The 141837-nt window shown below is 42.1% G+C and overlaps 2 protein-coding genes across 7 annotated transcripts; one reads left to right on the forward strand and one right to left on the reverse strand.

Annotated features, from left to right (window-relative positions):
- Positions 1–31666: 31666 nt before the first annotated feature.
- Positions 31667–78088, reverse strand: FBXO8 (F-box protein 8). 2 transcript variants are annotated; one of them, XM_083367304.1, is made up of 6 exons: positions 77856–78088; positions 46412–46755; positions 37392–37518; positions 35686–35804; positions 35073–35269; positions 31667–34062 (listed from the first exon to the last, which is right to left on the reverse strand). In XM_083367304.1, the coding sequence occupies exons 2-6, from the start codon at positions 46738–46740 to the stop codon at positions 33875–33877; spliced, it is 960 nt and encodes a 319-aa protein (XP_083223430.1). In that variant the 5' UTR covers positions 46741–46755; positions 77856–78088; the 3' UTR covers positions 31667–33874. The 2 variants fall into 2 exon arrangements, with proteins under 2 accessions (XP_083223430.1, XP_083223429.1); XM_083367303.1 differs by having other exon boundaries at positions 46412–46748; positions 77856–78031.
- Positions 78089–78279: 191 nt separating this feature from the next.
- On the forward strand, positions 78280–112660 carry CEP44 (centrosomal protein 44). Of its 5 annotated transcripts, XM_083367299.1 has the most exons (12): positions 78280–78527; positions 79470–79590; positions 81185–81332; positions 84697–84843; positions 85489–85596; positions 87953–88105; positions 88781–88990; positions 97528–97603; positions 104169–104290; positions 104404–104441; positions 108415–108492; positions 112099–112660. In XM_083367299.1, exons 2-11 carry the CDS (start codon positions 79502–79504, stop codon positions 108488–108490), a joined length of 1167 nt encoding a protein of 388 aa, XP_083223425.1. In that variant the 5' UTR covers positions 78280–78527; positions 79470–79501; the 3' UTR covers positions 108491–108492; positions 112099–112660. The 5 variants fall into 5 exon arrangements, with proteins under 5 accessions (XP_083223425.1, XP_083223424.1, XP_083223427.1 ...); XM_083367298.1 differs by lacking the exon at positions 112099–112660 and having other exon boundaries at positions 108415–109267; XM_083367301.1 differs by lacking the exon at positions 112099–112660 and having other exon boundaries at positions 81262–81332; positions 108415–109267.
- The last annotated feature ends 29177 nt before the right edge of the window (positions 112661–141837 follow it).

Consider the following 141837-nt stretch of genomic DNA (forward strand, 5'->3'; position numbering starts at 1 on the left):
ACTAAGCTTCTGGGAATAGGAATTCTCTCTCCCTCCCTCCCTTTCTCGTTTGTTGCTTAAAGTCAGTGTTGATTCGGGACAACTGCTTGAATTAGTCCAGGGGTAGGCAACCCAAAACAATCAAAGAGCCACTTGGACCTGTTTCCCACCAAAAACAAAACACTGGGAGCCGCAAAACCCTTTTGACATCTAAAATGAAGATAACACTGCATATATTGTTTTTTACCTTTATGCTATGTATAAAAAATCTATAGTGTGCTGCATTTATGAAAACAATGAACTACTACAAAGAAAACAAATTTTTATTTCTGTGTGCAACAAAAGCATTTTGAACTCCCAAAAAAAGACGCTGAGTCGAAGGTTACTTTCAAATAAAATACTCAATGTCTATTTGAGTCCTCCTCATATTTATTAAATAAAAAGCCAAAGTTAACTTATCCGCCTACAGCAAACAGAAATGCTGTCTGCTTGTCATTCTGTCCTTCTGTCCACTCATCTGTCCACCCACCCATCTGTCTGCGCATCTGCCCATCTGTCCATCCATCTGCCCATCCATCCACTCGTCCATCCATCCGTCTGCCCATCCATCTGCTTGTCCATCTGCCCGTCCGCCCATCCATCTGCCTGTGCGTCCACCCGTCCATCTGCCTGTGCGTCCACCCGTCCATCTGCCTGTCAATCTGCCCGTCCACCAGTCCATCTGTCAGTACTGGAGTGTGCAGCCAGCTGACAATGAATAAAAAAAGGACTATTTCACTGAACAATGTCAAATATATATTTGCAAAATAATAGCCAATTCTTATTTCAGCATGCAACAAAAACATTTTGAACTCAAAAAAAAAGACGCTGGGTTGAAGGTTACTTTCAAATACAATACTCAATGTCTATTTGAGTCCTCCTCATATTTATGAAATAAAAAGCCAAACTTAACTTATCCGCCTGCAACAAACCCAAAATGCTGTCTGCTTCTGTCATTCTGTCCGTCTGTCTATCCATCTGTCCGCCCGCTAGTCCACCTGCCCATCCATCCACTTGTCAGTCCATCTGCCCATCTGCCAGTCCATCTGCCCATCCATCAGTCCATCTGCCCATCTGTCTGCTTGTCTGTCCATCTGCCCGTCTGCCAGTCCATCTGTCTGTCTGTACTGGAGTGTGCAGTCAGCTGTCAACGAATAAAAAAAGGACTATTTCAGTGAACAACATCAAATATATATCTGCAAAATAGCCAATTAAAATATTTATTTTACCTGGTTAATGTGATTTTTGCTTCTCAACATCACCACACAGCATCTGCACATCAGGGCTGTAAGATGTCACCATCTTTAAACAAGATTGCAGGCTGTTGTCTGTGAGGCGTGAGCGATATTTGTTTTTAATATAGTTCATGTTGGAGAAGACCTGTTCACATACGTATGTGGATCCAAAGATTGACAGGACTCCAAATGCATATTTTTTTCGTATTTGTGTAAGTGCTGGGGACAGCATTCCATGTGTCAAATATAAGCTTGTCCTGTTTGGGAAGGTTTTCAATATCACTCCATTTGTGATTCAGCACGAGATTGGCCTTCTGACGGGCAACATCTTCAAGATTATCTGTCAGGTGTTGGAACTTGGAAACCCATGTCTCTTTGTCGGCTATGTTTGCAAGTTCCATCTCCAGTTCGGGTTGACTTACACCTGCAAATGCAATCATATTCAGTGTAGATGGCTCGTTGGTCAGGGGAGTGACAGGGAAAGATAATGTGTTCTTTTCCTCTCTGAACTCACAGAATTGCTTCCCAAATGATGTTTGCATTGAAATGACTGCAGACTGCAAATACTCTGAATTTATCATATTGTGACCTTGTTTGAACTCTCTCAAAGAGGGGAAGTGAGACAGTGTACCTCTCTGTAAATCTCTGCCAAACACTGTCAACTTGAGCTCAAATGCCAAAACTTCCTCCAGCATGTGCAGGGCTGTGTCTCCTTTACCCTGAAGAGTTGTGTTCAGCGTGTTCAGGTGTACTGTCATATCTACCATGAAGTGTAGCTTTTCCAGCCACTCTGGCTGTTCCAGCTCAGGAAAGGTGAGCCCTTTGCTGCCCAGGTAAGTTTTCACCTCTTCCAGACATGCAGCAAAGCGTTTTAGCACTTCCCCTCTGGACAGCCACTGGACTTTGTTGTGCAGCAGGAAATCAGAATATGTGCTTTTCACCTCCTCTAGTAGCAAACAGAACTGACAGTGATTTAAACCTTGTGCCATTATTTTATTGACAATCTGAATGACAACATTCATCACTTCTGTGCATTCCAGAGGAAATGTTTGAGCCCACAATGCCTTTTGGTGCAGGATGCAGTGAAATGTTAGCTGCTTTCTACCCAGTGACTTCTGCAGTAAAGCCACAAAGCCCTGCTGCACTCCTGTCATACTTGGTGCCCCCGTCAGTAGCCACTGACACCAGGTGGGTGATGTTTATTTCATTGGTTCTTAAATAATCCAAGACAGCCTCACACATCTCCTCCCCACCATGTTTGGACTTTTAGTGGTATCAACTCAATCATTTCTTCCTGTGGCCCAGCAGAATTCACATATCAGCAGAGCAGTGCTATTTGTTCAATATCACCTTTGTCTTTGGATGCATCACAGATGATTGAGTACACCTCAGTTGAATTGATGTCTTTAATTTGGTGTCCGGTGATGTTTTCAGCCATTTTTATGGTTCTGTCTTTGACAATCTTCTCAGAGAGAGGCATATCTCTGATTTTCTGCACAATTTCACTTGTTTTTGAAGTCCAAGAATAGATGTTCTGAAATTTTAAAGAATGATTCCTTGATATACTCTCCATCTGTGAACAGCTTCCCGTGCCTGACTATTTCCTGAGCAGCCACAAAACTAGCATATGTAGTTGAATTTGCAGATGTCACCCACTTCTTAAAATGATTCTTGTTCAGATCAACCTTCCACATCAATTCCAAAACGGCTTTTTTTCTCTCATCTCCTTCCGGGTATTTTTCAGCAAAGGCTGCGTGTTTATTCTGGAAATGTCTTGCAACATTCAACTTTTTGTTGTTTGCCAATTTCTCACCACATATTAAACATACTGGTAAACCAGTCTTGTCAGTTGTGAAAGCAAATGAATGTGCCCATGTATTATTAAACACTCTGTTTTCTTCTGAAATTTTTCTTTTCTTGCATGATTTATCCATGGTTGTCCTACTGGGGGTCGAAAAGCACAATAAATCTCATGCCGGCGGGTGTTGAACATTGGCAATTATAACCAATGTAATTTAATAACCAGTTACCGACAGAATTCCCCCCCCCCCCGCACGGAGCACCCCACTGTCACTACTTCCCCCCCACCCCTGGTGGAGTGCTCCACTGCCACTGCTGCTTCCCCCCAAGGACAGAGCACTCCGCCGCTGCTTTACCCAGTGGCGAAGGTGGTGTTTGGGAGGTGGCGGCAGGGCATAGCCCAGGCATGGCTGAGCAGCAGCAGCAAAGCTCGTCCTCCCCATTCAAGGTACAGCAGCAGGACTGCTCTCAATATGGTGGGCGAACACGAGCGAGCAGCGCAGCTGGCTCTTATTGAGAGCAATCCCACTGCTGCACCTCCACTTTCTTCAACCACGATCCCCCCTCCCCAGCCAGCCAGCTCTTCATGAATTTTACATGGAAATTAAAATGTTTCACCACCTTTATCAATATCACAAAGAAAAGTTTAAGAACTTTAATTATGCTTGATCAGGTGCACTCATTTCCCTCCAGTCACTCTCTTGGCATCTCTACCTACTACATCACCCTCTGAAAGCCAGAGAACTTATAACGAGCCACACTCATAGAGAGGATCCTGCAATCTAATCTGAGCTGTCATAACCTTTCATTCCAGCATGATTATAGCAGGTTATTCTCTGTCTCTCTTTGTCTCCATCTCTCTGTCTCTGTCTCTCTCTCATTACAATGTTCTCTATTTTTCAAATATTTTTATTAAGGATTATAAATGAAAAGAGTAAAAGCCGATGCAAACTATAAAAACCACAAATAGAAAAGTAGAAAAGAAAAAAAATGGGGGGAGAGAGAAAAGGACAGGAGAAAGAGGGGAAAAAACCCTTTCTCTTTCATCCCAACAGGTAAAAACAATTTTAGCAGCTAATCTACCATCTTTAAATACAGCATAATTATCCCCATACCTCATCTCTTAATTAAACAAACATCAAAATATTTCATTAAACGTTCTTTACTAAAAGTCTGGTAAGGACAACCAACAACAACTTTATTGATTAGCCCTTGGGCCATATCAAAGTACAAAGTTCCAGCAACAAACCGTCACCAAAACTAGATAAAAGCAATCCGAAATGGAATTTGATAAAATACAATTTAAAATGGAATTAAAATACAATTTAAGTTAAAATAGTAATAAAATGCAAATTTAAGATATAGATAAAATATGGAAACATTATATTTCGGAGTCGCCCTTACAATCTACCCCAATCAGTCCCACATATGCAGATCTTAACTGGATCATTTTGTTCAAATACTGTGCTACGTTGGATGTTATTTTCAAGTTCTGGCCGGACATAAGGTAAGTTATTTTGATATGGGGATCCCAATGGGTCATTTGTTTGGTATATAGACCAAGATACCTGTCTCTCACCCTCTTATACAAACAACAGTCAAATAGGATGTGAGCCAGGTCCTCTACCTCTGCTGCCCCGCAAATGCAGAGACGCTCATTGTACGGTATAGCATGAAATCTCCCATATCTGACCATTGTATCAAGCTGTTCGAATCTCGCTCTCGTAAATATCTCCCTAAGATGTTTTGGGAGTTGTAACTTCAAATAACTGTCCACTTGAAAAGTACATTTGTATTTACTCAGCCATTTCAAGTTACCCACCTTACTAAGGATAGCTATATCAGTTTGTGCTTCTATATCCTTAATTCTTTGGGCAACTCTTTTTTTAGATTGTTCTCCTGTTACGCAAGAAACAGGAAGGCCACAGCTTCTTACAAAATTTGTTTGGTGATCCAGGAGATTTGTGATTGCAGTTTTATTTGCTCTAGTAGGCATAATTTGGGGAGTCTATCAGTCTCCATTTCATTAACTTTGCACCAGTAGTTATAAGCTCTAATTTTAGATAATGCCTGAATTGTATGAATTCCCAATTCAGCTCTAACTGCTGCAGCAGATGTTCTTGGATCTACACCCAAAATGCATCTCAGATGCTGGGACTGTGTTCGTTCTAAAGCTGTGGTTGAATAAAGACCCCAAATTTCTGCTCCATACAAGAGCATTGTCGTAACCTTAGCCTTATAAACTTTGAGTAGTGGAGCTAGGGACCCTGGGTAACTATGGTTCTTTAGTTTGAGCAATAAATTCAAATGGGCTTTTGCTCTAAATGTACTTCGTTGATGATGGCAGGCCCAAGATCCAGTCTTGGAAAAAGTTACTCCCAAATATACAAAGGTATTAACCTGTTCAATTGGTTCACCGTCTAATTGCCACTTATGTCTCTGATGGTTTCTTCCAAACATCATTATTTTCGATTTGGATTTGCTAATAATTAGGGAGTTATCCTGGCAATAAGAGCTGAATCTTCTTAATAGCCTCCGTAATCCTACTTGTGAGTATGATAATAAAATCATATCATCAGCATAAAGCAAGCTGTTACAGTAAGTATTTAGGATCATCGGCATGTGTACCATGGTATCCTTCATTAACCCTGGCAAATCATTGATGTATAAATTAAATAATAATGGGGCCAGGATACACCCTTGCCTTATCCCTTTATTTGTGTGAATCCTGTTAGTCAGGGCCCCATTAACCCCATACCGCACCCTCAAACAGGTACTTGTGTAAAGGGCTTTAATCAAAGCCAGAAGACTGGGTTCTATTTTAAGAGATGTCAATTTACTCCATAGTACGTCTCTATTTACCATATCAAATGCTGCTGTAAGGTCTATAAAAGCAGCAAACAGGGGTCTCCTCTTATAGGCATATTTGGCAATTAGATGGTTCAAAACAAAGCAGTTATCAATAGTAGATCTGTTCTGTCTAAAACCTGCTTGTTCTTCTGTGAGGATGTTGTTTTCCTCTACCCAGATTTCAATTCTGTTCAAAAGGTACCTAGCATATATTTTTGCTACAATGTCAATCAGGCTGATGGGCCTATAATTACTAGGATCCTTTTTATTCCCTTTTTTATATATAGGGACAACTATTGCCATCTAGGGCCCCACCAGTTGGGAAATTTCTTAAATAATTCTGCTGGTAAAAAATCCTCACCTGGGACTTTATTGCTCTTTAAGCTTTTAATGATGGACTGTATCTCCTTTTCTGAGACTGGTGGCCAAGGGGGGAGAGTTCTAGGATTTACCAAATCACTGTTTAAAAATAATTTCTTTACCGGTTCGGTGGGGGCAAACAAGCACTGATAATAATTCTCCCAGTCCTCAGCAGAGATTGGTATGTCAAATGCAAATCTCCGTTCCTTCAGAATACCTGCTACTGAGTGCCAAAATAATACTGAATTATGACTTCTGGCAGCCAACTCAAGTTCTGACCAGATTGAAATGGCAAAACGTTTTTTCTTTAATGTTATAGGTTTTTTATATTCCCTTCTTGTGTGCAGCATCTTAGCTTGTATATGGGCAGTAGGATTCCTCTGGGCAAGCCTCATGGCTGCCTTCAATTTCTTTTTCTGTCGCTGGCAATCAGGATCAAACCAGCAAGGTCTACCCACTTGGGCTCTTTTTGTAGTAGGTTTAGCTGTTAGGTGTTTCTTCAGTATGTTACACAGATTGGAGAATGCATTGAAGGCTGACATCCAGTCAGTAGTAGATGACTGTATTGTTCTAGCCCACTTAGTAGCATTCTCTGTTTTAAGGCATTCTAATATTGCCTTAGTATCAACTTTGGCCCAAATTAACCTTTTATTTTGGGTCACCTCTACCTTTTTGGTGAGCCATCTGCCAGCCATGTTATATGGTCTTAAATCTGAGTGGCCTCGCAATGTCACACTTACAGGCTGATGGTCGCTATTGTCGCTAAGGTGTACTGTGACCTCTGAGAAGAGGTCAGCCTTATCTCTAGACACACAAAAGAGATCCAGTACACTACTTGAATTGGCTGAGTGGTATGTATAAGGGTATGTATAATTCTTGTCCTTACCTCCCAAAATTTGGAGATTACCCTTAAAAATTAAGGAGACTAGGAGCAGGCCAGCGGCATTACTTTTACAGTCTCTTGAGAGCCACTGAGGATGGTTATCAAAGAACTCCCCTGGGATTCCCTTCTTCTGGGCAAGCTCATACAGAGAGGGACCCAGTCTAGCATTCAGATCTCCTAATAATACCACTATGGACTGAGGGTACAATATAGATAAATCTTCTAAGATAACTTCCAAGCCCATCCAATATTCAAAATTATAGTGCTGGGATGTGCTTGGAGGAATGTACACATTTACCAATATTAACTCAAACTGGTCATATTCAAATTTGACAGCTAGAAAGTACGGATACTTATCTTCGTTATATAATTTCTCTCCCTGCCATTGCAACTCTTCCTTTATAAGAATGCATAGCCCACCAGAGGGTCTCCCTTTGTTCTTTGTTTTTAGGGCTGGGGAGGCCCATCCCTGAAAGCCTGGCAATTGTACTGGTTCATCCACTTCGGTTAGCCAGGTTTCTTGAAAGGCTATTATGTCAAATCTAGAAAGAAAGCTCATTAGTCCACTATCAACCATCCTTTTCCAGCCAGCTATGTTCCAGGTCATCAACTGTATGGGGTTCTCAGAAGCAACGTGGTCTGACTTGGTTGATTGGCTAGATGGTGGAAATGCCAGATGTCAACTTGACAATGGAGCTGGGTCAATATCATCTAAGCTTCCCATAAAAACACAGTTGTTGTGAGGTTCGATATTTCTCCTCGTGGGTTGCAGAACTTGTTGTTGCTCCTCTATATCTCGGTTGCCAGTGTGCCTCTGCTCTTGCTCCAAGAATGATTTTTTTTCCAAAGAGCAGGTACTCTGGCTTAAGTCTATAAATGTAGATTTATGTCCATTTTTGGAGGGGCATGGCTGAGGGTTCATCTTGTGGAGAGATGTTGTGGGAACTTCTAAATCAGATGAGGATGGAAGCTGGATTATGTCCTTAGTGTTTGTCAGCTTAGGGGGCACTGTGTGATGAAGCCCTTTGTCTTTCAGTTGTTTCTCAGAGGCTGGGTCAGTCAGTGCAGTTACTCCACTCTCAGCCTGTGGAGCCAAATTAAATAGAGGCTTTGCTGTAGATTGGGTTGTTGTCAGTGCCTCTTTTAGGTCGTCCAATCTTCGAATGATGTCAACTTGCTCAGGCTCTGGCAATGCACTGAATAGGTCAATCAACATTTCCTCTGGCACATCCTCAGCAGTTCCTGCAGCTGTGGGTAACACAGTTCATATATTGCTTCTTTGCTTTCTCAGGGTCAGTTCAGTTGCAGCAGCCTCAGGCTTAGTAGTGTGAGGGCTGTTGCAGCCTAGATTTAAAGCGACAGTTCCCTCTTGGTGACGCTGTTTCAGGAGTGGGCACACTTTTTCTGAGCAAAAGACCCTTATTGGAAATATAGAGAAAAAGCTCAGAAAGGGCTTAATTCTGAAGAGCATGGAGGGAATTGTGGGCTGCTTGAATGATAGGAGAATTCTCATACATTGTGTTCTTGCTGGCAGCCACTCTACATGTAGTAGATCTATCAGAGTGAATTCACAGCGGAGCAGCTGGCTCAGGGGCAGCCTAATAGCTTTTCTATTGCTCCAACGCCCTCTATTTACTCTCTTGTCATAAATTTGCAAAGTAACCTGGTTAGTTTGCAGACTGTAGTTATATTGGTCATCTCTTAGACCTTTGCCTGATTGAGTGTTTTCTCTGTAGGTGTTCAAATTTTTGGGAGGAGAACAAGGTCCTTCTCTACTTTCACCTTCTGAGTTAGCCATCCCATGTCTGTCCATGGTTATCCTCCCAAGTCCTTCCACAGTATTTGGGTGGCTCCTAACAAACTCTGCAAAAGACTCTTTCAGACAATCAACTTTATCCATGACAATTGACAAGAGATTATATATTGAGTTTACAGTTTGAGCTGTAAGCAAACATTGTCTAGAGAGGAAGTCTGTCACATTTTCCCCCTTCAAATTTGCTACATCTCCCTCCTGTGTAAAAGAGGCTGTTGCCAGATTCCAAGGAGGGGAGCCATTCTCCAAGAGGGAGGAGGACAACTCCACACGCTGTCTGCTCTCCAGTTCAGTTTGTAAGTCCCCTTCCAATGAGTCACATAAATTAAATTTATCTGATAAGGTGCCTGCGAATGCGTTACTTACTGGAGCAGACTGTCTGTTTGCAATATAATCCTCCATTTTCTGCTGCTTCAAAGGCTTGGATATACTTTCTGCTGCAGAGTGCTGTCTCTTCCTTCTTTTCCCCATTCAGGTTTGTTAAAACAGGTTTAAAAATAAGTTTAAAACTATGGTTTAAAAGGTTGAAATGGGTTAAAATGGGTTTAAAAAGTTTAAAAGAGGTAGGTTAAAATACAATATTAAAAGAGGTTAAAAAGTTAAAATAAAAATAAAGTAAAATAAAATAAAACCTTTACTTTTGGAGGAGCTCTTTACAGCCTTTGCTGCCTCTCCACCATCTTGGCTCCGCCCCCGGTAAGGACAACCACATATATTCATATTCTCCTTCTCTCTCTCTTTCTCTCTCCCGTCCCTCCCTCCCCCTCCCAGCAAAGCACTTACTAGGAAAGTAGGACAACAACCTGCAGAATTAACCAACCAGCTTTGTTTTTCTTTATTCAGAAAAGTATTCCAGCAGTGTTCAACAAATCACTGTTAAGAGACGAATACCTTCTTGTTAAGCCATTTTATTTGGATGGGTTGGATTTGTGTTGTTAAGTGAGACATTTGTTTAATGAGTTTTGCCCCATTTTGTGTCCTTTCTTACCACCGTTGCTAAGTGAATCACTGCAGACAATAAGTTAGTAACTAGGTTAAGTGAATCTGGTTTCCCCTTGTCAGAAGGTCACAAAAGGGGATCAGATAACCTTGGGCAGGGGTAGGCAACCTTGGCTCTTTTATGACTTGTGGACTTCAACTCCCAGAATTCCTGAGCCAGCATGGCTCAGCATGGAAACTTCTCCATTTCTCTTCAGCATGGCTGGCTCAGGAATTCTGGGAGTTGAAGTCCATGAGTCATAAAAGAGCTAAGGTTGCCTACCCCTAAGTCCTTGGGGCACAATGGAACCAGCAGGAGGCCCAAGACACTGCCCAGCAGAGCTGGCAGGGAGAAAGAAGTCAGCAGAACGGGCAGGTGCCACGGGGGAATCTCTCAGAAGCTGGGAAGAGGCGAAGCTTCCGAGACCCCTGGCAACCCCCCCCCCGAGGCTAGCAGAGGCAGCGGCAGAGCAGGGCGAGGGGAGACATGTCTGGCAGGGAAGAGGTGGGTCCAGGGCACCCCGAGACTGGCTGCCCCCACCCACGGCTCCTTACCCAGGTTCTTAAGCTAAAATGCTTTTCAAAAATCATTAAATACTTGCATGTAAATGAAATCCTGCTTGTCTGCTGGGGTAAACAAGACCACCTGTCGATCCAGCTCAAGAGGGAAAACGGAAATGACCAAGAGGCTGTACCAGCCACGCACACAGGTGGCTGAGAGCATCTCCGAGACCGCTTCCCCTCGGCCACTTGGGGAGGGGTAAACGGTGCCCCCTCCAACAGGGCAGCCCCGCTCATGTGTAGATTGGAGGGCGACGTGACTGAAGGGTGCAGTAAGAGGAACCACCACCTCTGCTGCCGCTGAGTCCTGGGCAGGCAGATCTCCATGCGGTGGCGGGGATGCCTTTGGGTCCCTGCAGAAATGGCGACAGGGAGGTGGGAGTGCCAATGATTTGGACTAGCTGCCAGCAGCATGAGTAGTGGCTACAGCAGCTGGCAAGCATCGGCGTGCGAGGAGTTTTTCTTCAAAGTTCGCACCTCCTTCTTCAGGAAATCCTTTAGCAAGCCAAACTTGCAAGTAAGCAATTGTCGGCCTCCCTCGAAGTTGTTCCCGGGGTGCCAGCTGGGCAGGAATATTCAGGCCGAGTCCCGCGCCCTACCCTGGCCTGCTCTTTCCAGCTCTGGAGCTAGCACATACCCCAACCAGAGCTCCCACATTTCCCTTCCTCCGTATATAAATTCTACCAAGGATCCATGTGAACCAGGAGTCTCGGAAGACCCGAGTGCAGAAAAGGTAGTGAGATAGCTGTAGGTTTTTTGGCCCAGCAGAGCTGATGGGGAGAAAGATGTCAGCGGGCTGGGCAGGTACCGCAGGGGAATCTCTTGGAAGAGGCCCAGGAGATCCGCTGCCCATGGGATGGCCAAAAGGTGGTGGCCAAGAGGGGAAGCTTCCGAGACCCCTGGTGACAGCCCCCACCAGGCTAGCAGAGGCGGCGGTGGAGCAGGGCGAGGGGAGACCTGCCAGGCAGAGAAGAGGCATGCCCGGGGCACCCTGAGACTGGCCACCCCCACCCGCGCAGCAGGTAGAAAAAGGGCCCTCACCTTTCCAGTCCTCCCATCTCTGCCTCTGCTGCCGTCACATGCAGTCTGAAGAAGCAAAGAGGTTTGTGGGACTGCCCACAAACCAAAGAAGTTCAACCAATCAATTCAAACTTTGCAGGGTTTTTTTTCCGTGAGAAGTTTGAATTGATTGGTTGAACTATTTTAGTCCCACTTTTTTTGGGGAGGGACTGCACATGGCGGAGGAGGACTGGGAGCCGCAGGAGACGGCTGACAGAGCCTCAGGCGGCTCTGGAGCTGTGGGTTGCCAACCCATGAATTAGTCTCTGCAGTTTCCATTACAGGTAGTCCTCAATTTACAATGGTTTATTTGGTTACCATTCAAAGTTACAACGGCACTAAAAAAAGTGACTTATGACCTTTTTTCACACTTAAGACTGTTTCAGCATATCCACGGTCACATGACTGAAATTTAGGCACTTGCCAACTGTCTCCTGTTTATGAGAGTTGCAGTGTCCCAGGGTCATCATCACCTTTTGTGACCTTCCGACAAGCAGTCAATAGGGAAGCCAGATTCACATTATAACAGTGCTACTACCGTTTTCCCCCGAAAATAAGATCCAACCAGAAAATAAGCCCTAACATGATTTTTAAGTGTGCGCCAAAATAAACCCCAACATTGTGGTTGCCCTAGGGGGGAATATGGGGACATGGCCAGCTCTACTGTCAGGGAAGTGCCTGGGGAGCCTGGGCAGAGCTGAAGGGATCCAGGGGTATCCGGTGGAGGGGGTGGGACCAGGGCAGGTGCCAGGGGCTGATCCACTTGAGGGGCCTCACTGACCCTCTTGGGCTGTGTGGGACAGCTCCAGGGCTGGGCTCAGGTGGGCGGGGAGTCCTGGCTGCCTCTTGGGGATGTGGGCTCCCCGCCCTTCCTATTTGCTGGGGCGCTTGTGGGTGGGGCGGCGGGTGGCTGGTTTGCTGAAGAATGAGGTGGGACAGCGAGGGCTGAGTGCACAGGGGCAGTGGTGTGGCACCAATCCTGCCCCACCACCTGCCTCACCCATGGAGGTGGCACTGGCAGCAGGCAGAGGCAGAGGCATGGAGAGTGAAGGCACAAACTACCGAGTTTTGCATGGCACAAACGAGGTAGAAGATACTGTTACCACACCAAAGCCATTTAGTCTGAGGTGTCCAGTGAATATAGTTTCAGCTTTTACACTATCCCTTGACTAGAATATTAGCAGGTCTAGTTCAGGGATCGCTCCCCTTTTCTTTCAGCATGGCCCAAGCTCCCCATGCTTCTTTCCACTTCTGTCTCAAAGCCTTAGTGATTCAGTTCTCTTTCTGACTTCCCAGCATGCAATCATAACCCCACCCCCTTCCTTCAACTACCACTTCCATATTTACCGTATTCCCACCTGAGAGGGGCAGGCTTTGTTTCTCATTGCTTGTTCTTCTCCAGGACTGTTTTTTTGCAAGGGTCTACAAACATGCCTTTGAGGCAGCAGATGTGGGATCTCGATGCTACAGGTTCACTGCAGTATAAAAGTTTTGCCTCTTTACTTTCTCAGCAGCAGAACACGTCCCATTCTGAAAGGAGAAGGGAGCAACCGCCCATTGGTTTTTGGCTTATTGGAGGGCTCTGCCCGGTTTGGGGATTGGCTTACGGGAGGGCTCCTCTTCATCCTGGTGTATACTGGGTGCTGAATTAGCGATTTAGCAAAGTGAGGTTTAGAAGGGTTTTAGAGAGAGCCATGTTGTGGCTCCAGGGCTCACCCAGCTACTGCCTCAAAGCCATGTTTGTAGACCTTCCACAAGAAAATAGTCAGGGGAGTGATCTCTGAATTAGACCTGTTAATATTCTAGTCAAGGAATAGTGTAAAAGCTGAAACCACATTCACTGGTCATCTCAGACTAAATGGTTTAGATGTGGTAACAGTGTCTTCTATCTCATTTACACCATGCAAAACTCCGTAGTTCCTGTGTCTTCCCCCCCACCCATGCCTCTGCCTGCTGCTGGTGCTGCCACCATGGGTGAGGCAGGTGGTGGGGCAGGATTGGTGCCACACTGCAGCCCCTGTGTGCTCACCCCCCTTCCAACCTGGTCCTCCAGATCTGCTGCACATGCAGGATGAGCCTACTGCCCACCACCCCACTCATGCCTCTGCCTCCACCTGCTGCTTGGAGGGGGGAAAAGTCAGACACCCCCTGAAAATAAGCCCTAATGGGTCTTTTGGACAAAAATAAATATAAGACCTGGGGTTATTTTGGGGAAAACATGATAAATTAATGCAGTAATTCACTTAACAACTGTGGCAAACTGTGGTTTAAAAACTCACTTAACAATTGTCTCACTTAGAAACAGAAATTTTTGGCTCAGTTGTGGTGTAAGTCAAAGACTACCTGTATACCAAACTGGCTCTCATATGAATATGTATGCACTAGTGATATCACATAAATAATTTGTGAGCTGAGCTTATGCAAGGGCCACAGCCGTACAATTGGATTACTTAGACATAAAGTATAATTGACTTAATTTTCACATTCCCTTTAACAAGATAGAAAATGTAATATATGTTGTAGTACAATTTCCAATAATCAAGGCCACACAATTGGATACAATTAGAAGGGTTTCTAAAATTTCTGAATATACCAGTTGGTGAATTCTTAAGTAGTTACATAATTTTTTTGTATGCAGTTAAAAATACCACAACTATATAAGAGAACAAGATTGGCATGTTCAGAATCATCACAAATGTTATAGATGTACTTGTGGGGAAATCTAAAGCAATTGGATAATTTTGAATTTTGAGTAATGACTGAAAGAGAAAGAAAAAAGGGGGGAAAGGAGAAACTTTTCCCTTTCTGGAAAAGTGACAGACAACTGGTTCATTTCTGCCATTTTCTTCTGACATAATAACTATGTTGGCATACAGCACATTCACACCCTGACTGGGTGCTAAACTGTACATACCACAGGTAGGGAACTAAAGTATCCATTTGGATTAGATTTCCTATGACCAATGCGTGCTTGATGATTTTATAATCATTCCTAATTGTGCTGGGGAGCAAAGGCTTCCTCTGTGTGTTGGATTGATCAAAGCTTTAGTATCCGCTCCTTCCCACTGGTCTCCAGATAAGGAGTCTTCCTTTCTTCAGTAGGGAGCTTCTTAACTCAGAAGGCCATTCCCAGGCTTAGAGTCTGTAGAACAGACAGAAAGATTAATTTCCCTTGGGGCAGAGTTGCAATTCCTAGAGGCTGCAGACCCTTAACTCTGTTTTATGGCAGTGACTCATGCCCCTGATGCTCCTAGAGATAACTGACAGCTCTCTGAGAAAGGGAAGCAGACCAATGCCCCTTACCACTTTTTTTTTAATGGAGACTTCAGGGCAAAAAATCAGTCAGAAGACCAAGTATTTAAATAATGTGAGAAGAGGTAGGCAGATAAGAAAAACTGGATAGACAATTTAATAATTATAAATGAATAAATCCAGCAGTTACTCTTCACAACTTGGCAGACTCATAAGGCATTTATTCTTATGGAAAATGGCATTGATTTTTATGGAACCACAGAAGTTTTGAATTTCAGGATGATATGCCATAGGTATGCCTTATCTATTCGAGCACTAGCTCTGTGCTGGTGTCTCTCCATCCTGAAACTCCAGTTGTACAATGACATGAAAAGGCCAACAATCGTGCAACAAAGCCTTGCATCACATCTAATAAAGGCTAACTTATTTTGGATGGGACAAGTTTGGAAGTTCCTCAAGATCCGGCTACGTCACCAGGACTGGAGATCCCAGGGAACCGGAGGTAAGTGTAGATGGCCCCCCTATGGAAGTGGGTATACTCATTCTCTCTATCTGGGGTTTGTATATTTTATTTTTTATAAATATTTAATCTTTAAGACTGTTTTACATTTTTATGATTATTTATAACTTTTTGTGAGATGAGATGAGATGAGATGTAAGTTTGATAAATAAACAAATACATTTCTTAGACTCTAGTACATAAATAATTTTACTCCATTGGAATATATAAAGACATGTAAACAATGATATTTATTATGAAATATAAAAGTTCCATCTTTGACATTCATTTTAAGGCTGTCTTATAATCTATATATTTTTTCTTGGTTCAAATATGTTGTTCTTTTGAAATGTACACCTGATTTCAGTCTTGGTGTAAAGTACTTTGTAGCCCTGCCTTTTTATCTCACATCGTGTTTGTGAGGTTTTTTTTTATTACATTTATATCCCGCCCTTCTCCGAAGACTCAGGGCAGCTTACAAGCTTAGCAGTAGCCTTCATTCTATGTATATGCCTGCTTATTAGGGCTTTCACACACACACCCCCAAGCGGCATTATTACAAAGTCAGCTTAATTGCCCCCAACAATCTGGGTCCTCATTTTACCTACCTCGGAAGGATGGAAGGCTGAGTCAACCTTGAGCCTGGTGGGATGCGAACCTGCACTAATTGCAGGCAGCTGGTGTTACTTAGGGAGGCATCAGCCCACTGCTCCACCAAGTGAGTTGGATCACTTCTACTTTCTCCATTGCATGTTGCAAGTTGGGCACCTATACAAATAATTTAAATAATAATAAAGAATACTGTCATGTTGCAGATACTAAACATTATGTGAAAATTAGCAATGCAGTGCATTTATATTTAGGTGTCCATATGAATCTATACTATCTCATGATATGTCTTAGATCAGGGCTTTTCAACCTTTCCACCCATTGTACCACTTTTAGGATATGGCAACATCCGAGTACCACCAGTTGCCTAGCAAGGGGTCAAAAAAAAAAGGAAAAAAGTGATGAAGTACAGGTAGTCCTTGACTTGCAACAGTTCACTTAGTGACTGTTCGAAGTAACAAATGGCCCTGAAAAAAGTGCCCCCCAAGCCACAGCTGAGCAAGACACCTGCCTACCTGCCTGGTGGCGATCTTCCTCCTGTCCAAGGTTTTCATAGTTGTGAGCATTTCTGTCGAGGATTGGCAGCGGGGGTGGGGTGGGGGGTATTTGGTTTTTATTCCCCCCGTCTGCTGGGTGGTTGAAGCAGGTTTTGGTGACTCACATGACCCTGGGACACTGTGACCATCATAAATATGAATCAGTTGCCAAGCATCTGAATGTAAATCACAAGACCCTGGAGATGCTGCAACATTCCAGCTGATCGGTACTTCTTCTGGGCTCAGCAGAAGCACCAGGATCAGCGCCGAGCTCCAGCTGGAGCCTGGTGCTGATCCTGGTGCTTCCACTGACCCGACAGCCCTGAAGAAGCGCTGATCCTGGCGCTTCCGCTGAGCCCCAACAGCCCTGCAGCTCCAGCCATCTTTCGCTCAGGCTTGTGCAGTGCTGCCACTGGTTCAGCTCATTTTTCTCCCCTGCTACCACTTTTCTAGGATGGTCACGTACCACCTGCCAGGTGCCAATGTACCACAGGTGGTATCTGTACCACTAGTTGAAAAGCCCTGTCTAAGATCATGTAACAGAAATTCTTGAGATAAAGGTTTTAGCTTTAGCTTTATGGAGACTGGCAGATTTTGAAGTCATTGAGTTAATTAATGGATAATTATATGTTCTGTATTGCATAGTAGAGGTCGTTAGAGGCAATAATAGGACTATTTAACATGTAAGATGCTAAAATCTAGAACAGCTTGCTTGTTTTGTTTATGGGCCTTAAGCCAGGGGTCCCCAACCTTTTTGGTACCAGGGACTGGTTTCATGGAAGACAATTTTTCCATGGATGGGGGGGAGGTTTCAGGATGATTCAAGTGCATTACATTTATTGTAAATTTTCTAAATAAACAAATAAATAAACAATGCACTTTATGTCTATTATTGTATTAGATTAGACCAGTGACTTTCTGCTTCGAAGACAGTGGGAAGGAAAAGAGACAATCCTAAACTCAGCCTTACAGCAAAACTGTCCCTCATTGCAAGCTGGTTAAGAGTGCGCTTGGCTTGCAAACTTGGAGAGTTGCACAAAGAAGGGAGGAGGAACACACACACACACACAGACACGACACACAGACAAATACACCAAATTAAACCTAAAAAAGCAGGCAGGATGTTGCCAAAACACGAGGCACCTAGCGCATCAAAATAAAAAAACTCCAGTTGAAATGCAACAGAGCCCAGCGGTCTTAGAAAAGGTGCAGACAAGAGAGAGAATACCTTGGAGATGCAGTGCTTTAAAGTGAAAGGTAGCTTCTCCCTGCTCCCATTTGCACTCTGAGAAAGACACTCACACACACATATCTTGGGGGGGGTCCCCCTCTAACAAGGCTTTGGGGGAGCCCCTGGTTGCAAGCTGGGCTGGCACATGTTTGTCTTGCAAATTTGGAGAGTTGTACGAAGAGAGCATGAGCCCAGCTGAGGTGCCGGGAGCGGCAGAGGAGGAAAGTGAGGAAGAAGAGGAGGAGGAAGAAACAGCAGCAGCAGGAAGAGGGAGCATGACCAGGAAGAGGAGGAGGAGGCAGAAGGAGAGAAAGCAGAAGAAGCAGAAGGAGGGAGGGGAGGAAGGACACGGAGCTCAGATGTTGCAAATCAGTTGCAAGCACAACTGTTGAAGGGCCTTGCACTGAGCAAGTTGGCTTCTGCCCTGCCACTCTCCCACCCCTGCCCAGACCCCTGCAGACTGCCACATTCCTGGAGGTGGAAGACATGCTTTCAGTGCACCTCCAGCTGCCCAGCCCGGTTCCTAAATGCCAGCAGCCCAGTACTGGTCCATGGACCAGGGGGTTAGGAACCCCTGTCTTACGGATAACCAGCTTTTTCACTGACATTAATATTATGAAAAAAGAGACCAATTTGACAATTCTTCTTCCGAAAGCTTATGAACAGATTGTGTAGGAAAGGATGGTGCAATAGAACTCTGAGGAAATCAGTTTGGCAAAGTTGAATATACATTCTTATATGTGTTAAAATCTACATTTATTTGTTTACATGTGTTGTTTTAGAAGAATGAGATGAAGCCAATTAAAGGTTCATAATGCTTCAGGGAGCAATTTGGAAAAAACATGGCCAAATTGGAAGTTATGAAATTAATCCATTTTCAAAAAGTCTCAAGGGAGACCATGAAAGAAGGAAATTAATGCATTTGACATTCTGGGAGGAAATTATATATGTGATTATATTAGTTCATTGTTGTCAAGTATAGGTAGTCCTCTACTTACGACCATAATTGAGCTGAAATTTTCGATTGCTAAGCAAGGAGTTATTAAGTGAGTCATGCCCAATTTTATGCAATTGTTGAGTGAACCATTGAGTCATTAAGCAAATTTGACTTTCCCCATTGACTTTGCTTGTCAAAAGCAGGCTGGGAAGGTCACAAATGGCGACTGGTACATAAATGGTTACAACTGTCGTAAATACTTTCTGATTGCAAAACAACCAAATTTTGATCATATGACTGTGGGTGTAATGTATTGGCCATAATTGTTTTAAATCAATTGGTTAATGTCTGATCACTTGCTTAATGTCTGACCTAGATTTCTCTGTTATGTGACAGTTGATGTTACTGAAAACCAGACTTGCTGTCTCCAGGCTGATAATTAGGTTTGGGGCAGGAAACTGTTACTTTAAACTTATTGGTCACCACCTAGAGGCTAACCATATAAATAGCTGTGCAGCAGCCATTAGGGGTGCTTTTGTTCTGAGTTAATAAACTAGTTTGCTGTTTCAACATTTCATCTCACTTAATGCCTAAAGAACCAGAGGTATAATAGTGGCAACGAAGGTGGGATGTGCTGCTTCATCGGAAGAGTCTGAAGTCACTAGGGAGTGAGGCCAGCACAGAGCCTAGCAGGGACCACGTTCCCCCCCTCTCAGTCTGCCAGCAAGACACGCTGGAGACCACCTCGCCCTGAGGATCCGTCCTAGGGCCTAAGCAGAAGCCAGCAGCACAAGGCAACATGAGCAACAAGAAACGCAAACAACTCACCATGGCAAAAGTGGGGAAACTCGAGTTTGACATCACACACCTGGAGAAATGGGCATCCTAAATTTCCTGCATCGAAAATTACCTCCATGCCAACCAGGTAGGCAAAGACAGGCTGAAGGCTGCGCCCCTCCTCTGCATATGCAACCCCGCCACCTTCGATATTGCTGAGAACCTGGTCACTCCGACGCCACTTGAGTCCATCACCTAAGTGGAGTTGAAGAAGCTCCAAGACCATTTTGAGCCAAAATTATCCGTCATAGCGTGGAGACACACTTTTGAGCAGCGGGAGCAACAGCCCGGCAAGACTGCTACAGAATTCATCACCGCTCTTCGTCAAGCTTCCCGGCTCTGCAATTTCACAGATTTGGAGGAGAGACTAAGAGACTGCTTAGTCTGTGGCCTCTGGAATCGAGAGCTCCAACAAAAACTGTTCACCAAAGAGACTCTCTCACTACAAGAGGCCTTGAAGGAGGTCATGGCGGACAAAGCCACCGGAGGGGCCGTGAAAGCGCTGCAGCCCTCCAAAAGCACTTCAAGCACCGAAGCTGTCCACCATGAGGACGTCGAATGGATGGAAAACACTGATTCAGACTACGAAGTTGACAAGCTACAAAAGCACCAGAAGGGACCACAGCCATGTGAGAAGGCAGTTCCATTTCTTAATGCATGGGCTGTGGAAACAGCCATCAATGCGTGGAATGCCGATTCCGAACAGCAACGTGCCAGGCATGTGGCAAGCCAGGCCACATTGCCGTCTGCTGAGGTCGCCAGAGGGACTGTCAGCAGGAAGACTCATTTAGGAGAGGTACCGGGGCCCTGGGGCAACACTGAGTAGGTTTCTGCTCCAGCTGGAGGAGCGTGTTCTGCACTGGTGCCCAATGCCTCCTTAAACAGAAGCTTCGACTTCAGGTCAAGCTTCAGGGAGTTCCATGCAAAATGGAACTGGGCACAGGCTCAGCCATGTCCATCATCTCCATCAGAACCTTCCGGCACATATGCATCCACAGCAACAGATGGATCAAATTTCGGCCATCTAACCTTCTGTTCACAGACTTTCAAAACTCCTGAGTGGTGGTCAAGGGTGAAGCCACACTTCTGGTGACTTTCAAGGGGTTTGCAGGTCCACTAGATGTTGTAGTGGTGGAAGGTCGATTGGTTTGATGAATTGGGCTCGATTGGTTTGATGAATTGGGCATTCAAGTAACCAGCATCCACTGAACACAGGTGGCAGACTTTTCTTCAGTCTATCAAGAGTTCACAGATATTTTCAGTTCAAGCCTAAGGGAGTACAAGGGTCCTCCGATAGCCTTCAAGCTTGATCCCCTGGTAACACCACTACAGGTCAAGTCTCGTTGAGTGACTTTCGCCTTAAAGCCCAAAATCAACGCAGAGCTGGACAAGCTAGTCAGTCAGGGGGTATTACAGCCTGTAGACAGTGGGGTGTGGGAGACCTCCATTGTAACGGCACTTAAGGAAAAAGGAGAAATATGCATATGTGCTGACTATAAGTGCACCGTTAACCAGGCACTTCAACAGCACGTGTACCCAGTGCCAATTGTCAGCCATATTTTGGCATCATTGCAAGGTGGCCACATGTTTGCCAAATTAGATTTGGTGCAGGTCTACCAACAGCTGCTGGTGGACGAGGCCACGGTAGCTGCCCAAACCACTGTCACCCATCGGGGGGCCTTCAAGGTCAAGTGCCTACAGTTTGGGGTGAGTGTAACCCCAGGGATTTTCCAGGGAGTAGTGGAGCGCATGCTCAAGGGCATTCCAGGGGTTTGGTCCTACTTCAATGATGTACTCATTCCTGGGGAATCCATAGAGGTTCTGGCTGAATGGCTTAGAGCCGTCCTTCAGTGGTTCTGCACAGCGGGACTTAAATTGAAAAAAGAAAAGTGCAACATTGGGGTAGAGTCAACTGAGTTCCTTGGGTTCTGCATCGATGCCGAGGGCATTCATCCAGCAGATTCAAAGCTGAAAGCGATTCAGCAGGCCCCAAGCCCTAAGTCCAAAGGTGAGCTTCAAGCCTTCTTGGGCCTTCTTTTTTATCATGCATTCCTCCCAAATAAGGCCACAGTGGCAGACCTGTTACACTGGCTACTAGATAAAAAAGCTCAGTGGCAGTGGACCAGTGTCCACGAAAGAAGTTTCCATGCAGTCAAATCACTGTTCTCCTTGAACTCTGTACTCACTCATTTTAATGAGAAGTTACCAGTCTGCATCACGTGTGATGCATCACTATTTGGGGTTGGGGCTGTGTTGAGCCACTTGTTGGCTGATGGGAAACAGTCTCCCATTGCCTACTATTCTAGGACCCTGTCGTCTGCAGAGCGCAATTACGTGCAAATTGACAAGGAAGCCTTGACCACTGTGGCTGGAGTTAAAAAGTTCCATGGCTATTTGTATGGCTGCCACTTCACGGTCTTTACAGAGCAAAAGCCACTTCTAGGGTTGTTCATTACAAACAAGCAGACACCTCAGATTCTGTCTCCTCAAATGCTGAGGTGGTCTATATTCCTTTCAGCCTACAGCTACAAGCTGATTCACAAATTGGGCAAAGAAATGGGCCATGCACACAGCCTTAGCAGATTGCCCTTGCCACACATGGAGCCAGATCTGGCTCTGGCTGCACATATCCTAGCCATACAGGACTTGCCAGAGTCTCCTCTCCATGCTGGAGACGTAGCTGCTGAGACAGCAGCTGACAAAACATTTAGCTGCGTACTAACTTGGGTGCACACAGGATGGATGGACAAATGTCCAGGGCCAGAATTTCAAAGGTTTTTTATGAGAAAGGATGAGCTTTCAGCTCATAAAAGGTGCATTCTTTGGGGAAGTACAGTCATAGTCTCTAGCTTGTTATGGCCCAGGGTTCTTCAGTCTCTGCATGAAGGCCATACTGCCCCCCTCACACTTCCTGATTCATGCTAACCTCTGCAAACATTTCCTGACTCACATGAGATTTCTTGCACACCCCATACGTCCTCCTTGATATGGAGCACAACCTCATGCTCCTTCCATAACTCATATGGCACCTCTTGTACACACCATGCACTTCTCCCATGCCTTCCCTGAGACATGCAGCATCTCTTGGTTATGCCCCATGCACTCTACCTGATCCATGCTACCCCCACACACCCTCCCTGATTTGTGTGGCAGCTGTCATATAGCCCTCCATACCCTTCTTGACTTAAGCTGCCCCCAACCCATACTCAACCCTCATGGCATCTCTTATGTACACCCATGCAGGCTTCCCAATCCATGCAGCACCTTTTGCATATTACCATACACAATTTCTGACCCACACCCCAGCACACCTCCGCACTCAGGAGCAAATACTTATGTTCCTGGTTGCCTTGGATCTGTAACTTCTTGCTGCCTACCCACTGACTTTCTCCTTGCAAGTATGCAACAAACAAATTATATGGAGGAAACTGGAAATAATTCGAGGGAAGGAGGGAGTGAGGAAGGAAGATCTATAAATATAAAAGATGCCTTCCCAACCTGGTGCGCTGTGACTGCAGATGCCATTGCTTCTACATACCATTCATTTGATCAGAACATCACATTCTGAATATTGCAAACAGAGACCATCTACAAGGTCTCATACTTAGATTTATACTCTAGCCTAAAACTGGATTACAGACTCCTTCTTCATTCAAAAAGTTATACAAAGCTTACCTCAACCACTGGTTATTATCTTCTTCTGCATCATTAATTTAAAGCTGTGAACAGTGAGAATCTTATTTTTGCTGAAATATAAAATTTGTTGAAATAAACAGGTATAAAATACTAATTTATTACATTTTAAAAATTACTCAGCATTGATCATCAGTCCAAAACATGAATTAAGTCACTAATGTATGTCCATTTGTTCTGACCATATAAATATTGTGATTGAGCATCTGTCAGCAACCCTTGACAAGTACCTGGCACTAGCTATTCAACTCTCTCTTTTCCTTTTTGAAAAAGCTGTCTGGGGCGACAGAATGGCGTCCGGGTTTCCAAGGTTATTGGGATGACATAGTGCAGTGGTAGTAGAGGGCAGGAGTCTGACAAAAATCTCATTAATCATTTTAAATTAACTCCAATATTCTTCACTCAGTAGGCCAAGGGGAGACTAGCTTTTATAAATGAAAATGCTTTTGCAAAAAGATTCAATATGAGTCTTGCGGCTTTTCAAATAAACAGATCTGAAAAGCACATATAGAGAGGAAATAATGTTATTTCTAACTGCACTAGTTAGAATTCTTTCCCAAAATTTATTTAATTACAGTATTTGTGTCCATAATATATTCCACCCAAAGTGGTCAGGAAGGGAAAACAAACAAAAAATAAGATAGGAAAACATTAACTATACTAACTGTACTGCTCATGTTTGCCTAATCTGAGCTAATTGAGCAGGACTGGCATTCTGCAGAAAATATTCAAATTTAAGTTATTCTGATTCCCAGTAGAATAGTTGTAAGAACATATTATATGTATTCTTAGTTCATGAATTTTGAATATATGGGGCAAGGGAAAGTTACTCTTTCCAAGACTGACATAGCATTTTTAGGATAAAACTGGCAGAAAGTTTCTTTAATAAAACTTACCAAAGATAACCAGAAAATAAAAAAAAGATTAAAAATATATTGAGAATACAAAATGGTGTGTGTAATCTGGCAGAATAGTATTTATATATTTTTTCTTTACTAATTGTAATTTTTCTTTTTACTCTTTTTTATATTCCCATCGGTGACATAATTCAGAAGCTCAAAGTGTACTTAAACATAATCTGAAAGGACAATGCTGTAAAATATTTTTCTTTGACATTCCTGATCAAAATGCAGGTACCAACTTCTTTATCAACTATTGATTCTATTATCTAATGGTTACACAAGAAACAGAAAATAGATAGTGTTTATTATCACTGCAGCACCATTTATGTATAATCTGATAGTTAAATGTGCTAGATTAATCTTAAACACTACATTAAGTCTCCAAATGTCAGTTGCCACTCTGCTATCCAAGCTTTGCAAACTGACAGCCTGACATTAGCAAAGGGGGTAGGGAAGAAAGGATTGGCATGTAGGGAGGAAGTGTGTGTGGTGTGGTGTGGTGTGTGTGTGTGTGTGTGTGTGTGTGTGTAAAAGCCAAGCTGTGTCCAGGCATGAAAAGCTCTAGCCAGCCAAGGTCAACCATCAGAATACAGAGGTGAAATGTCCACAAACTGAGAGCCTATTTTTCAAACAAAATAGAAGCACCTAATTGGCCATTAACAGATAACAGGGGGATAGTCAGGGAAGAGGGAAAATTACTTTGTATCATTTGCACATGAAAACCCCAGATTCGGCTTCGCTACTTCTGTAACCATTTAAGACTCAGTAAAGTATACTTGTCAGGTGCCCTGCCATTCTGGTGGAGAGGGGAGAAGGCCTCTTTGGGGAAGCATTCTTTTTCATACTTTTGCTTTTGCTGTAGATACTTGGGAATTAGGGAGGGGGATCGTCTTTGGAGACAGAACAAACTCCTTCCCAGTTGGTTCTAGCCCGATACCAAGGTTGCTGTGCCCCAAAGATGAACCGTTATCTGTCCTGTACTTCGGTGTTCTCAAAACAACCTTGTGGCACTGTATTGGCTGCCGGTGGACTGGTCAAGGGGGTTGGGCTTCAAAGTGGGAAAATAAGCTTGTTGCTTTGCGCAGGAATGTTAAGATTCTGCTTGGCTTTACTGCATCCACTATTTCTCAGTAAAAGTTCTTTTGATTAAATACATGGTGCCAAGAGTTGTACTTTCCGGAGAGGGACAGCTTACTATACTTTTGGTAAAACAATCGGCCAGGAGTCTTTTTTTTTGCTAGATGACTAAGTGGGACAGTTGACACCAAATTGCATGGAATCAGAAAGTCTACATGCCTGACAAAATTGATCTATTTATTTAAAAGAGTTACAGTATATGGTCATTCAGTTTATCTGCCTTAACCCTGGGCAGCTCACATAAACAGCAATAAGAATATAAAGTGACATTAAAACCATCAAAATCTTCCAGCACCTCAAAAACACTCTTCCATACAGCAACATTTAGATTTACAGGGCTCCAGCATCACACTAACCTAATGTTCAGAGGAAGAGCCACCTCTTCAGAACAGGAGTAGAAGATGGGAGTCCGCCAGATCTTAGGAGGATGTTCACTTGGTGGGGCTGTTAAAGGCCTTAACCATGCAGGAGGAACACAGATCAAGAACACAGGTACCAGACTCTAATGGAATGTATGGGAATCTTGGGGAAATAATACGAAGTTTCTGCCTAGGAAACAGACAAGATCATATTCGCTTAACAGTCAAAGAAAGAAACTTAGGAAGGACCCATCCTAAATAGTTGGGAAGTTTGTGCCTTCAGACTTGCCAGATGCTATTAATGTAACCTTACAATAAAGTAGAATTAGTTAATCTTGTCATGTTTCCTGTCTAGTTTACCTGGGAGAATTAACCCAGACTCATATCCCCAAGAAACAGGCCCACTTTCTGAGGATCAAAATGGTTCAAAATGTTCCGGATAACTGAATTCAGATAAATCTTGGTCACCCCCATGGCCTAACCAGTGTCCCAAGTCTGAGAAAGTTAAATGACTTTTATATCCTGCCTTTATTTTTACAAATAACTAAGGGCAGAGAACATATCCAACATACCTTCCTAATCTTATTTCCCCCACAACAGCCCTGTGAGATGAGTTGAGCTAAGAAAAAATGACTGACACAAAATTTGACATGTGTCAAGAATATTCCTTACAACAGTCCTACAACATCCAGGTTGCCTCCATTAAGCAGTGCCATCTTGAAAAGTGTGCATTCTCTGTTGTGGCCCCTACCCATTGGAACAGCACTCTCTCAAAGACTAGATGGAACCCTCTCTCCTGGGGTTCCAGAAAGCTTTGAAAGCCTGGCTTTGGACCTAAGCCTGTGGTTGATGTTTATTATTTATTCAAGGGTCATTTTGTTTTGTTGTTTTTGATGTGTATTAGATTCTTGTAATCTGAGCTATGTGATTCAAGGATTTTTGGCTGTTTTTATATTTTCCTTATTTTTACAGTGGGACAAAAAAGTATTTAGTCAGCCACCAATTGTGCAAGTTCTCCCACTTAAAAAGATGAGAGAGGCCTGTAATTTTCATCATAGGTATACCTCAACTATGAGAGACAAAATGGGAGGAAAGAATCCAGGAAATCACATTGTAGCATTTCTAATGAATTAATTCGTACATTCCTTGGTAAAATAAGTATTTGGTCACCTACAAACAATCAAGATTTCTGGCTCTCACAGACCTGTAACTTCTTCTTTAAGAGGCTCCTCTGTCCTCCACTCGTTACCTGTATGAATGGCATCTGGTTGAACTTGTTATCAGTATAAAAGACACCAGTCCACAACCTCAAACAGTCACACTCTACACCATGGCCAAGACCAAAGAGCTGTCGAAGGACACCAGAAACAAAATTGTAGACCTGCACCATGCTGGGAAGACTGCAATAGGCAAGCAGCTTGGTGTGAAGAAATCAACTGTGGGAGCAATTATTAGAAAATGGAAGACATACAAGACCACCGATAATCTCCCTCGTTCTGAGGCTCCACGCAAGATCTCACCCTGTGGGGTCAAAATGATCACAAGAATGGTGAGCAAAAATCCCAGAACCACACGGGGGGACCTAGTGAATGACCTGCAGAGAGCTGGGACCAAAGTAACAAAGGCTACCATCAGTAACACACTAAGCCGCCAGGGACTCAAATCCTGCAGTGCCTGACGTGTCCCCCTGCTTAAGCCAGTACATGTCCTGGCCTGTCTGAAGTTTGCTAGAGAGCATTTGGATGATCCAAAGAGGATTGGGAGAATGTCATATGGTCAGATGAAACCAAAGTAGAACTTTTTGGTAAAAACTCAACTTGTCGTGTTTGGAGGAGAAAGAATGCTGAGTTGCATCCAAAGAACACCATACCTACTGTGAAGCATGGGGGTGGAAACATCATGCTTTGGGGCTGTTTTTCTGCAAAGGATCAGGACGACTGATCCGTGTAAAGGAAAGAATGAATGGGGCCATGTATCGTGAGATTTTGAGTGAAAACCTCCTTCCATCAGCAAGGGCATTAAAGATGAAACGTGGCTGGGTCTTTCAGCATGACAATGATCCCAAACACACCGCCCGGGCAACGAAGGAGTGGCTTCGTAAGAAGCATTTCAAGGTCCTGGAGTGGCCTAGCCAGTCTCCAGATCTCAACCCCATAGAAAACCTTTGGAGGGAGTTGAAAGTCCGTGTTGCCCAGCGACAGCCCCAAAACATCACTGCTCTAGAGGAGATCTGCATGGAGGAATGGGCCAAAATACCAGCAACAGTGTGTGCAAACCTTGTGAAGACTTACAGAAAATGTTTGACCTCTGTCATTGCCAACAAAGGGTATATAACAAAGTATTGAGATGAACTTTTGCTATTGACCAAATATTTATTTTCCACCATAATTTGCAAATAAATTCATTAGAAATCCTACAATGTGATTTCCTGGATTCTTTCCCCCCATTTTGTCTCTCATGGTTGAGGTATACCTATGATGAAAATTACAGGCCTCTCTCATCTTTTTAAGTGGGAGAACTTGCACAATTGGTGGCTGACTAAATACTTTTTTGTCCCACTGTATATGCTACTCAAGTCTACTGGAGTTGAGTAGCCAATAAATTTCAATCCATCAATCAAGACTGCCAGATGCAGTAAGAACAGAGAATTAAACCAATGCTAAGGAATCCACAATGGTAGAACATCCATATAGACATAATGATATCCAGAGCCTTGCAGTATGCTCATTCCAAGGCCTTCGCTGAACCATGTGCCACAGCTTCAGAAGAGTTCCAATTGAAACCCTTTTGGGTCCATATGTTACGTGATGTGGGCTGAAGGAACAGGCTCCACCTCTTTGCAGTTGAGAGAAGTCACAAGAACTACAGAGCAGTCCATGGGAAGGAACTGTTAATTTCTTCCAATCCAGCTCACAATGCCACCGTTCCAAAACAAAAATTAGATCTAATGTGCAACTTCTATTATGGTATGAGTGGGGCCCTTGGACCAGGCCCATGGTTGCAATAGTGGCCATGGATACCCAAGCCACCACTGATTTTTGAGTCCAAAAGAAGATTGAAGGACCTTAAATCTGTGGAACTCCATTGCCAATTTGGTCACAGAATTCAGGAGCTTGGATAGGAATGCTACTACACTTCAGGGAGAAAGGTAGGTAAGCAGGAGACGCAGCTGATCCTGCAGTCCAACTTCACATTGTCTCCTTTCTGAAGCAGAGCCTCAAAAGGCACCAAGACTCCTGGAGGACAATAGCCACTCCCCCACCTCTCTTTTGAATTTGCAGTTGGTGCTACAGCTAAAACATCAGAGGGCACATGTGTGAAAAGAGAACCCCCCTCTCTGTGCCCAATCAGGTCCTTTCATCCACCACCAAACCACATTCCACCCTATTTCTACTGACTAGCCACCCTACTCTCACCTGGGCCACATCACATCTACAAAGCTGATGGATAAGTGGGCTCAAATGAATGTGGCTCTTTCCAGTTGTCATCATGTCTACTTATAGTTCATTATAAAATGTACAGGAATACAGGCGAATTTCACAATCAAGTGTTGAGAATCTGATTCTCTCACATCTACAGAATGGCCAATCCATGCTCCATAGCTTCCAAAAAAAAAAATTCAAGCAGTTGAGACTTTCCTTTATGTCACATGCACAACACAGCTACTGTATGCTTTCAAAAGATGTGTCTAATTATCACTAAATGTGAAAATTAATCCATTTCCATACTAAAAACCATCCATTTAAAGAAGCAAACCTACAGTCATGCTCGAAATTGTTGGTACCCCAGAAATTTTTCCAGAAAATCAAGTATTTCTCACAGAAAAGTATTGCAGGAACACATGTTATAAGAGCCTTGGTGGTGCAGTGGGCTAATGCCTCCTTAAGTAACACCAGCTGCCTGCAATTAGTGCAGGTTCGCATCCCACCAGGCTCAAGGTTGACTCAGCCTTCCATCCTTCTGAGGTAGGTAAAATGAGGACCCAGATTGTTGGGGGCAATTAAGCTGACTTTGTAATAATGCCGCTTGGGGGATGTGTGAAAGCCCTAACAAGCAGGCATATACATAGAATGAAGGCTACTGCTAAGCTTGTAAGCCACCCTGAGTCTTCGGAGAAGGGCGGGATATAAATGGAATTAAAATTAAAAAAAAAATTAAAAAATGTTTTGCTATACACAGGTTTATTCCCTTTGTGTGTATTGGAACACAACAAAAAAAGGGAGGAAAAAAAGCAAATTGGACATAATGTCAAACAAAACTCCAAAAATGGGCCGGACAAAATTATTGGCACCCTTAACTTAATATTTGGTTGCACACCCTTTGGAAAAAATAACTGAAATCAGTCGCTTCCTATAACCATCAATAAGCTTCTTACACCTCTCACCTGGAATTTTGGACCACTCTTCCTTTGCAAACTGCTCCAGGTCTCTCTTATTGGAAGGGCGCCTTTTCCCAACAGCAATTTTAAGATCTCTCCACAGGTGTTCAATGGGATTCAGATCTGCACTCATTGCTGGCCACTTCAGAACTCTCCAGAGCTTTCTTGCCATCCATTTCTGGGTGCTTTTTGACGTATGTTTGGGGTCATTGTCCTGCTGGAAGACCCAAGATCTCGGACGCAAACCCAGCTTTCTGACACTGGGCTCTACAGTGCGACCCAAAATCCTTTGGTAATCCTCAGATTTCATGATACCTTGCACACATTCAAGGCACCCAGTGCCAGAGGCAGCAAAACAACCCCAAAACATCATTGAACCTCCACCACATTTCACTGTAGGTACTGTGTTCTTTTCTTTGTAGGCCTCATTTCATTTTCGGTAAACAGTAGAATGATGTGCTTTACCAAAAAGCTCTATCTTGGTCTCATCTGTCCACAAGACGTTTTCCCAGAAGGATTTTGGCTTACTCAAGTACATTTTAGCAAACTCTAATTTTGCTTTTTTATGTCTCTGTGTCAGCAGTGGGGTCCTCCTGGGTCTCCTGCCATAGCGTTTCATTTCATTTAAATGTCGACGGATAGTTTGCGCTGACACTGATGCTCCCTGAGCCTGCAGGACAGCTTGCATTCCTTTGGAACTTGTTTGGGGCTGCTTATCCACCATCCAGACTATCCTGCGTTGCAACCTTTCATCAATTTTTCTCTTCTGTCCATGACCAGGGAGATTTGCTACAGTGCCATGGGTTGCAAACTTCTTGATAATGTTGCACACTGTGGACAAAGGCAAATCTAGATCTCTGGAGATGGACTTGGAACCTTGAGATTGTTGATATTTGTCCACAATTTTGGTTCTCAAGTCCTCAGACAGTTCTCTTCTCCTCTTTCTGTTGTCCATGCTTAGCGTGGCACACACAGACACACAATGCAAAGACTAAGTGAACTTCTCTCCTTTTTATCTGCTTTCAGGTGTGATTTTTATATTGCCCACACCTGTTACTTGCCCAAGGTGAGTTTAAAGGAGCATCACATGCTTGAAACAATTTTGTTTACCCACAATTTTGAAAGGGTGCCAATAATTTTGTCCGGCCCATTTTTGGAGTTTTGTTTGACATTATGTCCAATTTGCTTTTTTTCCTCCCTTTTTTGTTGTGTTCCAATACATACAAAGGGAATAAACCTGTGTATAGCAAAACATGTGTTCCTGCAATACTTTTCTGTGAGAAATACTTGATTTTCTGAAAAAATTTCTGGGGTGCCAACAATTTCGAGCATGACTGTATGCATATCTACCCAGAAGGAAAAGTTTGGGAAAACTAACTTCTGAATAGATATTTATAAAATGGGGTTATAATTGATGATAGTTAATTATTTCCAGTACTAATGCCTTTCTTAATGATATTTAGAAAGAATAATGCTTTTTTCCCAGAAATATAGCCCGGATTATATTTCAGAGGTTGGGATAAATTTGGGCAGGAGGAACACTGCATTTTATTAAACCCTTTAAATACAAGAACACAAATATGCATACAGTACATATCTTAAAACAAGCACCTCATTATTCTAACTAAATATGAAACAAATAATATGGGACTAAAGCAAGTCACTGTGCACATTAATAATGCTTCAGAAGAGGTTTTTCAAAGACAATATAAAAAGACAGTATAAAAACAAAAAGTTGATAACTGACTCTAAATTTTATTGAGTGACATATTTATTTAAAGTAACAATAATATATAACAAATGAGGAGTTATAATTCACTAATCTGCATTTTAACCTTCATTTGCATTTCACAAGAAAGTTAACCAAAGAAACTCCCAATCCCCCCCAACCAATATTTGCAGTGCAATTTTGATTCTTTTTAAATATAATTATGTCAGCTGAAGAGTAACACCAATTTCAGATTTGTCAAGTCAACAGTCAACAAATAAGCAGAATTCAAAATGGGAAACAAAATGTAGACATTCTAGTAATTGGAAAAATAATTGTGATAATTAAATAACATTATCAAGCACTGTTAATATTATCATTATTACATAGCATTTCAAACCCATCATTTAGAATACAAGTTCTTAACCACTTTCAAGTAAAAAAATTACAGTTATCAGATTTTTTAAGTATTTTTTAAACTCTGAGCAATGTCCTAGTCAACCTTCTTCAAAACTATTATTGATAATTCAATCCAATTTGTTTGGAAAAATATATATGGTAGATTTGGACTTAGGAACTATGGCTGGAATCCAATTGTGCACTTCAACTTTGATTCACAGTTATAGAAAATTCTACTTAGTCCCCTGATATTATGAGAACAGGTGCAGAAGAAACAGAGAAATCCTGGTGCCCAACACTGGATTCTATCACTAGCTTTACTTTGTTTCACTTTGAACACTGGCTACATTATACACCTCTTTGTGTCTAGATTGCAAGATTTTTTTTGTCAGATAGTTGAAGCCAATGCAGAAAGTCTATAGTTTACAATTACTTTACTCCTACCAGCTTTTAAATGATATTCCACCCCTCAAATAAAAGGTGCCTTAATCTAATCATATACCAATTCAGCAAATTTAAACAAGGACAATATTTATTTCAATTACATAGAAAAAAATATCAGAAGGCATTCCATGGTCTTATAAATTATCACTCCTGTGGGTATATAGAAATGGACCCAAATATACCTGATAGTGAGAACAATGTTGGGGTCAGTGCTAAATTTTCCCTACTATTCATTCAAAAGGCTCTGCTTTAGCCATGTCTGCTCAGGTCACTTCTTGTATTGCAAGTACCAAATTAGAGCATAGCCAAGTTTCACTGCCTATTAGACAAAAAATTATAGGATTGGCAGGAGAAAATACTAATGGGGAAAATAAGGAAAACTATACCTACAATGCACATTGAGGATATCATGAGAGCAGGAAGAAAGGGCTGAAAGAGTTGGGAAGGCTTGTGCAGATAGATCCTTTGGGTCCCAATCTCTTAAATTAATTCACAAGGAATGTTTTCTGCTCTAAATATGACAAAATGAGTACGACTGATGCAAGTAAATAAATCTTGTAAAACCTTGATTGTTAGAAAGCATACCTAGACAGCAACAATAATAAAAGTATCCCACCTTATTTTTTAAAAAAATATTTTTAGGCACTAGATATTGAGGCACAAGGATAGACTGATACCCTGTCTTCCAGTTTGGTAGTTAGGAATTGGGGTGGGGAACCTGCAACTCTCTAAGTGCTGCTGTACTATAATGTCTAACAGCCCCACTTGAACAATGGTGAAGACTGTGAGGATCATAGTTCAACAACATCAAAGAACCATAGGTGTCCAAACCCACAGAATATTATAGTTTATAACTGGTTATGAATCTGTGAAGTAAACTTTTATATAACATGCACAGTCTCACTTTGTAAAGAAATAAATTATCCAATATATCTTCTAGTAGGAAGAAAAGAGGAAAAAAAACTTTATTTAAAATATTTTACAATAAAATAATTATGGTTATAAGTCTCTTTAGTTAAATACAGTATGTACACACTACATAATTTTTTTTAAAAAAATGAACTGGTTAAATTGTTCAAGCAAATTAACTGCACAAGTCCACTAACTTGTCAGTTTAAAACTATAATGTCAGTTTAACATTCAGAAATGGTAATATGTCAGACTAATTGCAAAGTTCTGTGCAAACTGTAAGCAAAGTTTTTAAAAAAATTGCCAAAAATTCTTCAGCTTCCATGGTAAATTGCTAAAAAAGTTGTTTGTGTACATTTTGATTGCAGAAAGAGGTTAGAATAACCAGCACTAGTTTAACCTCCATACAGTATCTACAACAGATAAATTCCTTTAGTTACTGACTTCCTTTAACAACAGATTGTAAGTCTTTAACAAACTGTGCTTTTTAGGCAGCCACATGGCCTATAAGGTAGATATTGTCATATAGGTGCCCAACAAAATCTTCGCTAATGTTCTGAGCAGCACGGCGTGTGTTTCGGATAAATTCTCTCTTTGACATTTTATTCTTCACATGAGGGCTAGTAAGATCAATGGAAAGCAGGATCAAAGAGTAACATAATACATAAACAGCATCTAAGCATAAGAAAAAACAAGAAAATATTTTGTGAAGCCTGCTTACAATTTAAGAAACCTGCACAACATTTCACATTAAAGGATTTAGATTCTTTAGGACAAGACTCTAGGAATCCATGTTATTTGTAAAATAAAAAAAAGAACTGTATAAAAACAAAAGAACTGTATTACTGCATGCTACAACACTGTCAAAATACTTATTAAAGCTGTATTACTATGATACTCCTCATCTTTCCTATTACCTATCCTTATCTTCTTATGACTATAACTTTGCTGCTTGTATCTTAATATATATATATATATATATATATATATATATATATATATATATATATATATATATATATCTCCTACTATGATTTATGTTGTTTGCTTAGTTAGTACTCTATGACTATCACTAAGTGTTGCATCTTATGATTTATGATGAAGTGTTGTATTTCATGATTTATGATGAATGTATTTTCATGTTATATATGATCATGATTATCACTATTACTTGAATGTACAATGAGAGCTTATGCACCGGAGACAAATTCCTTGTGTGTCCAACCATACTTGGTCAATAAATAATTCTATTCTATTCTGTTCTGTCCTGTCCTGTTACTAAATAAGGCTAAAATGTATATAAATTTCAGCCATATTTCCTTAGGAAAATCACATGTTGGGATATAACATACTATCACTCTAATATATTATGTCAAAATACTGTCTGTCCATCTATCTGCTTATCTCTCTCTTCCCTTTTTTGTAGCAGTATGGACACTGAATGAATTTTCTCTGATTTTTAATAAGTATAAGCCACGCAAGTCAATTAATAATTCTTTCAAGATTTATAACAAGAATGTACAATGTAGATCCTTAAGGCTTTTGCTCAATTCAGTGCTATTAAACAATATCAGATTTAAACATGAAGATCACATGTGTTAAACTTGTTAGCATTTAAATTTTACAATATAACATGACATGTCAACCCATCAATTAATATATATATATTTATATATATATATTACCTGGGCTAAGGCCAAGCTCTCTCATCAGGTCAGGGTTACAAGCACAAAATCGGTGTGAAAACTTTGTAATAAGAGTTTCAAGATATTCACCACGTTCCTCAGGGGCATGAATATGTTTGAAAAATTCTCTCAGTGCATTTGGTAAGAACTGATTTCTGAAGTTGTGTAGTGTCACAAGATCATCTAAAACATCTCGCCTAATTTAAAAGAGAGAAATACTTTAAGCAGCTTATATATGCATATTTTAGATACATTATAAAATATTCAGTTTTCTATGGCTGTGCTTTTCAAAATATTTGCTTTCATTGTTATGTATGAAAGAAACTATTCAACCAGACAAACTGTATATAATCAGTCATCAATTTAATGCAATTTAATATACAATTCACATACAGATGTCTCCCATTTCACTTCCTTTAGGGATTCAACAAACTATAGATTTATCCACAATGCAGAGTATGATAATTCTTGATTAATGCATGCTAGAAATGCTAGAATGCTGACAATGTAATACAGAAATAAGTAGCAGTATCCCATTATTTCATAATGTTTTAATAAGAAATCCCCATAAATACAAGGGAATATGAGGTTTCTCATTTTATAATTATGTTACCTTTCATCAAGATAGATTCTCAGTTTCTTCCAATTTAAAGTTCTTGTACAGAAGATAAACTTAGCTATTTCCTTTGGTGAATCATCCAATATTCCCTTGGACATAAAGTAGTTAACACCCTGGGAGAAAGAGAGATTTTATATAAAACATTAAATTTTTAAACACCCAGAGTATTTCATATGGAATAAATCTGAACAATTACAGAGTAATTGTACCTTATGAGGTACATTTCAACATGTTGAATTCAAATGTAAATAAAACATATGTTAATATATAGTTAAAATTTATATGTATTAAACAATAGGGAAAAGACTCTCTCCACAAATGATTCTATTTTTTTTTTAAAATGTGACACAATATTTATGATGCCTATGGATCCATATGTAATATCCTAATTTGGCCTTCAGGAAAAGAAATTGCCAAAATAAGTATCTTTTCAATGTAACTTTAATGTTTTATTGTATAAAGTCATTCTCTAATAAATGGATGATTTTGCATGCATACGTTCAAGACTTGAAACTACAAAACCTACTCCCAAATGCACAGAAATCACACATTAGAATGTGTCTTACAATTTGTCTAGTTCATCATTTCCTTATTATAGAAATATTCACTTTCTGTACACATTCATGTTTATTCAATTAACAAAAAACCTTTAAATTGTCATGAACCTCATGATCATTCCATTCAAAAGGTATGTAATTTTTCCAAGGAAAACTAGATTTGTTTTTAAATGTTTATGTTTTGAAATATAAATACCATATAAATAAATGTTCATATTCTCTATTGTTGTTTGCCATTTTTGTAACTGTTGCATTACTGTATTGTAGATTTTTATTTGTATGTATTTTATAATCTCTACAATTTGTTGAGCCTTAAAAGAGCAGATCTTAAATTCGTATACTGGCATATATCTACAATTCAAAGAGCAACTGATACTGGTGCAGTAGAGTTTCCTTTCCCTGTAACATTCAAGGTAATTATAACTGTGTGATGTTAGCAAGAGTAATGTATTATCCAAATGATCATTTAGAGCTTAAGATTGTTCTATATGGCTCTGGTCCCTGAGCTGAAGTAAAAGATTCACATTTCAAATGTTTTACAATTTATTGGCTATGTTCCAGATGGAAATTATTTGACGTGTGTGTGTGTGTGTGTGTGTGTGTGTGTGTGTGTGTGTATAAACACATAATTTTCAATAATTCAATCATTTATTTTTATGTCATATAGTATAAAGTCTTCAAGCATTATTTTCAGATTTTGTTTCACTTTCTTTTGATTTTTAAGTGCTCTTTTTCTTTTTCTATCAACATAATCACTCAGAAATTTTTAAACTTTGCATTTCATGCACTGGTCTTTCAACAATGATTTCTCACAAAATAACATTAATTAATTCGAAGTCTCAAGTGTCATAAACATAAAGATTACAATCTGTTCCTGGGGAAATAAATAATATTCTGTACCGATTCAGTGTGTGTGTGTGTGTGTGTGTGTGTGTGTGTGTGTACACACACACACACATTATGCACAATGGCATAATTTATTTATTTATTTAAAAAGTTATATGCCATTTTTGTTCTTCAAGAGACGTATGTTCCTTAGGTTATCACTTCTGGGATAATTTTGGGTCTCTAAAACAGTTGAAAAATAAATAACAGCATCATATCTGTAGCTAATATTATTAATAATATATGAATTCTACTTACCTCTGCAGGATTGGCATTAAAAGTGAGGCTACCTTCATCTAGTTGCATATACAGTTTTCTAAAAGAAAATCCAAGAGGTGGATTCTTATTGTATATGGAACAGTGACCCCAAGTGGATTTGCACAGTCTACAATATAAAAAAAGTCTGTTAGCTATAAAAACATAATGTAAGATTTTAGGATTCCATCCATTTCCTGAATATTACTATCAAGTAATTGCCTCATAAAGCACTGTAACATGCTTTATGTAAAATTCTCAATGTAACCAATAGACTTTAATAGTACTTTTCTACAGTAGTAATGTGAGGAATGTGAATTATGAGTTTTCTTTTCCTTGACAAGCAATGGGATTATATATAATGACTTCTCCAAGAGCCAGAAGAGGAAGTCTCCACAGTAGATTTGTGTGACAGAGAGAAAGAGGGGAATCCTACTGCAAACAAATATTAAGAGTTACACAGATCAAGGTAATTTCAACAACTTATATTTGTACAGGAGTATAAAACTATGAAGTTTTATTTCAAATATCTTTTTCAGATTTCAGATTTACAATTATAGGAAAAAAGCCAGCAGCCCAATATGCAAGAATTAAGAAATGCATTGCAAAATAAAGTGCCTGAATAAGTTGTAACAGTTTTATTATATATGCCAATCTCATTACTAGCATATTCCATAAGGTATTTCTTTTTATTGCTGGGGTCTTCAAGTATTTATTAAATTAAAAGGAAAAGGACTAGAGTTTAAACTGTGTGGGATGGATCAATGAATGAAGAGATATACAGAGACACAGATGGGTAATGGAAAAATCAACTGCTGTTATCTTCAGGCTTGTCTGCCAAAAGTATCATAAAGTAGCTGAATTGTGTCTTCTGCCAAGCCCAGCAAAGTGCTTAATATAGGGTTAAGTGCCCACAGTTGTGATTTAATGCAGAACCCTGTTGTGAAGCCTGATCACACAGCAAAAGTATGAACAGAAGCAGAAATAAAACCATAAGCTTTTTCAGATAGAATAGACAGAATAATAACTTTATTGTCACTTTGAATGTTCACTAATCGACATACATTAAAATGAAATTTTGTTGCATGCAGCTCTCAAACTTAGTATAATATGTAAAGCTTTAGTCAGTGCAAATTTTGGCACTTGTATCTGCAAAGTGGGATGGTGGGTACCTTGATACTCAACCATTTTGAAATTCACCAAATTTGGTGTTCAACGCATTTTGATGAGAAAATTTTGTCCAGGTACTCATCGTTTGTTTGGTATTCAACGCACAAGCTACAATTACGTGAAGTATTAGTACCACTTTATTAAACCCTAGTAAGACCACACCTGGAATACTGCAACCAATTTTGATCACCATACTACAAAAAAAGATGTTGAGACCTTGGAAAAAGTTCAGAGAAGAGCAACTAAAATGATCAAAGGCCTGGAGGCTAAAACATATGAAAAACCGCTGCAGGACTTGGGTTTCTCTAGTCCACGGGTCGGCAGCTCGCAGCTCCGGAGCCGCATGCGGCTCTTTGAGCCGTCTCCTGTGGCTCCCAGTCGCCCGGTGCGCGCGCACCTCTTTGAACGGGCAGTGGTGCGCGCCTACCTCTCCAAACCTTTAGAGAGGTGAGCACGCACCTCCGCCCGAACGGGTGGTGGCGCCGCTCATTGGGAAAGCTGCCGCGGCCCGTTTGCACAGCTGCCGCGTTCGTCCATGTTTGGCGAGCGGGGCAGGTCTCCCGACGAGTGGCGGCGGTTTGGAGAGTGCGCACGCACCTCTCCAAACCGCCACCGTCCCGTTCGGAGGTCTGCCGTGCTCGTCAAACATGAACAAACGCGGCAGGTCTCCAAACGGGATGGCGGCGGTTTGGAGAGGTGCGCACGCACTCTCCAAACCGCCGCCGTCCCGTTTGCACAGCTGCCGCATTCGTCCATGTTTGACGAGTGCGGCAGGTCTCCCAATGGGCGGCGGCGGTTTGGAGAGGTGCGCGCGCACTCTACAAACTGCCGCCGTCCCGTTTGCACAGCTGCTGCATTCGTCCATGTTTGACGAGCGCGGCAGGTCTCCGAACAGGACGGCGGCGGTTTGGAGAGGTGCGCGCGCACTCTCCAAACTGCTGCCGTCCCGTTTGCACAGCTGCCGCGTTCATCCATGTTTGACGAGCGTGGCAGGTCTCCAAACGGGACGGCGGTGTTTTGGAGAGGTGCACCTCTCCAAACCGCCGCCGTCCCGTTTGCACAGCTGCCGCGTTCGTCCATGTTTGACGAGCGCGGCAGGTCTCCAAACGGGACGGTGGCGTTTTGGAGAGGTGCACGCGCACTCTCCAATTGCCGCCGTCCCATTTGCACAGCTGCCGCGTTCGTCCATGTTTGACGAGCGCGGCAGGTCTCCGAATGGGACGGCGGTGTTTTGGAGAGGTGCGCGCGCACTCTCCAAACTGCCGCCATCTCGTTTGCACAGCTGCTGCGTTCGTCCATGTTTGACGAGCGTGGCAGGTCTCCGAACGGGACGGCGGCGGTTTGGAGAGGTGCACGCGCACCTCTCCAAACCGCCACCGTCCCGTTTGGAAATCTGCCACGCTCGTCAAACATGAACGAATGCGGCAGGTCTCCAAATGGGACGGCGGCGGTTTGGAGAGGTGCGCACGCACTCTCCAAACTGCTACCGTACTCTTTGCACAGCTGCTGCATTCGTTCGTGTTTCTTTCAAACACGAAGGAATGCAGCAGCTCTGCAAACGGGGCGGCGGCGGTTTAGAGCTGCGCAGCTCCCCAAACCTCCGCCTCCACATTTGAAGAGCTGCTGCATTCATCAGGTTTGGAGGTCCTGGGAGAGGGGGAGGGCGCTCGGGTGGCTCCGGCGGTGCCCGGGCTGAAGGCACCGCCGCAACCCAGTGCCCATCGCCTGCGAGTCCGTCTCTTCCCCCCCGCGTAAGCTGGCGGCATTGGGCAGCGACAGGTGCGTGCAGGTCAGGATGCGGTGCGGGCGTAGGGGGTGGTGTATTTTTTGCTTGTTTTGCGCATGCGCACCCACATGCACGAGCACATTTTGCGGCTCCCACTTTTTTGTGTGTATGACGGAACCGGTTCCGAGTGGCTGTTTTGCTGTTTCGGGTTGCTGACCCCTGGTCTAGTCTAAAGAAAAGAAGAAACAGGGGCGACATGAAAGCAGTATTCCAGGATTTGAGGGGCTGCCACAAAGAAGAGGGTGTCAAACTATTCTCCTAAGTACCAGAGGGCAAAACAAGAAACAATGGTTTGAATCTGATCAAAAAGAAAAGCAACCTGGAATTAAGGAGAAACTTCCTAACAGTGAGGATAATTAACTGGTGGAACAGCTTGCCTTCATAAATCATGGGTGCTCCATCACTGGAGATTCTTAAGAAGGGACTGGGAAGTCACTTGTCTGAAATGGTATAAGTTCTCCTGCTTGAGCAGGGGGCTTGACTAGAAGATTTCCAAGGTTGTGTTGTGTTGTGTTCTATTCTATTTTTGCCTGTTTTTGAGAAGGGCTTTTCTGGGAAAGATAGAAAACTGGGTAAGATACTGCCTTTTCTTGTGCCTCTCAAAGAAAGCCACAGTGTCTACAGTTATGAGTGGAGACACATTCTCAGTCAGGGTTTCTTAATTACTATTAAGAGAATGGAATTAGAGGATCAACCACATCAGAAAAGGTACCAATTATCTAAACTTGAAACCTATCTACTTTCAATTTTAATTAATTTATTCTCATATAGATTATTAGAACATGCAGGTAGAGTGTAAAACACCCACAGTTTCATTTGATTCTGATGCAACAGAAATACAGATACAGAACACTTCAATCAGATTTCCTTATAATACTGTACTCACCTCTCCTACACAGAAGGTTGGTTATAAGATGCTACTGTAGGAAAACCTATATAATATAAATGTTACGGGAAACCCTCCTTCATATAATGCGTATGTAGTAGGGATGCATTTATATATCGTCATTATCATTATCATCATCACCACCACTACCACCACCATCACTGGTTCTATATGAGGTTTCACTGTTTTAATTTTATTAGTGCCATTGTCACAAAAGGACAATTATCTACATTTTAAATGAAATGTGACTAACATATTATACGAGGTATATAACAACAACAACAATAGTAATAGAGTTGGAAGGGACCTTGGAGGTCTTCCAGTCCAACCCCCCTGCTCAGGCAATAAACCCTATACCATTTCAGACAAATAGTTGTCCAGTCTCTTCTTAAAAACTTCCAGTGTTACTGTAGAGGATAAAATGCTACTGTAGGAAAACCTTTAATACAAATGTTACGGGAAACCCTCCTTCATATAATGCTTATGTAGTAGGAATTATATGGAGGCAGGTTGTTCCACTGATTGTTCTGTCAGTTATGTATGTAATGTAATTACTATTATAAATCTCCCATATCCCCACTTCATAAATAGCAATATAGCTATCACATTTTGCTGCTTTTCTAAAAATGACACAGTTTAGATATATCTCAGAAGATATAAAACATAAGAGATAAGAAAATAATTAAGAGGATTTTATTACTCCTGTCTTACTTTCTTAGAGAAGGAATTTCCCTAATGAGAACAATAAAAGTTGAAATTCAGTTTAACACAATGCTGTTCTAAACCTCCAAAATTGTTCCAAACTTTGGGCAGTGGGCAAGAGACGCAGTATTGGCCAAAAAAGCCTTCTAAATATGCAATAACCCTAAAATCACATACAGAAGTCTAAATATGAAGATAAGCATTGGGAAAGTCTGTGCTAGATACAAAGACAAATGAATTGTGCTATCTAGTGCTTGTATTTATATAATAATTCCATTAATATTTCAGACTACCTAAATAAGTAATCTAAATGTCAGTTCACCCTAATCTGACTTGTAAAAATAATAAACCTACCAGGCATTAGAAAGCAGCTTTTATTTCAGGAAATCAATCATTGCACAGAGAAAGAATGTGATCCAGTGTGTGTTTCTAAGTAAATGTTGCACGGGAGGGAAATAACAAGGATACAAACAAAAGAACCATTTACTCTATAACCAAATTAGTACAAAGATGTGGAATATAATGCTTTAGGCTGCAAGTATAACATACATTTATCTAGTAATAACAATCAGTGGAGTCATTAGATTTCTATATCACATATAGTAGATATGTGTAGGAATGTGGTATTAGTGACTCGGATGATTTGGATTTATTTAATATATTGGGCACTGAATTCTATATATTTACTGTTTTAATAATTAATAGCTTCTTGGCACTAACCCAACTGAACCTAATAGGCACTTTCCAAGTATGTATTTTTATCTGGATCTGTGCTTTTCATTCTAACATGGGTTTTTACAGATTGATAAATTGTCTAAAATTTGTTATTTTTATATTGTTTTTAAATTATTAAAACATGTTTCATTTTCAGCAAATTCCAATTAGGGGAAACTGAATTTGACATTTGATTAAATTAAGGTGTTCAGCTAGAAACCAGGAGAATGGAAACTTTAGTATTGCCTTAGGCATAAAAAACTGGCTGAGTGACTTTTGGCCACTCTTTCTCAGGCCACCCACCTGACAGGATTGTTGTGAGGAAACTAAGAGGAAGAAGGATTATTAAGTATGTTTGCCACCTTAAGTTATTTATAAAAAACAGTAAAAGTGGGATAAAATAAATAAGTGTAAAGTACATTATATATCTATACTATATATTTAATACAACAGAAATATATTACAAGTAGTTCCTACATCATGGTATATAGACTTCAAAAGTGCTTTTTAAAATATCTTACACTGATCGATTCAAAGAAACCTAATGGATTGTCAAATTGAAAAATAAGAATTTAGAAAAATTACTGTAATAAGAATGGCCTTTTTTGTTTTATAACAACCTGTGCCAAATCAAGATTTGAATCTCTTAAGAACATACTGGTGAAACTCTAGACGTGGGGCTTGAGGAGTGTGGTTAATAGACTGGCAATGTGAGGAGTCTGATAAAAAATTTAGGAGTGGAATTGAAAGAGGGGTTAAGTGTCTGATTTTTGTGCTACTATTTGTTTTTAATCATCATAATCTGTGGTTAAAATTTAGCAGAAAGTGTGGTGATTGCCACAGCTATCTGTACTACAGCTACAATAATCAATTTTATGTGGATATATTGTATTTTATGTATCCTTTAAAAATGTTTTAGTAATAATTACAGGTTTTTGTATTTTACTGTTGTGTTCTCTGGCCCAAAGGCCATATTAAGCAAAGTATATAAAATTTTACTTCCAAGCAATATAGTAGCATCAGTACAAAACTGAGTCACAATTGTACAGTATAGTGAAACACAATGATACAGATTAATCTTCAAACAATCAATTGTTCTTTTACTAGTCATATAAGCTTTCAGTAAATTCCTGTTGATTTTTTTTAAAAAAAGCTCCAATATTAAAACTCACTTGGTTTACAAGCGTAAATGCAAAACATCTCACTCATAAAAGACAGAAACTTTGTCTGGGCACCCATGTGCACAAATTTAAATCCAAAAAGGTATGCAAGAATGAATAGGGAAGTACCGTATTTTTCGGACCATAAGACGCACCTGACCATAAGACGCACCTAGTTTTTAGAGCAGGCAAACAAGAAAAAAAAATTCTGAACCAAATAGTACCGATATACTAAAACAGGGCTTTTCAACCTTTTCATCCATTGTACCACTTTTAGGACAAGGCAATGTCCGACTACCACCAGTCGCCTAGCAAGTTGTCAAAAACTTGAGCCCCCACCAAAAAAGGAAAAAAAAATGATAAAGTACAGGTAGTCCTTGACTTACAATGATTCACTTAGTGACTGTTCAAAGTAACGACGGCACTGAAAAAAGTGACATGACCATTTTTCACACTTATGACTGTTGCAGCATCCCCAGGGTCATGTGATTTACATTCGGATGCTTGGCAATCGATTCATATTTATGATGGTCACATTGTTCCAGGGTCATGTGATCGCCTTTTGCAACCTTCTGAGAAGCAAAGTTAGTGGGGAAACCAGATTCACCTAACAATCATGTTACTAATTTAATTTCTCTCTCTCCTTCTCTTTCTCTCCCCCTCCCTTTCTTTCTCTCTCCTCTCTCTCTCCCTTTCTCTCCATCTCCCTCTTTCTCTCCCTCTTTTTTTCTCCTCTCTCTCTCCCTTTCTCTCTCCCTTTCTTCCTCTCCCTCTATTTCTCTCCCTTTCTTTCTCCTCTCTCTCTCCCTTTCTTTCTCCTCTCTCTCTCCCTCTCTTTCTCTCTCCCTCTCTTTCTCTCTCTCCCTCCCTCTCCCATTTTCCCTTCCTTCCTTCCCTCCCTCTTTGTCCTTCCCTCTCTGCATTAAGCAGTACCCGCAGAGGCGGCCCTGCGGCCTGGCTTTCTCTTGCAGAAAGCAAGCTGAAACGGAGCGAGGGAGATTGCCAGAAATGTGAATCGGCCGATCTCGCGCTCTTGCAAACTCCCTCGCTCGGTTTCAGCTTCCCTTGCTACAAGAGGAAGCAGGCTGAAACGAGGGAGATTGCAGCAGTGCAAGATCAGCCGATTAGCATTCCTGGCAATCTTCCTCACTCCATTTCAGCCTGCTTTCTCTTGTAGCAAGGGAAGCTGAAACCAAGCGGGGCAGATTGCAGGAGCGTGAGATCGGTGTTTCTCAGCACGTGCCCATTCATGCTCCACTTGCAGAGGTTGGGGCTGGCCATACAGATCACCTTCGGACCATAAGACGCACCCTCATTTTCCCCACACTTTTGGGGGAAAAAGTGTGTCTTATGGTCCGAAAAATACGGTATATATCCCCTTCCTATATACCCCTATTTCCAGATATTTTTACTATACAGTGCGTGGAATTACTTGGAATCAAGGACTGTTGAGCATTACTTATATGCACAAACATATTCCCATCAATCTCCTTTTTATCCTATATATTCAAATGAGGGGTCCTTTATGCTCTCTGAGCTTGTTTTCTTCCAGACGTTTCATTACCCAAACTAAGTAATATTATCAATGCACTAATGATATTACCTAGTTTGGGTAATGAAACATCTGTAAGACGTATATACAACCAAGCTCAGAGAGCAGCAAAGACCTTCTAATTTTGACCCTGAGCTACAAAAATTCTCCTTTATTGGTATCTTCAAGTGAATGTTTGCATACAGTTGAAACAAATCAAATTCTACAAAATGCAGCACATATCCACATATAATTTAGAAACTGCATCTGCAAATCAAATTTCCTGTTTCTTCCTATTCATACCAAACAAAAACATAAAAACTTATTGATTTCAAAGTTCACTGATTTATATAATCAATCAGTATCATTCTAACTGAAAGTAGAATTTTTTTCTATTCCCCCCCCCGAAAAGCTGATTTACACAATATTCAGTAAGAATATTTCTAAGGTAGTAACTCTTGTTTTGTTGAGTAACTGAATGGTACTTGTTACTATTATACTGAACTGTTTTGAAAGAAGCCATAATTGGATACATCATTTTGTCATTCATAAACTACTACTATATTATTTTAAACAAAACTTTTAGAGTGGAAACAAAACTTTCTAATAGTGGAAAAGATCTGCAAGAAAATTGTATTTGAAAAGCCCTCTGCATTACACGATAATTTGTTTTATGATTCAAGTTAATATTTTTATTAATAGTTACTGAATCCATCATTTTTAATATTTTTCATTACATTTTGAGATTTTCAAAGCTAAAGTATTGGCATAATTCATGAACTACAGATGTGAAAAAGAAAGTACACCCTCTTTGAGTTCTATGATTTAAATATCAGGACATAGTAAAAAATAATCTGGTCCTTAGTAGTTCTTAAAAGTAGGTAAATACAACCTCAGGTGAACAACAACACAAGATATACCAGTCACCAGTACTCATTACACCACAGAACTCAAAGAGGGTATGCCTTCTTTTTCACATTACCTTATATAGTAATTTTTCACCTTATATTATTTTTTTAAAAGCACACAAAAGAAAAATTGATTTTAATTGCCTTTTCTGTGTTGTTACCTTACCCCTGCCACAGAAGTTCATCATTAGCAAGATCCTGCCATACGCATGAAGCCAGACAGAGGTCTGTTGCATTCAGGTATGACAAAATGGTAAAACTAAGTTCAGGAGGTAACATTTCTAGGTTGATGAATCCTTCTTGTTCTTTTGACTTCCGAGTTTTTAACAGGTGGTAAATGTCAATTCCTCCTTGGGCATGTTTCCGGTGATTAGTATTTGAAACATTATTAACAGTCATCCTTCTACCATTCTCCCTGGAAAGACAGCTTTGTCCTGCGTATTCCTGTTGTTGTAACTGCTGATTCCTTGCCACTCTCCACAACCCTTGACCCATCTGCAAGCCTGTAGGCTGTAAACAAAAGGGAGAGAAACATATAAATTACTTCATTAAAAAGGACAACAGGCTTTGTTAATTATAACTGTAAAAAAAGTGCAGATATATATTTAATTATACTGAATTCTATTAAACATATATTGATAAGACAGGATTTGTAAGATTCTATACAAAGTATTATAAAGCTAGAGAAATATGCGTTTGAGAAATTTAATATTTTATCTAAAGCTATGATCAACTGCCCCCTTTACTGATTACTGCCTTGTCACGGTGAAGGGGCTTGTGTAACTCAAAGAAGCTATAAGCTATGCTGTGCAGGGCCACCCAAGACGGACAGGTCATAGCAGAGAGTTCTGACAAAATGTGATCCACTGGAGAACGAAATGGCAACCCACTCCAGTATCTTTGCTATGAAAACCCCATGGACAGTACCAAAAGGCAAAAAGATATGACACAGGTGTCAACGCTGCTAACATCAAATGTTCTTGTTTTGACAAAAGATGAAGAAGCAGCTATTTCATATTTAAACCTATGTGTTACTTTAAGAGCTATAATCAGTTATTGCTAGGGGAGGGGGGAGGAAGAATGTGTCTCAAGGCTGTATCGAAATAAGAGAAGATAAGAATTTGGCGGGTTTTCTAACAGAAGGGAAAACTGACCCTTCAAACTAATTGGAGAATGTGATTTATGACAGCAATGTAAAGGAGAATTGTGTTTAACATATTGTGCTAAGTGGAGGGGAATTCAGATTCTAGATTCTCCTAGCAAGGATTATCAACATTTTAGAGTTCTAATAAAAGACTTTTAAGGTAAACAATGCCTCAGTCATTTGAAAAGCTCAACTGTTGGAACCTTGACATCATGCTGGAATCCACCAACTTTACAAACTAACTAGGGGGTCCCAACCTCCCGTCGTTGTCTCCAGGTTTGGGAGACAGGCTGACAAAGAGTTGGGAAAGATCCCATCATGGAATAAGGAAAGTTGCCTGAAATCAGCTCCTCGGCACAAGCAGCCAGCCCAGGGGGGGATGGGCCAGCGAAGAAGCTGATAGGAAAAAAAATTCAGCAATCCTCCCAGCTGGGAGCAAGACCCAAACAACCAGGAGAATTGGTCTGGTCGTCAGAGTGGATTAAGCCCAGCAGAAACTCCAGGTGCCTCAAAGCGGCCTTGCCATCCCCAAGGGCTTGAAAGGCAGAGGAGGTGGGGCGACAACAAAGAGACTCCTGCACATTGCATTCCCCAGACAAGTGGGGAGCAGCCAGACCATCTGCGATTGAATGCTTGGGTGAGTGGAAATATCTGTCTGCAGTCCAAAGCCAATCAATTGACAACCTAGCAGAGAGGTTTGAAGAACTAGAAATGAGGAGCGCAGAACAGCTCCTGCCAAGAGGCCCCCAGCCCCCCTTTCACAGAGCTAACAGCCTTCCAACCCCTGGAGTTCCCTGCTAGGCCCTCCAGTCCCACAGAGAAAGAGAATCTAGGGCCTTCACAGAAGTGGGGAGTATGGCAATCCCCACAGAAGTAGGGGCAGCAAACTCTGGGCCTAAACCAGCTGATAAAGGCCTTGCAACAGGTTGCGGTGATTCAGAAGCCTAGAAAGCAATAGCTAGTTGGAGGACGAAAACTCCATGCAGGCTGGTCACCACCCCCAGCTCCAAGCAACCACTGAGAGGCCCGGAATTGAGGGAGGTGGCACGGCACTTGAGGCTAAAACGTTTCCTAGTAGATCAGGAGCAGAGGGTGCCACAATTCCATGCAGACAAAATCCAGAGTAGACGACAGCAACTCTCATCTATCTATCCAACAATCATTGAGGGGCCTACAGCAGCAAGTGGTGCCATGACTTCCTGCCGGCCGACAGCAGTCTCCCCTCAGACAACCACAGCAAGGGGAGCAGCAGCACGGCCCAAACGTGCAACCCCTGGGCATACAGCAAGACCAATGGGGTAGCCAGCAACTGGGGGTCCAACTGCAGCCGTATGGGCCCTGGCAGCCATTGAATCAACAACCAGGGTGGGGCCAGCAGCAATGGGGGCCCCAGCAATCAATGATGGGCCCACCCTTTAGAGCAACATTTGATGGGGACCCAGAGAAACTGATTTTTTTCCTCAACCAAGTACGCTCTCACTTGAATCGCTGCGCCTATCTCTACCCAGACCCATGTGCTATGGTAGATGTGACTGCATCCAGCCTAGAGGGAGAAGCATCCAAATGGTTAAACAATTTATATAACGAGCAAGCCCCTGAATTGGAGGACTCCCACATTTTCCTCATAGGGCTGAAAGATTTGAGGACCCATCCATTGCCCTCAAAGTGGAAGAAAAAATCCACAAGATAAAACAAGCTGGCCGGCCTGCCCTGGAGTATGTGCGGGAGTTTCACAAGATTGCCGGTTGGATAGAGAGATGGTCTGAGCAATCCATAATTCATCATTTTAGAGAGGGGTTAGAAGACCACCTTTCTCAGGCATACATATACCGAGCTGTGCCTGATCAGCTGCAAGAATGGTACCAGGCAGCAGTGAAATTAGACGTCCAGCTCAACTGCTATAAGAAGCCTCTCCCACTTGAAGCACCACCAAAGCCAGGACCAAAATGGCCACCCCAAACCCCCAAACCCCCAACTACTGCTATTGATGATAGACCTAGACCACCTACAAGCCCACCAATCAAGTGCTTCCGATGCAGACAGTAGGGACATCGAGCAGCAAACTGCCTTACCCGCAACAGCACAGTAGACCAGAACCAACGAGGAGGAGACCTGCACAGCAGCCACCGAGAGAGAAGTCTAACTGAAGTACCCAGGAGCCCGTTGCCCAGGTTATGTCCCCCACCCAGAAGGATGCTGGCCCACCGACTGGACCCGCCACCACTTTACCTGGCTTTGACAGCGACAATGAAGGGGAGAATGACCTGATGGTGAGTCGACACGTCCCACCTTTTTCATTGCCTGCTAAACTCATAATCCCTAAGTCAGGGGCACAAGTAGACCTGAAAGTGCTAGTCGATACTGGCTGCTCCCGATGCATCATTAGCCTGTCATGTGCCTTAAGACTGTGCATACGGACTAAGCCGCTCTCCAAGCCTGTGAGGTTTGAGCAAGCTGATGGCTCCCTAATAGGAGGGACTTTAGTCATGCAATTAACAGAGCCCTTACGCCTAGAAATAGGCGAGCACTGGGAGTTTATTCGCTTCCTGGTGGGTCCAAAAATGAGTCAGACTGTGATCCTAGGACTAGCCTGGCTAGACAAATGGAAGCCATTGATCTGGTGGGAAAAAGGAATGAGAAATGTGAGACTACCTATGCCTGATCTCCCCATTGATTCAACAGATGTTACAGGGGATTTTAGCCCACCCAATGAGCAAGCGTACATGGCTGCCTTATGGCCACCAGGCGAGCCACTTATCCCCAGTACCGGGACCTAGCGGAGGCATTTAGTGAGAAAGAATGTGATACCTTGCCTCCTCACTGAAACAATGATTGTTCCATTGAACTGTTGCCGGGGGCCAAACTTCCATGACCAAAAATGTATGCTATGTCCCCCCTTGAAATGGAGGAGATGCAGCGATATGTGGATAAAAACCTAGCAAGGGGATTCATCAAATGGACCAAGTCTACCATGGGAGCCCCTGTGTTGCTCAAAGAAAAAAAGATGGGTCTCTTTGTCCCTGCATTGACTATAAGGGCCTTAACACTGTGAGCGTGGAAAATAAATACCCTCTCCCACTCCTGAAAGACTTACTAACCCACCTGGCGAAGGGGAGTGTCTTCACTAAATTAGACTGAGAGAAGCATATTACCAGGTGAGAATAAAGGAGGGGGATGAGTGGAAAACGGCCTTCAACTGCCCCTTGGGAAGCTACCAATTCAAAGTCATGCCATTTGGACTGCAGGGGGCCCCAGTCATATTTATGCAGTTGATTAATGAGGTCCTACATGATTATTTATACAAAAAGTGTTCTGGTGTATCTTGATGACATTCTGATAATCCAGTATGAATATGATGGACCACATAAGACTGGTCAGAGAAGTGTTAAAGAAACTATTGAATGCCAAACTTTATATCAAATTGTCGAAATGTGAATTTCACAAGACCCGATTAGATTATCTGGCTATAAAATTTCCAATGAGGGCACTGAAATGGACCCAGCCAAAGTGAAAGCTATAATTGAATGGCAGCCCCAAAAGACTCGCAAACAGCTCCAGAGATTCCTAGGGTTTGCCAACTTCTACCGACAATTCATTCCCTCTTTTGCCAAGATTGCTCTACCCCTTACAGAACTACTCAAAACGGGCAAGGGAGGGGGAAAACTGCGATCTGGCGAACCACTATCATGGACTATGAGTTGTCAGAAAGCTTTTGAGAATTTAAAAAGACTAGGTGCGGCTGAACCGATTCTAAAGCACCCCTGACCAGGGGAGCACTTCGTAATTCAAGCTGACACCAGTGACGTGGCAGTTGGAGCTGTGTTACTGCAAAAGAATAAAAATGGGGTCCTGCAACCTTGTGCCTACACCTCTAAGAAATTCACTGAAAGTGAAAGAAGATGGAACAGTCTGAGAGAAGGAGGCCTTCGCAATTAGGTGGGGGCTATTAAACTGGCAACACTATTTAGAAGTGAGGAAGGTGCCTTTTGAAGTATGGACAAATCACAAAAAATTTAGAGGCACTAAAAACTCCCCGCAAACTGTCCCCAAAGCAAGTGCAATGGGCACAGTACTTTAACCATTTTTTTTACTCTAAAGTACATACTGGGAGGGAAAAACTTCTTAGCTGATGCGCTATCCTGATTACCCCAGTACAAAAGCGAACGTGTAGAGGTTAAAGAGGCAATTATCTCCAGTTCACAACCTGCGGCACAACTCACACCTCACAGAACCCCTAATCTTGATGACCCGGGAGCGAAGAAGAGAAAAAAAGAGCTCCTCACTGACCAATGGTTCAAAGATAATCAAACCTCCTTAACATGCAGGGATGGTGTGGCTTACAAGGGGGGGAAATTGTACTTGCTCAAGCTCTCCGTCTTAACGCTCTCAAACACAGCCATGATGTCAAACAGGCTGGGCACTTTGGATATCTAACAACTCTACATCTCACTCACCAGCAATTCTGGTGGCCGGGACTAAAACGAGACGTGGGAAACTATGTCAGGAGCTGTACTGTATGTGCCACCATGAAAAGAATACCAGGGAAAACCCCAGGGTTACTGCAAATGGTGGCCGACCCTTCTCAACCAGGGGAAGAAATAGCTATGGACTTTATGGTAGACCTACCTGACAGTAGAGGAAATACTGTCATCTGGACTGTGATAGACCTGTTTTTGAAGCAGGCTCATTTTATCTCCTGCAAAGGACTCCCATCTGCCCAACGCCTGACTAAATTGTTCCTGAAACATATCTACCGACCGCATGGTGCCCCTAAGCGAATACCGTATATACTTGAGTATAAGCCGACTCGAGTATAAGCCGAGACCCCTACTTTTACCCCAAAAAACTGGAAAAAGTTATTGACTCGAGTATAAGCCGGAGTATAAGTATAAGCTTGGCCCCTTCTTAGCAACATATCTATATTCTGTGCCACGACGAGCTGCTCGTTGACTCCGCCGGCGGCTGTTTCTTGCCGCCTCTCAGCTGATGGAGCTGCGCAACCACCGGCAGCCGTCTCCAGCCTTCTCCCAGCCATCCCTGCCGGCACGTGTGCTCTGTGGCCGTTCATGGCCCCCCCGTTCACCCCCGACCGTGGGTGCAGCCGCGGGTCCGGCGTTTGCCCGCCGACCAGCTGATGGGCATGGGCGTGGCCGGGCTGTCTTCGGAGCCGGGCGGGTTCCACTGGCGTTGTTCGCCCACCGAACAGCTGACGGGCGCAGGCGTGGCCGGGCTGTCCCCAGAGCCGGGCGGGATCCACTGGCGTTGGGCGTTCGCCCGCCAAACAGCTGATGGGCGCGGGCGTGGCCGGGCTGTCTCTGGAGCCGGGCGGGTTCCACCGGCGTTCAGCGTTCGCCCGCCGAACAGCTGATGGGCGCGGGCGTGGCCGGGCTGTCCCCAGAGCTGGGCGGGATCCACCGGCATTGGGTGTTCGCCCGCCGAACAGCTGACGGGCGCGGGTGTGGCCGGGCTGTCCCCAGAGCCGGGCGGGATCCACCGGCATTGGGTGTTCGCCCACCGAACAGCTGATGGGCGCGGGCATGGCCGGGCTGTCCCCAGAGCCGGGCGGGATGCACCGGCGTTCGGTGTTCGCCCGCCGAACAGCTGATGGGCACGGGCATGGCCTGGCTGTCCCCAGAGCCGGGCGGGATCCACCGGCGTTCGGTGTTCGCCCGCCGAACAGCTAATGGGCGCGGGCGTGGCCGGGCTGTCCCCGGAGCCGGGCGGGATCCACCGGCATTGGGTGTTCGCCCGCCGAACAGCTGATGGGCGCGGGCGTGGCCGGGCTGTCCCCAGAGCCGGGCGGGATCCACCGGCTGGGCTCCCCACGGCTGCCTCAGCAGTTGGTGCGCCCGCGGGTCCGGCGTTCGCCCGCCGAACAGCTGATGGGCGCGGGCGTGGCCAGGCTGTCCCCAGAGGTAAACTTCGCGACCCACCCAGCCCATGCATAAAACAGAAATGAAAAGTCTTAAAAAAGTTTTGCGCGGTTAAATAAACAGCATTTGCATATTGTTTCTCCACGGAGCACCGACAAAATTCGCTCGAATTAAGGAACGTGGGGAGCTAAAGAATCGGGCTATAGGGAATGTCTGGCATGACGGGCAACCCTGGGAAACACGAGGACTGTAGTGCAGTGGCGTAGCGTGGGGGGTGCAGGGGGGGGCCGGCCGCACCGGGCGCAACATCTGGGGGGGCGCGACCGGCGGGCTAGGGCAAGGCTGCTCGCGAGCGAGGGGTATCTGTGCCTGCGCCGACACAGAAACGCTTCTGTGGGGGAAGGCTCAGCGGCTCCCTGGGTCTATATACGCCTCTGTATGCGCACGCCGCCTCGCGCTCCCGCAAACGAGAAAGAAAGAACAGCAGCGTCTGCGAGCCTCGCCAGCGGCGGCGTTCCTCAGTGTGGGCGTGCCTGCGTCTTTGGGTGTGAGGCTTTCGGAGAGGCTGGCTTTGGCTCCTGGTACTTGCAGCCGGTGTAAAAGAACAAGTCTGTGAAAGCGGGCGAGAATTCATTTCTTTTAAACCGGCTGCAAGTACCAGGAGCCAAAGGCAGCCTCTCCGAAAGCCTCACACCCAAAGATGCAGGCACGCCCACACCGAGGAACGCCGCCGCTGCTGTTCTTTCTTTCTCGTTTGCGGGAGCGTGAGGCGGCGTGCGCATACAGAGGCGTATATAGACCCAGGGAGCCGCCGAGCCTTCCCCCACCCGGAGAGAGAAGCGTTTCTGTGTCGGCGCAGGCACAGATACCCCTCGCTCGCGAGCAGCCTTGCCCTAGCCCGCCGGTCGCGCCCCCCCAGATGTTGCACCCGGTGCGGCCGGGCCCCCCCTGCACCCCCCACGCTACGCCACTGCACTACAGTCCTCGTGTTTCCCAGGGTTGCCCGTCATGCCAGACATTCCCTATAGCTCGATTCTTTAGCTCCCCACGTTCCTTAATTCGAGCGAATTTTGTCGGTGCTCCGTGGAGAAACAATATGCAAATGCTGTTTATTTAACCGCGCAAAACTTTTTTAAGACTTTTCATTTCTGTTTTATGCATGAGCTGGGTGGGTCACGAAGTTTACCTCTGGGGACAGCCCGGCCACGCCCGCGCCCATCAGCTGTTCGGCGGGCGAACACCGAACGCCGGTGGAAGGCGCCCGGCTCTGGGGACAGCCCGGCCATGCCCGCGCCCATCAGCTGTTCGGCGGGCGAACGCCCAACGCCGGTGGATCGCGCCCGGCTCTGGGGACAGCCCGGCCACGCCCGCGCCCATCAGCTGTTCGGCGGGCGAATGCCGGATCCGCGGCCGCGCCAACTGCTGAGGCAGCAGTGGGGAGCCCAGCCGGTGGAACCCACCCGGCTCCGGAGACAGCCCGGCCACGCCCGCGCCCATCAACTGTTTGGCGGGCGAACGCCCAACGCCGGTGGATCCCGCCCGGCTCTGGGGACAGCCCGGCCACGCCCGCGCCTGTCAGCTGTTCGGCGGGCGAACAACGCCGGTGGAACCCGCCCAGCTCCGGAGACAGCCCGGCCACGCCCGCGCCCATCAGCTGTTTGGCGGGCGAACGCCCAACGCCGGTGGATCCCGCCCGGCTCTGGGGACAGCCCGGCCACGCCCGCGCCCATCAGCTGTTCGGCGGGCGAATGCCGGACCCGCGGGCGCGCCAACTGCTGAGGCAGCCGTGGGGAGCCCAGCCGGTGGAACCCGCCCGGCTCTGGGGACAGCCCGGCCACGCCCGCGCCCATCAGCTGTTTGCCGGGCGAACGCCGAACGCCGGTGGATCCCGCCCGGCTCTGGGGACAGCCCGGCCACGCCCGCGCCCATCAGCTGTTCGGCGGGCGAACGCCGGATCCGCGGCCGCGCCAACTGCTGAGGCAGCCGTGGGGAGCCCAGCCGGTGGAACCCGCCCGGCTCCGGAGACAGCCCGGCCACGCCCGCGCCCATCAGCTGTTTGGCGGGCAAACGTCGGCGGCCGCGCCAACTGCTGAGGCAGCCGTGGTAAGCCCAGCCGGTGGAACCCGCCCGGCTCTGGAGACAGCCCGGCCACGCCCGCACCTATCAGCTGTTCGGCGGGCGAACGCCGAACGCCGGTGGAAGGCGCCCGGCTCTGGGGACAGCCCGGCCACGCCCGCGCCCATCAGCTGTTTGGCGGGCAAACGCCGGACCCGCGGCCGCGCCAACTGCTGAGGCAGCCGTGGGAAGCCCAGCCGGTGGAACCCGCCCGGCTCCGGAGACAGCCCGGCCACGCCCGCGCCCATCAGCTGTTCGGTGGGCGAACGCCGGACCCGCGGCCCGTGCGGAGCCCAGCCCTCCCTTCTCTCAGCAGCCTGTTCCGAACGAAGGGACAGTTCTTTTTTTTTTTTTGTTGACTGGAGTATAAGCCGAAGTGGAGTTTTCAGCCCAAAAAAGTGGGCTGAAAAATTCAGCTTATACTCAAGTATATACGGTAATTTCAGATAGAGGAGTGTACAGTTGCAAGAAAAAGTATGTGAACCCTTTGGGATTACATGGAGTTTTGCATGAATTGGCCATAAAATGCACTCTAAACGTCATGTAAGTCACAACAATAGAAAAACACAGTCTGCTTAAAATAATACTACACAAACATTAGCTGTTGTCATGTTTTAATTGAACATAACATGTAAACATTCACAGTGCAGGGTGGAAAAAATATGTGAACCCCTAGCCTAATGACTTCTCCAAGAGCTAATTGGAGCCAGGAGTGAGCCAACCTTGACTCCAAACAGTGTGATGATATTGGATGTTTTGCTGACAGCCATCCTGCCCTTTAAAAACACACACCTGTTTTGGGTTTACTGGTCTCAAGAAGCACTGTCTGATGTGAACCATGCCTCGCAGAAAAGAGCTCTCAGAAGACCTACGATCAAGAATTGTTGACTTGCATGAAGCTGGAAAGGGTTACAAAAGTATCTCCAAAAGCCTTGATGTTCATGTGTCCATGGTAAGACAGACTCTACAAATGGAGAAAGTTTAGCACTGTTGTTACTCTCCCTAGGCGTGGTTGTCCTGAAAAATGACTGCAAGAGCACAGCGCATAATGCTTAATGAGGAAAAGAAGAATCCTAGAGTGTCAGCTAAAGACCTACAGAAATCTCTGGCACATGCTAACATTTTTGTTGACACATCTACAATAAGGAAAACATTAAACAAGAATGGAGTATATGGGAGGACACCCTGGAGGAAGCCATTGCTGTCCAAAAAAAATATTGCAGCACGTTTGAAGTTTGCAAAAGAGCACCTGGATGTTCCACATCACTACTGGCAAAATATACTGTGGACAGAGGAAACCAAAATTGAGTTGTTTGGGAAAAACACACAACACTATGTGTGGAGAAAATAAGGCACAGCACACCAACATCAAAACCTCATCCCCACTGTAAAACATGGCGGAGGGAGCATCATGGTTTGGGGCTGCTTTGTTGCCTCAGGGCCTGGATGGATTGTTGTCATTGATGGGAAAATGAATTCGAGAGTTTATCAGGACATTTTGCAGGAAAACGTACGACCATCTGTCTGCCAACTGAAGCTCTGCAGAGGATGGGTGATGCAACAGGACAATGACCCAAAGCATACAAGTAATTCAACAAAACAATGGCTTCAACAGAACAGAATACGGCTTCTGGAGTGGCCCAGTCAGAGTCCTGACCTCAACCCGATTGAAATGCTGTGGCATGACCTTAAGAGAGCGATTCACACCAGACTTCCCAAGAATATTGCTACACTGAAACAGTTTTGTGAAGAGGAGTGGTTCAAAATTACTCCAGATCGTTGTGCAGGTCTGATCTGCAACTACAGGAAACATTTGGTTGAGGTTATTGCTGCCAAAGGAGGGTCAACCAGTTATTAAGTCCAAAGGTTCACATACTTTTTCCAACCTGCACTGTGAATGTTTCCATCTTATGTTTAATTAAAACATGACAACAGCTAATGTTTGTGTAGTATTATTTTAAGCAGACTGTGTTTTTTTATTTTTTTTTATTATTATTTTTAATCCCATTTACATCCCGCCCTTCTCCGAAGACTCAGGGCGGCTTACAATCTAAAGCACAAATCAATGTACTTAGCAATAGCCTTCATTCTATGTATATGCCTGCTTATTAGGGCTTTCGGCCGCTCCCCAAGCAGCATTATTACAAAGTCAGCTTATTGCCCCCAACAATCTGGGTCCTCATTTTACCTACCTCGGAAGGATGGAAGGCTGAGTCAACCTTGAGCCTGGTGGGACTCGAACCTGCACTAATTGCAGGCAGATGGTGTTACTTAAGGAGGCATTAGCCCACTGCTCCACCAAGGCTCTGTGACTTACATAATGTTTACAGCGCATTTTATGGCCAATTCATGCAAAACTCCACGTAATCCCAAAGGGTTCACATACTTTTTCTTGCAACTGTAGTTCACAGCAAAATTTTGGAGGAATTTTCTTAAAATAATTGGATCATCTCAAGTCTTATCATCTGCTTTTCACCCGGCTACTAATGGGGCCACAGAATCCACCAACAATATGGTGGAACAATATCTTAGATGAGTGGTGGTGAACCTATGGCATGTGTGCCAGAGGCGGTACTCAGAGCCCTCTCTGTGGGCACACACCACTGCCACGAGCAGCTTGCGCAGGTACCTTAGGGCGCCACTGCCGCCCGGAGCAGCAGCCCCGCCCAGCACAAAGCAGGCAAAATGGCCGGCCAGCAAGCTCAACTAGAGGTGTTAGAGCAGGGGTGTCAAACTGCTGGCCTATGGGCCAGACGTGTCATCAGAAAACCACGTCCACCCCACTGCCAGCAATGGTGAAAAAGCTCCAATACGTTGCGCGATATTATGTGACATCGTTTGACATGTCTGTGTTAGAACACTGAGGTGGCCACGCCTACCTGGCCACACCCACATCTGCTGTTACCACCCTGGCCACGCCCACACAGTGGGCCACACACACCGCCCTCCCTGAGGGAACCACAATACTGATGCGGCCCTGGCACTTTGCAATAAATAAGTGGTTTTGACGTTGTGGTTTGGGCATTCGGTCTCTAAAAGGTTTGCCATCACTGTCTTAGATGGGCCGTTGTCTTACCTGAACGCCTTTTCTCAGCATAATGATGGGAGAATCCATGAATGGGTTAACTCTGTCTTCCTGCCCAATTAGACTAAGTCAGTCAAATTTGCCACGCCTCTCCTGGGCCAGGATACCTCCCAGTCATGACGAAGGCGAAGCAAATGGCGACAGTCCGACATGTTGGCTCCCATACCCCTGACACAGGACCTGATGGACACTAAGGGGTGGATGTGGATTCTCCCTCATGATGCTGAGAAAAGGCGTTCAGGAAAGACAACGCCCCTTCTCCAGCATGATAGATGGAGAATCCACGAATGGGACATACCAAAGCTGCCCTGTCCCTATGGGAGGGAATCAGTCTGGACTTGTGTCCCACCCTGTGGCACTACCTGTTGTAGCAGTCTCCGGCCGAATGAGGCGTCTGCGGAGGCAAACCTATCCAGTTTATAATGCCTCACGAAAGGGGAAGGCGAGGACCATGTCGCCACCCTACAAATGTCCTCAGTGGACGTCTGTGTCACCCAAGTGGCAGAAGTTGCAGCACTATGAGTGGAGTGAGCAGTGATACACCTGGGAACTGACAGGGAATGAGATTGGTACGACCCTGCAATACAAGCCCTGATCCACCCACCTGTAGTAGAGGCAGAAAGTTGAAAGGAAACAAAGAGGGCTTCCAACTTGCGAAAAGACGCTGTCCGCTTAATATAGTGGCGTAAAGCCCTGCGGACGTCCAGAGTGTGCCATTGCGTTCCAAAGCATGAGATGGATGAGGACAAAAATCTGGCAAAATGGCTTCCTGCGCTCTATGAAACAAGGTATTGACCTTAGGAATAAAGGAGGGATCCTATTGAAGGACCACCCTGTCAGCATGAAAAATGCATAAGTCCTGTCTAACAGAGAGAGCTGCCAATTCAGAAATACGTCTAGCTTACGTGACGGCTATCAAGAAGGCCACCTTGTCAAGAACTGCAGAGTACAGGTCCTGATGGGTTCAAATGGAGAAGAGGTAAGGGCTTGCAAGACCCGTGACAAATCTCAAGAGGGATACCAGTGAACCACTGGAGGCTTGGTGTTGGTCGCTCCCTTGAGAAATGAGCGGACCACAGGATGTTGAGCCAATGCCTCTGAATTGCCCCACGTAAATACGGTGGAGAGAGCTGCTACTTGTCGGCAGATGGTATTGGGTGCCAAGCCCTTGTTGAGCCCCTCCAATGAATAGTCCAAGATCCTCGGGATAGTAACAGCCGAAAGATCTAACTGGTTATTTGCACACCAACTACAGAAACTCTTCCAAGTGGAGTCATAGATCCTGTTTGTTGTAGGCCGTCTGGAGGCCTGAATCACCGTAATTACCTCCGATGAATAAGACTCATGTGTCAGGAGCCACCACTCAAGTGCCAGGCAGTCAACTGGAGTTCTGGATGATGCAGAGCTCCCTGTCTGAGTGAAATGCAATCTGGAGGAATCCTCCACATGGGAGAGATTGACAGACTCATGAGGTCGGCAAACCACGGCCGTCTTGGCCAGTGTGGTGCAACAAGTATCACCTCTGCCCGCTCTTGCAGTGACTTGCGGATGACTGCCAGGATCAGAGGGAGAGGCGGAAAGGCATACAGCAAGCCCCCGGGCCAAGGGCTGCGGAGGGCATCTGTTCCCTCTGCCCCCAGAGAGGGGAACCGGGAGAAAAACCTCAGAAGCTGGGAATTCGCTGGAGAAGCAAACAGATCCAGTACCAGCTGACCCAACCTCTCCGATATCTCCTCAAAGAGACCGGGATGCAGGCACCATTCGGAATGATCCACCTGCTGAGAAAGTCTGCCTGCTGATTTGCCTCCCCCGAGATGTGCTCAGCCATGAGTGATGAGAGGTTGGTCTCTGCCCAAGAGTCCAACCGTTGGGCCTCGGCCATAAGGAACCTGGAACGGGTACCCCCTTGCCGGTTCACATGGGCTTTTGCCGCCACATTGTCCATGAGGACCAGAACATGTTGTCTCGCCATCCTGTTGCAGAAGTGGCATAGGGCCAGATGTATGGCTCTGAGCTCCAACTAATTTATGTTTTGCTATAGGTCAGACCAGGACCACCGACCTTGAGCCGAGATCCTAGATCCCCCCAGCCAAACAGGCTGGCATCCATAGTCAGGGTGATCAGGCTCCTGGAACAAAGAGCCATTGGCTACCACTGGCGAGGTCCACCACTGGAGGGAGTTTAGGGTCTGAGACAGAGTCCTTACCCTTTGGTTGGAGGAGCTGGTGCTGCCTCTGAAATGGGAGCAAGAACCATTGCAGGTCCCTGGAATGTAGTTTGGCCCATGGGACTATTCCTATGCAGGAAACCAACTTTCCTAACAGTTGGGAAAGAAAGGCCAGGGTGACTACACGCTCCCTCTGGACCTGAAGGACCAGGGCTCTGGTGCTGTCCTGACGTTCCTGAGATAAATAGACCCTGCATAGTGCGGCGTCTATGACAGCGCCCAAATGAAGAATGCGGGTTGAGGGAACTGTCTGGCTCTTTTCAAAGTTCACCAAGAACCCGTGGTCCTGGAGAGTCTTGATAAACAAAGCCAGGTCCGATTGAGCCGCCTGGACCGATAGGGACTGGATGAGAATGTCATCCAGATAGCACTGGATGCAGACTGGGATGGACCTCAAATGCGCGGTCAGCGCTGCCAAGATCTTGGTAAACAATCTTGGGGCTGACGAAAGGCCGAACGGTAAGGCTCTGTACTGGAAATGGTGAGTCTTGTAGCAAAACCTGAGAAACTTCCAGTGGGAAGGAAGGATGGCAATGTGAAGGTATGCTTCCATGAGGTCAATGGACGTCAAGAAGTCCCCCCTCCTGATGCTGGCCAAGATGGACTGTACTGTTTGCATCTTGAACTTCTTGTATGCGAGATGAGCATTCAGCCCCTTTAGATCAAGTATTGCCCTCCATCCTCCAGATGTCTTCAGAACGACAAAGAGGATGGAATAGAACCCCCTTCCTAGCTGCCCCTCCGGGACTGGTTCTATGGCCCTTATTTCTAAGAGGTGCTGAATAGCCCCTGACATGAGAGCCCTCCTGACTGCATTTTTTGACAGCGGATAAGGAATGAAGCGCTCTGGAGGGACGGACATGAATTCTAGGGACAGACTGCTCCTGATAGTGTTGAGGACCCAAGTGTCTGTGGTGGTGGCCTCCCATTTTTGAACAAACAACGCCAGTCTGCCACCAATTGGGGAGACCGCCCTGAAGTCATTTAGACTTTCTGAAGGGACGGCCCCCCGTGCCTCAAAAGGGCCACTTTGCTAGGAATTGCGACTGGGTCGGTCTCTGGTTCCCGGTCGGTCAAATTGATGGTCGGACCTGGGAGGGAAGGAACGGGAGGGCTGAGCAAACTCTGATCCTGATCCTGAATTGAAAAATTGCCTGCGGACATACAGGGTAGGCCGTCTATATGCCCGCCTAAGAAGATGAGACATCACCTTACGCTTGTCCTTGTTCTCCACCAAATAAGGTGTCAAGGCCTCCACAAAAAGAGCCACTTGGATTTAACATCCGCTCACCAGTGTTTGACCCACAGGAACCTGCGAGCAGTAACATTGGAGGCTATGGCCCTATAAGAGAACCTGGCAGCATGTAGAGATGCATCCGCCATGAGCTCCGATGCAGCCACTAACTTGGCTAAGTCCTGGTGCATTCGGACTTCCTCCGGGGTAAGTTGGTGGAGCCAGAGAAGGGAGATTCTGGCAAAGAAAGAGGTGGATGTGGTTGCCCTCACCACCCATGCTGAGGCCTGCGGAAGGAAAGTTCAGATTTCCTGTCCTCCGCCTTCAAGGTCTCAGCCATATCACCAGACACCATGGGGGAGGAGAAGAGTGGAGTAAGAGGTTCATTCACAGCACTTCCGACAAGGCTGGGTCAACATTAAAGAGCTTCTTGTCGGTCCCCCCTGGAGAGGGAAAAGTGCCAGCTGTTCCCCATCACTTCTGTATTGTGTTGAGGAAGAGAGGGGGACAGGGGATGTGATGCTCAGTGACCACATGCTCTGAAAATACTGGCCTTGTGTCTTGGCTGGTGGATGGACCAGGACGGGGAACCTGGTCAGGACCAATCTTAGCAGTAGCGCTGGCCTTATGAAGCAGATTTAAAGAGCGCCGGATTGAATAGACCAACAAAGGGAGGAGGGTCTGGAGTAAGATCCTCATCCTCTGAGAGCGGCATTTCCATCGGGTCGTACTCCTCAGAAAAAGATACTCCGCTGCGAGGAGACCATGTGGGAGAAATAGGGTCAGAATATTCTGGTGCTGCCAACTAGGGGAGATAAGGCGGTGTCACTGAGGCCACCGATTTGAGTGCATACCTCTGTTGACGTTGTAAGGCCAATCCCTGGGTGACCGCCTGGGAGATCAAAGCCTGAAACTGCTCCGGCGTCCACACTCCCTGCGCCTCTGAGGGCCAAAGACCGGCTGCTGTGGGCGTAAAGGTGGCCTTGGGCCTGTACTGCGTTTCTCTGGGGACTAGAGGCATCAGTTGGATACCTGGTCCCTGGGTAAAGGAAACCATCTCTTGCTCAGCCCTGGCAAGATAAGGTTGGTCATCATCAACCCCATCCGGAGACCAGACCCTCTTGGAAGATGAGGGAGGAGCAAGCTGTGGCCCAAATACAGAGTCCTCTGCCAGAGGAGAAAAAACCTGTTCAGCGCCCATCGTGTCCTGTTTCTGGGCCTTGGCAAACTGTCTTTCTAAGGCCTGGTGCCTCCTGCTGGCCTCTTTCTCTGCCGCCCTGGAGGATCTTTTGCCAGAGATGGCTTTGGCCTTGAGCTTTCCAGCAGTCTCCATTTTGGAGGACTTATGCTTTGATTGTGCAGGAGTGTTGGGGGGACCGCGTGAAGCCTGAGGTGCAGTGTTGTCTGCCATCACAATTTGGAGATATCTCAGTGGAATGCTGAGAGGGATCTCAAACAGAGGAGCAGAGTACTGATCTGAGGCTGTGTGCCACTCTCAGGAATCAATAAGTACTTTATGGCAGTGGTGGCTGCAGGCCCAACTTAATGGACAACTGGCACACCTGCAAAGCTTCTGATGGCCTTAAGACTAGTTGAAGTACCTTTGGAGCACAGGCCAAGTCTACTGTGGTGATGGATCACCACGGTGATAACAGCCAGCTCACATGTATAAACTTAGTGGCGACAGATCACCTCAGTGATAAACAGCCAGCTCAATGGTCCTAGTTGGTGGCGGCAAGGCCAAGAATGGCACGGCCAGCACACGTCTTCTGTTTGAATGGACAATGAGACAACTAGGTTGAGGCCTAGAGCTACAGTTGAAGCCTCCTGTACTTGATCATCTACTTTGAAAGGTTTCAGGCAAGGCAAACAATGATTGTGCTACAGTCAGAAGGGATCTGAACTCAGAACCCTCTGCAATGATTGTGAGAGGAGCCTGAAAAAAGACCCCTGCGAACTGACCAGAGGCTCAGGGACCAACGTCCCTGAGATGGGAGGCAAGGAAAGCACCTTTGAAGCCTGTGGTGGTTTTTTTGGGGGGGGGCCCTGAAATCTATCCCCCCTTCTCAGAAGTGAGCAAAGAAGGCTGCACAAGTCTTTTCAGAGTAAAAGCAATACAATCGTGACACCCAAAGTGGCGGCTGCTACTGCTGGTAGTGAAAAAAGAGAAGCAACCTGTCCTTCCCCCTTAATTCAGGAGAAAGGCAGGCAGTTTTGAGAGTCTTCACGTGCCTCTGATGCTATCAGCACGCTGAAAAAGGCAGTAGAGGCTTTCTGACAAAGAACCTTCTCTTGGCCAGGTGTGTGTGTGTGTGTGTGTGTGTGTGTGTGTGTGTGTGTGAGGGTGTCTTGGCCAAGACACCCTCAATCGTACACGGGAAAAGACCCGAATACGCCAAGACCTACATACCTATACCCGTGAAAATTGGGAGCCAATATCACCATGTCTATTCTGGGTACAGACTAAGTCATGATTGGGAGGTATCCTGGCCCAGAAGAGGCATGGCAAGTTTGATTTAGTCTAATTGGGCAGGAAGACAGAGTTAACCCATTCGTGGATTCTCCATCATGCTGGAGAAGCTATGTTTTTTACCAACAAACAAACTGGACTGACCTCCTCCCTTTCGCAGAGATGGCTTACAATAATTCAGTACACAGCAGCACTGGCTACACTCTCTTCCGGGTAGCCACAGGGAGAGAATTCAACCCCATACCAGAATACCCTCAGTTACCCTCTGCTTCCCAGACTCTTGATCATTGGGTGAGGGGTTGGGAAGAAGTTTGGAAAAATACAAAGGTGCCCTTAAAAAAGACTTTTGAGACCTACAAGAAGCAAGCTGACAAAAAGAGAGCTCCCCAAAGAACATTCTAAGTTGGGGAAAAGGTCTATTTGTCGACCAAATACTTATGCCTTAAACTACCCAACAAGAAATTAGGACCAAAATTCTTGGGGCCTTTCCCCATTGTGAGAATCATCAACCTAGTCACAGTGGATGTGGAACTCCCTAGACTTTTGGGAAAAATTCATCCGGTTTTCCATTGTAGCTTACTGAAACCTTTTCAGGCCTCCACTTTAAGACCTCCCACTAAGAAGGCACCCAGACCTCTCGTAGTAGCGGGTGAGACCCATTATGAAGCAAAACGTATTCGTGACTCTAGAATTTTTAAGGGAAAATTGCAGTCACCTAGTACAATTGAAGGGATACCCCTTGTCTGAAGCCATTTGGGTGAAATCCAGCGGTGCGAAAGCTGACAGACTTATCAAAAAGTTTTATGAGAAACACCCCAACAAACCAAAAGCCAGCTCCTAACTTGTGTTTTGTTTACATTACAGGATCTGTCCTTTTTGTATGGGGGGGAGGGCTGGATGTCAATGCTGTTAACATCGAATGTTCTTGCTTTGACAAAAGATGAAGAAGCAGATATTTCATATTTAAACTTATGTGTTAATTTAAGAGCTATAATCAGTTATTGTTGGGGGAGTGGGGAGGAAGAATGTGTCTCAAGGCTGTCTCGAAATAAGAGAAGATAAGAATTTGGCGGGTTGTCTAACAGAAGGGAAAACTGACCCTTCAAACTAATTGGAGAATGTGATTGATGACAGCAATGAAAGGGGGGAGAATTGTGTTTAACATATTGTGCTAAGTGGAGGGGAATTCAGATTTCAGCTTCTCCTAGCGAGGATTGTCGATGTTTTAGGGCTCTAATAAAAGACTTTTAAGGTAAACAATGCCTCAGAGTCATTTGAAAAGCTCATCTGTCGGAACCTTGACAGCTGGCACATGAGCCCCTCATAGCAGAGAGTTCTGACAAAATATGATCCACTGGAGAAGGAAATGGCAACGCACTCCAGTATCTTTGCCATGAAAACCCCATGGACAATACCAAAAGGCAAAAAGATATGACGCTGGAAGATGAGCCCCTCAGGTCGGAAGGTGTCCAATATGCTACTGGGGAAGAGCAGAGGGCTAGTACTAGTATTGCCAGAAAGAATGAAGTGACTGGGCCAAAGCTGAAAGGGCGCTCAGCTGTGGATGCGTCTGGTGGTGAAAGGAAAGTCCGATGCTGTAAAGATTTTTTCTCCATAGGAACCTGGAATGTAAGATCCATTAATCAAAGCAAGCTGGACGTGGTCAAACAAGAGATGACAAGACTGAACATCAACATCTTAGGAATCAGCAAACTAAAATGGACAGGAATGGGTGAATTTAATTCAGATGACCATCAGGTATACTACTGCTGATAAGAATCCCTCAAAAGAAATGGAGTAACCTTCATAGTCAATAAAAGAGTAGCAAAAGCAATACTGGGATAAGGTAAAAGGTAAAGGTAAAGGTTCCCCCACACATACGTGCTAGTCGTTTCCAACTCTAGGGGCCGGTGCTCATCTCCGTTTCAAACCCGAAGAGCCAGCACTTGTCCAAGGACGTCTCCGTGGTCATGTGGCCGGCATGACTAGATGCCAAAGGCGCACGGAACGCTGTTACCTTCCCACCATAGTGGTCCCTATTTTTCTACTTGCATTTTTATGTGCTTTCGAACTGCTAGGTTGGCAGAAGCTGGGACGAGTAACAGGCGCTCACTCTGCTACGCGGCACTCGGGATTCAACCTACCAAACTGCCGATCTTCTGATCGACAAGTTCAGTGTCCTAACCCAATGACCCACCGCGTCCCTATCAATACTGGGATACAATCCCCCAAATGATAGAATGATCTCAGTGCGAATCCAAGGCAAACCATTCAATAACACAGTAGTCCAAGTCTATGCCCCAACCACTGATGCTGAAGAGGATGAAATTGACCGGTTCTAGAAAGCCTTATAGAATTAACACCAAAAAATGATGTCCTTAGCTAGTGGAGGTGACAGTATTCCAGCTGAGCTATACAAAATCTTAAAAGACGATGCAGTAAAATTGCTACATTCAATTTGCCAGCAAATTTGGAAAACTCAACAGTGGCTACAGGACTGGAAAAGGTCACCTTACATTCCAATTCCAAAGAAAGGCAATGCCAAAGTATGTTCAAACTATCGCACTACTGCACTAATTTCACATGCTAGTAAAGTTATGGTTAAAATCCTACAAGCTAGACTCCAGCAGTATGTGGATCGAGAACTACCAAAAGTACAGGCAGGATTTTGAAGAGGCAGAGGATTTAGAGATCAAATTGCCAACAAATGCTGGATCATGGAGAAAGCTAGGGAGTTCCAGAAAACCATCTACTTCTGCTTCACTGACTATGCTAAAGCCTTTGATTGTGTGGATCACAACAAATTGTGGCAAGTTCTTAAAGAGATGGCAGTACCAGACCATCTTGTCTCTTGAGAAACCTATATGCAGGTCAAGAAGCAACAGTGAGAACTGGACACGGAACAATGACTGGTTCAAAATTGGGAAAGGAGTCTGGCAAGGCTGTAGACTGTCGCCCTGCATATTTAACCTATATGCAGAGCACATCATGAGAAAGGCAGGGCCAGATGAATCAAAAGTTGGAATTAAGATTGCTAGGAAAAATATCAACAACCTAAGATAGGCAGATGATACCACTCTAATGGCAGAAAGTGAAAAGGAAGTAAAGAGCCTCTTGATGCGGATGAACAAGAAGAGTGCAAAAATGGGCTTGAAACTCAACATTAAGAAAACTAAGATCATGGCATCCGGAGATAGTGGAGGTAGTGACAGATTTTATTTTCCTGGGCTCCAAGATCACTGCAGATGGGGACTGCAGCCAAGAAATTAAAAGACGCTTACTTCTGGGGAAGAAAGCTATGGCAAATCTAGACAGCATGCTAAAAAGCAGAGACCCTGCCAACAAAAGTGCATATAGTCAAGGCCATGGTTTCCCAGTTGCAATGTATGGCTGTGAAAGTTGGACCATAAGAAAGGCTGAGCGCCAAAGAATTGAGGCCTTTGAACTATGGTGCTGGAGAAGACTCCTGCGAGTCCCTTGGACTGCAAGGCAATTAAACCGGTCAGTTCTAGAGGAGATCAACCCTGACTGCTCTTTAGAAGGCCAGATTCTGAAGCTAAAACTCAAATACTTTGGCCACCTAATGAGAAGGAAGGACTCACTGGAGAAGAGCCTAATGCTGGGAAAGATTGAGGGCAATAGAAGAAGGGGACGATAGAGAATGAGGTGGCTGGATGGAGTCGCTGAAGCAGTAGGCGTGAGCTTAAATGGACTCCAGAAGATGGTCTGGAGGAACATTGTCCATGGAGTTGCGATGAGTCGGACACAACTTCACAACCACCACAACAAATGATCAACTGCAAACATAATTAAAGATAAAGAAAAAACCAAAACCTTTCATAATATAAAATAAATGTAAACTAATGTTTTAAAAACATGATTTATTGTTTCCTAAAGACCTTGAAGTGATTCATAAGATATCATCAAAATCCAGTATAAGTGCATTTTGGATTCAATCAATCAATTTCCTCAGTACTAGGAGAAGTTGGCAAGTTTCTCTCCAGTACGGATATAGCTATAAAAAAATTCAGAGAAATCTTTGGTATATAAGTTCATAGAGAATATGAGATTTTAAGTGAAAAGATCCCATGAAACTAGACAGTGTCTATGGAAATCTGGATGAGGCAAAACAAAATCAGATAAATTTCTATCAAGATGGAATTGGTAATCATTAGTAAATGTTTGGGCACTTCAATAATAGCAGTCCCAGTAGTTAACTCAGAACAAAGGTGGGAATCTATGACTTCTGGATCTTTGACTATTGGCTCTTTTTTGGCTATTTTTTTTTGCCCAGCTTTGACCAATGTATCAGTTCATGAATCACCTAGACATGGATGCCCTCATTTCTGTAACCCACGTTTTGCTTTTCACTCAAATTGATTACTTTAATAGGCCCTATGTGGGGATTTTGTTTTAAACTATGTAGAACTTAGGAGTAGCAAGACTTTTGGAAGAGTAAGCTGACCTGGATAGAATTACAGCTATGTTAAAATGATGATATTGGCTACCAGTAGGTTTATGAGCCCAATTCAACATACTGTTCGTTACTGTTAAAGATCTACATAGCACAGCACTATATTAGGCAAAACCTTGCCAGAGTCATTTTTTGTTTGTTTGTTTGAACGTCTACAGAAGACTTGCTAAAAGTGGCAGGTAAATAAGGTATGAGTCATATGATATCCCTCATTGTATAGAAAAGTATCCCGCCAAGAAATATAGGTGGATCCCAGTGTCTAATGTTTCAAACATCTTAAAGTAGTTTTATTCCATGAGCCTTCATCCCTGATGAAAGTTATGGACAACTTATCTTGAATTTTATCTTTGATTTATGTTATTGCTTTTCTGCTGCTTTTTATTTTTTATTATATTCTGTATTTTTATTATATTCTGTATAGTCTTGTATTGGAGCAAACAAATGAAATTACTGAAGTTATATTACCTATTTTTTCTTTCAATACATCTTGTATAATTCTGATATAACGTTATAAATGTTATTTCAGAAACAATTATATATCTAAATAAATCTGCATCTATACAGTCACTTTCTGTGAGGTAGGCAGCCACATGAATTATCAATATATTAAAAGTATTATCAATATATTAAAAGTAAAAAATTATCAATTTCATGTTAATTTTCCTTTTTTTTAAAGAAAGTTATAGGCAGTTCCTTGTTATAAAAATATTATATTATGAGATCTACAATAGTTTAAAAGTATCTGCCAAGAGTATGTATTCCTAGCCGTGATGCCCAGCTAAAGCAAACAGACCCAGATACTGGGTAGACAGCAGAGAACTAGGAAGATGTCAGAGGCAGATGATCACTTTCGTCAAAATCATAAAGACATCAATTTATATTGTGTGAAAGAATGCAATATTAAACCACTCTTATATTTTTATAGAGAAAACCATATGAATAAAAAATACAAAATGACTGACGATATAGTGCTGGATGATGGGTCCCTCAGGTCAGACGGCATTCAATTTACTACTGAGAAAAAGCTGAGTACTAAGGGTGTTTATGACATAGCTAAATTTAAGTCTTTGGGATGTATAGTTACTGATACTGGCATCAGGAAATACAAAGCTTCAAAGATAGAATTACAGAAGGAACATAGAACATAAGAAGCATGTACACACAAAAGCTCAGCACAATGAAAGAAGAAATGAAATGACTACAGATTACCATCATAGCCGTCAGTGAATTGAGATGGACTGGGATGGGAGGTTTTCATTCAGAATATCACACTGTTTATTATGTAGGACATGAAAAACAAAGAAATGGTATTGCTTTTATAATGGCGTAGCATGAACAATATTTGGCTACAAGAATATAATAACTAAATAATACTGATTAGACATTCAAGTTTATGTTCCAATCACTGATATAGAAGAAGAGGAGGTTAATTATGGGTTTTATGATCAAGTCCAATTTGAAAATGACAGAACATGCAAGTGCTGTTTGTGATTAAAGACTGGAAAGTTGGAAACGTGAAAAACTAAAATGTAGTTAGTTGCACTGTATGGCTTAGGAAACTGAAATGGAGCAGGAAACCGATTTATCAATTTCTGCACTCCAATATATTTTTTTAAAAAATAGTTTCATTAAAGATTTACAAAACACATAAAAACTAAAGCAAACAAACAAAAAAGAGCAGTAAAGAAAGAAAAAAGAAAAAGCATAGAAAGAATAAAAAAGTAGAAAAAAGCTTCTAATTTATTTTGCAGCAAATATAAATACAATTAAAAATTCTGTTACTCTATAATTACATCTTAAAACATCTCACTTTTTCATTATTTGGTTTTTTTCTATTCATCAACACCAAAACCATAAGTGCATTTTTTTCTGTTTTATGCAAAAAGTTTATAAGGGGTATCCCGTCAACCACTGTCTCTAATCAAAGAGATTATAACTAAGGTACTGCGGATAGTGTCAAATAATTCAACTGTATAACTTGCTGCAGTTATTATACAGAAAACAAAGTTCCATGACTTATTTTCTAGTTGCTTGTCCATTAGTCCCCAAAAATGTATCTTTTGAATTAATGCATGTATTTGTATTCAAAATGTTTTTTTTACATGTCCATTAAAATGATAAAATGCCCCTTCATGTTGCTCACATTTCCAGCAAAGATTCTAAGTACCTTTATGCATTCTAGACAATTTCTCTGGACACTAATACCAACGATATATAATTTTATAAAAATTCTCTTTAAGGCTAGAAATGTCAATCCTTTCCATCACATATTTTCCCATTGGTCCCTCTGTATATTATAGCCATTTTTTGGTCCACTTCATCATACTTTCATTTATTCTTCTGACTTATTTTTCAGCAAAGTTATACATTTTAGCAATAGCATGTTATCATTAGTATATAACTGTCTTACTTTGTTCAAAACTGTAACTTAACTATAAACATAACTTTTATACAGTTTAAACCTTTTTGTTAATCATATCTAAGAAAACTATTGGCATGAATATCCTTATCCTATCAAATTTTCTAATATGTTCAAACAAATAAAGCAGTATCTCTATATCGCTTATAAATGGGATGTACGAAAATCAAATTGACTATATTTTTGCTAAAAGAGGTGGAGGAGTTCAATTACACAGCATCAAAAACATGGCCAGGTGCTGACTGTGGAACAAATCACAAACTGCTTATGAACAACCTTCAAGTTAAGCTCAAGAAGAAAAAGAAAGCCAGTCAGTTTCCGTATCATCTTGAACATACTATATAGTGACTGGTTTCAAAGAAAACATCAGGAATCACTCGGAAATCCTAAACTTTATTGACAGAAGAAACAAGGAATTATGGAATGGATTTAAAGAAGGATAAATGTGAAGAGATTGCCAAAAATGAAAAGAGAGAGAGGATGGGGTAGAAGAGGGGGGAGGAGGAGGAGGAAGAGAAACAGCAAAAGGGAAGCATGCCAAGGCAAAGAAAGGCAAAACTCTCAGAAAGGAACTTAGCAAATTGTTTTAGAGCAGCGATGGCAAAACTATGGCACACGTGGCAGAGGCGGCATGCAGAGCCATCTCTGTGGGCACGTGCGCCCTTGCCCTAGCCCCACTTCCCCCCACGACCCCCTCACCAGCAGCACCCCCAGAGAATCGCCCCTGGGTGTGGCCTGCATGGATAGTGTAGCTAAGGACATGGCAGCTGGGTAGCAGGGACAAGACTCTTCCCTCACACCCTGTCATGCACACGTTGTTGCAGGGCACGGGCAGAGAACATGGCCACCATGGCGCTACAGGACCACCTGGGCAATCTGTTGTGGTGGGCCGTGCAGGCAGTAGGTGGCCTGGGGCGGAGCAGGCAGGGTGGGTTTTGGACACTCAGTGTCTAAAAGGTTCGCTATCACTGTTTTAGAGGCTATTAGAAGAGGCAAGAAACAGTATTACAAAAACATCTGTAAAGTAACTGAAGATAAAAACAGGCATGGAAAAACAAGGAACATCTTTCAAACAATCTCTGAATTTAGAAACCTTGAATTGGTATGCTAAAGTAAGCATTGCACAGATAATAATCAACTCAATTGAGATAAAAGGAAAATCGAATAAGTAAACGCAATAGAGATGTCAGCATCCAGGATAATTTATAAGATATTCTTTACTTACAAGCACTTCTAGTACCAAAAAAATGAAATTAGATCAGTGGTTCATTCATTACCAAAATAATTAAGAAACAGCGTGAGGAATCTGACTTCAACAGCTAAAAATATAATGCATTCATGGGAAAGAAAATAAGCCTTTGTTCTTTCAATATTTTTCTTGTTTCACAACTTGTGAATTCTATAATATCTAATATTCTCATTTACAGTTCTGAAGTAAACTTTGTTCAGGAAACAGTGGACCCATATTTTAATGAAACTAAGACAAACAAATTTCTTGATTGCTAATATGTTTTGCATGTATCAAGTACTAAGTGAAGTAGGTTTTCACTGCTGTCATGGGAAACATTTTGAACGTAAAATAGTCCTTTTAGAGGATGGAATGTTATGCTGCATTTAAAATGTTTTAGTCCTTTTGGAAATATTTTGAAGCTTGAAACATTCCAAAATGAGGGCGAGCTTGCAGGTTGGTTTCCGAATGTTTCATTACAACATTAGGTAACATCTTTGTGGAGTTTAGGGGATGTCAGTGTTCTTCTGTTTATAAGGGCTTTGTGTGGTCAGTAGGTCTTGTGATGGGTCAGGTGTGGGTGTGTCAAGTGAGGATCTTGTGATAGGGAGGTTATATCAGGTGAGGGTCATTGGGAGGTGTGCTGGGAGGGACTTGAATGGGTTGGTTGAGGGTTGGTGCTGTCTCTGGTTGGCTGTGTGGTTGATTTGGATTTTGAGGGGTTCGTAGGCTGGTTGTAGATCAATGTGTCTACTGATGGAATTGCCCAATAAACAACGCAATTTCTGGACAAAGCTCAAACACTTACATATTGACAAAGATGAAACAATATCATTCAAAGTTAATGCATTATTCACATCAGTAGATCTAAAACTAGCAATTGATCTCATCAAAGAATTACTGGACAACACACAACTACCAAGAGGACCACTCACAACAGAAAACACATGTGAACTCCTCCAGCTATGTTTAACCACCTACTTCAAATTTGACAGACAGATCTATGAACAACTGAAGGGACTGCTTATGAGATCTCCTATATCTGGCCTGGTCTCAGAAATGATCATGCAGAAGATTGAAAAAGTTGTACTTCCACAAATAAACCCCAAGCTATGGGTATGTTATGTGGATGACACCTTCGTGATAATCAAGCACAACCAGGTTGACCAAACCTACTAAAGAATCAACGTCTTCACAAACATCTGATTTACAATAGAAACCAAGAGTAACAATGAACTGCTATTCCTGGAGATCCTTGTAACCAGAACCACCAAAGGCTAATTTCTAACATCCGTGTACAGGAAGGCAACTCATACAAATCAAATCCTCAACTACCCCAAAAGCCACAAACAAAGCTATGTCAGAACACTGTTCAGGAGATCAGAATCCCATTACAACTGAAGCCAGATCAGCAGAACAAAAACACTTATACAAAGTATTAGAAACGGATACCCAAGAAACTTCATCCAGAGATCACTAGACACAAACAATACAAACACCCAAAGCAACACAACTACAACAGAAACAACAACGACCTGACAAATCACAATTCCTTATGTACAAATTGTTTCAGAGATGACAGCAAGACTACTATGCCAACATGACCTCACAGTAGCCCACAAACTAGCCTCAACTATCAGACAGACCCTATCAAAACCTAAGAAGCAGACAGAAACAAACCAAAGATCAGGTGTCATATACTGAATTCAGTGCAGCAACTGTGAAAAGAATTATGTGAGCCAAATGGGAAGAAAGCTACCTATCAGACTGCATAAACACTTCTTGGCTATCAAAAGACACGACCTCATGTCCCTACACAAAGACACAGAAGGACTCAAGTTTGTTCTAACTAGGACCACAGTAGTAACCCAAGCAAAATCAAAGGGAGAAAGAGAATTCCTCGAAGCCTAGTTCTCCACCAAGTCAATAAACAGACACATTGACCCAATGTACCAACTGCTTTGCAAATAGCTGAGCAAAGAAGGGAAGTGAAAGCCAAGGAAGAAAGATACACCCAATTGAATGTAGAATTCCAGAGAATAGCTAGAAGAGATAAGAATGCCTTCTTAAATGAACAGTGCAAAGAAATAGAAGAAAACAATAGAATAGGGAGGACCAGAGATCCTTCAAGAAAATTGGACATATGAAGGGAACGTTTCATGCAAAGGACCAAAATGGCAGGGACCTAACAGAGGCAGAAGAGATTAAGAAGAGTTGGCAAAACTACACAGAAGAACTATATAAGAACTATAACTATGGTGACTATATAACTATATAGTAAAGTTATGCTTAAAATCCTACAAGCTAGACTCCAGCAGTATGTGGATCGAGAACTACCAGAAGTACAGGCAGGATTTCGAAGAGGCAGAGGAACTAGAGATCAAATTGCCAACATACGCTGGATCATGGAGAAAGCTAGGGAGTTCCAGAAAAACATCTACTTCTGCTTCATTGACTATGCTAAAGCCTTTGTGTGGATAAAAACAAATTGTGGCAAGTTCATAAAGAGATGGGAGTACCAGACCATCTTATTTGTGTCTTGAGAAACCTATATGTGGGTCAAGAAGCAACAGTGAGAACTGGACACAGAACCACTGATTGGTTCAAAATTGGGAAAGCAGTCCAGTAAGGCTGTATACTGTCGCCCTGCCTATTTAACTTATATGCAGAGCACATCATGAGAAAGGCAGGGCTAGATGAATCAAAAGTTGGAATTAAGATTGCTGGGAGAAATATCAACAACCTAAGGTATGCAGATGATACCACTCTAATGGCAGAAAGTGAAGAGGAACTAAAGAGCCTCTTGATGCGGGTGAAGAAGGAGAGTGCAAAAGTGGGCTTGAAACTCAACATTAAGAAAACCAAGATCATGGCATCCGGCCCTCTCAATTCCTGGCAAATAGATGGGGAAGAAATGGAGGTAGTGACAGATTTTATTTTTCTGGGCTCCAAGATCACCTCGGATGGGGACCGCAACCAAGAAATTAAGACGCTTGCTCCTGGGGAGGAAAGCCATAGCAAATAACACCCACACCAATTTACATTATACAAAAGGTATTTAAAGGCCAATGTTCTGACAGATGAACACAATTCAAAGCACACTGAAGATGGCTCCCCAGAACGGAGACAAAACATTTGTAGCCAAATCGCCAAGCTTGGAAATCAAACTAACAGCCCAGATTGACAATACTTCTTTCTAAAAAAAACCTGTCTTGTAGGCTTTGGAGAATAGTTGGCCTAAAGCCATCAACTGATCTTCATGAACCTAGTCCAGTGGTGGCGAACCTATGGCACATGTGCCAGAGGTAGCACTCAGAGCCCTCTCTGTTGGCACACACGCCACTGCCGGCAGGAGCAGGTCCATCAGGTTGCAACCACTGCCCGGAGCAGGAGCCCTGCCCAACACAAAGGAGACGAAGTGGCTGACTAGCAAACTCAAGTAGAGATGGTAGAGCAGAGGTCACCAACCATTGTCGATTGGCGGACTGGAAGAAAAGGGAGGGGGAAGCATTTTACATGCGTGCGTGCGCGGGGCTGTGAGCATGCATGCGCTGCAAATGGGGTGGGGCTAGTGCCTGTGTGATACTCACTACCCCTGCCCCATTCTTGCGTGGTGCAGCGCCTTGTATCGGCGCCTTGCAGCACAGTGGCCCATTTTTGTGCCTCTGGTTTTTGCGTGCCAGAGGTGGCACTCAGAGGAGCCTCCCTGCCCCCCCCAGGGCACCATAATGCTGATGCGCCCCTGGCACTTTGCAATAAATAAGTGGGTTTTGGGTTGCGGTTTGGACACTCGGTCTCTAAAAGGTTCGCCATCACTGACCTAGTTCAATCCATTTTTCTAACTATTGAAGTTCAAAGGTCTCTTATATCTAAATATACTATTTTGTTAACCCGGAATTAGGGGACAGTATGGGAAATATCAATTGTGAATGTGCAGATGGCCCTGCTGTCTTTGGGCTCTTGCAAAGTCCTAGATGCAGGGTCATGAAAGGCCAGCAAGGAAAACACCCAATGTCCTAACCCACCCGAGAACATACGATATCTTTAGGGAAACACCCAAAAGGGAACATGTTTAGTTATTTCTTTTCTCTTATCTACAGTATGCCAGACTTATTGGGTGAAATCTTTATCGTATGTGTGTCAGCTTTGCTTGGTGGCTTGTTTATGTAGCCAGAAAGAATAAATACAAGGATTTCTTGTCTTTAACTGCTGCTCTCTTTTAGAGGAGCCCGTCTTTTGTTCAGCTGAATAAAAACGTAAAGCTTGAAGGCAACTTCTAGTTTCCTGTATTTTTTACCAATCAAAACCTCAGAACCTGCATATCAATTTCAGACAACAAAGGTAGTACACAAAAGCCTAAGAGAAATATTTTGTGTGTATACAGTGCCAGCTAAGTACTATAATGGGAAAATAATTTATACTGTGCATATTTTAGACTGCAGTATTTAATTATCCAAGAATGAAGAACTGTTCAGATTTTATGAATTATCAGTAACAACAGAAAAACGTTGCCTATGTGGCCCTAAATGTGCTGATGATGAATTTATGGGAATCACAAAAATGCATAATTACAGAAGCATATGAATCTCAAAGTAATCTTGATATACAGTATTAAAAAACTAGAAATCCAATTTGTAATAAAATCTTGTCTGCACGCTTAGAATTCTTTCAAAAACGTCTGCTGGAGTGCTCCTTCAAATACTTTTGAAGCATTTCGTTTTTAAAAAATGGCCTTCAAAAACTATTTTTTAAAATAAAATGTCTGAAATAATTGATAATATGGCATATAAGTGAAATAAAAAGCAAAGCAAATTAACAACATGAAATAAAGGGAAATAATTAAATATTGCTTACACAAACTTCGTTGTTTCTACTGCCATCCTTTGTATCCTTGCAAGCCAGTCTTGCTTTGAACATATTCATATACTGATTCATATTTTTTTCCTTTTTAATCACCGTTTCAAACATGCATATATTTTTCTTTCACTTCACCCATTTCCATCCTTTATGCCTCTTACATTCCAATCTGAAATTGCCATGGTCCACATCTATGAATGATGTACATCGTAGGTGAAATGTGGAAACTATTTTAAAAGCCAACATCTTACAATTAGGAAATGTACCCTGTCAAGAGTACTGACACACTCATACTACTATGGAGACACAAACAGCATCTTACACCTGTTTCCAACTGCTGTTTAATTTCCTACAGGAGTGGAAGAAAAAGGAACAGACAGTGCCACCTTTAGTTGAGGATTGGTCTCAAATATGATCTAGCCGAGATCAACCGTTATAAAAAGCCCTCAAGGCCAGTTCTCGCCTGGATATTGACCCACATTACCTGTACGAGCTGAGGTTCCAACCGCCGCCGCGACGACTCGGCTTCCAGTCGGGTGCGAGCCTGCGAAACAAGGGAGCGCGGAGTCACGCAGTTTCTGGCAGCCGTTGGAGCAAGCCAGCTTCCCAGAGGGCTTCCGGTTCCATGCGCACAAACGTGAGTCGTCACCTCATCCGCGCCCGCTCCCGCAGACTCACTTTCGATCTCCTGGCGGCTACTAGAGCAACGGCCGTTGCATCTGTTTTTACCGGAAGTGACACATAGGATCTTGAGGCGCGGGGAAATTCTCTGTAGATCTGCTTCGACACTTTCGATCAGGGGAACCGAAGCAATCACGGAGGCGATATTGTTTTCCCCTTTTGAGATCCCCCCGGAGAAGTCTCTGCTAGGGCGTGCGTTTCTAAACAGGGGTTGGAATAAAGGAGTCAGGAGTCTGTGGACCTGAAACAAAAACTAGCTTTGGCTGCCCGCGGGAGCGCTTAAACTGCCGCTCAGTGTGGAGGTGGAAACGCAGCCCGGCGCGCCAGGAAAAGGCGGGTCTAGCCTTCTTCAGATCGAAGCGGCTGGATTGAGCCTCAACGGCAGAAGCCACCCCTGGCCGCCTTCAAACGCCCTCCTTGGCAGGTCCTTGACAAGTTCGCCAGTTTCTCTGACTGTCCGGGAGACGCATCCTAGGTAAGTATCGATAAAGGGTTGAAATTATGCCCCCTAAGGCTGACTGTTTTCTTGCAGACGTTTCATTACCCAAACTAGGTAACATCGTCAGTGCTAGTAGGGAGTGGGGTTTCTCCCAACTAACTCTGATAATGTTACCTAGTGAAACGTCTGCAAGCAAACAAGTTCAGTTGCTTTCCCTAATCAAGTAAATGGAAACAAGCGGGTACAGTCTTAACTTCTTCTCTCTTTCCTCTTCCTGCCCAGTGTGGGATCACTTTCATGAAATTTGTTAGGAACCAAACTATTTGGAGTTTGGCTATCCAACTTTGGTCTTTTTTCCTACCAACGAATGCATGCAATACTTCCCTTTTTTAAAATAAGCAGTGACATTTCATTACCAAACTAGGTAACATCATCAGTATCAGAAGAGAGTGGGATTTGCTCTGTTTATATATTAGTGGCTTGCCTTGTCAATTACTGGGAGTATCTACTTTATATGGGCCTGCCTTTGAAGATAACTCAAAGGCCATTTAGTACTGTATTAAATAGTCTTCATGCTGAAAGTGAGAACAGCTAAAATTGTACAATTCCAGTGTAGGAGACACTGAAGTGATTTCCAGTAAACATCTGGGTGCAATTCAAAGTGATGCTTTTAATTTTTAAACACCTACATGGTTTGACTTCAGAACTACTTTCTCTAGATAGAACTATCCTGTCTGATTTGATTGTCTCTTATGCGAAGGTTTGTGAAATAAAGTTGTGAGATGAAAGAAATGGGAATTAGAACTATTTTCTGTAATGTCCCACATGTCATGGAACAATGCTTTGCAGAATTTTGGATTGTATGGTTATTTTACTTGTGTTGATTTTATGAATGTCTTGTACTTAGAGTTAGTTGAACCTGATAGATGAATGAGTAAATAAATAAAGTTTGTAATACAAAATTATTCTGCTTTCTAGGCAAGTATTGTAATTAAAAGAATAATTATACCATGGCTACAGGAGACTTAAAAGGAAACTTGCATAAAATAGAACAAAAACTTCGGGTTATAAATTATCCTAGCGATGTGGATTATATGGGGTAAGTGGAAGCATGTTAATAGCTAATTTGTGGTATAAATGTGGCTTGGTGAATCACCGATTGAATTTTTTTGCTCAGCAATCTATTCTTTGTTTTTAAATAATGTACAGTATTATCTGAATATAGCAAATCAGTCTCTTCTGATCAAAACAAACTAGAATGGAAACATATGACTTGTTTAAGGTTTTCCTCTGGAATTTTTTGGATGAAAGAAGTAACATTATGTGACATTGATCTAAAAATAAATGATGGGAAGATGGTTTGCTGCATCATTCTTAGGACAGGAAAAGGAACTTTTGGGTACATTCATTGTTAAATGATAAATTATATCATCTGTATTACTCTTTGTTTTACTTTGTTTCCAGAGAATCTGATTTAATGGAAACTTTGTGCAAGAAAAGTTGCTTGCCCCACCCACTGCCACCACCCCCAAATGGCCCAAAGACTGCAACTTCTGCCAAATGGCCCAGGGGTGTGTGAAAATGGGATGCATCCGTTCTCTGCCACCTCCCTGCCATCCCTGAATAGCCCAAACTCTGAATGGCTTGGTGCAGTGCTGGGGTGTGTGTGTGAAAATAGGAAGCCCCCAGCTGCTGCTGCTCTGCACTCTTCCCATCTGCTCGTTCACCCACCTGGCTCTCCCTGGCAAGTTGTCCCCCTAGCGAATTGGCCCTGTTGAGTTGTCCTGCAATGACTTGGCAATAATGAGTTGGCAGAAGTGACAGTAGTGAGCTGGCCACACCAAGTTGGCCTCACCAAGTCAGCCCATTCCAGTGCAGAAGAAAACTCTGTACTTTTTAAACAGAAATAATTTTACCAATAAGCAAATTTTCTGTCTACTCTGGTGGCTTATAATTAGAAAATTAAATAAGAAATAACTATTGAAATAAACACTGTATGTTAAAGTTGATGGAGTCTAAGCAGGGTTGGACTTTGGTAGTTCCTTTGATCTCTGTGTATTTGTAAAGTGAAAAAAATTGTTCTACCAGGTTTATCCCATTTACTTATAAATGAATCATAATAAAATAGGTAATTTGTTTCCATGCCATAGCATTTTTTCAATAAATATTTAGCTAAGATTACATTAACTGCTAGATGATTTTTAAACTGGTGATTATTATTGTTTAAACAGATTCCTACCATTTTATTTATGACTTAAATTTCAATGAAATTCAGAATACAGTATTTAAAACAGGTTAAAGCACATATTGAAGTGCATAGTGATTTGTTGTTGTAACATCTGTCTCCATATAAAAAGTACTTTTTGCATCCTTTTAATAAAACTTAAACTATATTATCTAGGCAGTGAATGTTTTGTCTAAAGTTAAAAAATAAATCCAGTCCTATTTTAGGAAAAGCTTAAGAAAACTACCCTGTTTCAGTTTTGTTGTTTTTACATGTTAAAGAGTAATTATACACTTAGTCCCAAAAATGCAGATTAATGATTCTGGAAAAAAAATTAATTATAAAATAGTCTTAATTAAATGTAGCCATGGTTTCCTGACAGTGTTTCAGAAGTATAGAAATAAAACTACTGTGATGCAAGGTTTTGAATTATCAGTAATTTCTTATCTAGTTTTTCTCACCATTACAGATTGGCAAAGGGTGATCCATCTGTGTTTTTACCAATCATTAGCTACTGTTTCACATCGTTCTCAACATATATTGCAGAACTTGTAATGGAATCAGGGATGGAACTTACAGCAAAGAATGATTCACGTTTTGTTGATGCCATGTATAAGGTATATATCTTAAATATGCTAATGTGGCAATGTTACCATTAATAGTAATGAAGAAGTAAAAGTGTCATTATACCCTGAAATTTAAACATTGATTTAAATTTTACTGCATTATGGCATAGTATTATAAGACTACTAACTTTAAATTTCTTCGTTGTGTTAGTTGTGAAGTAGTGTCCGACCCATTGCGACCCCATGGACAACGTTCCTCCAGGCCTTCCTGTCCTCTACCATCTTCTGGAGTCCATTTAGGCTCACGCCTATTGCTTTAGTGACTCCATCCAGCCACCTCATTCTCTGTCGTCCCCTTTTTCTCTTACCCTCAATCTTTCCCAGCTTTAGGCTCTTCTCCAGTGAGTTCTTTCTTCTCATTAGGTGGCGAAAGAATTTGAGTTTCAATTTCAGGATCTGACTTTCTAAAGAACAGTCAGGGTTGATCTCTCAATTCTTTTGCACTCAGCCTTTCTTATGGTCCAACTTTCACAGCCATACATTGCAACTGGGAAGACCATAGCCTTGACTATACGCACTTTTGTTGGCAGGGTGATGTCTCTGCTTTTTAGTGTGCTGTCTAGATTTGCCATGGCTTTCCTCCCCAGGAGCAAGCGTCTTTTAATTTCTTGGCTGCAGTCCTCATCTGTGGTGATCTTGGAGCCCAGGAAAATAAAAGCTGTCACTACTTCCATTTCTTCCCCATCTATTTGCCAGGAATTGAGAGGGCTGGATGTCATGATCTTGGTTTTCTTAATGTTTCGTTTCAACCCAACTTTTGCACTCTCCTTCTTCACTCGGAACAAGAGGCTTTTTAGTTCCTCTTCACTTTCTGCTATTAGAGTGGTATCATCTGCATATCTTAGGTTGTTGATATTTCTCCTGGCAATCTTAATTCCAACTTTTGATTCATCTAGTCCTGCCTTTTTCATGATGTGCTCTGCATATAAGTTAAACAGGCAGGGTGACAGTACACAGCCTTGCCAGACTCCTTTCCCAATTTTGAACCAATCAGTGGTTCTGTGTCCAGTTCTCACTGTTGCTTCTTGACCCGCATATAGGTTTCTCAAGAGACAAATAAGATGCTCTGGTAATCCCATCTTTTTAAGAACTTGCCACAGTTTGTTGTGATCCACACTATCAAAGGCTTTAGCATAGTCAATGAAACAGAAGTAGATGTTTTTCTGGAATTCCCTAGCTTTCTCCATGATCCAGTGTATGTTGGCAATTTGATCTCTAGTTCCTCTGCCTCTTCGAAATCCTGCCTGTACTTCTGGTAGTTCTCGATCCACATACTGCTGGAGTCTAGCTTGTAGGATTTTAAGCATAACTTTACTAGCATGTGAAATGAGTGCAATGGTGCGATAGTTTGAACATTCTTTGGCACTGCCTTTCTTTGGAATTGGAATGTAAACTGATCCTGTGGCCACTGTTGAGTTTTCCAAATTTGCTGGCAAATTGAGTGTAGCACTTTTACTGCATCATCTTTTAAGATTTTGAATAGCTCACCTGGAATACTGTTTCCTCCACTAGCTTTGTTGTTGCTCAGCTTTCCTAAGGCCCATTTCACTTCACATTCTAGGATGTCTGGCTTGAGGTAAGGGACGTTAAGCTCATTCTTGTATAGTTCTTCTGTGTAATTTTGCCACCTCTTCTTAATCTCTTCTGCCTCTGTTAGGTCCCTGCCATTTTGGTCCTTTATCATGCCCATTTTTGCATGAAATGTTCCCTTCATCAATCCAATTTTCTTGAAGAGATCTCTAGTCCTCCCTATTCTATTGTTTTCTTCTATTTCTTTGCACTGTTCATTTAAGAAGGCATTCTGATCTGTTTCAGCTTTTCTCTGGAATTCTGCATTCAATTGGGTGTATCTTTCTTTTTCTCCCTTGCCTTTTGCTTCCCTCCTGTCCTCAGCTATCTGCAAAGCTTCCTCAGACAGCCATTTTGCTTTCTTGCATTTCTTTTTCTTTGGGATGGTTTTAGTTGCTACTTCTTGTACAATGTTGTGAACCTCCGTCCAAGCTCATGTCTGAGCCACAGTCAGCTCCTGGTCTTGTTTTTACTGACTGTATAGAGCTTCTCCATCTTTGGCTGAAGAGCACATAGTCAATCTGATTTCTGTGTTGACTGGTGATGTCCTTGTGTAGAGCCGTCTCTTGGGTTGTTGGAAAAGAGTGTTTCCTATGGCCATCATATTCTCTTGACAAAATTCTGTCAACCTGTGTCCTGCTTCATTTTGTACTCCAAGACCAAACTTACCTGTTATTCCGGTTATCTTTTGGCTTCCTACTTTAGCATTCCAATCTCCCATGATGATAAGGACATAATTTTTTGGTGTTAGTTCTATAAGGTGCTGTAGGGCTTCATAGAACTGGTCAATTTCATCCTCTTCAGCCCCGTTGGGTGGGGCATAGACTTGGACTACTGTGATATTGAATGGTTTGCCTTGGATTCGAACTGAGATCATTCTGTCATTTTGGGGATTATATCCCAGTATTGCTTTTCCTACTCTTTTATTGACTATGAAGGCTACTCCATTTCTTCTGAGGGATTCTTGCCCGCAGTAGTATACCTGATGGTCATCTGAATTAAATTCACCCATTCCTGTCCATTTTAGTTTGCTGATTCCTAAGATGTTGATGCTCAGTCTCGTCATCTCTTGTTTGACCACGTCCAGCTTGCCTTGATTCATGGATTTTACATTCCAGGTTCCTATGGAGAAAAAATCTTTACAGCATTGGACTTTCCTTTCACCACCAGATACATCCACAGCTGAGCGTCCTTTCGGCTTTGGCCCAGTCGCTTCATTCTTTCTGGTGCTACTAATACTAGCCCTCTGCTGTTCCCCAGTAGCATATTGGACGCCTTCCGACCTGAGGGGCTCATCTTCCAGCGTCATATCTTTTTGCCTTTTGGTACTGTCCATAGGTTTTTCATGGCAACGATACTGGAGTGGGTTGCCATTTCCTCCTCCAGTGGATCACGTTTTGTCAGAACTCTCTGCTATGACTTGTCCGTCTTGGGTGGCCCTGCACAGCATATCTCATAACTTCATTGAATTATGCAAGCCCCTTCGCCACGACAAGCCAGTAATCCATGAAGGGGTTGAATTTCTTATCTAGTCTGTATTATGACTATCTGATGTCCTCTAGCTAAAATCTCTACAGAGAGAATTCTTTGGTTATTTATTTTTTATGCTCAAAGAAAAATGCTCAATTTTTTTTTTCTTCAGAGAAATTGAGGGTTAGAGAAGGGGTCACGGAAAGAAGCAAGCCTCTGGAATTTTATGAAAAGGAACTTTCCAATACCTACTGTAGCTGAACAGACATGAAAGTTTTATGAAAACAAATTCCTTTTTTAAATCTGTTCTCTGCAGCTTCTTCGTGATCAATTTCAGTATAAACCAGTCTTGTCAAAACAACAGTTCCTTCAATATGGCTTTGCAGAAAGAAAAATACAGATTGTTTGTGATATTATTAGTTACATTTATAAAAGGCACAAAGAATTCTGTAACATGAATAAGGTATTTAAAATTAATTTTGTTAACATTTTAAAGATAAAACTAGTTAATGTAAAAATTTGCATTTTTGAGGTTAATATCAAAGTATTTTAATAACTCATATTTTATTAATGTTTTATTAATTAAATCATTGCCTATCTTTTAATTTATATGCTACTTACTAAACACACTATAGAGTTTTTTTTCTTTCCGATGTTTGAAACATTACAATTTTATTTATTTCATTCTTTCATTTAATTTCTTCAATTTCCTACATCCATGTTGCAGTTAAAATTGCAGTGGTTTCAATAAATACTAAATTAGTTGTAAATTTAGTCAAATTTATGAGAAAGGTTTATTGTACCAATAGCTTTGTATGTGAAAGTTTCCACTTCTGCATATAGGTTCCTCCAAAATTCCCTATTCCCAAATTGTCAGAATATCTCATTTTCCAGAATAGTTTTTGGAGAGATAGTTCTCCTTCCTCCCATACTATCTGCTGACTAGTGGTATTCCATTAGCGTATTGATATGACTGATATGAACTATGTATGATCCATCATGTACCTAAAGATCCTGAATTTCAGCAGTCATGTAATAAATATACTCTGTTTTGCATACAATACATTTCTTAGCCTAACTCTGGATTTTGGCTTTCTATATCTTATAGATAAAATCCCAAACAGAAAAGAGAACCCATTTGGTTAAATCTTTATCCCACACAAGTTTTTCTAATCAGTCTGTTACTGTAGCTATCAATACTGTGGATTTGCAGCAGGTAGGAATATTCAATATTCTTTAGTATAGGAATTAAATATTTTTCTTAAGAAATGAGACATGTCATTTTTAAATATACTGTTGTATATTTTATCTGTTTTCAACATAAGTAGCTTTATTGTTAATAATAATGTTCTGGGAGGATGTGAACTTCATTATGCTATCTTACTAAACTGATCTTATCTCTTTTTTAATTTTCCATCCTTGTACCGTAAGATGACTGAAATATTCACAATGTAATCAATCAATCAATTTTATTACAGTCATAGACCAGCATTACAAATCAAAGTATTAAAAATAACAATAATAAAAAATGAAAATAAAAGACAAAATAATATTTTACGATTAGTGGTGGATTATCAGTGGCTGTTCATAATATAGATCTGTTCTGTGTTGCATCTTAATCTGTTTAAGAAGTCTGTGTAAAGAATCCTTCAGTATATCAATCAATGATTGAGGTGATAGAATAAAGATCTATTGATGTTCTTTTTTTCCCCCAAAGCACTAAATCTGACAATTCTGTTGTCTCATATTTTACATGAACAGTCTGCTAATGGATTATTTCTCACTGAATGAGGACAGTCGTAGAAAGATTGCTGCCTAGGAGTATTGACATTACTATTCCATTTTACTCTGATTAATATACAGCAGAGACAGAGATTAAAAGAAACAATTATGATTGATATTTTTAAAATGGACTCTCTTTTATTAGCGTATTATTTGATGGCTGCTTTTCAAACCCTAATATGAGCAGAATAAGATATTTGGTGGTAGTAGATTTCTCAATTATGAATGGATTTTGTTTAAATAAAAGTAAAAATAACATTTCTTAAGAAAGCATATTAAGAAATTATATCCATCACTAACCATATACTCTGTAAAACTGAATTATGAACCTGAAATTTAAACCGATTCTCACAATTATACAAATGGGACTGATGTTGAATCAAAAAAAAGGAAATGGCCTATCTTGTCCTTTAGGCTTGAGATTACCTGTCTGTGTAATATTAAGGAGAGCAAGTATTTGTAGTGAATGTCGGTGCATACCGTATTTTCCGGCGTATAAGACGACTGGGCGTATAAGACGACCCCCTACTTTTCCTGTTAAATTATAGGGTTTGGGCTATACTCACCCTATAAGACCACCCCACTGCATACAAAGTCTGCTTGGATTGGGTGGGTCAGCTCTCTCTCCCTCCCTGCCTGCCCAGCCCTCCCTGTCTCCAAGACGCAATTTTTTTTAAAAAAATCCCATTTATATCCTGCCCTTCTCCGAAGACTCAGGGCAGCTTACAATCTAAAGCACAAAACAATGTGCTTAGCAATGTACAAAGTACACTTCCGGCATCCAGAGCCTGCCTGCGTTTCTTTAACCTCCACATGCTTCCGACTCTCGACAACTTCAGCGTTGTAAACCTTGCTGCTGTTAGTAGCCTGGGTGACTCTTCTCCAAACCCCCTCTACCCCAACCCGGGTGAAAACGCTAACGTGCTCCCAGTGTGTGCCTATCCCTCTCCAACCAACTGCCCCCCCCCCATCCGTATCTGGCTCCAGCAGGCTCGTCCACACGTCCCAGGGCCGCTGTCCAGCAGTCCCCGGCTCCCGTCCATCTGACACCGACGAAAAACAGCCAGCCCTTGCCTCCAGCGCTCAGGCTATAGCATGCAGTCCCGGCACAGGTCCGTCGGCAGGCGAGGGAACAGCTAGCATGTTTTGTAGTGCCCAGGCTCCCTGTATGGCAAGGCAGACTGGGCTGTCCTCCTGAGTGCCTGCGGGGTCCTCAGCAAAGCCCTGTGATGCAGGCGCGTGCAAACGCCATGAAGCAGCTGGTTGTTGGGTTTGCAGAGCCAGGAACCGACGATCAGCTGATAGTCGGACTTGCTGATTACGGGCGACCTCCTCCCTTGTTTGTCGGAGCGCCGGGTCATGGAGCGAGCCATGTGCAGTGGGGAGGGGGGTGAGTAGGTGAAGCAGGGCTTGTTTTTGGAATGAGACCCCCTGTGTAGTGTCGGGCCCGCAGGGCTTGACAACAGCAATTTTGTGATTCTCTCCCCCTTCCTCCCCCCCCATCAATGAGCTGCCGAGATTGCCTGCGTGTGTGTATGTGTGGAGGGGTGTTGTCTCTGGTTTTTCCTGTAACATCGGAGAATAAAACCGCCCCTAACCCTAACACCCGGCGTATAAGACAACCCCCGACTTTTGAGAAGGTTTTCATGGGTTAAAAAGTCATCTTATACGCCGGAAAATACGGTATATATTCCACAGATACATTATATCAAATTTTTTTTAATTGAATCAATAATTTTGTTTAATAAATTCTTTACTATTACTTTGGGTGGGGTCTTCTACATGCAAAGGAACCTCAAATAGAACATCATAAAAATGTAACTAACATGCATATCCCTGAAGATTTCATCAGTGAAACACTGCAGGAAGTGAAAGATTATGTTGTCAATAAGGTTGAGGTTTTGGATTATGACACTGATGTCTTGGATAATACAGATGTGCAGGTAAGACCATTCTTATTTTCTTGGGCCAATTCCTGCTTGTTAAAATGACGTTTGAAAACCAATGTTTGTAGCAATACTAGAAGACAAATCATAATTGAATAAACATTAATATGAATAAAGGTATTTAGATAAAAAGCTTTTGCATTACTATACTAAACTGAACAAATTGATTATGTCTAATGAATAATTATAAAGAATTGCTTCTAGAGTTCTGTAAGTGTTGCCACTGTGACAAGGCAATCCTATGGTGCAGGAAAGAATGAAATATGACAAAATCAATCCCTTTTCCACCCTTGGTCCACTTTTGTCTTGTGGAAGTCCAACTGCACCCAAATGTAACTCAGCCATGAGATCAATGAAAAGATAAAACTTTTCTTTCATTGATGTCTTTCAGGTAATGCATATCAGAAAATGAATGTTTTGATAACTATCCTGCTTGCTTCTACAGAGCAGATCTAAAATCAAATCTGTACTGTCAACAGGTTATACGTGAATTATTAGAACTTACACCAGTCTTCTTGTTGTTACTTAAGGTTTTTTGTGCTGTGAGTGAATGAATAAGCACTATAAATATGCTTTCTGATTTCATGTGGAGGTTTTTACATGTTTCATGTAATTAGTAAGAATCTAAACTTGTGCTATAACTACAGCGAATGAAAATTATGTTATTTTCAGGTTGTAAAGAAGGACAATGAATTAGAAGACTTGAAAGGTCAACTTGCTGAACTGCAGCAAAAGTTTCATTTATTGAGCAGTGTGGACAAAAAGTTAAAGACTTTAGAGAAGAAACTACAAGGGAAAATTGTTATAGAAGAGAATGAGTGGAATAATCTTTTGAGCCGTGTCCTCCTCCTTGAAACACAACTGTTGCTTCATTCTAAAACAGTATGTTTTATTATGTACTTTCCTCTCTGTTAAAAATTGGAAATACAATAGTCTAATATTTAGTATTACATTTTATTTTTAGAGGTTATCTGGCTTAGCTATTAATTCAGATAGCACAGACTCTCCCTTTTTTATACTGTCATGAGGTTATCAAAACTAAAGAATGTTCTTTCTTTTACAAAGACAACCTTCTAAAATATTTTTCAATTATAAATTTTGAAAATTGTAATTCTATTCCAACTGCTACTCTTTTTTTATTGAAAAGTTTTACAATACATTTTATCTTTAACAATCCCTCCCCCCCTCCCTCCGCCCACCCCTTCCTAGCCCTCCCTAACCCTCCCCCCCTTCCCCCCTCCCCCCTCCCCGACTTCCCAGAGCTAAATACAAGGTATAAAAGCAAAAAAACAATCATAAACAACCATATGCTAACAACAATAAACTATTAAGTCTATCGCACTCTAGCTCATATGAAATGACTACAAGCAATACTAATATCACATAAAAAAAAGAAAAAAACTTATTCAAATGCTAAGTGAAACTTTTTAGTCCCATATTTGTTCTGGATATAATCAATCCACTTTTTCCACTCCATAATATAACGTTGTTGCGAATGATCTTTCAAATAAGCCGAAATCTTTGCCATTTCCGCCAGGTCACAAACTTTTAGAGCCCATTCTTCTATAGTCGGAAGTTCCTCCTTCTTCCAATATTGACCTACTAAAAGTCTTGCTGCTGTAATTAAGTTCAACATCAACTTGGTGTCCACAACAGTAGTATCTGTAATTATGCCCAATAAGAACAATTGCGGACAAAACTTTATCCTTTGCTTAAATATCTTCTGCATATTCCACCAGATTTTAATCCAAAAAGCCTTAACCTTTTTACAGGTCCACCATATATGAAAATACGTTGCATCTTCGCCACCACATCTCCAACATTTAGGTTGATAGTTTGGATACATACTTGCAAGCATTTTAGGATCTAAATGCCACCTATAAAACATTTTGTAAAAGTTCTCTCTTAAGTTTTGAGCTTGTGTAAATTTTACGTTCCTCACCCAGATCTTTTGCCAAGTGTCCATTGTGATAACTTCTTGAATATTCTGAGCCCACTTTATCATACAATCTTTAACAAGTTCTGTTTCTGAGTCGATTTCTATCAATGCAAGATATATCCGTTTGATATGTGCTGGACCCTGATTTCTAATTTGCTTTACCAAATTTTCATCAGTCATTGAGAAACCAATTTTCTGGTCTTCTTTCCACCTGGCCCGTAATTGACCATATTGAAACCAAGTTTGAACAATCTTCTCATCTCGTAAAAGATTATACGGCTTCAAACACCATACGTTCCTCTCCAAACTTAAGATCTCCTTGTACATAGTCACATCATGTTTGAAGCCGACATTTATGTTTTCTGTTGCATGTTTCGGAATTGCCCACAACGGTATCTTGTAGTTTAACTTATGTCTATACTTTTTCCAAACTCTCAGCAATGCCTGTCTTAAAATATGCACTTTAAACACATTATCTACCTTCTTATCATACAATAAATATGCATGCCAGCCAAATAACAAGTCGTGGCCCTCAAGATTTAATAATCTCCCTTGTGTCAAATTAATCCAATCACTTATCCCTGACAACGCAGCAGCTTCATAATATAATTTAAAGTTGGGCATTTTAAGACCACCTCTTTCACGCATATCCTGCATAATCTTAAGTTTAACTCGTGGCCTTTTCCCTGCCCATACAAATTTATTGATACCCCGTTGCCATTCCTCCAAATTTGAATCTTTTTTAAGAATAGGTATCATTTGAAATAAAAATAGAAATTTAGGCAAGACATTCATTTTCACTGCTGCAATTCTTCCCAACAAAGAAAATTGCAATTTTTCCCAACTCTCCAATTCTTTTTGAATTTTTCCCCATAACTTTTCATAATTATTTTTATATAACTTTGCATTTGAGGGTGACAAATACACCCCCAAAATTTAACCCTTTTAACAATCTCAAATCCAGTTAACCCTTCTAAAAGGGCCTTTTGCGATGCTGTCATATTTTTGGCTAATATTTTAGTTTTTTTGTACATTAACCTTAAATCCAGAAACCTTCCCATATTGCATTATTATCTCCATCAGGTCCACAACAGAATTTTCTGGCTGGGTCACCATAACAACCAGATCGTCTGCAAACGCCCTCAGTCTATAATCCTGATCTCTAATTTGAATACCCTTAATTTTTTCCGAATTCCTTATTTTAATCAATAATATCTCCAATGGTAATACAAATAATAAAGGTGATAACGGACACCCTTGTCTTGTGCCCTTTTCAATATTGCATACTTCAGTCAAACTATTATTTACTATTATTCGGGCAGTTTGTTTTTGATATAATGCCCTAATTGGTTGTAAAAATTTATCCCCAAAATTCATTTTATCTAAAACTTTCATCAAAAATTGCCAATCCAGTTGGTCAAAAGCTTTTTCAGCATCTAAAAAGATCAACGCCGCAGGGATCTGGTTGTTCCTTTCCAAAAACTCCACCAAGTCAACTATATGCCTCACATTATTTTTCATTTGTGTACCACTAATAAACCCAGTTTGGTCCCCATGGATCATCTGTTGCAAAACCCTCATCAATCTATTAGCTAAAACCTTAACAAATATCTTGTAGTCCGTATTCAAAAGTGATATTGGTCTGTAATTTCTTACTTGAGTAACATCCTGATCTTCCTTCGGAATCAGGGAAATAAAAGCAGTTCTCCAAGACGGAGGCACCCTTCCTCCCCTTTGAATTGTCTGAAACAATTCCCTTAATGGCTTTATCACCTCCGATTGTAGATTTTTGTAATAGACCGCAGTCAGTCCATCCGTACCTGGCGCTTTATCCACCTTCAGTTGCTTAATTGCTAAAAGAATTTCTTCTTCTGTTATCAATTGATTAATCTCTTCCTTTTGTTCTTGTGTAAGAACCGGGATGTTAGCACTCCTCAGATATACGTCAATGTCTGTTTCATTAATCTTATCTTTAGCATATAATTTGGAATAAAAGTCCACAAAGGCTTCCTTAATAAGATCCTGTTGATACACAACCTTGCCTTTATGTTCTATTTTATCTATGTTAGAAGCCCTTTGCTTTTTCCTTAACCTGTAGGTTAACCATCTACAGTCATGGCCGAAATTGTTGGCACCCCAGAAATTTTTCCAGAAAATCAAGTATTTCTCACAGAAAATTATTGCAGGAACACATGTTTTGCTATACACAGGTTTATTCCCTTTGTATGTATTGGAACACAACCAAAAAAGGGAGGAAAAAAAGCAAATTGGACATAATGTCAAACAAAACTCCAAAAATGGGCCGGACAAAATTATTGGCACCCTTAACTTAATATTTGGTTGCACACCCTTTGGAAAAAATAACTGAAATCAGTCGCTTCCTATAACCATCAATAAGCTTCTTACACCTCTCACCTGGAATTTTGGGCCACTCTTCCTTTGCAAACTGCTCCAGGTCTCTCTTATTGGAAGGGCACCTTTCCCCAACAGCAATTTTAAGTTCTCTCCACAGGTGTTCAATGGGATTCAGATCTGGACTCATTGCTGGCCACTTCAGAACTCTCCAGCGCTTTCTTGCCATCCATTTCTGGGTGCTTTTTGACGTATCTTTGGGGTCATTGGCCTGCTGGAAGACCCAAGATCTCGGACGCAAACCCAGCTTTCTGACACTGGGCTCTACAGTACGACCCAAAATCCTTTGGTAATCCTCAGATTTCATGATGCCTTGCACACATTCAAGGCACCCAGTGCCAGAGGCAGCAAAACAACCCCAAAACATCATTGAACCTCCACCATATTTCACTGTAGGTACTGTGTTCTTTTCTTTGTAGGCCACATTTCATTTTCGGTAAACAGTAGAATGATGTGCTTTACCAAAAAGCTCTATCTTGGTCTCATCTGTCCACAAGACATTTTCCCAGAAGGATTTTGGCTTACTCGAGTACATTTTGGCAAACTGTAATCTTGCTTTTTTATGTCTCTGTGTCAGCAGTGGGGTCCTCCTGGGTCTCCTGCCATAGCGTTTCATTTCATTTACATGTCGATGGATAGTTTGCACTGACATTGATGCTCCCTGAGCCTGCAGGACAGCTTGCATTCCTTTGGAACTTGTTTGGCGCTGCTTATCCACCATCCGGACTATCCTGCGTTGCAACCTTTCATCAATTTTTCTCTTCTGTCCACGACCAGGGAGATTCGCTACAGTGCCATGGGTTGCAAACTTCTTGATAATGTTGTGCACTGTGGACAAAGGCAAATCTAGATCTCTGGAGATGGACTTGTAACCTTGAGATTGTTGATATTTGTCCACAATTTTGGTTCTCAAGTCCTCAGACAGTTCTCTTCTCCTCTTTCTGTTGTCCGTGCTTAGTGTGGCACACACAGACACACAATGCAAAGACTAAGTGAACTTCTCTCCTTTTTATCTGCTTTCAGGTGTGATTTTTATATTGCCCATACCTGTTACTTGCCCCAGGTGAGTTTAAAGGAGCATCACATGGTTGAAACAATCTTGTTTACCCACAATTTTGAAAGGGTGCCAATAATTTTGTCCGGCCCATTTTTGGAGTTTTGTTTGACATTATGTCCAATTTGCTTTTTTTTCCTCCCTTTTTTGTTGTGTTCCAATACACACAAAGGGAATAAACCTGTGTATAGCAAAACATGTGTTCCTGCAATACTTTTCTGTGAGAAATACTTGATTTTCTGGAAAAATTTCTGGGGTGCCCACAATTTCGGCCATGACTGTACCTGGTTTATTGGCATTGCAAAAAGTGTTATGCCTAGCAAACCGTAAGTTAGTTGCCACCTGATCAGCCATCAACTTATCAAATTGTCCTCTTAACAAATTAATAACCTCTTTTATCTTCACATCCGATGGATTCAAAATTAGGGCCTTTTCTTTTTCCCTAATTTCATTCTCCAGTTCTTTCCTCCTGACTTCCAAGTTACGTCTGTATTTATTATTCATATATATTAACACCCCTCTCATATAAGCTTTACTAGCGTCCCAAACCATGTCCATAGAAGTATCCTTATTCATATTAATTTCAAAAAAGTCCTTCATCTGTTTTTTACTTTCTTCCACATTACTCTGATTTCTAAACAAGTTCTCATTTAAGCGCCAAGAGCGCCTATCTCTATTATCCTTATTAATCTCTAACCAGACTGGACTATGGTCAGATATAGTTCTTGGACAAATCTTTATCTTCTTAATCCTAGAAAAAAAAATCATTAGTCAGTAATATAAAATCAATCCTGGAAAAAGATTGGTGTCTATCAGAAATAAAGTATAATCCTTTTCATGTAAATGTGTTTCCCTCCAAATGTCTCGCAATTCCAGATCATCCTTCATTTCAAAAAAAGATTTAGGCAATCTAGCATGGCTCGGGGCATGTTTAAAAGAACCACACTTGTCCAGTTGTACGTCCAAGACACCATTCCAATCTCCCATAAAAATAAAAGATTTATAATCCATCTGGGTAACCTTACTATGTAGTGATCTATAAAAGTCAGCTTGTTGTTGATTAGGAGCATACACTCCAACCAAAAGTGTTTTTTTGCCTTCTAACAGCAGATCTATCATAACGTATCTTCCTTGTTTATCTGCTTCTATTAGTTCCGCTGTCAGAGTATTCTTGACATAAATAACCACTCCATTTTTCTTATTCATTGCAGAAGCAATAAATTGCGTACCCAACCTTGAGTTCAACAGGTACTTTTGGTCCATAACCCTAATATGTGTTTCTTGCAAGCAAATAACATCAGTCTTAAATTGTTTTAAATATTGAAAAACTTTCTTTCTCTTCTGTGGTGAATTTAAACCATTGACATTCCAAGTTAGGAACTTAGTCGCCATCCTTGGCGTCCCAAAGCTTCTGGAGCACGCCTGCCATGATCCCCTTAACTTCCTTAGGCCGCGCCCCTCCCACAGCTTCGCTATAGGTACGCTTTGAAGGTTCCATAACTTTCTGCTGGTCTTGCTCTTGCTCTTGTCTCACTCGTCTCGAGGCGGCACGGGTCATCCTCTGCTCTCTAGCGTCTTCTGATGAAACTGTAATTTGATCCCCTCCAGTAACTTTCTCATCTGTCTGTGTTCCTTCAGCATCTTGAGGCTTTCCCTCGCCATTTTTCTTTGCAGATTCCAAAAGTGGTAGAGGGGTTGCTTTTAAAACTTTGCTATAAAAATCACGTGCCTGGATCACTGTGACCAAACGGTGTCTCGTACCTTCATGCATCACCACCATGCCCACTGGTATCTCCCATCTGAACTTGATGTCGCGTTTCTTACGTTCCTGTGCCAAAAAAGCAAAATCTTTCCTTCTCCTTAAAATTTTTGAAGGAATCTCTTTTAAAACCAAAACTTCTTGCTCGGCAACCACAAGCTTGGTATCATAAGCAACTTGGATAACTTCATTCCTAATTGCTCTCTTTGTAAAATAAACCACCACATCTCTAGGTAGCTTCCTCTGCCTTGCAATCCATGAATTCACGCGAAAGATTTTGTCTATACTTCCCTCAATTTCAGCTGCTGGCTGTCCCAGTACCACTTCCAAAGCCTTAGAGACTATCTGCTTTAAATCTTCTTTAGGATTCTCTTTTAAGCCTCTGATTCTGATAGCAAACTCCATCTGGTGGTACTGGACCAGAGTCAAGTCTCCATCCATTTTATTCATTATATTTTCGTTCTCTAAAACTTTTGCTTCTAGTCTGGAATTCTTTTGGCTAAGATCCTCCATTTTTTCATCCAAGCATTGAATACATACAGCCACACCTTCAGGTGCAGGCAAGATGTCTGCCCTCATTGCTGTAAACTTCTCTTCCAGCTTCTCCTCCAGCTTCTCCTCCAGCTTTTCCATCTTTTCATCTATAATATCTTATATTTGTTGTGAGTGCTTTTCCAAAGCATCCTGTAAATCCTTAACCGTCAGTGCCGGAGCAGGTGCAGGAGGAAGTAAGGCTTGCAGCGAGGACTGTTGCACCGGGGAAGCCCCCGCACTTCGGAGAGCTTTAGAAGTTTTAGTCGCCATCTTTCCCCACTTTCACTTGCTACGCACTTTCACTTTTAAAATCCATAAAGTCCATTGAACTAGAGAACAAAAATCCACTTCACCTTGACCTCCTGTACCGCTCTGCCTGCCTCTTCACACTCGAAAGTCTTTCCTTCTGGCAGGGGTGGTTGCTAACGCTTGGTTCTGCTCCCAAAAGCACGGAGCAGAAGCGCTGCGCAGCCCGGAGCAAACCCAGGCTTCGGGGGGGCTCGATCCTTCAGCCGCCTGATCTAAAAGCTCAGGCGGCCCCGGAGAGCTCAACCCCTACCTGGGGCCTCACCCCCTCCTCTTCTCCCGAGGAGGGGGCTTCCGAACCACTAAAACAGCTGATCGGCGCTGTTTTCAGCAGTTCAAACAAAGCTGCGGAGCGGACAGCCTGGAGATGGCTGTCTTCAGCGTCGCGTCGCCACTGGAAGTCCCAACTGCTACTCTTATTTTTACATTTATTATTACTTCATATTAATGAACATAATTGTTAATTGTTAATACAGTTTCCTGTATTATTTGAAATTTCTCTATTTTAAGTAATTTATTTTTAATACATTTCTAATGTGATGATAAAATGACACGTAGGTTTCTGCTTTTCAAAACATTATTTTAAAATTGTAAATTTAAACCAGAGAATGTATAACAAGAGGCATTATTTTCATGTTCAGCATAGGATCATTGTTGCTTTTCTTAGTGTTTGCCCTGCATGGTTTCAGGGTCTGATTGGTTTTGCAAGAGAGAGTTTGTTTATCAGTTAGCTGGTCACAGACTCTGATACTGTTAGAAGAGAATGAGTCTCAGCTGGATTCTGAGGGAGAATTAGAAGCTGTTTCTCACTGTTCTTAGTCTACCATCTTAACCATTATACTCCCCTGGCTCTCTTACTGTATGAAAGTACATTTGGGGATTTAATTATTTTTTTTTAATGCAAGCATTTTGCACTCAGACCAAAAATATCCCAGTAACTGTTTTTTACATAGAAAAAAGTAATAGATCTAGTCCATGAATGTTTACACGATCAAAAGTCAATGGTATAGTACAAAATTTCTGATAAGGAGACATAAGCTATGCAGTTGTTACTATATTTGATGTACTCCAATTTGAAACATGATCTACAAAAATATCACTTTATCTCAGGTTAGATAGTGTTTCAATTCAGGGTTTGAAGATTATGTTAATCACATAGTGCCTATTCATGGATTGTGCTACTGTAACTGCAGTAAAATAGGAAGATTGGATTTATACACCTAAGTCTGTGATTCCTGAATTAATGATAATTTTTGAAAATTAAGGCTATTTAGTATGTTACTAATATGTTATAAAATGATTATAATGTAGCTTAGTTATTGCAGAAGTAGGACTGAAAACTTCAAAATAACTTGTTTTACAGAACAATTATACCACTATAGAGTTATTAATGGTAAAATATTTTACAATTTCAGGCTGATTTAGATACAGAATTAAATAATATGAGTGAAGAAAATTCTTCTAGCAGAAACATGACTCCATCTTCTTCTGGTAAGTACTTGTTGCAACTTTCTTGAATCTGTTTTTTTAATTTATTTTTTGCTAAAATGCTATTCATTTAAATATGCTACATTGCATGGAAATTTAGTCAAACTGAATTTTAATTACTGTAACATAGAGTAGTCACTTTTTAAATACTACCTTATTGTTATTTAGCAAGTTGACTTGCTATTTAGATTGTAGTTATTTCAATGTTTTTATTTATTTATTTATTTATTTATTTATTAGTTTTTATAAACCGCCCTTCTCCCGAGGGACTCGGGGCGGTGTACAGAGGAAGGAATGTATACAGATTGAACAATAAAAATAATAAGAAACACTAATGAAAACAAACTGGGACCCCAATTAACGCTATCATGCCAGGCCGGACTGCTGGAACAGGAAAGTTTTTAAGTCGCGACGGAAGGTACGGAGGTCAGGGGCCATCCGGATTTCGGTTGGTAAGCTGTTCCAGAGGGCTGGCGCACCTACTGAGAATGCCCTCCCCCTGGGGGCCACCAGCCGACATTCCTTGAGCGGTGGCACCCTGAGGAGGCCCTCTCTGTGGGAGCGCACATGACGGTGGGGTGCTGACATTGGCAGAAGGAGCTCCCGTAGGTAGTCCGGACCCATGCCATGTAGGGCTTTGTACGTCATTGTTAGCACCTTGAACTTCACACGGAAGGCAACCGGAAGCCAGTGCAGCGCACGGAGGAGAGGTGTGATATGGGAGTATCGGGAGGCTCCCAAGAGTGTCCGTGCCGCCGCACTTTGCACCAGTTGAAGCTTCCGAGTGGATCTCAAGGGCAGCCCCATGTAGAGAGTGTTACAATAGTCTAGGCGAGAGGTCACAAGGGCATGGGTGACTGTACGTAAGGAATCCAGGTCCAGATAAGGCCGTAGTTGGCGAACTAGTCGAACCCGGGAGAAGGCCCCCTTGGTCACAGCTCCTATGTGGTCTTCCAGGGAGAGCTGCGAGTCTAGGAGGACACCCAGGTTGCGGGCCCTATCAACAGGTGGAAGTAACTTGTCCCCAATGTTAAGCAGTGGGACGTTCTGAATATCCTGGCTTGCTGGTACGTACAGCCATTCAGTCTTGTCCGGGTTCAGTTGAAGCCTGTTTCTCCCCATCCATTCCCGGACCGCTTTCAGGCAGCGGGACATCACGTCTAGGGCATCACTGATATTGTTTGGAGTTGAGATAAAAAGCTGGGTGTCATCAGCATACTGATGGTACCCTACTCCAAAACTGCGAATGATCTCACCCAGCGGTTTCATGTAGATGTTGAACAGGAGAGGCGAGAGGACCGACCCCTGAGGGACTCCGCAAGCGAGAGGCCTCGGGGTCGACCTCTGTCCCCCTGTCAGCACCGACTGCGAGCGACCCTGGAGAAAGGAGGAGAACCAACGCAGAACCGTGCCTCCCACTCCCAGTCCCCTGAGGCGTCGCAGCAAGATACCATGGTCGATGGTATCGAAAGCCGCCGAGAGGTCTAATAAGACTAGGACAGAGGAATGGTCCCTGTCCCGGGCTCTCCAGAGATCATTCATCAGAGCGACCAATGCCGTCTCCGTGCCGTAGCCCGGCCTGAAACCCGATTGGTACGGGTCTAGATAAACCGCTTCATCCAGGATCTGAGGAAGTTGGTGCGCCACCACGCTCTCAACAACCTTCGCAAGGAAGCGAAGATTGGAGACTGGACGAAAGTTATTCAAAGAGGATGGGTCCAAGGTGGGCTTCTTGAGGAGAGGTCTCACCACCGCCTCCTTCAAGGCGGTGGGGAAGTGACCCTCACTCAGAGAAGCAGAGATGACCGCTAGGAACCAGCCTCGTGTCCCCTCTCGAGCTGCATAGGCCAGCCAGGAAGGGCACGGGTCCAGTAAGCATGTGGAGGAGCTCAACCTTCTCATAATCCTGTCCACTTCCTTAGGAGTTACAGGATCAAATTCTTCCCAGATGACGTCGACAAGACTGTCCATGTCTTGTTCTTCCATCTCAGCCCAGTTGGAGTCCAGGCCAGTTCGAATCCGAGCAATTTTATCCAGCAGATATTGACCAAATTCCTCGGCTCGACCCTGCAAGGGCTCCTCCCTCACCTCTTGGTTTAGTAGGGAGCGAGTCACCCTGAACAAGGCAGCCGGGCGATTATCTGCGGACGCGATGAGGGTGGAAAAGTAGTTGGATTTTGCCACCCTTATCGCAGCGAGATAAGACCTGGTGAGGATTCTTAGTCGCAATCAGTCGGATTCGGATCGACTGGATCTCCAACGGCTCTCTAGGCCCCGTCTCCGACGCTTCATTTCCCGGAGCTCCTCGGTGAACCATGGGGCTCGCTGGGATCTGCGCCGGGTCAGAGGCCGCAAGGGTACAACTCGGTCCAGAGCCTCCGTGGCTGCCTTTTCCCAGGCTTCCACTAAGGCATCCGCCGAGCTGTGGGCAGGGGGTGCATGCGTGTCCCTAAGCGCTGCCTGGAACTTATCAGGGTCCATTAGGCGCCTAGGGCGGTACCATCTGACTGGCACCGTGCACCCACGGTGGGGGGTGGCAAGGGGGAAGTCTAGCCGCAGGAGGTGGTGATCGGTCCATGACAGGGGCGTAACAGTTGTGGCACCCCCACCGATATCATCACGCCACCGTCCAGACAAGAACACCAAGTCTGGGTTGTGGCCTCTCTCATGAGTCGGCACAGAAATTATTTGCAACAGGTCCATGGCCGCCATGGAAGCCATGAACTCCCGAGCCAGTTCGGACGATCCTCCCAGGGACGGTAGATTAAAGTCGCCCAAGACCATGAGTCTTGGGAATTCAACCACCAACCCTGAGAGGACATCGAGTAGCTCGGGTAGGGCCGCCGCTGCACGATTAGGTGGTAGGTACGCCAGCAGCAGGCCCAACTGCGCCCCTGGGCCGTATCTCAGTAGGAGAGACTCACACCCGACCATCTGAGGGACGGTGGTCTCTCGCGGGCTAAGGGATTCCCTGATGATAACTGCCACTCCCCCGCCCCTCCCATGAGCCCGAGGCTGGTGCAGTACCTGGAAACCTGGCGGGCAGAGGTCAACCAGAGGAACACCCCCCTCTGGGCCCAGCCAGGTTTCCGTGATGCAGGCCAGGTCCGCATGCTCACTCTCCACTAGGTCACGAATGAGGTGAGCTTTGTTAGCTACGGACCTTGCATTCAGGTAGACCAGCCTTAGCATGGGAGGGTGCGCACCTTTGCTCCCGGGTCCTCCGGGGGAGAACAGAGGGTCGGAGCGTCTCACCGCTTGTACAGAGCGGAGATGACACTCCCGGTGACGATACGGCCCTCTGTCTGTGCACCTTCTGCCATTCCCCACCATCCTAGGGATGGGACGTTTGTCAGTACGCCACTGGGTGTTATCGGCGACTGGTCCTCGTTGTACGCCGCCGCGAACGGCCGTGGGCCTGGCATGCGTTATGGTGGCTGGAAGGCGTGCCTTTTCCACGCAACCATAGTCTTCTCCCTCCCCCCTCCCTAACCCCACAAAAAACTTAACTAAAAACTTAATCAGGGGCCTCTTGTTGGGCTTATGCTGGAGGCCCCTGACCCTGCCCGGCCATCTCTCAGAGGCCCAGTGGTTGGGCCCGTCATCAAGATTGGATGTGATGCAGGCGGGTCGCACCCAGGAGAGTGGGGAACCCCTGAGGGCGTGCAGTACTATGCTAGAGTATTGAACGAGCATAGTCACAGGTGGTTCCGGGAAGGCTGTCCCCTGGATGGTGAATTTGCAGGAGGGTCGAGTCGGGTAGGTGCGTTTCTGGATCGTCGCCCTGCCACTGCCACTTGGCCGGGCAAACCCCCAGAAGCAGGCCACTCCTCATCCTCTCACGATGGGTTGTGTCTCTGCTTCCGGAGGTGGTCCAGAACGTACTCTGGGTGAAGCATACCCCATAGAGCTCTCACCTCTATGGGGTTGCAGGTGTAAGGCCCAGCCACTCTGCCACCGTGGCTAGCACCCAGGCCCGTTATGTCCTGTGGGGAGAGAATGGGCAAGGATGGTTGAGAGTGGGCAGAAGGCAGGATTGAGGGATCCATTAATTGGCGTCAGCTCTGGTGGTTCAGCCGCCCAAACAGTTCCCTCCCTGATCCTCTGGGCGTTGTTCCCGGCCGCAGCTCCATGGCCCCTATTGGTTGGGGACCGACCGGAGCGCGGCCTCCCAGAGGTATGGGAGTCCCTGGTGTCATGCCCCTGCTGTTGCCGTCTCCGATCAAGGTGTCTCGAGGAGGTGGTGGCTCGGGGTGTAGGCCGCAGATGCCTCGCCTCGTTGTAAAGCTGGTCTGCGGCATCTCCTTGATCACTCGGAGACGCCGCCGCTATCCGGGAGCAGATTAGGCAGCCAAAGCAAAAACAGCAGCTCCGGCCCCGCTCAGGATTGTTGCAACGGCCGTAGCGGTACAGGGGGCGGGCCGGAGATGCCACGCCGTCAGTGCTACCACCGCTGTCAAGGCCCCTGGGTAGCGAACGACTAGGCCTGGAGAAGCAGTCCCGGCCGCCGTCTTCTTCGCTGCCGCCACTTCCACCGCCCAGCTGATCCGCGGCGCCTCCTCTGATCCTCGGAGACGCCGCCGCTGCCCGCTGCTGCTGCTGTTGGTTTCGTTGCCAGCGCCTCCGCCGCACAGCTGATCTGCGGAGATGCCGCCCTTGCCCGGTGATCGGCATCGGAGGAGACCGCAGACCAGGGCTCGCTGGGCTCTCACCGCCGAAGATGCCGCCGCCACCCGGGAGCCGGTCAGGGGCAGAGCAGAGCCTCCGGCCCCTCCTGGATGGCTGCGACGGCTGTCGTGGTCCAGGGCTGTCGTGGTCCAGGGGCGGGCCTCTCGCCGCCGACGCCGCCGAAGATGACGCCGCCTCCGCCACCCAGCTGGTCCAGCTGGTCCGCGGCGTCTCCGTCGATAGCCCGGAGACGCCGCCGTCCCCGGGAGCCGGTCAGGGGGCCGGGGCAGAGCAGAGCCTCCGGCCCCTCCTGGATGGCTGCGATGGCTGTCGTGGTCCAGGGGCGGGTCTCTCACCTCCGGCGCCGCCGAAGATGCCTCCGCCTCCGCCACCCAGCTGGTCCAGCTGGTCCGCGGCGTCTCCGCTGATAGCCCGGAGACGCCGCCGTCACCCGGGAGCCGGTCAGGGGGCCGGGGCAGAGCAGAGCCTCCGGCCCCTCCTGGATGGCCAGGGGCGGGCCTGGAGACGCCCCGCTGCCACCGCCACCGCCGTTGCCAGGCTCCCTGGATCAACGACCAGCCTGGGGGCTTGAAAGTCGTCGCCGCAGCCGCTGCCATCCTTGCCGCCGGGGCCTCCGCCGCACAGCTGATCCGCGGAGGCGCCGCCCTTGCCCGGCAGTTTGACTAGCGGTAGAGGCAGGGCGGAGGTGCTGGCCCCGTTTATAACGGTTGCCAACGGCCCAGGCGGTGGGGCGGGGATGTCCCGGCACCCCTGCAGCTGTTTCGGGAGGCAGCGGGCGGCATAATTGCCCAGCTCATTTGCCCGAAATTTTAATAAGATTTTCCGAAAATAAAAATAAAAAATTGCTGACAGATATGTTCTGTTGTACTCTAAGAGAAAGAGTCTGAATTGGGAACAAATTTAATCTGTCTCTGTGGTTTCTACTGTATTGATTAGTATTTTTATAAAAATATTGATTTTTCCTATTCTCTAAAGATTATATTTTGATAGTAAGCTACAGTACTTCTGTAGAAGTACCAACGTATAAATTAACTTTAGTGTGTGGCAGTTGGAAAAGTTTTAAAGTGTAATAAAATACAGATGCTATTTCTAAGCTCTGAGGTCAATCAGCAAGTTTCATATGTTTTCTCCCTTTAGACACAATTAACTATTATTTTCTCAATATAAAAAGATTGACATTTCCATAGAAGATTTTGTTGTTTTATAAAAATAACCTGTAACTACATCAAACACTTTCCAACAGAAGCAGAGAAATTACAGATTCACATTGTATTTCTTTGAACTCTGTAGAAAAGGTTTATGTTCGGAAAGATTGTACAAGTAATTTATCAGGTTGTATTGGTTATAAAACTGTAGTAATTTACATTATAAGGGACGCGGTGGCTCAGTGGGTTAGGACGCTGAGCTTGTTGATCAGAAGGTCGGCAGTTTGGCGGGTCGAATCCCGAGTGCCGCGTAACAGAGTGAGTGCCTGTTACTCGTCCCAGTTTCTGCCAACCTAGCAGTTCGAAAGAACATAAAAATGCAAGTAGAAAAATAGGGACCACTATGGTGGGAAGGTAACAGCATTCCGTGCACCTTTGGCGCCTAGTCATGCCGGCCACATGACCACAGAGATGTCCTCGGACAAGCGCTGGCTCTTCAGCTTTGAAACGGAGATGAGCACCGGCCCCTAGAGTTGGAAATGACTAGCACGCATATGCGGGGGAACCTTTACCTTTAATTTACATTATATTCACATCTGAATTTGTCTGAGAACATTGCTTTGAGTTCTTAGTTTCTTTAATGAAAATATTCTATAAATCAGACTATATGATAATTAGACTGATTAAAGTGTGTAAAGGCAAAGCTGATTTTTAAAATGTGAATTTATTCACAGATAAAGAGAAAGTAGAATTGCCAGACAGTCCTCATCAGTCATCTGGATATAGTTCATTGTTATCTGCAGATCCATCTCCCAAAGCCCTGGCTGTTAATGATGATGTGTCAGAAGTTTCAAAGGTAAGTTAAAACTGGCGCATATATATTTTGGCAGAGCTATAGAAAGTTTGTGATTTTATTTGTTGTTGATAATGTAAGTGTATAAAGTTAAAATTCTTGCTTTTAAATTGTAGGAAAACACAATCCAAAAAATGGAAAGAATAAACAAAATGTAAGTAAGAGGATCCAGTTTTATTTTTTAGCTAACAAGATTTCAAATGTAGATACAGAATAGAGAAAACAGTATAATGAATATCAGATGAAGTGAACAGAATCTTTCATTACATGCAGTCATAAACTTCTATTTGCTATTTTTTGTTGTTGTTGTGATGTCATGTCTGACCCATTGCGACCCCATGGGCAACGTTCCTCCAGACCTTCCTGTCCTCTGCCATCTTCTGGAGTCCATTTAGGCTCACGCCTATTGCTTCAGTGACTCCATCCAGCCACCTCATTCTCTGTCATCCCCTTCTTCTCTTGCCCTTAATCTTTCCCAGCATTTGGCTCTTCTCCAGTGAGTCCTTCTCATTAGGTGGCCAAAGTATTTGAGTTTCAACTTCAGGATCTGGCCTTTTAAAGAGCAGTCAGGGTTGATCTCTTTTAAGGCTGACCAGTTTGATCGCTTTGCAGTCCATGGGACTCGCAGGAGTCTTCTCCAGCACCAGAGTTCAAAGGCCTCAACTCTTTGGCGCTCAGTCTTTCTTATAGTCCAGCTTTCACAGCCATACATTGCAACTGGGAAGACCATAGCTTGACTATACGCACTTTTGTTGGAAGAGTGATGTCTCTGCTTTTTGATGTGCTGTCTAGATTTGCCATGGCTTTCCTCCCCAGGAGCAAGCGTCTTTTAATTTCTTGACTGCAGCCAACACCTGCAGTGATCTTGGAGCCCAGGAAAATAAAATCTGTCATTACCTCTATTTCTTCCCCATCTGTTTGCCAGGAATTGAGAGGGCTGGATGCCATGATCTTGGTTTTCTTAATGTTAAGTTTCAAGTCAACTTTTGCACTCTTCTTCTTCACCCGCAACAAGAGGCTCTTTAGTTCTTCACTTTCTGCCATTAGAGTGGTATCATCTGCATATCTTAGGTTGTTGATATTTCTCCCGGCAATCTTAATTTCAACTTTTGATTCATCTAGCCCTGCCTTTCTCATGATGTGCTCTGCATATAAGGTAAATAGGCAGGGTGACAGTATACAGCCTTGCCAGACTCCTTTCCCAATTTTGAACCAATCAGTGGTTCCGTGTCCAGTTCTCACTGTTGCTTCTTGACCCGCATATAGGTTTTTCAAGAGACAAATAAGATGCTCTGGTAATCCCATCTTTTTAAGAACTTGCCACAGTTTGTTGTGATCCACACAATCAAATGCTTTAGCATAGTCAATGAAGCAGAAGTAGATGTTTTTCTGGAACTCCCTAGCTTTCTCCATGATCCAGCGTATGTTGGCAATTTGATCTCTAGTTCCTCTGCCTCTTCGAAATCCTGCCTGTACTTCTGGTAGTTTTCGATCCACATACTGCTGGAGTCTAGCTTGTAGGATTTTAACCATAACTTTACTAGCATATGAAATGAGTGCAATGGTGCAATAACTTGAACATTCTTTGGCACTGCCTTTCTTTGGAATTGGAATGTAAACTGATCTTTTCCAATCCTTTGGCCACTGTTGAGTTTTCCAAATTTGCTGGCAAAATTGAGTGTAGCACTTTTACTGCAACATCTTTTAAAATTTTGAATAGCTCAGCTGGAATAATGTCACCTCCACTAGCTTTGTTGTTGTTCAGCTTTCCTAAGGCCCACTTCACTTCACATTCTAGGATGTCTGGCTTGAGGTCAGTGACCACCTCATCGTAGTTATCAGGGAGGTTAAGCTCGTTCTTGTATAGTATAGTTCTTCTGTGTAATTTTTCCACCTCTTCTTAATCTCTTCTGCCTCTTTTAGGTCCCTGCCAGTTTGGTCCTTTATCATGCCCATTTTTGCGTAAAACATTTCCTTCATCTCCATTTTTCTTGAAGAGATCTCTGGTCCTCCTATTCTATTGTTTTCTTCTATTTCTTTGTACTGTTCATTTAAGAAGGCATTCTTATCTCTTCTAGCTATTCTCTGGAATTCTGCATTCAATTGGGTGTATCTTTCTCCCTTGCCTTTCACTTCCCTTCTTTCTTCAGCTATTTGCAAAGCTTCCTCAGACAGCCATTTTGCTTTCTTGCATTTCTTTTTCTTTGGGATGGTTTTAGTTGCTACCTCTTGCACAGTATTGCAAACCACCGTCCATAATTCTTTAGGCACTTTGTCTATCAGATCTAATTCCTTAAATCTATTTGTCACCTCTACTGTATATTCGTGAGGGATATGATTTAGTTGATACCTGAGTGGCCTAGTACTTTTCCCTACTTTCTTAAGTTTAAGCCTAAATTTTGCAACGAGAAGCTCATGGTCTGAGCCACAGTCAGCGCCTGACTGTATAGAGCTGCTCCATCTTTGGCTGCAGCACACATAGTCAATCTGATTTCTGTGTTGACCGTCTGGTGATGTCCTTGTGTAGATCCGTCTCTTGGATAGTTGGAAAAGAGTGTTTGCTATGACCATCACATTCTCTTGTGCCCTGCTTCATTTTGTACGCCAAGGCCAAACTTGCCTCTTATTCTGGTTATCTTTTGGTTTCCTACTTTAGCATTCGAAATCCCCCATGATGATAAGGACATCATTTTTTGGTGTTAGTTCTATAAGGTGCTGTAAAGCTTCATAGAACCAGTCAATTTCATCCTCTTCAGCACCAGTGGTTGGTGCATAGACTTGGACTACTGTCATATTTATTTATTGAATAAATAAATATTGAATGTTTTGCCTTGGATTCGAACTGAGATCATTCTGTCATTTTGGGGATTGTATCCCAGTATTGCTTTTCCTACTCTTTTATTGACTGTGAAGGCTACTCCATTCCTTCTGAGGAATTCTTGCCCGCAGTAGTATACCTGATGGTCATCTGAATTAAATTCACCCATTCCTGTCCATTTTAGTTTGCTGATTCTTAAGATGTCGATGCTCAGTCTTGTCATCTCTTGTTTGACCACGTCCAGCTTGCCTTGATTCATGGATTTTACATTCCAGGTTCCTATGGAGAAAAAATCTTTACAGCATCGGACTTTCCTTTCACCACCAGATACATCCAAAGCTGAGCGTCCTTTCAGCTTTGGCCCAGTCGCTTCATTCTTTCTGGCGCTACTAGTTCTAGCCCTCTGCTCTTCCCCAGTAGCATATTGGACACCTTCCAACCTGAGGGGCTCATCTTGCAGCGTCATATCTTTTTGCCTTTTGGTATTGTCCATGGGGTTTTCATGGCAAAGATACTGGAGTGCGTTGCCATTTCCTTCTCCAGTGGATCATGTTTTGTCAGAACTCTCTGCTATGACCTATCCGTCTTGGGGAGTCCTGCATGGTATAGCTCATAGCTTCATTGAATTACCCATGCCCCTTCACCACGACAAGGCAGTAATCCTTGAAGGGGATTTGCTATTTTAGATATTCATAAATGCATAAAAATGCAGAAATAAAATCTCATTTCAATTTCACTTGAACACACCACTCAGAGTTAGTGGACATTGTACTTTAACTGAAATTCCTCTTCCTCATTAAATTATGAGTGTACTGTACATGTGTTTTCCATTCTCCCATGAGGTAGTATTTTCTTAAAATTGTATTAGACAATGAATCAAACTAAAGTTCTTGATTATTAAAGCATCACATATTGTTTTCCAAAAACAAAAAATATTTTTTGTTTTTGGAAGACAATATGAGATGCTTTAATAATAAAGTATTTATTTGCTAAACTTTTTTTTTCTATTGGAAATCCTTTACTATACTGAAAAAAGTTATCTTGGATTAAGTAGTAATGTGGTTTGAAAAAGCAGTGATGTTTTATTGGAAAGTGTTTTTTTAAAGCTCATAATTCTTAATTTTCTACTGAGAAATACTTAAACATTGATTTTTAAAATGAAAAACTCATTTAACATAATGGTATATGTCTGTTCAATTATATATGAAGTTGCATAAATTTACCAATTTTTAATAGAGATACAAAATTGCTACTGTTTTTATATTTTGGAAGAGTCATTTAACTTTGTTTACGTATTTTATGTCTTAAGGGTTGAGGAAACTTCAGAATTGTTGAAGATTTCACGTAACACCTCTTCAGAGAATTTTATTCAGCCAAAGAACTGAAAGTAATTATGTGTGTCCTTGAACTTTTTTAGAACTCTTTTTTGTTGTGTTTTGGATTGAAATTATTTAAACTATTCCAATATGTGGCAACATTAATGTACCCAGTCTATCTTTGTAACAAAATTTGCAGGCATTAGGTTAAATGGTATTTAATTTTAAAGAACCGGCTCAATAACTATATTTTATATTTTGTTGGAGATATTCTATCTGGGGCTTGCATATTATACCTAAGGAAAATATATATACTGCTCAAAAAATAAAGGGAACACTTAACACAATGTACTGTATTTAATAGTAGGATGTCTTATTTTCTGTTCCCTTTATTTTTTTGAGCAGTATATGTGACATCAATAAAGTGTGCAAGTCTTTTACACATATTGTATATATATTGTTTTTTAACTTATCTTAAATACATTCAGATATATTTTAATATTTATCTGTGAACAGAACAGCGATACATTTCAACTTTTAGTGTGCATGATAAAGTGAAGGCTATTTGGATAAAAAGTTATTAAATACATAAACAAGATTTTGAGATTTTGACTAACAAATACATTGAATATTTTAGTGCTAGATAACTAGACACATTTTAAGATCAGTAGGACAGATGGAGACCATTGTGTTGGTATATAAAAATGCACACTTTTATGATTTGAAGCCGTATAAATGATTCTTTGGAGATTAAAGTCAATGTAAAATATTCATAAATATGATTTATTTGGTGAGAAATACCTAAGGAATTACGGAAAGGAATAAACATCTTTAAATTGTTTTATATTTATATGTTACATTGAGAAGTTTTTAATTATATTAATCATACTTCCATATGTTCATATCAAAATATATTTATCACATTTATCATTGATATTTTTTTTAATATGTTTTCCCAAAAATAAGACTGGGTCTTATTTATTTTTATTTTATTTTTTGCCTCCAAAAGAGGCACCAAGTCTTATTTTTGGGGTAGGCCTTATCTCACTTCTGGCACCAACAGTCCCACCCAGCCGGTCCACTTCTTCTGGGGCTGAAGTTCTGCAGCTGCTTTCAAGCCTGCATTTGCAGTTAGGCCTTTCCAGAAGGCCTAAGCAACTGAGTACTGAGCTATGAATTCAATCCATAGCTTGGTGCTCGGCTGTTGAGGTCTTGCAGAACTCAGCTATGGGTTGAATCCATAGCTTGGTTCTTGGCTGCACAGGCCTTCCGGAAAGCCCTGTGACTGAAAAATGCAGGCCTGGCTGCAGAAGAGGCCTCAGAAGAAGTGGGCCAACAAGGAGAGGTCTGGCTGCAAGATAAATGGGTACGGGGTGGGTGAGGCAGCTCCACACCCCACACCCCACCCTAGCTTGACTTTTAGGTGTGTGCCTCACCCCAAAACTAAGCCTTATTTTTGGGATAGGTCTTATATTAGGCCCACCCCAAAAAATCAAGCTAGGGCTTATTGTTGGTGTACGCCTTACTTTTGGGGAAACACGGTAGTAGGATCTGAAAATGTGAGAAAGCAGTTTCTGTACAGTGATTTCCCCTGTCTTAAACCAGCTTAAATAGATTAGTTTATCTGTTTAAGCTAGTTTATACTGTGTCTTAGCTGATTCTTAAAAGGAAGTTTCTCAAAAGTTAATCATATTCCCAGTTTGTAAAAAGTAAAGCAGAAGCATAATCTTTCTAAGTAAATATATCTCTATTTAGCTAACCACATTATATTAATAGTATAGTCCTACTATAGTAAGTACTATTTTAAGTAATTAATTATTTAAGTACTATTTTAAGTAATTAATTCAAATTGCGTTTCAAAATATTGGGATATTATTGAGCAATCCAGAATTACATCATTATTTATATTTATTCAACTATGTATAATAGAATTGCTAATATTTTTATTTTTGTTGGAAGTAATAACAAATTGAGAAGATATATTTATTACATGAAAGATATTTTTCCCTAACCAAATTTTCAGTGGTAAGAATTAGGACAGTAATTGACCCTGGAATTATGGTCCTAAGTCATGGAAGTCATTAAACATGTCATCAGGCTACCATACCTGATTTATCTTTTTTTCAGCAGTCATTAAGCAAATGCCATGGTCATTAAGAGAGCCTATTTTCTTCAATGGGTGTTTTGCTGGAAGTAAATGCTGTAAACCAGCAAAAACCCCATTGAAAATAAGTCATGTGACCATAGGATGCTGCAAATGGCCATATATGCAAGCTGGTTGCCAAGTGCCCAAAATGTGACTGCAGGTGGATGGCTGTCCGAACTCTGGAACTGGTCATAAGGAGTTCTGAGGAGCTCTGTTGTGAAGTTGATTGCCTGTAAGCTGCCTAGAATTGCCTTCCTGAGATGGGCAGCATGGAAGTTTAATAAATAAAAACATTGAATGGTCATTAAACATTTGGTTGTTAAATGAAAGCTAGCTCTATAGCATTAAATCATTTTACTTACAATGAGAAGAAAAGATAAAATCAAGCATATAAAACTGTAAAATTTCCAATTTTTGAATAGTGAGGAAAGTTATTCAGATTACGTAATTAAATTAATTATAACAGATACTACACTTGATCTTAGCCAAAACTCATAGAATAACTGCACAATTGACAGCAATAAATTATTCAGGGATCGATCCTGTAACTACATAAAATATAATTTCCATTTCTAATAAGTTTGCTCAAAACTGTATGATTAAAAATAATGAGCATTACAAAATGCAACACAATTTAATGATCAAGATATCCTTTAAAAGCACTTTTATACATAACAAATTAATTCTATATTTTGAGCATACCATTTCCAATTAAGAACAAAATTATTTTTTACCATTTCACATGCAAGAGTACTTTTATTATTTAGCGCATGGTGAGAACATGACAGAAGATAAGTAAAATATATACACAGTCTACGTAATTATAAGTAAAACTTCTATAGGAATATTGCAGTGGCCTCATAACTGGATGTCCAATTCAGCCTCCAGGCGATCGCCTCTGGTGTTGTTTCATGCAGATCTTCTAGGGAATCAGAGAATGCATGTTGTAGGCAATGTTGCTCAATATGTTTAATCATTTGCATATCAGCAGCACAATTGCAACAAGAGGACTCTCCATTCCTACTGATACAGTGCACCCGTATCACACCTACTTCTGTTCAATTTTGATCGAACAGAGAGAAGCAGGTCAAAACCAGGTGGTTTGGTAGAGGGATCACTAATGGTCAGTCTCCAAGAAGGTATCTTGGACCATTTCTCTTTCCAGGCATCTCAGGGTTAAACTGGGTAGATGTTAGCGAATAGCTGTTCTCCAAGCTGTCCTGTGGGATTTCAATCTTGTGATGAGCTGTGCATTGTCCTGGTGAATAGGGAGCACCTTGTTCTGTATAGCTGAACAAGATGTCTTCTAATGTGGGGCAGTATGATATTGCTAAGTACTGGTAACCAGTGCATAAGAGTGGGATACAACTTTATAACTAAAGTTACAATCTGGAAAACGTGTTCCTTAAAAAGAATACCAGTATAGCTATAATATAGTGTGTTAACTTCAAATTAATTAAGCAAACTTATGCTGTGGAGGCACAATGGTTAAAACACAGTATTACAGGATAACTTTGCATTCCACTGCCAGGAGTTCGATCCTGACTGGCTCTAGGTTGACTCAGCCTTCCATCCTTCCGAGGTCTGTAAAATGAGGACTCAGATTGTTGGAGGTAAGATGCTGTCTAATAAAAGAGAATATTTGTAGCTCAGGGTTGACATAAACGATCCTTGGTACTCTCTGAGCTTGCTTGTTTTCTTTCGGACATTTCATTACCTAAACTACAGTAGATAACATCATGAGTGCTAGTATGGAGTGCTGTTTGCTGTCAGTTTATATTCTAGTGACTTGCCTGTCAGTGTTGGTAAGAGTAGTCTTAGACATTCTTTGATTGGACTGTTTGCTGTTGGCTTCTTTGGAGGTTTTTTGATTGGGGTATTGTTTACTTAATTGTTGGTCTGATGTTAACCATTAATCAGACCAATAATCAAGTAAACAAAGTTGAAACTGCCAAAGAAGCAAACAGCTCAATCAAAGAATCTCTAAGACCCACCCCCACCGACACTGACAAACAAGCCACTAGAATATAAACTGACCACAAACAGCACTCCTTACTAGCACTGATGATGTTACCTAGTTCGGGTAATGAAACGTCTACAAGAAAACAAGCAAGCTTGGAGAGCACCAAGGACCACTAATATGTTGTCTCTGTAAACAGCTTAGAGAGTGCTGTCAAGTACTATAAAACAGTATATAAGTCTAAGTACTAGTGGTAAGTGCTGCAGATCATTATGGTAAGAAAGAGGTGATGTGTCAAAAAAAATACTACACAGCTATGAAATAATGTGGTTTTACACAATATGTAGATTCATGTCAGGTAGTTTTAAGATGTCTATACATTTTTGTCAGGGAAATGCCAAGGTTATGTGTTGTATTTGTGTAACAATTCTCATGAAAAATACTATAACATTCTGTATGAACAGATACCTATATACCTAGCTATACCTTATGTTAGGATTGCTAACCTATATTCTTATTGAGGTTATATTGCCTTTCTGGTTGTAAATGTCTTTAGTACATTAGAGTATTGCAATCACAAATTGAACAGATTAGACAGATCAACCTTTCCCTTCTATTGAACCATCAACTTTCCAACTGATCCAAATGCATAGTCATGTAATCTGACAATCCTTTTACTGTGACAACACACTTGAAGGGTGCTAAAATGGGAAGGGTGATTTGCATAGTTTGTCAAACCTGTCACTAAAGCTGAAATTTTGAAAAAAGATGGTTGCCATCCTAGAAGCTAAGGATGGACAGTATATACATTCCCAATACAGTCTTCATCATTGGCCATGCTGCCCTGCAGTCATATTGTGCAGATGAATAAATATTTGAAAAACTACACATTACTGATTTCGACTGTATGTTAGCTCATAAAGAGTTTACAAATACATTTTCTTTCCTGTGCATATCAAATTTCCTCTGAAAATATCCTTGCCTAGGATATGACAGATGATCTGGGACGTACACTTTATCAATATGGTCCCCTGAGAAAATATTACTGTTTTTATTTCCCTACATGTTCATAAGTCTTATATCTCTTATATAAATGTCATATAAGATTTATGAACATGTAGGGAAATAAAAACAGTAATATTTTCTAGGGGGACTGAGAAATCTATAAATCTGCATAATGATGTTGAGAATCATCAGCACATCAGCAAACTGCTTTATAAGGCAGGCTATGTATATCCTTTTTGTAAGGCAAATAAAATGATTTGAAATGTAATGATGAAACTACATATATATATATATAGATATATATAGATATATTATTTCAGGAGTTAAAATTTGGTGAGCTTATTTAAAGTCACATTTCAGTCTGAGTCACAATTGTATAACAATATAACTGAGATTGCACAACATGTTATCATAGTTTTCAAAAGTCTTAATAGGTGAATGAATCAATATCCTTAAACCTAAATGAAATAACTAATACTACGCTTCAATATGTTGCATGATGCAGGCCAATGAGTGAAAGAGTTCTATTGTTACATCACAGTTTCCTTCTCCATAGTTTGGAAATCAAGTCTTCTGAAATTATTTATCTTGGATATGTTGTTCCACATCACCAGATGATATCCACAAAACTCAAACTTACTGTATTATGGATTTTAAAAAATTGAAGAGCTCAGTTATAAAGATGCGACCAGAAACAGAATATTGGAGAAGGTTATCTCCAAATTCCAAGTCAAACTCAAGCAGAACAAAGCCAACCAATTTCCATACTGATCTTGAGCTCATACCACAATTTTCCAAAACAATAACAGGAATTGTTTTGAAGTCCTGCATCTCATTGATAGAGGAATTGTGAAATAAAATCTAGAGAAATATAACAAACAATAGAAGAAGAATCAATAGATTCCAGTAGAATTCTCTGTCCTAGAAAACCTGGAAAACAATATAGTGACCAATAGATTAGAAGAGGTCAATCTAAATATTAAATGAAGGTTAACAGGATATGCAAAGTATTGTTAAATATCCTTAATCCTTAGTATTTTGCAGGAAAATTATTAACATAGATTAGAGCTCTGCTTGCTGAGGAACAACAGATATTATTGCAGAAGTGCACTTGATAATTGAGGAACCTAAAGAAAATAAACAAGTCAGTATGTGCTTTATTAATAATAGAAACGCCTTTACTTGTGTTGATTTTATCTGCAAATTTCTTCTTAATTAACTAATTTTATAGTTGAATATTTTACTTTCCTGGGAAAGAGTTTATCAAGTTAGTTATGTAATAATATGATAATTGGAGCCAGCATAATGAAAGTAAAGTGGGTGAACAATTTAGTGTTACAACTTTTGTATTCTAACCTACTTTTCAGGGGCAGTGCTCAAAATATTCTTTTTTATTTTCCAATATTGGACAGTTGAGAACATTCAAAATCAAGAAATAAAAAAGCAAAGCATGATTATCAAAACAGACAGATTTGAAGACTTCTGACAGTCAAATTTCTACTTGAAGAAGCAGTTCTGACTGCCTTGTTTTTGTTTTGGCTAGGTTATTTGTGAACAGGATGGGTGTTTTGGCTTTCATTTTATTATTCTTCAATACTATTCCTTTATATAGCTGTTTTTCTACTCTGATTATTCAAGTCATCTGATATGCTTTCCCTAATGTAAAATATGTTTATTTTATCTTATTTAGATTTTCATTCATTTACTACAAATGTTCAACACTCAAATTTTTGCTAGGATTGAAAAAAGTATAATTTGCAAACTAAAAAAATAGTAATTTAGAAGCATCTGGCTCCAAGATTTATATCAGTGCTTAAATCCTGAAAGTACTGGCAGTTTAGAGCTCTTTGGAGAGAAGGCAGGATCTACATTAGCACTTGTAGTGCACCAGTTAATGCACTGCTGAGCTAAATAGACATAAAGTACTAAAATAAATCTAAAACCTGAGAATAAAGATATTTGTGATTTACTAAGAAAGGAAAAGAAATGGGATGGTTTTATACTTCTATTTTAAAGCAAAGATGAAATTGCTTTGGGAGATATTTTGGTCATACTATTTACTTTCATTAAATACTGATCTTTTAAAAAAATGAAGATTTTTCAATCTTTTAGCTATGTATAACTTTACTCTTCTTGTGAACATGACTCCACCTTCACCTTCATTTCATCTATTATATGTTGTTGTTGTTAGTTGCAAAGTCGTGTCCGACCCATCGCGACCCCATGGACAATGTTCCTCCAGGCCTTCCTGTCCTGTACCATCTTCTGGAGTCCATTTAGACTCATGCCTACTGCTTCAGTGACTCCATCCAGCCACCTCATTCTCTGTCCTCCCTTTCTTCTCTTGCCCTCAACCTTTCCCAGTATTAGGCTCTTCTCCAGTGAGTCCTTCCTTCTCATTAGATGGCCAAAGTATTTGAGTTTCAACTTCAGGATCTAGCCTTCTTAAGAGCAGTCAGGGTTGATCTCCGCTAGGACTGACTGGATTGATCGCTTGGCAGACCAAGGGATTTGCAAGAGTCTTCTCTAGCACCATAGTTCAAGGCCTCAATTCTTTGGCGCTCAGCCTTTCTTATGGTCCAACTTTCACAGCAATACATTGCAACTGGGAAGACCATAGCCTTGACTATACGCACTTTTGTTGGCAGGGTGATGTCTCTGCTTTTTAGTGTGCTGTCTAGATTTGCCATGGCTTTCCTCCCCAGGAGCAAGTGTCTTTTCATTGGCTGCAGTCCCCGTCTGGTGATCTTGGAGCCCAGGAAAATAAAATCTGTCACTACCTCCATTTCTTCCCCATCTATTTGCTAGGAATTGAGAGGGATGGATGCCATAATCTGGTTTTCTTAATGTTAAGTTTCAAGCCAATTTTTGCACTCTCCTTCTTCACCTGCAACAAGAGGCTCTTTAGTTCTTCACTTTCTGCCATTAGATTGGTATCATCTGCATATCTTAGGTTGTTGATATTTCTCCTGGTAATCTTAATTCCAACTTTTGATTCATCTAGCCCTACCTTTCTCATGATGTGCTCTGCATATAAGTTAAATAGGCAGTGTGACAGTAAACAGCCTTGCCGGACTCCTTTCCCAATTTTGAACCAATCAGTGGTTCCGTGTCCAGTTCTCACTGTTGCTTCTTGACCCGCATATAGGTTTCTCAAGAGACAAATAAGATGCTCTGGTAATCCCATCTTTTTAAGAACTTGCCACAGTTTGTTGTGATCCACACAATCAAATGCTTTAGCATAGTCAATGAAGCAGAAGTAGATGTTTTTTCTGGAACTCCCTAGCTTTCTCCATGATCCAGCATATGTTGGCAATTTGATTTCTCGTTCCTCTGCCTCTTCGAAATCCTGCCTGTGCTTCTGGTAGTTCTCAATCCACATACTGCTGGAGTCTAGCTTGTAGGATTTTAAGCATAACTTTACTTGCATGTGAAATGAGTGCGACGGTGGGATAGTGTGAACATTCTTTTAAAATTTTGAATACCTCAGCTGTAAGGACATCATTTTTTGGTGTTAATTCTATAAGGTGCTGTAGGGCTTCATAGAACTGGTCAATTTCATCCTCTTCAGCACTGGTGGTTGGGGCATAGACTTGGACTATTGTGATATTGAATGGTTTGCTTTGCATCCGAACTGAGATCATTCTGTCATTTTGGGGATTGTATCCCAGTATTGCTTTTGCTACTCTTTTATTGACTATGAAAGCTACTCCATTTCTTCTGAGGGATTCTTGCCCGCAGTAGAATACCTGGTGGTCATCTGACTTAAATTCACCCATTCCTGTCCATTTTAGTTCGTTGATTCCTAAGATGTTGATGTTCAGTCTTGTCATCTCTTGCAGCTTTCCTTCATTCATGGATCTTAAATTCCAGGTTCCTATAGAGAAAAAAATCTTTACAGCATTGGACTTTCCTTTCACCACCAGATACATTCACAGCTGAGCGTCATTTTGGCTTTGGCCCAGTCGCTTCATTCTTTCTGGCACTACTAGTACTAGCCCTCTGCTCTTCCCCAGTAGCATATTGGACACGTTCCAACCTGAGGGACTTCTTCCAGTATCATATCTTTTTGCCTTTTGTTACTGTCCATGGGGTTTTCATGGCAAAGATACTGGAGTGGGTTGCCATTTCCTTCTCCAGTGGATTACGTTTTGTCAGAACTCTGAATGAATGAACCTTTATTGTCAAAGTACAACCATGTATACATTGAGATTGGCTGAGCCTCCCTTTGTGCCCCCCCACCACAACTCACAGTGACAAGAAACCCACCATCTTGTTACACCATGTGAGTTAATTGCACAACACACCAGCCTCGCAAGTCAATCATATATAAAATTATTTCCCGCTCAAGAGCCTGGCAGCCCATGGACAAAAGCTGTTCTTCAGCCTGTTGGTATGGCTGGCTATACTCCTGTATCTCCTACCCGATGGTAGGAGAGTAAAGAGATACCGACCAGGGTGTGAGTCATCCCTGAGAATTTTCCTCACTCTTCCAAGGCAGCGAGCCCTGGCGATGTCATCCAGTGGTGTCGGGACAGCCCACAACGTTTTGTGCTGTGCTCACCACCCTTTGTAATGCTTTCCTATCCGCAGCTGTCAGGCCAGCATACCAAACCACAATACTTTGTGAGAGGATGTTCTCTATAGTAGACCGGTAAAAGAAGGTCATTAGCCGTTGTTCTACCCTGTTCTTCCGCAAGACCCATTCAGAAAGTGAAGTCTCTGTTGGGCCTTTCTGGCCACCTGGGTTGTATTGACTTTCCAGGTAAGATCTTCACAGAGGTAGATTCCCAGGAATTTAAAGGAGGAAACTCCACACAGCCCCCCCCACCCCTATGTAAAGTGGGACAGGTTCCTCTCTTTTCCTCCAGAAGTCTAGCACCGTCTCTTTTGTCTTGCCGATGTTCAGGTGCAAGTTGAAAACCATATGGATAGTTTTTGTACCTACCCCATGTATGCTGTTTCATCTCCACCTCTCCACCATAACTCTCTGCTATCACCTATCTGCCTTGGGTGGCCCTGCATAGCATGGCTCATAGCTTCATTGAATTACACAAGCCCCTTCACCACGACAAGGCTATAATCCATGAAGGGGATCTATTATATAATTGGACCTAATATCTAGTGGAATTTAATTGACCGTGCAGCCATAATTCTTAGGTTTATATACTTTCTTAAGCCATACTTTTTTTAATAAAATGTACTGAATAAAACAGAATTCTTACTTTGGTTTCCTCTATCTTGGGAGCTTCCCAATACTCCCGTGTAACACCTCCGTGAGCTGCATTGGCTTCCGGTTGCCCTCCAGGTGAGATTCAAGGTGCTGGTAATGACATATAAAGCCCTAAATGGCTTGGGTCCGGACTATCTAAGGGAACACCTGCTGCCGGCATCATCTTCCCATCGTCCTGTGCGCCCCCACAGGGAGGGCCTTCTCAGGGTACCGCCGGTTAATGAATGCCGGCGGGTTATTCCCAGGGGAAGGGCGTTCTCTGTGGGTGCGCCTGCCCTATGGAACCAACTACCCACAGAACTTAGGACTGCCCCCGACCTTCGCTCATTTCGCCGGGACCTGAAAACTTGGCTCTTTGATCTGTTTGGTCCAGACTGTGGGGTTGTTAATTTAACTTGGTTTTAGATTTACTCTTGGGGCTTGAATTTAATTTAATTGTTTTATTTGTTTTTCATTTTTTGTATTCATGGTTTTAACTGCCCTGTAAACCGCCCTGAGTCCTACGGGAATAGGGCGGTATACAAATCCAATAAAATAAATAAATAAATAAAATATCTTATTATTATTATTATTATTATTATTATTATTATTATTATTATTATTATTATTATTATTATTACATTTATATCCCGCCCTTCTCCGAAGACTCAGGGTGGCTTACAAGCTTAGCAGTAGCCTTCATTCTATGTATATGCTTGCTTGTTAGGGCTTTCACACATACCCCAAGCGGCATTATTACAAAGTCAGCTTAATTGCCCCCAACAATCTGGGTCCTCTTCTTGTGCCATATCCATTATCCGACGTTGGCGATCATGTTGGTGATCTTGTTTTTTATCAGCAGCCGCACAAAAAAGTGCTTCTTAGTTTTGTCCAAACCAATCCCTTAGATTTTGAAACCATGATATTCTTCTTCTGCCTGGACCTCATTTGCCTTCAATCTTTTCCTGGAGAATTAAATGGGGTATGCCGTATTTTTCTGGGTGTCACATCACAGGTGTGAGGTGTAGAGTTTTTAAATATCTGAAGTGTCCAGCCTGTTTTACATCATGGCTGTGTTTGAGAGCATTGAGACGGAGGGCTTTGGGTAGATACAGTTCCCCCCCACCCTTGTATGCCAAACCATCCCTGCATGTTAAGGAGGTTTGATTATCTTTGAACCATTGATCAGTGAGGAGCTCTCGTTTTATCTTCCTCACTCCTGGGTCATCAGGATTGGGGGTTCTGGAAGATGTGAGTTGTGCCGCAGGTTATGAACTGGAGATAATTACCTCTTTGACCTCTACGCGTTCGCTTTTGTACTGGGGTAATCAGGATAGCACATTAGCTAAGAAGTTTTTCTCTCCCGGTATGTACTTTAGAGTGAAGTTGAAATGATTAAAGTACTGTGCCCACTGCACTTGTTTTGGGGACAGTTTGCGGGTGTGTGTGTGTGTCTTCAGGGCCTCTAGGTTTTTCTGATCTGTCCATACTTCAGATGGCACCTTGCTCCCCTCTAGATACTGTCGCCAGTTTAACAGGCTCCACCTAATGGCGAAGGCGTCCTTCTCCCAGATTGCCCATCTCCTCTCACTTTCAGTGAATTTTTTTGAGATGTAGATGCAGGATTGTAGGACTCCACTTTTGTTCTTTTGCAATAATACAGCTCCGACTGCAATGTCGCTGGCGTCAGCTTGGATTACGAAGGGCTCTCCTGGGCATGGAAGCTTTAGGACTGGTTCAGCAGCAAATAGTCTTTTTAAATTCTCAAAAGCTGTTTGACAGCTCATTGTCCAAGCAAGTGGTTGGCCCGGTCGCGTTTCCCTCCTCCTTTGCCTGTCTTGAGTAGTTCTGTAAGGGGTAGGGCAATCTCAGCAAAAGAGGGAATGAATTGGCGATAAAAGTTAGCAAAACCTAAAAAGCTCTGAAGCTGTTTGCGAGTCTTTGGGGGCTGCCATTCAATTATAGCTCTCACTTTGGCTGGGTCCATTTCTATGCCCTCATTGGAAATTGTGTAGCCAAGATAATCTAATCGGGTCTGGTGAAATTCACATTTCGACAATTTGATATAAAGTTTGGCATTCAGTAGTTTCTTTAACACTTCTCTGACCAGTTATGTGGTCCGTCATATTCATACTGTATTATCAGAATGTCATCAAGATACACCAGAACACTTTTGTATAAATAATCATGTAGGACCTCATTAATCAACTGCATAAATATGACTGGGGCCCCCTGCAGTCCAAATGGCATGACTTTGAATTGGTAGCTCCCCAAGGGGCAGTTGAAGGCTGTCTTCCACTCATCCCCCTCCTTTATTCTTACCCGGTAATATGCTTCTCTCAGGTCTAACTTGGTAAAGACGCTCCCCTTCACCAGGTGGGTTAGCAACTCTTTCAGGAGGGGGACAGGGTATTTATTTTCCACACTCACAGTGTTTAGGCCTTTATAGTCCACACAGGGATGAAGAGACCCATCTTTTTTCTCTTTGAACAACACAGGGGCTCCGACAGTAGACTTGGCCCATTCAATGAATCCTCTCGCTAGGTTTGTATCCACATATCGCTGCATTTCCTCCATTTCAAGGGGGGACATATTGTACATTCTTGGTCGTGGAAGTTTGGCCCCCGGCTACAGTTCAATGGAACAATCATTGGGCCAGTGAGGAGGCAAGGTATCGCATTCTTTCTCACCAAATACCTCCGCTAGGTCCTGGTACTCGCTGGGGATGAGCGGCTTGCCTGGTGGCTGTGAGGCAGCCATGTGTGCTTGTTCATTGGGTGGGCTAAAATTCCCTGTAACATTTGTTGAATCAATGGGGGGATTGGGCCCTATAGTCTCACAGTTCTCATTCCTTTCTCCCACCAGATAGACAGCTTCCATTTGTCCAACCAGGTTAATCCTAGGATCACAGTCTCAGTCATTTTTGGAGCCACCAGGAAGCAAATAAACTCCCAGTGCTCACCTATTTCTAGGCGTAGGGGCTCCATTAATTGCGTGACTAAAGTCCCTCCCATCAGGGAGCCATCGGCTTGCTCAAACTTCACAGGTTTGGAGAGCAGTTTTGCTCGTATGCCCAGGTTCATGTTCACCCTGTCAACAAAAGTGCGTATAGTCAAGGCTATGCTCTTCCCAGTTGCAATGTATGGCAGTGAAAGCTGGACCATAAAAAAGGCTGAGCGCCAAAGAATTGAGGCCTTTGAACTATGGTGCTGAAGAAGACTCCTGCAACTCCCTTGGATTGCAAGGCGATCAAACCGGTCAGTCCTAGAGGAGATCAACCCTGACTGCTCTTTAGAAGGCCAGATCCTGAAGCTAAAACTCAAATACTTTGGCCACCTAATGAGAAGGAAGGACTCACTGGAGAAGAGCCTAATGCTGGGAAAGATGGAGGGCAATAGAAGAAAGGGATGACAGAGAATGAGGTGGCTGGATGGAATCACTGAAGCAGTAGGCGTGAGCTTAAATGGACTCCAGAAGATGGTAGAGGACAGGAAGGCCTGGAGGAACGTTGTCCATAGGGTCGCGATGGGTCAGACACGACTTCGCAGCTAACAACAACCAGGTTCATGGCAAATGGCAAGCTAATGATGCATCGGGAACATCCAGAATCAACTAGCACCTTTAAATCTACCTGCATACCCGACTTAGGGATTATGAGCTTGGCAGGTAGTGAGAAATGTGGGACGTATCGGCTCACCATCAGGTCGTTCTCTCCGTCGTCACTGTCGAAAGAGGGTAGAATGAGGGCAGATCCAGCCTGAGTTCTGGCGTCCTCCCTTGTGGGGGATGTGACCTGGGCAACAGGTTCCTGCGTCATCCGGTTGGATTTCTCTCCTGTTAGCCACTTTGCAGGTTTCTTTCTCACTGCTGGTCCTGGTCTATTCTGCGATTGGGGGTAGGGGACTGGGCAGTTCGATACTTGATGTTTCTGCTGTCCACACCAGAAACACTTAATTGATGGGCCTGCAGGTGGTCTGGGTCTTTCAGCCATCACAGTAGTTGGAGATTTTCGTGGAGGTGATTGCCATTTGGGGTGGTCTGACCTCAGTTTGGATTCAGATGGGAGAGGCTTCTTATAGCGGGGCAGCTGAACATCTAATCTTGCAGCTGGTGAGGTACAGCTTGGTAGATGCAGGCCTGAGAAAGGTGGTCATTCAGTCCTTCGCTGAAATGATGAATTATGGATTGCTCAGGCCATCTCTCTATCCAACTGGCTATCTTGCGGAACTCCTGCACGTACTCCAGGGCAGGCCGGCCAGCTTGTTTTATTTTGTGGATTTGTTCTTCTGCTTTGAGGGCAATGGATGGGTCCTCAAATCTTTCTCTCAGCCCTAGGAGGAAGAGGTGGGGGTCCTCCAATTCAGGGGCTTGCTCATTATATAAATTGTTTAACCATTCGGATGCTTCTCCCTCTAGGCTGGACACAATCACATCGACCATAGCACCATGGTCTGGGTAGAGATAGGCCCAGCGATTCAAATGAGAGTGTACTTGATTGAGGAAAAAAATAAATTTCTCTGCGTCCCCATTGAAGGTTGCTCTGAAGGGTGGGACCATCATTGGTTGCTGGGGCCCCCACTGCTGCTGTTGTGCCCCCAGTTGCTGGTGACCCCATTGGTGCTGCTGTATGCCCAGGGGTTGCACGTTTGGGCCCTGCTGCTGCCCCACCTTGCTGTGGTTGTCTGAGGGGAGGCTGCTGGGTCTCCCTCATTTGCGGGCCCTTCAGCGGTTGCTGTACTTTCAGGGTCAGCGACCAATCTCCTTGCTGTCGTCCTCCTCCCACCAGCTGCTGATCTCCAGGCTTCTGCACTACCCCAAGCTGTTGCAAGGCCTCTATTAGCTGTGGCAAGCTCAGAGGTTGTTGGCCTTCCACTTGCATCCCAAACCTCCTGTTGCTGCAGAGGCCCCAGGTTGGGGTTCTCTGTCTCTGTGGGTCTGGAGGGCCTGGCAGGGGACTTCTGGGGCTGGAGGGCTGTTTGGTCTGCAGACAGGATTTTCCACTGTCCCAAATTGTCAGTGGCAGACAATCTGGTAGCTCCCCACCCTTCTGCTTTTGAAGTCTCTGGCAGGGCAGTCTCGTGTCTGGAGTCTCCGCTGGAGTAGTTCCAGCCTGACGACCAGATAAGCTCTCCTAATTGCTTGTGTTCTCCCTGATATTGGGAGACCTGCACAAACTCATCTTCCCACAGCATGCTGTCTGTTACTTCCTCCTCAGTAGCTGCCAGGTCACCGTCTCCAAGCAGTTTCTTTTTTCCCATGATGGAAGATTTTTCCCTGAATCTTTGCCAGCTTCTCTCAAGGCTAGAGACAGCAACTGCGGCTCAGGACTCCCAGGTTTTTTGAAAAGAAAGTAGATTCTGGCATAATGTCATGGTTCAGGCATTGTTTTTCTTAAAAGTCTATAATAATGAGAACCAAGTATCGGCACTCATGGATTGATGCCAGAATCTGAATTCTCCTCCCCTGAACTCATCGTATCATACGCAATTCCCTCTCTTAATTGCACGTCATTAATCACATTCTCCAATTAGTTTAACATGCCAAGTTTCATTCCTATCTGTACCTTATCTTGTTTAAAACAACTGGTTTGCCTTCATTTTAATCAGAGCAAACAGTTTAAATAAAAAGGCTGCCTCTTATATTGTCAGAGCAAAATATCCAATGTTTGCAGCATTGACAACAGATCTCCAAACAACTAGAAGCAAAGTTATAACTAGTAGCCAACACATGTTTGTTAAAAGCAGATCATGCCAAACCAATCTTATTTCATTCTTTGATAAAGTGACTAAATTAGTAGACCAGTGAAATGATGTGGATGTAGTATACTTAGATTTCAGTAAAGCATTTGACAAAGTAGATCACAATCTGCTACTTAGTAAGCTAGAAAAAGGTGAGGTAGAAAATATCACCACCAGATGGATCTGTAGCTAGCTGACAAACCATACACAACGAGTAAGTCCTCAATGGTACTACATCCTCATGGAGAGAAGTAAGCAATGGGGTATCACAGGGTTCCAGCTTAGGCCAAGTAGGTTCTAGGATCCTTTTGCCCCTACCCTTGACCATGCCTCCTTCTTGAGCCTCCTGCCTCCGCCTATTTGCCTCCAGCATTTCACCTTGGCTGGCCTGCCCTTGCCCAGTCTCCCTAGCCAATGGGTTCCTGGACCTCTGCCTTTCCCCAAGGCCACCTTTGTCCCAGGCCTTTGGCCGCATGGGACAGTTAGCCACCAGTCAATCAGATGGGTGGCAGGCAGCAGCCATGTTGCTCTTGAGGGCAGTATGCAATGGGTGATTGCAGGGGCTGTTCTGTGGAACGGCAGGTCTGGTGTGGCTTCTCTGATTGTGGGAGCGGCTGCAAGAGGGGAAGTGAGGGAAAACACAGAGGCAAGCATAAACATTGGGGAGGAAAGGAAAGGGAGAGATGAGAAGCTGGGATGGGAGCTTCTTGCAGCCTTCCATGGGGCTGGGGACAGGAGCAGGGAGGGTGGCAGGGTGCATCAGGTTGGAGGGGGGAGGTGCAGTCCACAGCCCCTTGAACACACACACCATTGAAGTAGTAATAGGTAAGAAAAAGAAACAAGCACTCCCCAAAACAGCTTTCATTAGTTTATTTAATAATTGATATTTTATCTTATCTGCAAAGGGGCACTGTTCTATTTCTTCACCCTCAAAGTTCCAATTTCCTTTGTACATCTTGATGTCAAGATATCCAAATTGAAATTCCTACGGAAGGCTTTGACTTCCTTCCTTCCTTCCTTCCTTCCTTCCTTCCTTCCTTCCTTCCTTCCTTCCTTCCTTCCTTCCTTCTTCCTTCCTTCCCACTCTCCTTTACTTCTCCCTTCTGTTGTCCCCAATTCATGTTTGAGCCTAGTGCTGAGGAGGTCAATGAACACCAGACATGAGGTGCAGGTTTTGTTTTCTTTTATTGAAGTGCTCTAAAGGGATCCTGGCCAAAATGCCAAGAAACCTCGAACCACAGAATTAAGAAAGCTTTATGCATTTTCACTAAAGCAAAATGCGGAATATATAAGAAATATCATCTAATAAACATTTAATAATGATCTAACAATCATTCTATTGGTCTGTAGTCATCCCTCTTCTTAAGCCTCGGCTAATGAGTGCTTAAGGAGATACCTAATACACATTCTATTTTCTCCAGGCCATCCCTATTCCTAACTTTTAGCTGAGCTTGCAAGATACCTAAGTCTTGGTTACTTTTATCAGCTTTCTAACCACCCAGAATTGTTACAAGCTTTACAGGTGCATATTCCCTGTGAATAAGCTTTCTTTGTTCTTGCCAGACAAACCCCCCAATTACAAACTTCCTGATCTCCTTTCAAGTGTATGTCATAATCTTGCTTTGTTTTGGCAGCCAGCCCATGACTTACTTACTTCCCTTCCCTTCCCTTCCCTTTCCAGACTGGATGAACGGAGGGGAACATTGGCTAGGAGGAAGGGGGACTGAAACCAGACTGGATGAACAGAGGGGAAAAGGGGGAAGGGAGAGGTGAGCTGAAAGCCACGCAGAGGCCCATCAGGCTGGAGTCCAGGCGCAGAGGCAACGACGCGTGGGAGGGATCAAAATGGGAAGCCCCAGCGCACCACTGCCTGCATGTTGCCTGCTCTGCCCAGAGCCTCTGACAGCTTAAAAAAGCCTGCAAAGCACCAGCTTCTTTTTTTTCTTCCACCCTTCTCTCCGTTGCCTCTGCTTCTGTACTCTGGCCTCACACCGAATGGGGAGTTGGCCTGCTGCCCCACGCCAGGCTTCCCCCACTTCCTGCCCCACACCAGACTTCCTCCCCTTTCCCCCACAATCAGAGAAGCCGCACTGGCCCTGCTGTTCTCCTGCTACCTCACAGGACATCCCCTGCAATCACCTATCACACACTGCCCCCCTGAGAGCAACAGGACTACTGCCTGCCACCCCTCTGATTGGCTGGCGGCTAACTGTCCTGGGCAGCCAATGGTCTGGGACAAAGATTGGTAAAAGGGCAGGGCCAAGGACACAAGGCAGAGGGCCAGGGGTCCATTGGCCAGGGAGAATGGGCGGGGGCAGGCCAGCTGAGAAGAAACACTGGAGGCAAATGGGCGGAGGTGGGAGGCTCGAGGAGAAAGAGGTGTGGCCAAGGCTAGGAGCCTAAAGGTCCCATTCCGGGCCCAGTACTCTTCAATATCTTCATAAATGACTTAGATGAGGGAATAGAAGGGGAACTCATCAAATTTGCATATGACACTAAACTGGTAGGAGTAGCCAACACCCCAGAAGACAAGCTTAGGATCTAAAAAGATCCTGACAAACTTGAACAATTGGCCCTATCCAACAAAATGAGTTTCATTTAGACAGGAAAAATCAAAGTTTTATGTAAACATTAGGCAAGATCTGGCTCAAAAACAGCAACTGTGAGAGGGACCTTGGAGTCCTAGTGGGCGATCACTTAACCATGAACCAGCAGTGTGCCGCAGCAGCCAAAAAAGCTAATACAATCCTGGGTTATATAAACAGAGACATAGAATCAAGGTGATGCAAAGTATTAGTACCGCTTTATAAAACCCTAGTAAGACCACATCTGGAATACTGCAACCAGTTTTGGTTAACCTACTACTAAAAAGATGTTGAGACTTCGGAAAAAGTTCAGAGAAGAATAACTAAAATGATCAAAGGCCTGGAGACTAAAACATGAACAGCTGCAGGACATGGGTTTGGCTAGTCTAAAGAAAAGAATAGGGGTGACATGATAGCAGTATTCCAGTATTTGAAAGGCTGCTACAAAAAAGGGGTTCAAATTATTATCCAAAGCGCCCATGGGCAGCACAAGAAAAAAGGGTTGGAAACTGATCAAAGAGAGAAGCAACCTGGAATTAAGGAGAAACTTTCTAACAGTAAGGACAATTAACCAGTGGAACAGCTTGCCTTCAGAAATCATGGGCGCTCCGTCACTGGAGGTTTTTAAGAAGAGACTAGACAGTCACTTGTCTGAGATGGTATATGTTCTCCTGCTTGAGCGGGGGGGCTGGACTAGAAAACCTCCAAGGTCCTTTCCAATTCTATCCTATCCTATCCTATCCTATCCTATCCTATTCATTAAGTGTGAGCATGTAACCCAATACTTTTCAAATGAATCAGAAGAAAGAAGGTTATCAGGAAATGGAGCAACTAACCAGAAGAATTCAGCTTGTGGACAGTAGTTATTACCCGTGTCTCCAGTGTTTTGTAACTCAAAAGTGATAATCTGTTGCTTGAACAATATAGAAACTGAAGCTATTAAAGCTACTCTTATATAAAATACTTCATTGTACCAGTTGTGGCTTATCTGAAGGCAGTGATGTTATAAGGCAATAATCTTTTAATTTTGTTGGCCTTAATCTGATCAGTAAAGCTAAACTTGAAAAGTAAGTGCAAAGGATATGGTTCCTCATCACATTTGCGAGTTGAGTTAGAAGAATTTCAGCGCAGATATCATTGAGTTAGTATTGGAAATCAGAGAATAATAATAAACTATTGTCTTAATACAGCCCACCCAAGTTCATATCCTTAGCGGATGTTGAGATTATCACTCCCTAAATTTATGGCTAAAAATTATGAAAATTGCTTTACTAACATTTTAAAAGAATGAGATTGGATAAGACTACAATAATATTATTAGGTACCACTCTTCCATACTGTATATGCTGTTTATTATTCCTATATATCGTCCTTTGTTGATGACACTATGAAAGACTGATATAGTAGTATAGTATAATTAGTATAGTATAGTATAGTATAGTATAGTATAGTATAGTATAGTATAGTATAGTATAGTATAGTATTGTATAGTATTGTATAGTATTGTATAGTATAGTATACTATAAATATATATGCATAGAAAAATTTTTGGGGGAGGAGGAAATAATTGTTTTTTATTTGTGTGAACTAACTGTAATTGAAATTGTCCAAATGTCAGTTCTGTGCAGATGTAATCAAAATATTATATAATTGAACTATCTCCTTTGCATGTGATTCCAGCTATTAATAGTCATAGTGCTATTTATTTTTATTATGATTTATTTTAAATTTAGAAGAAACGTTTAAGCTCTTCATTTTAATATTGATTCCACTTCAGCTCAACTCCCTAACATGCATTTTATAGTTTTTAAAAATTTTCTTACTAATACCAATTTTTATTTCCCCCCATGTAATATTGTTGTTGTCCCAGTAATTGCAACAAGAAATTGATTGCGTGAATGAGTAATATCTATGCACAAGAGGCATATATCATTGGAGTCGTGGAAACTTCTCAGTCAGGAGAGGTATAAAATTATTTGGGGATAATCTTTTTAAGAGAGAAGAGTAAATAGGTCAGTGAAAATGGATAAATTGAGTCAATATGGAATGCTGCGATGGCATAAAAATATGACCATTAATAGAATGGTCCAATGCTGTGATGTGTCTATGTCTACAAAGATCAGAATTTTGCAAGCCACAGTATTTCCTCTATGGAAATGAAAGTTGGACTTTAAAAATGCAGGATAGAAGAGTATTGGCACCTTTGAACTTTTGTATTGGTTGAAGACACCTAAGAATACCTTGCATAGCCAAGAAAAACTGGATGGATGGATCATTAAACAAATAAACCAAAGTTCTCACTTGAGATACAAATGACCAGGTTCAGATTGTCCTACTTCAGACACATTATGCAAACTCCCAACTCTCTGAAAAAGCCTCTAATGCTGGAAAAGTGGAAGGAAAGAGAAAAGGAAACATGGTTAAGAGTGCATTTTTGGGAGACTTGAAAGAATAGGTCGTGGTCTACTTACGTAGTTGGTAGAAGTTGGAAATGACTTGATGGTACATAACCAATAGAATGGTCAGTAGAATGGTTCTACTGTTTGAGCAGCAACTCGTGTTACAACATTTTTGTGGTGTACACATGTTTGCTTTAATGTAATAAAAAACACACTGGTGACTCCACATACTAAATCTCCCGCTAGGTGGCAGTGAAGTAACGTTCACAACCGCTAAAAGAATTAGGCTCTGAAGGACAAGATCAAGTGAAACCAAAATTCATTTAAATACAAAGCTCTTGTTTAATTTATACCTTGGCAGTTAAAGCTGAACTTTTTTTATGTGCTTAGCAAATTCAATTGTTTGAGTAGTCCCTAAGATGAAACTGGAATAAATGAGATACAATGACAAAGTGGAAAGGAACTTCATTTCAGGAATAAATCTTGTTAGAGAAGCCAGGAAAGCAAGATGAACCTGGCATTCTTGCTAATGCAAAATCACCTGCGCTGTAGCTCCAGAAGAAATACTGCAGATTTTTTTTTTTCTGGAGCATCATCTGAGATGATTAACACTTTAGCTCCATATCCTCCATAGCAGGGTAGGAGACAGAACTACGTCAAAAATTGTGGATTGTAGTGCAGGATTTCAAGGATTCCAAGTTAATCCAGTGGCATTTAGCTTTAAGCAAGAGCGAATTTTTAAGAATAGACAGTATCTGTCACAGTTAATACCTTTCCTAACAATTTGCCATAATTTACATGGGAAATTTTTATTTGCATAATTTTTGTACATTGATATTTACCTATAGTTCAGTGTTACATTTCTTACATGAATAAATAATGCTGGCATAATCAGGAACAGTTTGCTGAAATATGGAGAACTTTTGCAAGTAGCATAGATAGACCTGAGCAACATTTACCCATGTTTGATATAAGAAAGCTGCTAATATTAAAAGCAGAAAGACAAGTTCAGTTAACAGAAGAAAACATTACTTTTATAATCTTTAAGAGACCCAGTTTAGTGTAATGGTTAAGGCATCAGGCTAGAAACTGGGAGTCCATGAGTTCTAGTCCCCTTCTTAGGCAAAAAGCCAGGTGGGTGATCTTGGGCTACTCACTTTCTCTCAGCCCTGGGAAGGAGGCAATGGAAAAGCACTTCTGAAAAACCTGCCAAAAAAACTGCCAGGACTTGTCCAGACAGTCTCTGACAAATGGACACGATTGAACAAGAAAAATAAAAATCTTTAGAGTGGCCTGGCTTTTTGTTAGATGTGTGAGAGGTAGATCCAGAGTGTTATATTATTTTATTCAGCAAAACAGATTGTGCAAACTTTAGTCCAATATACCATGCAAGTCTTGCATTTTATCTACCCCACTTTAAGAAAAAGACAAAAATATTTTACTGAATGAGTGCAGTTGTGAATTTTATGCATATTTGCTGGTGAAATTAATTATAATACTGTAGTTATTAAATATAAAGTAAAAAAGGTAAAAAAATGGAATCAAGCATGTCAGACTGTAGGGTGAGTTGTTAAAAAAGTTTTTAAAAGCACATTTGTGAAACTCAGTGAGTCAGTGAAACCCAGCTTTGTATCCTATGATAAGCCAGTAGCAATAAAACTTTTATAGCTCCCACACTGGCACATTTTCAACTGTGAGCAACAGTCATACCTAATCAATATACTATGTTTTGATACTTCTTTAAAAGTATCATTGGTACATATTATATGATGTGACTCATATTGTAAGAGTTTTAATTGGTTCTAATGGAATAACTGCCTGTTATAGGAAAGGCACAGATAGTTACATTAAAAATGTATGCCTTAATTAAGTATGATAAAGAGGTGGCAAAAGATTTACTCATGCCCAAACTTATCTTGAGAAATATTTCAAAATCTTGAGAAAGTGTGATTTCAGCTAGCTGTAGATCTCCTTTTGGAAAAGTATGTTACTCAAATCACAGTGCAGTCATGCATACATCTTTAAAAACTCCAGGAGGAGGATGGAATATTAGGCATGTTTGCTGCCTTGAATTATTTATAAAAGTAATAAAGGTGGCATAAAAATATCTAATAAATAAAATCAATCGGACAATACACGTATGTTCATTAATTCTGTTTCCTTTCTTGCTTAAAGAAGGCTATGCACTCCCACTATAGACACTGATTATTGGTTTACTGGATTACTTCTTGCCATAAGAATAAAAATAAAGCAGTAAAATAAAAAATAAAATGAACAGACCAACTTGCAATACACACAAAATCTGTGCTAGAACATTATGTTCCTGTTTGCTTGCCCTTATTTAATTAGGATATTCATATACAGCTACTTCCCGCAATACCACTTTATAGTAGAGGTTATCATCTAGCCAGTTCAATCCATTTCTTGTGAAATAGTTTATTATTATTTTTTGTAAGTACTAATTGGACAAGGACAATGATTTGGCATCTTTCATAGTCTGTGACTGGGAATCAGCTGGCCACAAAGGACAGGGTATCTCTGCTTGGTCTTTAACAGGATGTAGCAGGAATCATGTTTAGAAAAGGAAAGAGGCATTAGCATTAAAGACTGGTATATGCTTGCTGAAGTTTTCTTTTCATGCAAGGGTAAACTGTGTTATTTACTTTAACAGTGCACATTTTGATATTTTGGTCTTAATATTTGCTATAGTGAATCTGCTAAAGCTTGCTCTTACGTAGGAAGAGCAGTTGGAAGTCAATCAATAGACTTCAATTGATGCAGTTCAGTTGATGGGTTTAGTTCCAACTACATAGGCCTAATGTCTTTAAATGGCACGAGACTTAAAGTTTGTTGCAACTCATTGAAATAACTATCCCTCTGGAATTCATTTAATCTGTACGTCCAGCTGACATTTACACCCAAATACTCAGGAGATTCGATTAAGATAAGTAAGTTTCCTGTTTGTGAAATACAAGTTACTTCATTTTCCTGAGTGATTTTAAAGAGAGAGAAAAGCCGTCTCCCTTCAGTATTCTGTGCTTGGAAGATAAACACAGAGCAGGAAAGAACAAAGTTCAGTTCTTTGTAACAGGCAGTGGCCAGTATGTGATTTCGTCTTATATATTAAACTGTTGGTGAATAGATTTAACAGAAAGCTAAACCAGTAGGAAATGTGGGCAAAGATCCAATGAATTCAGAAGCAGATCCATGACGCCAAGCTAGTTTAACCCTTGCTCTTTCTCAAACAAACAAAACAAACAAAACAGAAACAAAAACAAAATTACCAAGTTTATGTTGCATGGTAATTTTTTTAAAAAAGATATTTTAATCTGAATTGCAAAGTGAGCAGTTACAATTGTTAAAATATACGTGCAAAAAGGCAGTTTGGGAAATGCACAAGAGATTTTAAAAAATCAAATTTTGTAGACTAGAATAAGGCTGTGTGTGAGCTCATGTTGCTTATTTCAGCTTTGTAGAAAGTGAAGCAAAATGTACTGCTGATTGTTGCATAAGCAATAATGTTTTTAGGCTTAGTAGATATGGGCACACAAACTGAAGTTTGCTGAATTTCTGGCAAAGGTTAAATTGATCTTAGGCAGACTTCCATGGTACTACTAAACTTACATTGTACTTCTAAGTTATGAATGGCAGCTGGGAAAAGATGCTTGGCTCTCTCCCATCAGACTGAGATTATAATTGATTCTTAAAATACTCAAATAGCTCTTAGAATGTCATGTGACTTTCTGGACTCATTCAACATAAGATTCAAATTCAACACTTGTAAGATTACTTTTTTCCCCACATAAAAATGCTTGCTTTGGAAACAATTTTCCACTAAGCCACTCTCCACTGTAGCACTGTACTACAAAATTAAAATAAAAACAATGACTTAAAGATTTGACTGGAAAATTGTGAGTCTTTTGCAGTTTGGCCAAGCTGTCTACATCAGGTGGTTCATAAATCTGAAAAAAGCTTCAGGTTTCTGCTAAGTTTTTAATTTACTAAAGATTAATACATTGTATGCAGAAAGCTACTGTTGCACACAATAAAGGACTTGTAAATATACTTTCCATATGCATACTAGGTAATGACATTAGCTTGCTTTGCAAACATAGAGCAGCCTCTTGTCTGAGTAATTCATGACCAGCTGAAGTAATTCATGACCAGCTGAAGTAATTCAATGATGATGCAAATATCAATTAAATGGATAAAAATGATAGGTGTGATTGAAAAGAAAACTATGGAGATTCTCAGTCATCCAAGTCATGGTTATCCCAAAGATGCTTTTTCACAAGGCAACTGGACTTTCTTGTTTTTCTTTGAAGATGTTTCACTTCTCTTCCAAGAAGCTTCTTCAGCTCTGACTGGACTGTGGGGAATGGAAGGATTTATATTCCTTGCAGATTTGTTCATTTGCATTCTTTTAGTGAGTAGTTAAAGATACCTGGAGGCTTATCTGTGTCTTCAAGGTCACCTGAGTAGTGCAAATGGGTGTGGAGCCTTCTTGGAACTGCTGAAAGGACTGTGTTGTAGACTGGAGATAGATGATATTGTGTTCCTCCACCTCTTAAAGTTGTCAAAGTTGAGAAACACTGTCTTAGAGTGTGACAAGTGATGGAGGAGTGGATGAATTTGACTTGGGCATGCTAAATTTCCATAAAACTGATAATGCTAATTGCAACCTTTTTTTAAAAAGGAAAAGTAATAGAGTATACATGGAAGAAACGGGAGAAATCCAAATATTAGTGACTGATCATTAACATAACTATTAATGATCATGTTATTTTTATTATTTTAGAAATAGACATTCTTCTCCATAACAAAATTCCATAACTAACATGTCTGATTATTTGAATGATAGTGGTGACACTGGAGAAATATAAAGCCATTGTCCAACTACAAAATTATCTACCTGCAGTGTAGTTAGTGGAATATTAGTTTTCTTTTAAGAATTGTGAATTGATACCATCCCTTTGTCATTGTTGTCTTTTGCTTTTGTCTGTAATTATCTCCCTTTTTTGTTGTTTTCAAAGAATGTAGCTAAACACTCTATATTGTATCTCGACAGAGTATTTTGGCTTTAGTGTTTCAGGCAGCATTTGAATTTTAGGGAAAGGTCAAGGCTTCATTGTGTGATATGTTAAATATATACTTAATTTGAGATACTATCAGATTGTTGTGTAAGTGACAACGCAAACTCAGTTTCTTTTCACTTTGTTAACTGGATGCATGCCAGCCTATTTAGTTTGCAGAATTTAGGAATCCCAGAAGGCATTTCTTTTTGTTATTGTTAAGGAATGAATTGTTAAGGAATTGGTAACTCATTCTATTTACAGAAGGCTACAAGGATTTAAAACTCATTCCAGATCTTTGATATACAGTAACATCCTATAGACATTACGAGTACATAATAATGCTGCTAATTAAATTATTTTCCCATTTTGGGGTGAGTTGTAAAGAAAGCCCTTATGATTACAGTTTACTCTGTGACACCTATCTGTATATACAAATATAATGAGACAGAGAAAACCAACATAAGAGACAGAAAGGAAAGGAAAGGAAAGCAGCTCACAAATTATTCAGGATAGTTTCTGTTAGTAAGGCATTTGAGCAAGAATTCTGACCATTCAAATACTGTTAGAAGGGCATCATTCAGTTTGCCTGTTAGGTAAGTATTGGGAGTAGATGCAATTATCACTAATTGTTTGAATCATTCTGGTGTTTCAATATTTCATTCCAGGACGGAACTACACTGGTGTCTCCTATACCTTCTAAAGTGCTTTTGTTTTATGTGACACAGTGTGTTACTTACCATATCTAATCCCAGTAGTGATATAATCATTAGCAATTTTCTTTCCATGAGATCAACACAAATATGCATATAGAGAGAAGCAGTGCTTTTTTTGTAAAAGAAAAAGGTGCCGGAACTCACACATGTCATACAACCTGCCTTGCCTACCCTACAAGGTTACATCCCAAAAAGGTGCCGGAACTCTGTTCTGAGCGTTCTATGAGAAAAAAAGCCCTGGAGAGAAGTAACTTTCATGTATGTCCTCTAATTTTACTAATTTTAGGTTAAGTTTTTTCAATCTTTGCCTGATCTGTGATAAAGCTGATTTAAAGTTTCTCAGGGTGGGCAAATAAATAAATAACAAGTTTGTTCATTTTCTCTAGTATTTGGCTTTTACTTTCTCTCCCACATCTTTATCTATTCTAGTACAAATTTCCACCATGGGAAGGGCAGAGCTGGTCCCTCCCTAGAGATGAGATATAATTAGATATTTGTGTAGTATGCTACAGGATCACCTGATTTCCCTTTAGGAGCCATGGTAAGTAGTCAAAGAATATGATGCCTAAAATTGAAAAGGTAATTACATTATAGGACATTATTAATTTATAATGCAGAAGACAGTACATCATAAACATGTTTTAAATAGTAGTAAATATGAATTGTATGAGAGTGGCTTAGATTGTTTCAGGAGTTTTTCAAAAAAAAAGAGTTGTTCAAATAAAGTGCTGCTGTCTAATAGATCTGTATTATAATAGTCTTAACTATTTATAATACCTTTTCCAGACAGAGAGCTGAAAACACAGTGGAAGTTAATCTGTAGATTCTATAATCATAAACATTAGAGAAGGGGTCCAGTTTTCATCAATTAAACTTAATCATATCTTAGAGTAATTCACTATGATCTATTTGTTTTTCAAAAAGCGTTATTCTCTTGATAAGTCATCTACACTTCCCAGTATCCTATTAATGGATTTTTGAACGCAGCTCTATTGTGTAAATAAAGATACAGCTATTGCTGGGGTACTTTGTACTGTTTACATGCTTTTTTATGAGATACAATTTAAAGTTATAGTCCACACAAGAAAAACATACATATTCACTGAAAGTTTAGTAGGGATAAAGTTGTTAATTTAATCCTGTTACTGTGTGCCACCTACTAGGGGAATATTCCTTTAATTAAATTCCATTGTGTATGTATTAGTCAGCATTACCAGTATCAGTCTTGCAAACTTGTATTTTCCTAATCTTGTTACAACACAGTAAGTAGAGAGTAGTTCTGATATATCTTCCAGGGGAACAAACAATAGCACTGGATGTTGCTTAATCTCAGTAATGGATTGAATGATAGAAAACAAGCTAAAGCTAAATCCAGGTGCAATAGAAATATTTTTTTTAGAAAGCAAATTTCTGTAATTGATATGAGCCTTCCTCTGAATGGGCTATATACTGATCCAGAAACAGTACATTACCAGTTTTGGAGTGCTCCTTGATCACTTTATACTACTGGATTTGCAAATGGCAGATGAACTAGCTGCATTTAGTAGTTATCCACAACTTGGTTTCAGCCATTTCCTGGCTATATTGTTAACTGGCCTAGTATCTGGGCTGTCATGAATATTCTGGATGTCTCTATTGTTTTTTAATGGTTTTAAAATATTTTTACTAATTTGATTGTGATGTATGTTTTTGAACTATAAGCCACCCAGTCATTGACTGAGAGGCTGGCTATGGAAATTGAATAAACAAACAAACAAAATCTACCTTAACAAATGCTTAATAAATGACAGCATGAGCCTTCTGTTGTTGAAGAGCTTCTGAAAATTGTAATCAACACAAAATATACCACAGCAGTTACAACAATGTTTCTCAACCTCAGAAATTTTAAGATGGATGAACTTCAACTTCTAGAACTTCAACTTCCATCTACAGTAGTTCCTCTGATGCCCCCAATGAAAGATCTGTTTCCAAAGTCCTGAGAAATATAGGTAGTTCTCAACTTACAACAATTCATTTAGTGACCATTCAAAGTCACAACGACACTGAAAAAAGTGACTTATGATCATTTTTCACACTTATGACTATTGCAGCATCCCCATGGTCATGTGATTTATATTCACATGCTTGACAATTGACTCACACTTATGACAGTTACAGTGTCCCAAGGTCATGCAGTCACCTTTTCCAACCTTGTCACAAGCAAAATCAATGAGGAAACGAAGAGTCACTTAACAACCATGTAGTAATTCAGTTAACAAATGTGGCAAAAAAGTCATAAAATGGGGCAAAATTCACTTATCATCCCTGATGTTGTCAGAAGCAAAACTTTTGACTATCCAACTCAGAGCTTCTCTTAGTGAATCTATAGCTGTGGAATGTGCTCCCTTTTAATCACTCTAAACTGCTTTGACTGCTGAAAAACATATTGGAGTAGAACTCTGATAAATAAATAATGAAATAAATTTCTGAAGTATTTACAAGAAACGTGAATGTTCTGGTTGATCTCTTTTCAATATGTAATATGCAATTTATACAATTATTTGCTTTTGGATTATTTACCCTCCCTTAAATAATGTTTCATTTTGCATAAGCATAGATATATCTCTATTAAATATGTATTGATATGAGTTCTATAGGTCTCTGGATTAGTATCCTATTGTTTCTACCTATCATTAGAAACACATATTTATAATACACATTTTATACCAAATTGTTTTATAAATCCAGTCATAGGGATTTGCAGGAATGTATTTGATTAGAAAATAGGTCACATCAAGAGCAAAATTGGCATGTATTTCAGGTCTGTTTCCAATTATACTGTTTTCTTTATTGTAGTTCAGTTTTGGATCTCTTAGTCGTTTCTACAAACATTGGCTATTTCAAATATGCTTGAATGTACAGCATCTGTTGCTGTCAGTTTCTTTTCCTAATTTTTTGAATGTCATACACTTATGGACTAAAACTAGATTTCTTGCCTTGCAACCATAAATTGTTTTCCTAGTGACTTTATATAGAAAATTAATCAAGGGCTTTTGTCATAGAGTTTATCACCAACATAATTAAATAATAATAATAATAATTAATAATAATAATAATAATAATAATAATAATAATAATAATAATAATAATAATAATAATAATGTTGGAAGGGACCTTGGAGGTCATGTAGTCCAACCCCCAGCTCAGGCAGGAAACCCTATACCATTTCAGACAAATGGCTGTCCAATCTCTTCTTAAAAACTTCCAGTGTTGGAGCATTCACCACTTCTGGAGGCAGGTTGTTCCACTGGTTAGTTGTTCTAACTGTCAGGAAGTTTCTCCTTAGTTCTAAGTTGCTTCTCTCCTTGACTAGTTTCCATCCGTTGCTTCTTGTCCTGCTTTCAGGTGCTTTGGAGAATAGCTTGGCTCCCTCTTCTTTGTGGCAGCCCCTGAGATATTGGAACACTGCTATCATGTCACCCCTCACCCTTCTCTTCATTAAAATACACATACCCAATTCCAGCAACCGTTCCCTTTATGTTTTAGCGTCCAGTCCCCCAATCATTGATGAAGATGTTGAAGAGCACTGGGCCCAGAACAGAGCCCTGGGGCACCCCACTACACACTTCCTTTCATGTAGATGCAGTTCCATTGAGGACCACATGCTGAGTACGGCCTGTCAGCCATCTGGTGGTGATGCTATCTAACCCACATTTTTCTATCTTATCAAGTAGTAGGTTGTGATCTACTTTATCAAATGCCTTACTGAAGTCCAAGTAAATTATATCTACAGCATTCCTCTGGTCCACTAGTTTTGTCACTTGGTCAAAGAATGCAATAAGATTTGTCTGGCATGATCTGTTTTTGACAAACCCATGTTGGCTTTTAGTGATAACTTTGTTCGCATCAAGGTGTTCGCTGATTTGTTGTTTGATTATCTTTTCCAGAATCTTCCCATGTATTGAGGTCAGGCTGATAGGTCTGTAGTTTTCTGGATCTATTTTTTTCCCTTTTTTGAAGATGGGAACTACATCAGCTCTCTTCCAGTCCTCTGGTAGTTCCCCAGTGCTCCAGGATCTTTGAAAAATATAGTTCAGTTGAAAAATATAGCCAACAAATTAAAGTCAATGTATTCCAATTAAAATGATCTGTTATTTTCATGTTATCTCCCATGGTTTTGCTCACCTGTTTTCAGATTCTATATACCTGTTTGCTAGTTTTGTCTGATCATGTTACAAATTATGATTTACTAATCTGATCTTCACCCTTTTCTTAGAAATCTTTTCCACTTGATATTATACAAGATATTCCTCACTTCCAAATAGTGCCATATAATGAGAATTCTACTCCTAGCAGAAATCTGTAGCCAAAGCACTGATTCAACTCACATCTTTGTATAATTTCTTAGTTGCCACAGGCATTCTATCTCTTCATTTTAGACTTTGATGCATTTTTCCTTTTGCTATTTCAATTCTTGAGACCACTTTGAATTCCAAGCTGGTGCTGGGAGATTTATTTTTGGCACCATGATTAAATTCACACATGTTAAGCTAGATTTTTGCTAAACTGTAGTAGTCTGGTCTGTGTATAATGCTAAAACATGAAAACTAGATTAGTACATCATACAAAGGCAAAAAGGGTGGTGCAATGGGTCAGCGGATAAGACACTGGGCTTGTCGCCTGTAAAGCCAGCAGCCCAGGTTCAAGACCTGAGTACCTCATGATGGGATGAGCTCCAGTCTTCACTCTAGTTCCTCCAACCTAGCAGTTTGAAAACATCAAATGTGAATAGATAAATATGTACACTTTGGTGGGAAGGTAACAGCACTCCATGATGCCATGCTGGCCACATGACTACAGAAATGTCTTCAGACAGTGCTGGCTCAATGGTCTTGAAACAGAAATGAGCACAGCTCTCTATAAAATTGGCAATGACTAGAGGCGTAAAATCCACAGGGACTCCTTTACCTTTTTTACAAGACAGTAACAAACAAATATTATAGAGTATAGCCCTGTGACTGTTGGCCATTGATGGTTTCATCTTATCTTTGTGTTTAATATACGTGTGAATCTGAGGAAGAGATTTGAGGATTTTTGTCAGAACTGATGATACCCAACTTTATCTCTTTTCTCCATTTCAAAATAAGAAAGCCGTCAACATTCTAATTTGGTAACTGAACCTGACAATTAGGAATGTCTGTAATGTAATTTTAAAAAAGTCAAGACAATGTCCGCAATGGTAGAATTGAAGCTCTGCCATTTTTATTTATTTATTTCTTGGTATAAGTGTGTGTGTCACATAAAATTGATGCATGCTCCAATCCATGGTTGTCCAACATTTTGGCTTACCTATGCTGCATTGAATAAGAGGAACAGTATTGGGCTGCATATAAAATATATAATATATTTAATATATATAAATAACAAACTTTGTTCACTTTATTTTTTTTATTAATTTGCGAGGCCATGATACTAGCTGTCTGGGGCCTCATGAAGCCCATGGGCCATATATGGACATTTGTGCACTAATCAATTTCTGATCAGCTAAAGAGAATAATTGGAAATCAGGGATTTATTCAAACTGGACTCATAGTTTGGGTGTATTCTTGAATTCTGAGTTTTCCTGCTGGTTTAAGGTATATTTCCTCTCTCTTGTGTGCCAAACACTCCATTCTTGAAGATACCAGTAATTACTACATGAATAAATTACCTTCAAGGCTTAGCAGGTTAGGTGATGGTTTGGATATCAGGCACGCATTTGTATATTTATGCTGTTCAATGGAAGAAACTCCCTTAATTTAATCAGTGGAATAAATATATAAACAGTTTCTCACCCCACTACAGCCACCTGAACGTTTCTCATACTTGGCAGCCTTCCAGTTGTCTGGAAGACTTCTGGGTGTCTTTCATTGGATTCTTCAGCCAAGGTGTTAAAATAATAAACACGTAACAGCAGCACGCGTACAAGAGAGAAAGAGACAATCTGGAAATTTTTTAAAGGACATGTTTACAAACAAATGGCACCCTGTGTCTCAGTGATCTCCAACCTTTCTGGGTTTGCGGATCAGTGGTTGCAGTGGGAGGGAGGTGATGATTTCACACACATATGCTTTATTGTATATACTGGATTCTGAAGAGTATTATTGTAATGCATATAGCAATAAAATGCCACTTCTGAATATTGATTGATTTCTTTATATATTATGAATTAATGCAAATGTGCTCTGTTAAAAATATAATTTTCAAATTATAGCCCTCTCTTATCAGAGGGGGAGGGATACAACATCATCTACAACACATCATCACTCTACAACACAATCCTTTCAGCAGTTCCAAGAAGGCTTCACACCTATTTGCACCATTCAGGTTATCCTGAGGATACAGATAAACTTATAAGTGGCCTCAACGACTCTCTAAAATAATGCAAATGACCAGCCAGCTTCCAGGAATGTAGATCCTTTCATTCTCCACCATCCAGTCAGAGCTGAAGAAGCTTCTTGGATGAGAAGTGAAACATCTTCAAAGAAAAATAAGAAAGTCTAGTTGCCTCTTGAAAAAGCACCTTTGGGACAACCATGACCTGGATGACTGAGAATCTCCATAA

Source organism: Vipera ursinii (genome assembly GCF_947247035.1).
Source record: "Vipera ursinii genome assembly, chromosome: 7".
Lineage (NCBI taxonomy): Eukaryota > Metazoa > Chordata > Lepidosauria > Squamata > Viperidae > Vipera > Vipera ursinii.

What these genes read in the sequence shown, in the direction of transcription:
- FBXO8 (XM_083367304.1), bottom strand. Translation starts at nt 46,740, where the DNA reads ATGGGTCAAGGGTTGTGGAGAGTGGCAAGGAATCAGCAGTTACAACAA. An exon ending in GATGAACTTCTGTGGCAGGG is followed by an intron (nt 37,519 to 46,411) that starts GTAAGGTAACAA and finishes TTTATATTGTAG; the next exon opens with ACTGTGCAAATCCACTTGGG. An exon ending in AGAATCTATCTTGATGAAAG is followed by an intron (nt 35,270 to 35,685) that starts GTAACATAATTA and finishes CTTTTAAATTAG; the next exon opens with GCGAGATGTTTTAGATGATC.
- CEP44 (XM_083367299.1), top strand. Translation starts at nt 79,502, where the DNA reads ATGGCTACAGGAGACTTAAAAGGAAACTTGCATAAAATAGAACAAAAA. An exon ending in TTGTTGATGCCATGTATAAG is followed by an intron (nt 81,333 to 84,696) that starts GTATATATCTTA and finishes TGTTCTCTGCAG; the next exon opens with CTTCTTCGTGATCAATTTCA. An exon ending in ATACTGTGGATTTGCAGCAG is followed by an intron (nt 85,597 to 87,952) that starts GTAGGAATATTC and finishes CTACATGCAAAG; the next exon opens with GAACCTCAAATAGAACATCA.